A 126,740-nucleotide genomic window follows, 5' to 3' on the forward strand; every position below is an offset into this window, starting at 1 on the left:
CTGCCCAATCGAGTGATCGAACAGCCCCGGGGAATCACATGGCCCAGGAGCTGTCCAATGGCATTGTTCACAGAGCGCCGCCAACCAGCTTCCATCAACCCACTCGTCGGTTGCTGCTGGTCAGATGGTCTGTTATCGTCCAATCAACTTGTTCGTCGCCTCATGGCATCAGATGGTCTATCACCGTCCAATCAGGTTACCCGCAGGCAGCTGCGGATCAGCTGGTTTCCAGTGGTCCAATCCCTCGGCTCCCTGTTGGTCTGCCGTCACGTGTGTCTGCCGGTCCAATAGGCGCGAGCCTTGGCCATTCCGGGTGATCCGAGTAAGATGGCGGCCGCGCCGACTTTGCCTCCGTGCGCAACCGGGCCTGAAGTGATCCGTGGGCAGGTGTTCGATACCGGGCCTCGGTACACCAACCTCAGCTATATCGGCGAGGGAGCTTATGGCATGGTTTGGTGAGTGCAGCATCTGAAGTGTTGGGGGGGGGGGGGAGGGGTGTAATGGGAGAGGCCCGGAGGCCGCAGTGGGAACGGCAGGGGCTGGACGAGGAGGCCGAGATTTAGGGAGGGGAGGGCAGGGCAGGGCGGAGGGGCAGCAGAAAGAGGAAGGGGGGTAGAGGGGTAGAATCCGTGAGGAATTTTATTCAGTAAGGAGAGGAGGATGAGGCGTTTAGGAGGAGATCGGGGCGTTGTATGGGGTTAGATAGGCAGAAGTTAAGGGATGGATGATGGATGGTAGGGACTGTGGAAAATGAAGAGAGAGAGAGAGTGGTACAAGTGAGTAGTTCAGGTGTTTGGGGAGGAAAGAAAGATTTCCGGGAAATGTGACTGGGAAGAGAGAGACCTGGGTGTAGCAGGTAATAGATATGTGTTGTGTTATGGGAAGCTAGAATATGGAAAGTGGATTATGATCGGGGTGTGGTTATAATTTCGATATCGAAATTAGGAGTAGGTTCTAATGTCACTCAGAAATCTGCTCACTCTTTTGGAGCTATAGTGAAAACGTGCTTGATAAAGTCTGAAATTCCATGTTTTTACTTTTACTTGTCTATCTAAGTGATATGAAAATTGAGATACTTAAGTATGCAGCTGCTAACCAACCCTGATGCATTCTGGCATTTCGAGAGCTCTGTGTTTTACAGCCCTATTAGCAGTAGTAATGTGGACCGAATAAGTGGTGGTGTCTCAAGTGTAGAGAGACAGTTTAAGATAGTTTCTGCTAAAGCCTGTAGAAGATTTGCTTGCTGTGACAGGCAAGCAATCCATGAAGCTGCTTGCCTGTGCTTGTAAAATAGGTGCTGTGTTACATGCTATATAGTGTAAATTAGGTACTATTAACAATTGCAGTATGCTTAGTTGGTCTCAAAAGGACAGTGTTGTGGGTAACCCTTAAGAGTTTAATATTTGTATCAAATTTTTGTTGAAGGCTGCTATGGCTGGAGATTACTTTTTTTTGTGGATTTGTCAGCTCATGATTTTTGCTGAGATGATATTCACCATCGTTGATTGCCCTCCATTACTTTGTCTAAGTGGCCATTTTTCATGAGTCTGGACACTGAGTGGGTTTATGCCTATTTGTGGGTAGTGCAGGTCTGCCTGATCTGATTTTTGCTTGATGTCCTATCAGTTTCCAGCAGTGATTGTTAAGTGAATGTCAGAAGGGAGCACCCCAATACAGATCAGTTTGTTTCAGTTGAACTGACTACTTTCTAGCTTAACGTTTGCGAGCAAAACTTTTGCCCAATGATATTTAAATGTCACTTGTGGCTTTTTTTTAAAGTGCTGAATAAGTCTTACGTCCTATAATTTGTATTAACCTAAGTAAAAGGTACATGCAGCTCTCTTTTTGAAAATATTGATGAAAGTTATGGCTTTTGTCACAGGATAAAGCTTGTAGGATTATCATTTGTGCTTTATTTAAAGCAATAAATTTGAATAATGAATTGTTTTGTGTGAAAGTGGCTCGCTGTGGCACTTTGATGGTATAACTACTTATACAATTAGGTAATTGGTCTAATAACTTAACTACAGATTAATTTTCTGTTTAAATAAAACAACATTCTAAGCACTACCATATTTTGCCATTCTCCCTTGGAAAAATTAATTATACCGATAGAAAAAAAATTATAGTTTCTATTTTAAATTTAGGTACCTTGTGTTGGTTGAAGTATCTTAAGCTAGTACTGTGACTAATTGCTCCTCTAGTCATAAAATGTGAAATCTTACAAAAATGTTCCACAAATAGGGAAGCTATATAAGTGCCGTGTAATCCACCTATTATATGGCTCTTGTTGTCTAGCATGCCTTCACTAATGGGTTGTATAAATACTCTAATTGCTTTTATTAAAATGTTGCCTTTTGAGTTAATATTCCACTTTTGGACACTTCGGTTTCTGTGGAGTTGCAGACTATATTTGCAAAGAATCTGTGCCATCATTTATCCTGAGCATGAAAATTTAATGCATATTATCAGGCAGATTTGGGTGTTTTGTTTTAAACCTGTGCTGTTCTCCAAAGTACTCTTGCATTCATTGTTTTCTAACTTTGTACAGGTTGAAACAGTTTATGGTGAAATAGAGGAGCATGTACCTGCAAATTCTGTGTTTGAACATGTATATATCATATTGGTTTCTGGAAAGTGAATTAAAATTCTCTCTAAACTATAGTCCTTAGTTTTCAGTTGCAGTCCTTGGAGACATCTGTGCAGAGGATCTTGTGTAGAGTTCAGTGAATGAAATGCAGGTATTCATACATTGCATGTGCTTTAAGTAACTGTGGAACCAGGTTTTCACTGTCCTTGTTCTATAAGCCTTCCTACGTTAGAATTAAAGATTAGTATCAAGGAAGCTGGAAGTTCATTTCTTTGTAACTATGCTGACTCTTTGAAAGTAAGTTTTATTCTTTATAGTGCATCCCTGTATTATGTCTGTAGCCTTGTAAGTTCTCATCTTTGAGTATCTGCACAGTTTCCTTGAAAGCATTCCACCATCTTTTTAGGCGTCTTTCCACAAACAGAGGAAACATTCTTTTTATCTCCCCTTTTGATGCTTTGCCAACAATTATAAAGCTACAACCTCCTGATTATTGCCCTATTCACCAGAAGGATAGTACTTTCTCTATTGCCATTGCTTGCAAGGTTGGCAATGATTGCTCCTCAAGTGGTTAAGAATGGGGGATTGCTGACCCTGCCAATGATGTTCAGGTCTTGTAAGTTAACTTAAAAACACACATTCCCTCATAATTGCATCCTACTAAATTACCTCCACACAATTTCAAAAGCCTCTCTTCATTTGGCATGATCCTTGACCAGAATTGTCCTCTGTTCCCCAGCTGAGATCTAACCATTGATTTTATAAAGTTATAGCACAATCTCCTTTGTTCTGTTCTACCTTGTCACTTTTAGATATTTCTCTCTATGGACACCAAGATGACCCTTTTGGTCCTTGTGTTTTGAAATGGATTTTTGAAATTTATTGTGGGAAAAGAAAAAGTAGGAAATTATGGTTAATGTATGGTAAGGATTTGTTTCATCCATTTCAAACATTTTTCCAAATTGTATTGTTGAAATTTGAACATCTAAGTGCAAATGACCTTTCTGACAGCATCACACAGGTTTATGATGTTGCAGGATTTCTAATGTTTGAGTGTCCTAGAGTTTTTGTTCCCCTGAAGCCTATTTGGAATCTTTCCACTTTGGCGTTCTTAGAATAAATCTGTAGATTTAAAGCAAGGCATTTGTTTTAACTGAAAACTATATTTGTGTTATATCATTTCCTTGCTAGAACTCCGGCTGATGGAGATGTTCTCCATCTAAGTATACTGCAGAAATATGTCTATAGTCTCCTTCCTTTTCTGACGCAATTGTGATTTGGTGTTCGCTTGCTATAGAAACTGGTTTAGCACTCGGTACAGTGGAATTTTACTTTTTGTCTAATGAATGCTTCCATTTATGCTGGATAATGATTCCAGTCTTTGTTGTTAATTTCCTTTTAATGTTTTGCTGAAAACTACAGATGGTCAAGCAATAAAATTTTTGAACTTGCTTTGCTTGTCAATGAAGTAAAATGAAATTGTATGGTGCAAAGTGCTGGCATTTAGTCCACTGTGCCTTAGTTGTCTCTTTGAAAGAGTTGACTAATTAGTTCAACTTCTCTGTTCTTCATAGCCTGAACTCTCTCCTAACTATATTTTTAATTTCCTTTGGTACCATCAAATTGGTTTCTGGGATCCTTTCATTGGAATTCATATCATAATTCTCAGTGTTTAAAGAAATTGTCAACTCTCCTCATTCTGATGTTAGTTACCCTATATGTGGGTATTGTGATAACTGACCCTCCTGTCTATGGGAACAGAGTGAACAAGGCAAAATAAATTGTCATCTTTCCTATCGTGCTTTTGCCAATTATTGTAAATCTGTATACTCTGGACCTAGCCATCCTGCCAGTGATGATATTGTAAATGCAGAGAAACTACCAAGACCTTCCTTAATTTGAATGTAGATTCATTAACAAAAATACTGCAGGTAATGATAGCTGCATCACAGAAATGGAGATGGTAGACTTTAGATATCGCTTAACTGGTAGTTACAGCAGAATCATAAAGACATGTATAAAAAGAGAAAATTGAAGATTTGTGAACAACAGGTGATTTTGTCTTGCTTTATTAAAATGATCATAACAAAAGCAGAAAATGTCAGAAGTACTCAGTAGTCCAGGCAGAAGAGAAACTGTGCCAGTGTTTCAGGTTAGTGACTGTTTGCTTCACCCTTTTGCACCCCCCCCCCCCCCCCTTTTATTTGCAGTTGTGATCATGCCAGATCTGGCATTGAATGGCCAAACCTATTTCCTCAATTTCCATTTGTGCATCCCTTGTACCAAAGGAAGCAGAGTAAAGACCTTGGCAATGCTACTACAATTTACAGTAGTACTGATGTTTATTCTTATATTAGACTCTTCTAGCCCACACTTGTCAGGTGGTTTACTGTATTAATTTGGAGAAGGGCACATGAAATTGGACTTCTGTGTGGAAACTGCTTTCTGATCTCTACGCAACTGAAATTACCTTGTGCAGCCATCAAGAATTCCCATGCAGTTGGTGTACACATTGTGGTGTATCTTACAAGGCTTCAGATTCTTTACTAGTCTCTCAAAACTAAAACCAATCTATGCTTCCATTTTAATACTTTCAGAGATTGTGATACAAGTCTGTTTGGAGAAATAAATGAAATACTTTGCCTCAAAAGTTGCATATGTTTTAAATTTGGAAGTTTGTGTGGCTGGTATCTTTTCTATCTACGTATTCATATATTTTTTGTATTTATAGTGCTCTGAAGAAATTTCTTCTTGACGCACTTTAAAGTAGCATTAGGAAAATTGAAAAATTGAAGACTATACAGATGGCCAACAGATTTTGGTCACAGACCATTTGGCTACATCATGTGTGGTTTCGATGAATACTTGAGTGAGTACTTGGTATTTGTTTTGTCTGATTGCTCCTTCTGTCAGGCAGGTTTCAGACTGTCATCCCTGATGTATTATATCATTTGTAGTCTGTGACAGTATGGACTGCAGCAAGTGTGATTAATGAGACCACTGAAATGCTGTATTATGGCTGTTCCTTAATGTGATTTAATATCAACCTTCATTGTAACATTATCTTGCATTTATAGGAAGAGGATTTCAGGGGCTTTGTCGAAATGTAAGTCAGATAAAAGTTGACACTGTCAGAGAATAGGTGAGTGAGGTGAAGAATAAGTTTTAGGAATTTAGGATATGGGAAGAGGTTTTGATGAGCTGCTGCTTGTGCAAGGTTGATGTTAGGAGGTTGGCTAAAAGCCAATTTCAATACTGCAGCCTGGAATGACAGAAGCACAATGAGTGTTTCACCAGTGTATGTGCAAGGCTAGGGCAGGTCTGGGGGATATAGTCTTTGTGAAAGAGAGATGATATGGGGTTGTGGGATTGGAAGCTTGCCTTGGGGTCAAATTATATGTTAAGTCAAGAGAATTCTGTTTAATATAAAAGGGTGCAATCCGTAAGGAGAGAAGAGGTGGTGGGACCAAAGCAATACCTTTAGTGGTCTTAGTGTATCATTATTGGAATTGCAACCAGAGTTGGATGTGCAAGCTGACAAAGGCAGTAGGGAAGCCACAATGGGTAATGGAGAGCTAGGGCTGGGTGTCATCATCATAATGTCCAATTTTACTTTTTTTTCCCACTGTTTCATTTAATGCTTGGTACCTTTTCTAAGTGTTTGGAATATACATTGGAGCTCCTTGTTTTGAATGCAAGCTGTTTTTTTTATCTAGTGGTTTATTTTCAGCAATGCAGGGACACAATCTTCCGCAGCCTGTTATTGGCAGTCTTAAATTCAGTCATAAAGCACTAAGCTGTTAAAGAAATGTAACCTGCATTTATGTAACACCATATTGCAGCCGTCAAATCTTTTGAGCGCTTCACGACTGTTGTGAATTGCAGTGGCGTGAATCTGTCTTGAGACGTACAAAAAAACTGCTGGTTCATCTTTTCGTAGTAATTGACGTATTTGTGGTTTTTACTCTGGCTGCCTACTCTTCTGTGCTCTTTAATTGTCCTTCACTCAGTCTCTGGACTCTGAATCTCAGAAGCCTGTCACCTCTGAGCCAGCAGGCTGCATTGGCTTTCACTGCACGTGGAAATCCCATTCGCTCATGGTCTGGCACGAAGGTCTGGCAATCAACGCTGAAATGATTAATAATCTATTTATTATCAGGAAATTCCTTGCTTCTTGAATGGTCTTTCATTGAAGCTAACTTGCAAGCTTTGCACTGTGCCCTGCTGTTCAGATCCTTTTCCTTAACCACCAACCCGCTTCCCACCACCCCCCACCCACCCCCCCCCCCCCCCCACCCCCAGGACAAACACTCGATACTATCCTTCCACCGATGTGTGGGGCTTTATGGCCTTGTGATCCATAATATGGGTGATGAGTCTTTGAGAGGCAGCTAGGCCTCAGCTAGTGTACAACCGAGTCCTGCCCCATGAACTGACAGACTTTGCCAGAAGGCCATGTTGAGAGTGGAGCCTAGACTGCTGTCAATCTTTGCTTTGTAAGAATTTTTTAAATGTCTGGTTTCAGAGACTTCCAAAATCTTTCAGAAATGATTTTTTTTGAAAAAAGTTATTTTAAGATGCTAAATAATTAACAACAGGAAAGTAAAATTAAGGAAGGAAAAGTTCATTGTTTTCCTACATGTCAGGAATTTGCATTCAAATAGGAATTCTGATCTGGTTGATGTAAAATTGCAGAAGTGGTTTCCAAGGTACTGGCATCTGCCACGGAGTCCATCATAAAACCAGGTTATACTAAGTTTTGTGCAGCTGAATGCCACCCATTCCCTTTGGAACTGCTGACTATAGCCAGCTTGATACTGCATTGTGACTTCAGATAGATGGAAAAAGATGATTTGCTGGTGGGCAGTCTGTATGTACACTAATCTGCTAATTGCACTGACATATCACCATTAATCATGTCCTTGAGTTAGACTTGAACATGTACGACAGGCAGGTGAGTGACATAGTATGCCTAATGTAGTGGATAGCATAATGGTCCATGATAACAAAGCCCTCTGGTCTTGTTTGGTCTCTTGATATTTGGTTCCTCGTCTCCAGATTGTTCCCATATGACCAGTATCAATGATAGATCTCTAATCACCTGTAATTTACCCTAATTTTAAAATTGTTCTGGGGAATATGGCTATTTACAGGTAGAATCATTTTAAAAAAATTGTATGAAAGGATGCCAAAGTCCAACATGATGAATCCACCATTTCATTCTACTGGCACAGATGTTGGTTGACAAAGGAAAACATTATTTGAAGGCCAAGACCTCAGACACAAACTCAAGGCACAAAATTCATAGTCTACGAGGCAGTAGGGATCTCTGCCCTATAAGATTCTGAGGGCTATCTGCCTATGGGAGGCACCTCAAGCCATTAGAAAAATACTACCAATACTGTCTCCACAAAATCCTACAAATTCATTGGAAAGAAAAGTGAACCAATGTTTGCATCTTGTCCTAGGCCATCATCTACCAGCATAGAAACACTAGTTACATTGCTCACATGTCTGTCACTAGACTCCTGACATGTAGTCTATTCTGAGCTCCATCAAGATTACCAGGCAGACAGAAGTTGCTTCAGGGATGTGCTCAAAGCTGCTTTGAAGTGCACCAACCCTACTGACTGCTCGGAATCTTAGGCCCAGGACCACTCAAAGTAGAGGATGAGCATTCTGGTTGATATTGAAAACTTCAAGGCCTTGCATTAGAAGAATACAAAAGTCCTACGTAAGCAGTGGAGAACACTACCTTGCAAGATACCTGCTCTCCCTGTCAGCCACATCTGTCATAGCCATAGCTTCGAATTGGCCTCACCAGTCACCTTGCCCTACAAAATGATAGCAGAAGTGAGTCCTCTGTGATCTTGAGGAACTGCCTATGAGGAAGAAGATTAAATCTAATTACACTTCCCAGCTGTTAATCTGCAATCTTGTGTACTATGACTGTTGAAATATTTACTTGGGTAATGTGCCATTTTCATGTGTGACTGTTCACACACAATATTTCAGGCAATGTTATTGGGCTAAACTATAAAGATATTCTGATTACAAGTGCAAATCAAGTTTTCCTATGTAGAAGTGGGACCTTTTCAAAATGCAAGCAGTAAGGTAGTATTGATGCTTTCTGCTTCCATTGCAAGTGTGAAACTGTAATGATGGTGGAGTTCAAGTGGTGAGTTAAGTCATTCTTGAGCTGATGAGCATTCCCAACTGAAGCACTCTAATTATTTAGACTAGTGGACTTCAGTGTTCAGTACAACTTACGGGCACTCCACTCTAGCAATGCCAAATCAAGAACCTCTTGTTCTTTTGAAAAGCATCAGCTTTCAAAAGAAGGAATTTTTTTTTGTGTGGATAGTGCAGTGATAAAAATAAACACATTGATTTGAAGAATGGTGAAATTGTCTTGCATCAGTTTGAAAGCCTATGATCCAGTACCTTTTGAGAGAAACTTGAATGGTAGCAGGATGATACGGAGTTTGCTAAACTGCAAGCTCCAGTTCCTATTATTTTCATATATACTTGTGCAGTGTTAACAGCATTTGTGTTACATGGGTAATGATGATAAATCTTGTCTGTTTTGCTAACGTGTAGTCACAAGATATGTTGCCATTGGAATCCAGATTTTGGCTCTAGAGGATGCTAAGTGCTGTAGTGCAACATATCCATCTACACAAGATGACAACGCATTTAAAATAACAAGCATAATTATTTTTGTAATGTATTTTTCTATTTCTACCGTGCCTCTCAACACAGCCTTTAGTACACTGTTGACAACAGTGATGAATATTTAATTCTGATTCCACCTATCACCTGCCAGTCTCTTATCCCAACACTACCCCACTCCCCTTGTACTGCTGCATACTGGCAGTCTTTCCTCTTCCCTCAATCCTGATGCAGGGTCTTGACTCGATGTCGACTTGTACCTCCATAGATGGAGAAGTACAGCACAGGAACTTTGGCCACTGACCATCAACTATCCATTTACATAAATCCTACATGAATGCTGATTGACCCTCTGAGTTTTTCCAGTGTTCAGTTTTTTTTTTGTTGCACTCTTATTCTAATGGTGAAGCTAATCATTTAAGGCTTCTATTGTGAGTAAAAATTGTGTGAAGGCTCCTGACTTGGGAGTGCTATGTAGATAGTTTGAGTCAGCTTCTGGAGAGTCTCTTGGGTACCATTTTGCATTGTTGGAGTGCTCACTCATGTTAACTGCCCAAGTCATGTGACCACCCTTTATTCAAAGTCACTCCAATATTTAATTCTGGAACAAAATTTTGAAATAGCAGTCAACTTCACGAAGCTACTCTCTCCCCATCTCTTGTCTCTCTCATAAAGAGCTCTATATGATTTCAGCACTTGTAAGAATAGAAAGTGTAACAAGTGTACAACTCACCCCTTGCCCTGTTTTCTCTCCCCCGCACCACCAAGTCAAAGACCTCCATTAGCTGAGCAGATTCACACTGCTTGCAGTCATCTTGCACTGGGCTGGCTTTGTATCGTGAACTAATCTGCACTGGTTTACTGCTTCACTGCTATTATTTACAGTTCTAGGAATACCCACGTAACGAAGAGTTGATTCTCCATTGTTTCCTCTGAGCTGTATAAGAAGAACATTTCTGCTAATTTGAGCTCTTGGGCAGAACTTCAAAGTTGTAACCCAAATAGTGGGTTTATTTCCCAAATGATGGTTGGGTTATAACACACTTTTTTCAGTATGTGTGCAAGTTGCTTGTGTTTAAAATCTCAGAATCTTGACTAGTTGCAGGGATTCACTGTAGGAGTTAGAAGCATGAGTGCTGTCAAACTTTCTGTGCAAGTAGTAAGTAGACAGCGATACTTCAAAATCTGATTTGATGGGCTAAATATAACTTAGAATTCAAAAGCTGCAACCAGCACTTAGCCTCCTTAGTCAAACCATTAGGACTCTTTTTAGAAATAATAATCATGTTTAACAGCTTCTTTTGTTTTCTGTATATTTAAAATGTGATGGGCCATTGGGGAAGTAGGTGGGAGGAGTTAAGAGTCTGACAGTTGAAATGACAAGACCGCGGAAGTACTCTGGGTTAATAACTGTTTACTAATAATTCTGCTCTTGCACTGTTTGATTTTGTAATGCCTCCAAAGCAGCTCTGTTACTGGCATTGGCATTTGCTGGTTAATAAAAATTGTCACACCCTTTTTTACATTTGCAAGGACTGCTTATTTGGTGATGAATTTTAAGGTTTATTAGAGACACAGGATTTTTTATTAGTTGCTTTTATTCCAAAACTTGGAGGGTTAGTGGTTGATGCAGGTTCCTGTTCCATTTTATTTATGGGCTAAGGGCAGTAGCAGAATTTTGCTCCAGTGTAAAGCTGATATTTCATTATGTGGTAGCCACAATATTACAACAGTGCTTACTCTTCAGAGTATTTACAATTACTTGCTGTAAAGCTCTGGGATGTTCTGAGGTTGAGAAAGGTACTTTAATGGAAATAAAGAAGATGTCATATTGGCGGACATACTGAATATTTATTTGACATGAGTGCAACTGTTCAGTTTCTGCTGCCTATTTAATTGTTACATGAATGACCCTGGTAAAACTGAACAGCTATATCAAAAGAAAGCATCTCTAGCAGTGCTGCACCAACATTAGCTTATCTATTCTTGTTCAGAATCCCCAGTCTTCTGGCTTGAGTGAGTGTGTTACCACTGAATCATAACTTCCACCTCTTTGATTTCAATGTAAGTAGGACAATGAAGCATGGGGATCATTCACAGATCGTGACTAAACAAACAGTGATACTGGTTTTACTTCATGAGGTACAGGAGGTGAAGTGAGAGAGATGTGTACCAAAAATTCAGCTCCATTACTAGATCATATGGCAGTGCCAAGAAAGCTTTTAATTAAACAGCTGGCATCTTAATGCAGAAATGAGAAAATTCCATTCCACTTTAATTTCAACATTTCTCTTGAAAGAGTTGTGTTGGCTTGGTTGTTATGGTGCATTATGCATACCATTATTCTACAAGGAAAAGATCCTGAATACGTAAAACTGAGAAGCATGGTTTTCACCGAAATGATTTCACACTTTTTGATGTTGCTACTGTAACTACTACACTGCTGATTTTAGTTCTTCAGAATTTAGTTAAAGACATTAGGGTTGAAGCCAATGGTATTGAGGATCCTGCTCAGCTTTAACCCTCCGTGGAGTGAAATAACTCCAGAAGTGGTTTAATGCAAAAGTAGCTTGCCAATAATTCTGTTTGATTATTTCCACAGGTGGTCTTGAAATGAAAGAAATGGCCTATATATGATATCGGGAGAAGAAAGCAATCACTTATGTTTGGTCTGAAAAGAGCTTGATTAAATCCATGGGAATAACGTGGATGGTATATGGAATGCTTCTGAGTATTATATATTCAAGATTGGTAGAGCAAGAAGTGACTAAAATGATTTGATACAATGGAATTTTATTACCTCCCTGGGTAATAGCAGAGGGTAACTTTATGTTGGTTATAATTTTGTGCAGTTTGATTGCTTAGATGATAAAGTTTGCATGTCTCTGCATGCCTCTTATTGGATAGTTTAGGTATTTGAAATGTGTCATTTAAAAATGTGGGTGTGTATAACATCCTTTGAGGCTAAATGTCAGTTTCTTTTTGACTAAATTTTCCAGTCTTTAGACTACTCTTTTTAGCTGTGGAGAGGGGGAAGTGAGCAGGGGAGTTGCCACTCTTTGTCTTGAGTCTTCCAAAGAAATATCTGAATTAGAGTTGAGCATTCCTGCCTATGATGCTTCATAATTGGCTCAACTAGCTAGCCAGATTCCTGTTCATTTAGATCATGAAATGGAAGAACAGTAACATGACATAGTTACTTTAAGGATGAATCTTGGACCTTTTTGCCACTGAGTATTACTTTGACTATTTGGGTGCTTTTTTTTTTGCTGTGAATCACTTGCATCCACCAAAACGTTTCTCAATGTCCAGTCAACCTGTTGATACCAACTAATGATGTGCAAACTGTGAATTCCTATAGGGCTGGATGGAGGTGGGAATGGGTGCAAAAGCAGCATCATAAGCCAGGACTTCCAGTCCCTCGGATGCTGAGGGGATAGTGGGGAATTGGGATGGCAGTGTTACCACTGTGTCCCCAACCACTCATAAACTTTGAGATGTGGAAATGGATTGAGTGGTTATTATCTAGGACATGCAAATTCTGTTTTCATGTTGTTGTATTTTGACTTATTGGCATGTCCTTTTTGTACTAAAGTGTTGCAAGCATCACAGAATTGTTTCCCCATTTTAAAAACCTATGGCTTTCCTCTCATGGGAGAGTCCAGAACGAGATGGCATGGTCTCAGGAAAAAATAGGTGCTGCTGTTTGGGGGTACTTTGAAAATTAATGGCTAGTTTCATTATTGGCAGAAGTTGCTTAGGTGGACATAACTATTTGCTGGAATTTCCAAGGAGTATGTCAGTATTAGCACTAATACCCCTCAGAAGGAAAAATACAAAAATCATTGCTTTGCTGTTTGTGCCTTTCTCCTAATGGAGCATACCAATGGTAGTGTATTATTAATAATGGCTTCATAAGTTTGTATTGTAGATGAGTGTGCTGCACTGCTAAGTCCATGATAAAGTAGCTGCACATCCTGGAGTTGATTTTAAACCTTGGATTTTGAAATGAAACACCTGGCAATGTAAATAAGGCTGAAACAATACAGATTTTGGATTACTTTTTTTCTGATTGCAATTCTGTAACGGGTAACTAAACCCAAGCTGCTGTTCTATCAAAATTAAAACTTCTCCAATAATATAGAAGGCTTTCCTCACTGATTACAATGAGAAACATGAATCCTTGGCATATTGGTGCTTTCTGCTAATTCCTTATTTTCAGGAGCTTTCTCAGAGCATGAATTCTTCATGAAAGCACAGTTTTAATTTATCAAATTGGAAGAATATATACAAAACCATATTATTTCATTCAAACCTTCATCTAACATTACTCTTTGTAAGTTTTGATGGCAAGATGGGATTGTTTACCATGTTCCACTGAGTGTCTATGCATGCATCACAAAGTGATTTAATGTCACAAAAGTACAATGACTGTTATGCTTGTCTCCATTTCTATTGTGTAAGAGTTTAAATTAACTTTCATGGCAACATTTTTTTTAATGGACCAATTTGGTAAAGTACCAAATTGCACGTTAGAATTTCCCAATTTCATCTCTAGTCTGAGCTGCATTACATTATCCAATTCAGTAGTTGGCTAAGAATCCCGCTTTAGTCAACTGAGAATAATGTTAGGCTTGAGACCACAATATTTCATTTGTCCCCATCTAGACTATAAGGTGGAAGGTTGATCTATTTAAGGGGAAGTTAGATAAATGAGAGGGAAGGGAATAGAAGACACACAGGATGAAATATAGAGAAAGGAGGCTTTTTTTTTTGTTAGGCCAATCTGGATGCTGTGATATTTGATCATTAATGATCACAACTAAAGTGTAGGTAATTAGATAACTCTTTATCTTTAGTCCCTTTTTGCTTTATGCTCCATTATCTGCAGTAGTTGTTTTTTGCTGACATGTTCTGTTCCTACGTGGGGATATTTGCAAGCAACCTTCCTTGTAACCTGTCAGCAATAAAACCCTTGAGTACCAGTGTATGTAGATCAAAATCACAACAAGATTTAGTACTGAGGAAAGAGTTCACCTTTGATAATCTGAATATTTGACGTTGTGCATACAGTGAGTGCTAAGGGTTGCAAGGGTGAACTCAAATATTTCTGATAGTTGGGGAATGAATAACTAGCTTTATTTTGCTGCTGATATCAATATTTGTATTGCAATCCACCTCACAACTGTAGGTTACTAGAGGGTTACTTATAACACTTCCCGCATCTTAAATTATGGGTGTTCATTTTTAAAATGTCTTTTGTGTGAATGTTGTGCTTGTGCTGATAAATGAAGTGCTGCTGCTGCTTGGTATTCCAGAAGAGCATTTCTAGTTTGATCTGTACTAGCCACTAGCATGAGGTTGGAAGATGTGTTAACTAGTGCAGCATTTGTACAGGGCTTTGGTGAGACCAAGTCTGCAATTTGATTTTCGTATGCAAAAGAAGTGTAGCAAAGATTCAGTAGATTGAGAAACTCTGGTACAAAATGAGATTATTTAGTCTTTATCAACTGAATCACAGAAGAATAAGAAGAAAGCAGATTGAAATGTATGATTCTGATAAGGGTTGACGTGGTTAGATGATGAGGGGCTGGTCCCTTGGACTGGTGAGTCTGGAACCTGAGGATACAGTCCTATAATTTATGACTGAAATTTCTTTCCCCAGGGGTCTGTGGATGTTCTGTTGTTGAGTGTATTCAAAGCTGTAATGTTTTTTGTTTAATACAGGGTGATCTAGGATTATGGGGATCAGACAAGAAGAGGGCTTGAAATGCAGGATCTGCCATGATTCTGTTGAATGGCAGAGCAGGGTTAAAGGGTCCATGGCTTTCTTTTGGGGGGTGGGAAAAAAACAAGATGCTGGAGGAACTCAGCAGGCCAGGCAGAATCTGTGGAGAAAAACAGGACTCTTCTTCAAGACTGAAGATGGAAAAAGGGGAAGCCCAATATATGGTGGGAAAAACAGCAGTGATAGGTGGACAAAATGGGATGCAGGGTGGGCAGAAGCTTGTGATAGGTAGATGCAGGTAAGAGATAGTGATAGGCAGATGCAGGGGAGGAAGGGAGAGCAGATCCACTGGGGGATGGGTCAGGGGTAAGGAGGTAGGCACCCCATGGGGGGAGGGCAGGAAATAATATTGGCGAGGAGAAAAGAAGAAGCCAGGAAAGGGAAGAAAAGAAGAGGTGGTTGAGAGAGCTTGCTCCTGTATCTCTGCCATTTCCTGCACCTCTGCTCTCACCCCCACCCCTCCCAGACCCAACAGGGATAGGGTTCCCCCTTGTCCTCGCTTTTCATCCTACCAGCCTACATATCCAACGCATCATTCTCTACCACTCCTGCCATCTCCGGTCTCTCCGTGACTCCTTAGTTCACTCTTCCCTCCCCACCCATTCTGCTCCCACCCAGAGGCTTTCCACTACCCCCACCGTAGGTGTGACACCTGCCCCTTTGTCTTTGTCTTTGCTTTGACCTGCCCCCAACTCTTGGGTGAGACAGATTTACCTGCACCTCCCCTAATATCATCTACTGCATTCAGTGCTCTTCTACATTGGCAAGACCAAATGCAGACTAGGTGACCATTTTGTAGAACATCTGCACTCCTTCCATAACTGCGATCTGCATCTCCCTGTTGCCAGTCACTTCAACTCCCCCTCCCACTCCATCACTGATACGTTAGTCCTCGGCCTCCACTGCCAGGAGAAGTCCAAATACAAACTAGAGGAGCAGCACCTCATTTTCCATTTTGGGACCTTTATAGCCTGAGTTCCTCCAGCATCTTGTTTTTTTCATCCAGATTCCGGCATCTGCAGTCCTTTGTTTCTCATGGCTTTCTGTTTCTATTTTAATGTTTTATTCTCATGAGTAAAGATTGTTCAGGATCCTGTAACTTTCAAAAAGACCAGGTCTTAAAACTAAAGTTTCCTGTAGCTTCAAAATATTTTAAGATGCTGTTCAAATTCCTCTGTTTGTGTCCTTTCCATTTTGGCCTCTCTTCCTTTCCAAACCTCAATGCCCCCCTCAGTTCAGTTCTGGTCACATCATTATAGAAAGGATGTGGAAGCTTTAGAGTGGGTGCAGAGGAGATTTACCAGGACGTTGCCTGGATTGGAGAGCATATCTTATGAGGATAGGTTGAGCAAGCTAGGGCTTTTCTCTTTGGAGAGGTTGGGTTTGCCTTGCAGCCAATATATTTGTTTACTATTTCAGAAAGGTGGGAAGAGATAGGACCAGCTCAAAAGCTGTGACCTTCAGCCAGAAGGAGGAGGATGAAAGGTGACTTGATAGTGGTGTACAAGATGATAAGAGGCATAGATCGAGTGGACAGTCAGACTTTTTCCCCAATGCGACAATGGCTAACACGAGGGGACATAATTTTAAGGTGATTGGAGGAAAGTATAAGGGGGATGTCGGGGTAAGTTTTTTTTTACACGGTGGTGGGTGCATGGAACACACTCCTGGCAGAAGTTGTGGGGGCAGATACATTAGGGACATTTAAGAGACTCTTGGATCGCCCCCTATTTTTCTAAATTCATGTGTCTATGTGGAAGGGAAGGGTTAGATAGACCTTAGGGCAGGATAAAATGTCGGCACAACATTGTGGGCTGAAGAGCCTGTACTGTGCTATAAGTGTTCTATGTTCATAAAAGCAGTGAGAACAAAAGTGCCAACTTTTTTCTTCGCTGGGGATAACATGAATTCCAATTGACAAGTAATTCTGATCTCTAAACGTAAGCAATTTTCAAACAAAAAATTCATTGTGCAAAAATAAACTAGAGGAAAGGCTGATGATATTGATATCAAGTAAACCATTGATGCAGCATGGCATTTACTTTATCCTGAACTCCCCTGTTGTCTTTGAATCCACTGATTTGCTTGTTTAGTTCCTTCCAGATATTCGTCACCCTTTGAGCACAAAGGAAATATTTCCTTTTTATAACAGAGGTGAGCTTTGAAGCATCCTTCTGGATTTGTTGCTTTTACTTTTACGTTGGCAGGAAACGTTCATGACTTTAAAAGATTTGTTGTACTTGCAGTGTGAATATTTGGTATAGAACAGGCCAGAAACTGATGCATGTACTGATTTGTAGTGTAAATTTGCTGACACTGGCAGAAGGGAACATGATAGTATATTGGTAGTTTATTAGTTCACTGAGGAAATATGGGAACATTAGATAGTAATTGTCACAATGTAGAGTGACTATAAAACTCTGAAAGCGTCATGTCTGGACTGTGATTGAGTACCTATTTTTAGGTACTCATCGAGGCTGTGGGAGAACCAGGTTTGGAAAATAGGGAAACAAATTTGGTTGTGTTATGAGCTTATGGTCCACTTTTGATTGGAGAGAATTTTACTGTGACCCTGACTCTTGTACTGAAAAGCTTACACTTTTGAGTGGGGAAAGGTGGAATGATGAATAGTTCAGCATGTTTTATCCAGATGCAGAGTACTGAAATCTCAATTTAAATACATTTGGTGTCTCATCTATCCTGCGACCTTCTATGGCATTATCAGTAGGAGAATTAGCCCAATGTGTTGGTATAGCAGAAAACTATTTAGTGAGTGCAAGTTTGGGATCGAAAGCAAAATTCCGTATCCAGAAGGAGCTATTAAATTCCATCTCCAGGGTGAGACTAGAATGTGCTCAGAATCTCAAATACACCAGACAGTTGCTGTATGGGCTGTATAATATTTTATATTATCAATGCCATGAACATTGAGGCAATACTAAAAGTTGAGTGTAGGGCACTGGTTTGGTATAATCCCCATTGTCATGCAAAAGAATGGATTACTTGGGATACTTTCACTTAGTGGCTAAATACAAAGAAGCATTGGTGAGGTCTTGAAATGAGCCACATAGATCAGGGAAAGAAACATCAAGTGATTCTTTCTAATAACAGGAGATGAGATTCTCATGCTTTTTGATATTTAGAATATGAAGTGGAGAGTTTTACTGCAGTGTGTGATGTGATGCCTTTGACACTAGTTCAGTCTTAATCTCCCAATGTGAGGTTTTTGCAGTGTAGAATCATTACTTTGTTCTGATTAGGGAGGTGGGTGAAAGTTGGAAGCTATTTCCAGTGCCAAGTGGAAGAATGCTGCACAAGACTATTGGTAATTAAGATTTTTGGCTTAAGAGGAAATGCTTGGGAGAAAATTTTATATGTTACTTTACTATTTTAAGCAGATAAGTGTTCTGAGTACAGTTGACTGATTTTTCAAACTGATGTCATGGGTGTTGCTTCAAATGCTCCAGAAATGTAACTGGCATTCAATTGACTGCATTGAGAAAAGGTTCTGATGCACGATACATTTGTATCATGCTGTAAAAGATCTTGGGAGTTACAGAATTTTTCAAATGTCACTGCATCATTTCTAATGCTGTAGATAATCCCTAGTTGTAGGGAATTTCTAATCCTAATGGGTGTGCTTTTGATTAAACTGATTCTTTGTTGGAATGGATTGCCCTGCCTACAGATAACCAACATTACTTTTCCTACTGTTGTATTTAAAAAAAATAAGTGGTTTATTATTTGAAAATCTTATTTTATCTGTTGGACAATTTATGGAGTTGCCAGACATGCAGTGCAAATGTGTTCTGTTAGATAATACATTTGTCACTTGATTTCTTTGAGTACACCAGTTTGTCAATATTGTAAATTATTATAATGTTATCAAGTATTTAATATTCCAACCTCTTCCAACCTGCTATTCATTTTGTGGCATGATAACAAAAACATGAGAATATGAATGGGAGCAGGAGAAGGCATTTGCCTCCTTGAGCCAGCTCTCTTTCAACAAGATTGTAGCTGATCTTCTATCTCTGCCCTATCTCTCATTCCTTGATTCATTTAATATCCAGAAATCTAGCAATCCGTTCAGAATGCAATCAGTGATGGAATCCACACCATTCCTGGGTAGAGATTTCAAAGATTTGTCACCCTGAATTTCTCATTTCGGTCCTAAAGGTTGACGCTCTAAGACAATAATTGCGAAGTCTCAAGCTGGTTTTCAGTCATCGACACAATCTTAATTAAAATGGACAAATTTTTAATTTGTGTAGTTGTTCTTGGAGCAGAGAACGTTGAGAGGGCATTTGATCAGCTGTAGAAATCCTAACTGATTTGGGTCAGGAGAATAGAAAAGCTGATCAAAGGCCAGAGAACATGCTTGAAGTGAGAGGCAAAAGGTCCAGGGAGGAAAAGCTCAGTGAATTGTTGTGCTCTGGAATACACTGCCTGAAAGTGTGGTGGAGGCAGATTTAACCAGTACTTTCAAAAGAGAATTTAGGAAATATTTAAATGTGAAACATTTGCAGGGCTGTAGGGAAAGAGTGGGGAAATGGGACCAGCTGGATTTCTCTTCAAAGCTTCTACTGGCTTGGTGAGGTGAATGATCTTTGGTGCTGTTACGCTTTTAACTTCTGTTTGTATTGTCTGTTATAACTTTGAAGCACCTTTTGGGACACGTTTTATTAAAAGTGTAAGTTATTGAGATAAACTATTTATGGACTTAAGTACATGACTGTATTTGGCACCCCACCCTGTAGTTATCTATTAGAAATATGCAACAGTACCTGGAGAATATTTAAACATTCTGGCTGAATGGTGATATTTCTGTTTGTTCAATATGTTCAAGGGTCTTGGGGGACAGGTTCTCAAGTAAAAATTCATTGAAGTTCCATTTGATGTGCTTGTCAAATAACCTTTGCTAGTAACTGACAGTCTTGCAATACTTTTCATCATGACAATCTGATGAACCACTGCTTTATTTTAAAAGCGGTATGGAACATAATGTTCTTGCCAGTAAGCATTTAATGCAGAGCATCTTACTTTATCCATGGAGGTATTACTATTTAGGACTCCAGCACAGGGAGTTAGAGTTCAGAGGAACTTGGTATCTGTTGAATATATGCTGTATTGTCAGTTTTTGAATGGATTATATTCACATCGAAGTGATGCGCATTGTAAAATCTTATTCTTGAATGTCCTTGATAGGTTTCAGAGGGTAAATGAACAATTGACTTGTTTTCCATTTAAAAAAATAATCACACTTAAACTAGTTTATTGTATGCAGAGTGCTTGGGGATATTTTGAGAGCTGTGATAAGACAATTTTTTTCCCACAAAATAGGCTTTAGTTATCAAAAGAGATGATGGCACTATTTATAGAGAACAGTTTTATTCTAAATGTATCACTAGAATGAAATGAAATTAGCTGAATTTGGTTAATAGTTCTCTAATCCTGGAAGTTTTATGAAAACAATTCCTTTTATCAGCTTGGTAATCACTGAACACTTTGGTAGGGCTTGTTCACTTTGAGCACAGTTTCCTTTGGAAGCTGGGTAAATTATTGCTGCTTTTGGATTCTGGTTGAGTAAGTGCTGAAGAGAATTTTCGGTGGAGAGGGGGTGAGGGCAAAGGAAGAGTAGGTCTTCATGTTAAATATTTGTTTGCATGCAAGTATTGTAAGTTGTGCAGAGGGTTCTTCATCCTTAGTGATATGCATAAGCAGTGAATGCTGACAATCTTTATACTTAAACGTGTAACTAATGTTTGAGAGAAGATGGTATTTAAATCGTGCTTAAAATAACTTCAAATGAAAGATTTGCAGTTTACTTTTGTGCTGTTATTACGGAGGAGGATTAATATGGAGATGGTTCATACTCTGCTTTACAGACATGAGCATTTTCTTTTGAGTTTCCCACTGTTTTTTCTATGATATGGATTTTTAATATAGTAAAATATCCCAGGGCATATTTTAGAAAGATTATCTAACATCAAGACACAAGAATAGTTGGGCAAAAACTTGGATAAAAAGGTTTTAAGGAAAAGGGAGTGATAAAAAGGAAATTGGGAATACACTAATGGTCTCAAAGACATGGACTGAAGGAGGCTGCAGAAATGACAGGGAATTTGAAAAGTGTTTTAAAATGTGAGGTGTTCCAGCACCTAGAGCAGTGTATGTAATTCTGTAATTTTTGTTGCATTTTGAATTTGAAAGTATCTTCCTTTTGTAAAATTTGATCAAGATGTTGAGCAGAAGCAAGGGATAAGAGAAGAAATATCTGAATCTTTCCAACTTGCTGATTCAGGCATCCATTTAGATTGTGAGGTTCTGGGAGCATATGTTTAAAAAGGTTACAAGCGTGGAGACCATAATGCACCTGTTAAAACAACACACAAAGCACTGGAGCAACTCTGGTCAGGGTTTTGGGTTGAGATGCTTCATCTGGACTAGTTGAAGGGTCTTGACCAGAAATGTTAACTGTCCATTTCCCTCCATAGATGCTGCCTGACCTGCTAAGCTCCTCTGGCACTTTGTGTGTTCCTCCAGATTTCCAGCGTCTGCAGTCTCTTGTCTCTGTCATGCACCTGTTGAAGGTGCTTAGTGTAGGAGGTGGTGTCTATTGTGCAGCTATATTAGTTATGGGGAATAAGCAGTCCTCCTTTTGGGCAAATGTTTGATCTCCTTTCTGCTGAACATTTCTAGTATTTTCCATTTTTATTTCAGATTTTTAACATCTGCAGTTTTTTGATTTTACACCTCCTTTTGGCCACCACCCTCCAGTTTTCATGGAACCAAAGACTCGGGGAAACTACTTAAAATATCTTGCTAAAGAAACTTAGCATTTATAATAGCTTGAAACTTATAAGTGCAGGTGAATGTAAAACTAGGATCTGTTTTCCATTTCAGAATATGATTTAAAGATGTGCTCTTTGCTGTCAATATTTAACTATTCAGTTTTGTCACAAGAATTTCAATACAATACTGGTGACTGTGGGGAAATTTGGTACAAGTGTGGAGGCATAAAGGTGTCCCAGTGCTATAGTTAGATTTTATTATTGTTTTATTAGATTTTATTATTCTAACAAGTTGTCTGTGATGTGTAATTGACTATTAGAAGGTGTATGGCATACTTGAATTGTTATGCTTTAAAAACCTCCTTTCTCTACTGCGTTTTTGGCAATGAAGCAAGCTTGGAGAGCTTTTACTGTGGTAGTGCCACATGCAGTATAAATAACCTAAATATGGCACAGCTGACTTTGTTTTCCAATCTGCAGTCGTGATATCTTCCACCTCCTGTGGTCTAGTTTAAGCATCAAGCCATATTGATGTGTTTGTGTCAGGATGTAAGGACGTCAAAATGTACAAACTACAGATTTGTTTCTATACCAAATTCTGAACTGGTAGTATTGCAGGAAAATGTGCAGTGTGGCTGAATATGGTGAGATTAATCTCTTAATTTATAGCAGTGTAGAGACTTGTGTGAATCTCATGCTAATAATACAAGGAGGATTAAAGATGCTTGTCAAGCAAGAACCTAAAATTTTCCCATGTAATGGATTTGGGGCAACCTTGGTGTTTGTCCTGAATTTAACCCATTTTTTTTGCACTGGGGGATGGAGGTGTTGTGTTTTGTGGCGGAAGTAAATGTGTATTGTAAGGCTTTGCACTTTTCTGCAGAGACTTAAGATTTCTGTGTGGATTTAGAAGTGATTTCAAGTGACAGTGTGATTGCCCCAGTTAGTGCTGCTGCCTCACGGCTCCAGGGAATTGGGTTCAGTCCTGACCTTGGGTGCTGTTTGTGCAGGGTTTGCACATTCACTCCCCGACTGCATGGGTTTCCTCCTAGGTGTTCCAGTCTACTCCCAAATCCCACTGAAGTACTAAGTACTAGTATGTTAATTGGTTACTGTAAATTATCCCTTTTGTGTAGATTAATGGCAAAAAGAATCAAATGAGAATTCCTGGGCATGTGGGGAAGAATAACTTGCATGGAAGCTGGCCTGGACCTGATGTGACAAATGGCCACCTCCTGTGTCATTATAAGATAAATGACATCGTGCAGACACTCCAAGTCTGAGTAATAGATAATTGGAAACTTTTCCTCTCCCTTCCCTATCCTTAATTGCCTGGCACTGTTCCTTCTCCAGTACATAACTTGAGACTGTTCTTTGTAAATCATTGAATTTCTGTAATTTGGCCATTTCTAAAAACTGGCCTACATTCAGGCTCCATTCAAATGTATTTTTCAGTAAAAGAGGCTGGATAGTGATTAGTATTGCTAACTCTTTACAACTTTAATCCAAAAGATATAGAAACCAATATTTTCCAAACCTTAACTCAGCATTGTTGAATAATTGAATTGTGCCATGTGCTCCATTCAAAATTTTGCACATTTTTAAAAAAAACCTCCCTGGGGGCAAGGTTTTCCTAGTTCCCCCCCTCTCCAGATAACATCTTCCAATTTTCATTAAGGCAATGCAAGTGCCTGTTTCCTTCAGTAGTAGTGACTAACTAATCGAGTGAGTGTTTAGAGGGTAGTTCAATGTTGAAAATGTCCAGCAATGTCAGATGGCATCTACAGAGCCATCTTTTACTGGAATTGGAATGATTTTGGAGTAAAACAAGTTTAAAAATGCAGAGAATGGGAGAGAGAAGGAATGATGCAATTACAATAATATATGCTGAGTCAGCTAATCAAAGTCAAAAATGGTGGGGGGGAGGGGGGGGTGGGGAGAAAGAGAAGAGCTGGGGCCAATCTCAAAATTGTCTTGGGTGCATCTTGCTGAAGCTATTTACTCCAGATCAAAAGGCTGACCAGTAAGGTGGTTTGGTCTGGATTTCAGAAAGCATGTTGGCATATGGGAGAGATTCCAGAGCTTGCTGTCAAACTTTCCCACCCATATCTCCATTTCACCATTGACTCATTCTCTCATGCCCTCCCCCTTCCTCCTTCCTCCAATCTCTTATTTTCTTCCCCTCTTTTTTTTCTCCCCCCCCCCCCCCACAAAAATCTTCTTTCAAAGGTGCTTCTGCTGCCCCTCGGATTGAGTGGCAACAAGAGTTGGAGCCCTCACCCGATATCCTGGAGCTCAGCAAGGCAGGTCAGGTAAGCGAAAGCCACTTAATTCATTGAAGCAGCAAGAAGGAAGAGGAAAAATCTGAGGCCCAGTCGGTCTTTGGGGCATGATGGAGTTCAAGGACCATGTCTGCTATCATTTGCACTGTGACTAGGTCCATATTTTCAGTCACCAAGTCCTGCCTAAACCAATTCTAAATCTAACTTGCCTTTACTTTTCTGATCAAAGCATAGGTCAGCCATGATATTGAATGGGGGTGCAGACTTAAGGGACCTGGAGGCCTATTTGTGCTCCTATTTAGTGTTCTTGCAAGTTGGACTGACTTTTAGTTGTGCCCACCAGTTCAAAATTTTCTGTAATGGTGTTTGCCTTCATTCTTTGAAGGAACGTTCTACACAAATATTGGCTGACTGGGAACAGTACTGTGAAAGAAATCTGGTTTGGGAGTTGTCTACAGAAATGCAGGGTGTGGTTTGTGTAATTTGATAGTTAGACATTTGAACAGCAATTGCAGATCAAACAAGCTAACAGGAGAGGAAGGTCAATGGCAAGCCAAGGGCAATTTCTGAATGCCACACACCACAGCAATAAAGTACTGAGGCTTGATTCAAAAATTAGTGCCCGGACTGAGTTTTGTAGAGGTAATTTTGTATAATGTATGTAAAAATGCAACCAAAAAGTTTTGCCTGCTTGGGTTTTCTTCTATATGCCAAATAATCAGAGAATTATAGTGTAACGCTTCTTTGCATTTTGATTTGAATTTTGAGAACTTCATTGGAAATGGTGTCTGGCCGGTAAGTTAATGACCTAACTGAATTGTGATTGAGATTTTGTTTTTAATTCTGCTCAGTCTTGATCAAAGGGACTAGAGCAACACTGGAAAATGGAAAAAAAATGGAGGTGCTAGTATAAAAACAGAAAATTCTGAAAACACTCAGCAGGCCGAGCAGCATCTGTGGAATGAGAACCATGGATGTCTTGGGTCTGGGAACTTCAGAACTGGAAAAGAGAAACAAGTTAATTTAGGTTCACCACCTTGGCTAATTTGTTTCTTATTCCCCAGTTCTGTTGAAGGGTCCTGGGTAGGAGACATTGACCATTTCTCAGTCCACAGATACTGTCTGATTTGCTGACTGTTTTCAGTATTTTCTGTTTTAAGAGCAGCATTTCAATCAGCATGAGAAATAAAAAGCTTGCAAGGTGGCAACATGCCACTTTAATTTCACATTGCATACTTGGCTTTATTCTTGTTGCTTGGTAAGAAAGTTGCTGTCTCTGGACATTGGAGATGTGATTGGATTTTGAAGCTATCTAATTCTATAAAATATATAATTGTGTTCTGAACTGGATCTGGCATGAGAAATCCATTGTTACATTAGTTTTCCTGTTTGAGCTAGTTATCTGGAAACATGGAAACAAGATTTTTGCCAAATCTGCTTCATTTTGTTGATCATTTAAATGGGTTTGCATGTAGCTGGTAGAAATGAGAACATGCTAATTCTGATGTGGATTTGACAGCCACACTTGAGCTAATTCTCTGGGAATAAGTCGTGTGAAGTAGACAAAGGAGAGCAAACTGTTTTAAATATACAACGTCTGTATCTGTCTAGAAAATTCAAGACTTTATATCTAATCCCCTCCCCCTACCATCCCAAGTCGGTAGCAGTAGAGATCTGGAAGTAAGTGTGGGTGAATATTTTGTTTGATTTCTTTGTTCATTGATGTAATCTGTTTGTTGTATTTCATTTTGATATTAAAAATGCCTGCTGAAATCCTCAAAGAGCTCTCTCCATGATACTTTGAAAGCTCTGTTTGTACCTGCTTTAGCTGATGACTGTAGAGTTCAGCTGGTGTTTGATGTTGAAAGAGAGCAGTTGCTGAAGCATTACAGCAGAGATACCTTCTGGAGGTGTCCACTTCAAAATGCAGAAAGTATATCGAGTAATTTTGGAAATCTGTTGTGTAATCAATCATGTCTGCTGCAAGTAGCTGATGCAATTTCAAAATTACCTTATTTCCTCCCAAACAGTATCTTCCAAAATGTTTTCTTCATGGCTGTAGTGTAGGCCCTGTGTCCATGGAACCCTCTGTAATTACCATTTATTGCAGCATGAGCTAAACTTCAATTTAAATAATAGATATGGGGAAAGTCAGATAATTGTACCGAATTGGATGAGTTTCAGATCAAAATTGGCCTCTCAAGACAGCTGTTTACAATTCTGCTTTAATATTTCAACCCCTTCTTGCTGTACACATCAGCCACAGAAAGCACCTTAATCATGAAGAAAGCTGCACCTCTGGCAATTTATTTGTATCTAATTCTAGTATGTGAAAAAGTCTGACGTTATCAAGAATATTAGAAGGAGACTGCTATTGGGTGATATGAGGTGATTCAGCTCTAACTTTGAACTGTAGGAAAAGTTAATAGTTTTGTAATATGAGTTCGTTTGAAATGTGTTACGTTTAGAAGTATGGGGTGCAAAAAAAGCAATTTATAAATCTGATGTTCTTGCTTTGGAAATCTGTACATGATGGATATATTTCACTGTTCCATTTGTAAAGGCTTTCATTTTTTTCTGTCCCAAATCTCCCCAGATGGTCAGTGTTTGGGCTTGGTGTTTAGGTATTCCCAGGCACTTCATGTTTACATGCACAAATTAATCCAGGGAGTTGCGGTTAATTGCATGCTGGTAAAGAAAACAAAACTGTTTGGAGAAAATGTGGTTAATGCAGGGCATGTGTGAAAGTATGCCCTATTTATACTAGTAAATCTATTTGATTAATTGCCTTTTGAGAGACACTGTTCAGTTATTACTTAAATTCTTTTCCCTTTAGGATATGAAATTGCACTGTCCAATTTAGACTGTAGTTTCAGCCTCAGTTGACTGAGTTGCTATTAATTGGAGACAAAGGGTGGATAGGTCAGCTCTGATTCCTGATCACAGTTCAGCGCTCTTTGAAAAGTTATGAATGTGGACATCGGGTTCAAGTGCCAAACTCCATTTACCATATGTTGATACTTGCTACCTGGAAATCTAGCTGGGGTATTGAAGTGGGCACCTTGTGGAGTTTTATGTTGTGGGGTAATTTGGGGTGGGGAAGGCTGGTGGGGATAGTGATGGCCTGGATTTTATAGCTAGTGGAAAAGGAGTAGTGTTTGCTATGCTACATTGACAGCAGGTGTTTGAGTTTTTGTGGACTTCTGAGCAATAATTTTTCAATGGATATCTGATGCTATGCTGCAGCCTTTGGCACAATGATGCATAGATGAAAAATGGTATGGCTTTTCAACAATTATATTGGAGAATCCTCAGATTTGTGGTCTCTGAAGTTTAACATTTTACATTGTGTACAGGAAGCAAAATGGAGCATAAAAGAAAGCTGGGATTGAAGGGGATGGAAAGTTTTAAAAACACTTAAATTATCCAGCAATAGTGAGAATCCACGGGTGGAAAATTAAACTTTTAATGTTGGTGGAGAGAGAGCTATGATGGTGGCTTGACTATTTATATTATTTTTAAAATTAAAATAATTCCTGACTGCGTCAGACCTAATTTTCTACCCTGGGTAACTAATGAATGAATACCACAAATTTGTGCTCTTGCATGGACTTCGAGTCATTTGAAAGCTACAGCTATGATTATAGCCTTGGGTATAACAGAGTAACTGACAGCAGATTTCAGTTTTGCATTTAACTGTGCATGTATATGCTCTGAAAGCTGCTGTAAAACTTTGGCAAAGATGAGTGCCATTAACTCCTGGGTTACGTTTAAAATCCAACAGTTACCTCAATTGGCACTTGGTATTCCTTAATGGTATCTGCACTGTATTTCCTCTGTTTCCATTTCTGTTCATGCTATTTCATGCTCTGTTTTAACAGTTTAAAAAAAATATACCCATTGAAACAAGTGGTAAATTGAATGTGATTAAGCTTTTCAATTGCTGCCACCATTTTGACGATTGCTTTGTTTTATCTTGATTTCAATTCTTTTGGGCTTGGCATTCCAAATTTGATCTAGCAGTATTGTGAAAAGCAAAACAAAGTATTTGAATTTGTCCATAGTATTTTCCTTTTGTGTTCTGAACTTGTGTGTGTCTGAGCAATTTCAGTTCTGGAGGAGGATAGACAGTGAAGAGAATATTACAACTGTTGAATCTGGAAGTGGCAGTTGTGGGGGGAGAGAAAGCTTTGGTGCAAGTTTTTTTAAAAACAGTTATGGTAAAATTATATGGAACATCTCTAATAGCATCATTTCAGCTCCTGTCAGAAGATTTATGAAATTGGATACTGCTTGAAACTGTGCCTTGTAAACCCCTCCTCACTTTGCAGATATTTGAAAGTTGTAAGGAGGATTGTATTACTGCTTGTGTCATTGTGGATTTGCAACAACAGGGATTATGATTATACTGTAAAGATCTGCCTAATTGTACACGTGCAGAAATCACAGTTTGGGTTTGATTGCTGTGTTAGCTGATCTCAGGGTATCATTACTTCAGTGGTATTTTGCTTAAAAAGAGAACTCCATATTTACTATAGTGCTATCTGGTGACTTGTGGAAAATATACATTTGCCTTTGGAAATACCACTAAGTCCATCTTTATAAATTCTTCTGGTTAAGTGTGATTTGTAACATAAAAATTTTAGCTACAGGTTTTGAGTATTATGGGTGTCTCATTGGAGTGCTAGCAAACAAAATGTGACACTAGGCGCAACCTAGTCCACCACTGCATTCACCCCTTGCCTTCATGGCTTTTGGACAGCTCATTGTTTTCAGCTGTCTAATAGGTAGATTAATTGGCTACTATAAATTACCCCCACTTTGTGGCAGAATAATCAGGAGGAATTAATGGGCATGTGTAAGAGGTTAGAGAAGTCAGTGGGGAAAAGATTGCTCTGAGTTGTGGTATAGGCTGAGTGGTCTGAATGGCTCCCAAGTTGAAATATTAAAAAAAACAGTTCAGGTAGTTTGTTTTCATACTCCCCCAGAGCTAGTGTAAAGCTGAGGGCCTGGATCTAAAGTGCTGGACTCAGTAGTGGAGTGGAATGTCTGATCTTGTGGTGCTAGATTTCCAGCTTGCTTTTTGGCATCCACACTTCTATGTCCAGGCATGAATATCAGAGATGAGCCGATCCTGAAGATGATTCTAACTGTCAGTTATTTAGAGAATCTGATCAGAGGTGTGTACATTTCAGCCCATTAGGACAGACTATCAAAAACGTAGTCAAAGATTTTCAGGAATGCCTTACAGAAGGAGAGGGGTTTTCCAGAACCTAGGGGACAGCATGTAGGCAGGAGGGGGCCAAGGAGAGATCTTCCCCTTCAGAACAGAACAGCTTTTATCAATAGTGTGTGCAACATAAGGTTCTTTAGTGTTTCTGAGTGATTATGTGGAAAGTATTGACCTTGAAATTGTGAATTTAAAAACCTTTTGGAAAATTTTAAAGTAAAATTTCCTGCCACAAGGTTTGAGGTAAGGGAAGTAGGAGACTGAGGGTGACAGTATTCTGGAACAAATATGGGTCTCGCAAAGGGTAATGATGCTATCAAATTTGTAAAGACTGGGATGAAAACTTTAAAATATGTATATAATAGACTTTTTGGATAAATTGGAGTTTTAGAAAGGTGGAAGAAGGGGGAAAAACACTAAGGGCAACATTGGGGAAGTTCAATCTTAAAGTAACTGAAGTATGAATCAAGGTTATTGAGGTGGAGGAGGACATGGTAGAATAGATGGAAGGCATGGCGATTTAGAGAATAGGGGATCATCTGCAGATCAACATAACAGTTTGTGAATAGCCTGCTTTGGCAGTGTTGGTTGATTTGGTTTTGGGATTTGTATGATGCTTCTCAAAGGCGTTGATATATGGCCTGTGTAACATTGTTCTCAATTGGGTGTGGTGATCTGTATAAATATTACTCAGCTAAATCTGAGCCAAGAACTCGCTTGCTGGTTAGTGTCTTGTAGATTTGAAAGGTCAGCCATGTTTCTGCATATGGGTTTATAAAGTCAAATATTGGACCCTTGTGCTAATATAGTGGTTGATTAGTGACTTAGATTTGGCAAAGTGTTTATTTTTGTGTACTTTTTTCATGGTGGCCTTTAGTTTCAGAACTTGGAATTTGTGCACCTCTTCCCAGCCATTGTATTCAGTTGCATATAGCACAATGTTTTGCCAGTGACCTCAGACTTTTGATTCGTGGTATTAACTAATGTCTAGCCATTGTTAATCTTCAAATGCTGTGTTGATGAGTGAGTGTCAAAACATCACATGAGAATCCAGCTGAGATCAGAAGCTCTAAGTGGAATAATAATTTGGGTGCGCACAATATTTTATCACTAGGCCAATTTAAATTTTAATGAGCAGTTGATGTGCCCATATAATTTAACAATCGACATAAATCAACACTGCACATTCCATAGAGGCGTAAATCCCTGACTGGCAGTACAGTATTGAAAATTTGAAACAGAAATATCACTTATTTTCTGTGAGGCAGGTTGCAGTTGCTTTGACGACAATAAAAACAATGCTGGAAATACTCGGGTCAGGCAACACTTGCGGAGAAAGAAACAGAATTAACATGTCGGCTGTATGATCTTTCATCGGAGCTAGGAAAATTATGCATCTGTTTAAAGTTGCAGAGAAGGGTGAAGAGAACAAAATGGATGTTTGCAATAGGATGGTGACAAGGTGTCACCAAAATGGTAGATACACTAGTGGAGAGAAGGGTGAAGGCTTTTAACTGTAATGAGTATGTCTGAAGGAAATATGGAAATGAAAGATGAGTGAGAATAGAAAGGGAAATAGAATCAGTACTGGAATTGAGAGATACAGAATACCACCAGAAATCTGAAATAAAGAACACTAGAAATGCTCAGTGGATTAGGCAGCATTGGTCGAGAGGGAAACTGACAATGCTGCAAGTTGTTGACCTTGCAATAGACTCGGTGAGGTCTGATGCATACTGGAAAGGCTGGTTATCTGAAATTCCTGAATTCAGGACTGTACTGTGCCTAGTTGGAAGATGATGAGGCTCCTTGAGCTTTCAAGATTAGTTGGAACAGTGTAAGAGGCCAAAGATAGGATGGATAATTAAAGTTATGGATAAATAGATGCGAAGATCTCATTTGAGAACTGAACAGAGGCACTATGTGGAGCATTCATCCAGACTGTTTAGTTTCTGCATTGAGCACTGAATGCAGTCCGCTAAATTTGCTGCTTTTGGAGTTTTGACCTGTATTTTCTGTCACTACTTAATGTCATCTGTTTGGGTTTTTAAATAATGGAAAAATGAAGATATTTTGCAATTATGAATTATGGCACTTTGACCGTTTGTGTTTTTTATATATCCTCTTGTCTGTTCTGCAGCTCCGTTACATCATGCTTCTGTTTGAGGTATTTTCTTCAATATTATTGATGAATGAGTTGGGCTTACTCTGATTTACAGGTTATGTCCTCCTATTCTAGCTTATGACACTTTTCTCCTATTGTCATTTATGCCAGCAGTGGTCTAATAGCTGCCTGTCTTCAGTTTGACATGAAGGAATAAATAAGTTAGTTTCCCAAGTTAAATATTTGCATGTTTGTAAAATTGACTAAGTTATGTTTGGTGGGTATGTGTGGTCTCCTCTGTAATTGTCTTGATCAAATATGGCTGATATGCTTAGCTTTGCTGCATATTGAATAGTGAGCCATGTGGAAAACTTTTCACCTCCCATATGTGCACTCTTCAGATAAAATATTCTTTGCTTTCTAAAACAGAAATTACTTGAAATGTCAGCATTAACAGCTGTATATAAACTCTGTGTAGATGTGTACTTTTAATTAATCAAAACTTTGACAGTGAGGAGTTTCCATGACAAATCGCCATCTTTTGTTGTAATATGAGATGCTAATACATTGATGTAGACTATATACTTGTCAAAAAAAAATCTTTTCTCAAGTTGGCCATTTTTAAAGATTCTTTTGCAACCGCAGTGTCAAAAGGCCAGAACTTATTGCCCATCTTTGAGAAAGTGGTGGTGAGTGGCTTTCTTGAAGCTGCTACCATAGGACTGTTAGGTAGGGAGTTCCAGGATTTAGACCCCGTGATAATGAAGGACCAGTGAAATATTTCTGAATCAGGTTGGTGTACAACTTGCAGGGGGATCTGCAGGTGCTCCCATGTGCCTACTGCCAATGATTTATCTTTGAACATGGTGACGACACAACAGAGAATGGATGGGTCCAGAGTCTCACATAGTCCACTTCAGATAAGGAGGTAAATTTTCTGCCCTGAAGGGCATTAGTTAAACAGATGGGTTTTAAACAACACTACTGCAGCTTTCTGTGGTCATTGTTAGCAAGATTATTTGTGCCAGGGAATAATTCTGTTGGAACAATTTTAAGGCTGATACTGGCTTTGTATTTTATGGTTTGTTTTGGATTCCTGGTTGAATGCTATGTAAATCATGCAAAAGGTGAGAGTTTGACACAGAAATTGAAACATTTAAGGGTGGTGATTACAAAAAAGTGTAGGTAGTCGATGATGCAGGGTCACAACCTGAAATATTTGACTTTTTGTCAAAAACCTCTTGCCGTCCCAGATGCTGCTTGAACTGCTGAGCTCTTCCAGATTCCAGCATCTGCAGTCTTCGTCATCTTGCTGCATTTAAGCCTTGTCTTGAATAAATGTGAACTGGTAATCCTTGCTTTTCCCTCTGCTATTGTTGCTCATCTAACAATTCCAAGAACATTGAACAATTTTTTGATAGCTTATCAATGTGGTATTAATGAGTGTTCAGACACAGTGATAAATATCACTAATCATGATCTTCCTTGTCTAACATCAATGGACTTTGTGGGAACTCTATACTTTTTAACACTTTTTCCACCTGCTTCTCTTCCCTTCACCCCCTCACCACCCCCCACCACCACCACCTCCCCAGTCTAACTTCCCAAGATTGCTGCTGTGGTTTAGAGCTGTTAGCTTAGCACAAACAGTAAACTGAATCTGGATTGCATAGCTGAATAGTGCCTTTATTGACTAATTCTTTAGGAAGCCTGTCAGTTTTGGAATATTTCAATCGAATATGTCCACTGCAGACATCACTTTGCTATTTCTATAGTACTTTAAAGTACTTTTCTGGTATTGGTTGTACAGAAATATAGAACCATAAAACTCTACAGCACAGAAAACAGGCCATTCGGCACTTCTAGTCTGTGCTGAAACTTTATTCCGCTAGTCCCATTGACCTGCACTCAGCCCATAACCCTCTGGACCTCTCCCCTCCATGTATCTATCCAATTTATTCTTAACACTTAAGAGTGAGCCTGCATTTACCACATCAGATGGCAGCCCATTCCACACTCCCACCACTCTAAGTGAAGAAGTTCGCCCAAACCTTTCCCTTTTCACCCTAAAGCCATGTCTCTTATCTCTCCTAATCTAGGTGGAAAGAGCCTACTCGCATTTACTCTGTCTATACCCCTCATAATTTTGTAAACCTCTATCTAATCTCTCCTCATTCTTCTACACTCCAAGGAATAAAGTCCCAACCTGTTCAATCTTTCCCTGTAACTCAACTCTTGAAGATCCGGCAACATTCTAGTAAATATTCTCTGCACTCTTTCAATCTTACTGACATCCTTCCTATAGTTAGGTGACTAGAACTACACACAATACTCCAAATTTGGCCTCGCCAATGTCTTGTACAACCTCACCATAACATCCCAACTCCTATACTCAATACTTTGATTTATGAATGCCAGGATGCCAAAAGCCGCCTTTACAACCCTGTCTACCTGTGATGCCACTTTCAGAGAATTATGTATCTGAACTCCCAGATCCCTTTGTTCCTACGCACTCCTCACTGCCCTACCATTTACTGTGTATAATTGGCAAGAGATACACAATTTGGGAATAAAATGATTTGTTGTTTACATTTTGGAGTGATAAGTTATGGATGCAGCTGCTGATACCGATTTGAGTTCTACCACTTTCAGATGGAGTCCATCTACTGTGTTGAATAAACTTTGCAGTTGTATGCGTTGCTGAGGAGATATTAGAATGAGCTTCGTGTCTTGTATGGTTCTTGGAGTAGATTGTTAAAAAGCTTGTTCTGACAGACACCCTGTGACATTTCTTTATGGATTATACCATACAGTTCTATTCACTAGTTTGCTAGGCTGTTCATAAAAGCAATATATCCTGTTAATCAATTTCTAACACTGGGAAATGTTGCTGCATGTGTTTATAACAAACCACTTTATTTGCAAGTTTTGTATATCCTTTAAATAGACAGCCACTGGACAGATGTCAACAAGGTGCTTTTAAAGATGAGAATAGGGACTAGGAGATGATCAAAAGGTGGTTGTCGACTACATCGTATACAGGTTTGGTTAATAACTGAGGTTAATCTCGCAGAGCGGCAGGGATGGTGGTGATTTTATGTCAACCATGGCAGGCTGTGCTCTTGACGTTTCAAATTTGATACTTTGTCATAGTCTTTCTTTGTTTTCATTCATACCTCTGAATTCAGCAATCTGATCCTTTAGTAGGAAATGTGAAAATTTTCCTTGAATCTAACAGTAAACTGCTTGCTCCAGCAAAAAAGGATCAGAGCAACAGCTATAAAAAGAGTACTGATTGTGGGATAATGTATTGTCCTATGGGACTGGCATATTATAGCTGTGTAATGGTATTCCGTCTGGAAGTGCTCTCAAGGTCACCAAGATCACCTTTTAAGGTACCTCAAATTTGGCTAATGCACTCACTAAAATGTCTAATGGATTGAGCAACACTGTTACAGATGGCAACAATTTTATTTTCATCTTAGTTTCACGTCATGTAGGCTGGATACTAGAGATCCAAATAGGGGTGAGGATCAGTTCTGAGATGTAGCACTAAATGTTAGGACTTCATGAGTATGTGTGATGGATGTACAGTTGCATGTAATCCATCAAATTTCCAGTCTGAAGCATAGTTAAATTAAGTGAAGTTAAATAATGATGCATTTTTTTGGTGGGAAATTTACACGGTGGGTGCGTGAAACATGCTGCCAGAGGTGCTGGTAGCAGCAGATACATTAAGGACATTTAAGAGATTCTTAGGCACGTGGATGATGGAAAAATGGAGGGATATGTGGGAGGGAATGGCTAGATTGATCATAGAGTAGGTTAGAAGGTCGGCACAGCATCATGGGACAAAGGGCTTGTACTGTGCTGTAATCTTCTATGTAATTTTACTTCAGAAATTCACTAGTTTAATTATTTAACAAAAGGGATGAAAATACAGCAAGGAAAAAATGAACAGCCCCAGTTTTTAAGATGAACATGTACTTGCTGGTTAAGTATGTTAGAAATTGCCTGCTCTGTTCTCCTCATTATACGTTGTGATATTGCTGCTTCAACTTTCACCAAGGGAGACTGAGCTTGTGCAGATAATGAAGCAGCAGTGCAACCAGTACAAAAGAAATCCATTAAAGACCTTGATGCACATTTGGCAAGTTTTTAGCCTGTGGATAATCAGCTTTTGAAATTCTGTACACAGTTGGAAGAAGCCATGAGAATAACAAGGGAACAAAATGTATTCTGTGTGGGAACTCCATGCTGATTGAATTGTTTAAAATGTGCATATATACTAGTATGTTCATCTATTAGAAGTCAAAGTCGGCAACTTTGTGACAGTAAAAATGCTGCCAAAGCACTTGTGTGCAAAATGCCCTGCTTTTAACAGTAATTGTGTACAATGTGGAGACAGGTTCCACATCTGATAGGCTATGTACTAATCAGGTAAGTGAGAACCACCAAAGACTTGCACAAAACTATTTAATTGGAAATGTGCGTCAGATGGTCTGTTAGTGATGTAAGTGGATATCCTGTTTAAAACAAAAACAAATTTAATAGAAATACAAATACAGAGAGGTTGTTCAGAAAGAAAAATAGTAATATTTTAGTGGGCTTCTTCAGAATCAGATATATTATCACAGACTTAGACTACGTGAAATTTGTTTTGAAGCAGCAGTACAGTGCAAGCATAAAATTACTAAATTACAAAAATAAATAGTGCCATAAAAAGGAATAATGAGGTAGTGTTCATGGACTGTTCAGAAATCTGATGGCAAAGGGGAAGGTGTTTCTTAAACTTTGTGGGTGAAGAGTGCTGCTTCAGAATTGATCGGTTTACTCTCTAATGACCTGTCTTCAGATGCTGATTGACCTGTTAAATATTTCCCATGTATCCTTGTCCAGGACTCGGTAGTCCAGGTTGTGACAAGCATAATGGTGAGTCTTATCAGTATTCATCATTATGGTGAAAATTGGACTGTAGCTTCCAGCTTCAGCAGTTAAATGCAAAATCCAGAAATTGCTGTGTAATTTTCATTGCTCATTCACAAGTTGTGCAACATCAGAACTTCACCAATAAATTCAACATTGGAATCCATTTAAGGGCACTAAGTTGCAGTAATTCCCCACTAGAAATAAATTAAACCTGCAAAATGGATTGGGGTTCGTGTATTCAGATTTTGATGGATTTTTAGTATTGCAATAAGTCCTAACTAAAGCACAAATAGTAACCTGGCATTGAGAATGTAATTTTACAAGTTTATTCTCATTCCTTCAGAGTTTAATTAATGGAGATTGTTTACATGGTATAAAAATTTGAAAGCTTTTACTCTTGACATCTAACTTTCTCTTTGCATGATTTCAGAACCCAAGACCAGCATACAATTTGTGTCCAACTGTAAACAGTATTCACATTAACAGCTGCAGTATTGGCAGTAATTGACTAATTTGCTACATGTTTTACCTTGCCAACAATTTATACTTTGTCCACAAATGAGAGGAAAGCACAGAGCCATGTGGTGTATTTTCAGTATACTTTAAGCCCATATATATTTTCTAATGTTGATGACTTTGTTGTGATCAATTTATTGGAAAATCTAATCTTCCCGTCACCCATCTATTCTGGCTAGACTTTCCCCTTTTTCTGATTAATCAATTGTCAGTCAATAAAAATGTGTTTGCTTTTCAGTGAACTAGTATTCCACCTGTGAAAAAATTTGTGTTTTTACAGCTCAGCCCATGACAACGTGAATAAAGTTCGTGTGGCCATCAAAAAGATCAGCCCTTTTGAACACCAGACGTACTGCCAGCGGACCTTGCGTGAGATTAAAATCCTGCTGCGCTTCAAACATGAGAATATCATCGGCATCAATGACATCATCCGAGCCCCCACCATTGACCAAATGAAAGATGTGTATCCTGGTTATAAAATGTATATGCATGTATGATATATAAAGGTTAATATAATTCAGGAGATCAGCATTAACATGGTTAAATTGTATACTGAGCTAGTAATCCAGAAGTCTGGAGTAACAACCTGGATGCACAGATTCAGATCCCTTAAGGTACCTGAGGACTTTAAACTGAACTAGCAAAATCTAGAGTTTGTTTAAAAACTTAAATTTTGTGATGGTAACATGAAATCACCTGAGTATCATATAAATGAACGTTGAATCACTGAAGTTCTTCACGGAAGAAAGTCTTGTCGCCTAACCTGGCCATCAGAGTTGGTCAATCTTCACTGTTCTTTGAAGTGGCCCATTGGTCTGTTAGTTCGTAACTAACTCACTGTTAAGTTGTAATAAAAACTAACTAGCATCAATCAAGATACTTGAATGAGAGATGCCATAGTTGCTGTTTGTCCAGTGGACCTTTAGATGTGCTACACACAGTTGTAGTAGGATTAATTTCCAGACTGGGAATGCTGTTCCCCAGACCAGTCAACTAGATATAGCCATATTCTCAGAATTGTACCTTGCAGCCAACATTCCATCATAATCCTGGGGCGTGACTTGTTCTATTGGTGGGATAGAAGTGCAGTCAGGAACTCTCCCCCCGGGACCCCGTGAAGTCTCATGGCACTAGGTTAAATGTGGCCAAGAAAAGCAGTTACTTATCACCTACTGTCTTCAGCTGAATGTTCAGTATTCCATGTTGCACAATTGCAGGAAGCCATGAGAATAACAAGGGAACAAAATGTGTTTGGGATGGGGACTTCACTGTCTATCCCCAAGCATGCTTTGGCACCATCATTGACTGAGACCTGAAGGACATAGCTGCTAATGTGTAATATATCATGTGTAAACCAGTGCAAGGGATCAATCAAATGGACGTTATCCTTGCCAATCTCTACCTTTTGCAGAGGCAGTTGTACCTGAAATTGTAGGGATTATTCTGTTCCCACACTGTAGATCCTCTCAGTTTTGTTGTATGATACTGCTGAAATTGATTCAGAATAGGCCTGGCATTACTGAACTGAGTACCCTCAAAGCACTGAGCATCCTTGGCAACAAAATTGTATTTCAACACAATGTATCTACATGGCTTGGCATATCTCCCTCTATAGTTAGCAGTAAGACAGAGGGTCAGTCCAGATTCAGTGTTGATTGCAGAGGGGCATTTAAGAGCAGCACCATATCTACCTAAAGATGCCAAACCACCAAAGCTACCACACAGCACACTAAACAGCAATGCATTCGAGCTAAGCTAGTTTTCATCAATGGGTCAAATCGAAGTTCTGCAATGAATGGTGGTGGACAATTAAAAAGAAAATGAGAGAAGGAGGTTCCAAGAATATCCCCATCCTCAACAATAGCAGAACCCGTCAATTGAAAGCCAGAATGTTGCTGAAGCATTTCTATCCTTCGACCACGTGCCAAATGGATAATCCAAATGTCTTAAGTTCTCGCTATCACATTGACTCCCTTTCACCTGATGTCAAGAAATGGCTAGGAGCAATGGATACAGCAGTGCCCATGGGGTCAGATGACATCTCAGCAGTCGTGCTCAAGAGCGCCTCCAGAACTAGCCATGTTTGGCTAGTATAGTTCCTGAACAATGTGGAAAATTGCCTGGCTCTGACATGTTCACAAAACACAAGAAATCCAACCTGGTTAAGTACCACCTGATTAGTTCACTCTTTGTCTTCAGCATCCTGATGCAAGAGTGTATTCAATGCTCTTGACAAGTGGCATTAGTCATCTCACCAGAGCTCAGTTTGGGTTTAACCAAGGCCCATGGACTTCAGTCATCCTTACAGCCATGGGCAAGACTAAATTGGCGCGAGGTCAGTGATTGTCCTTGAGATCAAGGTGCCATTTGACAGTGTGGCATCAAGGAGTCATGGTGAAATGAAGGCAGTTGCATTTGAGAGAGAACTTTCCATTGGCTAAGTCACCCCTTGTGCACGGATATTTGCAGTTATTGAAGGTCAGTCATATCCAAGACGTAACTGCTGGAATGCTGAAAGTCCTCAGGGCAGTGGCTAGAAGAACACTTAAAAGTGGGGAAGTTAATTACCGAATGTTCCACTTGCAGCTTCCTAGACAGTGAAGCTCTACATACAACAAGAGGCAGAGGTGACCAAGCAATGGCCATCGTGAAAAGACTCCAACTATTTATGACATCCATCGCATTACCAGTTTAAATCCTGCCAGCAACATTGGTGGGGGGGGGGGGGGTGCGCGGAATGGATTAGTCACCACAGACCAAAGCGTCATTGGGCCAGCCATGTAAATGCTTAGGCTGCCCTAGGCTTTTCTGCTTGGGTGATTCACCTCCAGACTCATCCAGCACCCTGAAGATTGACTTCCTCCACCATTGGCACATGATGGCAGTAAGGTGTATTATCTACAAAACACATTTCATAATCATCAAGTACTACCACAGATCCTTCAGTCAAATCTACTTCCAACTTGGACAAGGAATGCTGTCATCTGCAGATTTTCCTGCATGCCGTACACCATGCTGACTCGGAGTACTTGATTATTCCTTTGCTAGATCTGTATCCTGGAACTCTCTTCACAATGCCTTTACGAAAGGACTGCAGTGGTTCAAAGAACAACCTTAAGGGCAGTTAAAGGTGGGCAGTATGAGTTGGCCTTGCTGGTGATACCCACTTCCACTGAGTAAGCGAGGAGTCTGATGCACAGTTAGTATGTTGCTCTTTTATCATCTCAGCTGCACATTTGAACCCCAGTAGCATTTTCAGTTCCTGGAGGGTGTTGGCCTAAAGCATGAATAATTTCTTCAATCCTCCTTGGTCAACAAAGATTGTGGTTGGCGTTTTGTAATTCAATTCATAACTGTTTTACAAAGTTGTATCCCCAGAAATAGAGAATGTTACAGAACCTAAAAGGTTCAAGTGAATTGTGAATCCATTGGTTTCTGTTTTCAAGTTGGAAGTGTTTTACAAAGGGGTATTCCACCATGAGAATGTTGGTGTGGTTTCCTTGACTCTGCTTCCAGGTACATTGTACAGGATCTGATGGAAACAGACCTGTATAAACTTCTGAAGACTCAGCACCTTAGCAATGATCACATCTGTTACTTCCTGTATCAGATTCTCCGAGGGTTAAAGTACATCCACTCTGCCAATGTCCTTCATCGGGATCTCAAACCATCCAACCTTTTGCTCAATACTACTTGTGACCTGAAGGTTAGTATCATTTCATCCCACATTCTATAATCGCAAATTACATTGAGTTGATAAAAACTAATGAAGTGAAATATTGGTGTGTCAGTAACGCTGAGCAGTGCACTACCATTTGTCTGTCCCCTCAAACAATGGAGGGAGCATAATTAGCACGTGTTTGAGAAATAGTGTAGGAGGAAGTAGTTCGGGCACCTGGGCATTGAGGCCCGTTCTGAGATGGGAGGGAACTGTTTTGATATATACATTCATAGGATGTGGGTATTGCTGGCAAAACTGCTATTTATTGCCCATCTCCAATTGATTTTACAAAGATGGTTGTGGGCCACTTGGAATCACTGACAGTAGTGTAGTGAAGGTGCTTCTATAGAGCTACTTAATGGGGAATTCTAGAATTTTGACCTGGCGACAGGTGGGTGGGGTGGGAGGAAGAGGAGAGAGAAGTGATATGCTTCGAGTTGGAACAAGGTGTGTTTTGCAAGTGAATCAGTGTAGTGGTGGATGAAGTGTGCGACTGCCAGTTTAACAGAATAACAACTGTATCTTTTTTGTGTTGTTTAACTAGGGCTTTGGAGGGGGATATAGTTGGTGGGTAACTACCCAGGTGAAATAGCAAAGCAAAAGGGATAAAGGGATTAGTACTGGGAGAAGTGAAGCATTAGAACTGAGTAGCTCAGAAGTAGGATAGTGGGGGTGTGGATAAGTTAACAGGGAGCAGTTGTGTATGGATTCACAGAGCATGGTAAATAAGTTTGAGCTATAGGCACAAGTAGCTCTGGTAAAACTGAGAATCTGGCACCCTTAGAATTCTGGTGCCAGACTTACAATTTTCTGGACTATTGATTATTACTCCTGTTAATACCTCAGTGCATTTTTAATTGACTTTAAGATGACACTGCATTCCAGGCAGTAGCTGTATGGTGACAAAATTACCAAAGGAACAAATTGGAACATAGTGGTGAATGGTTGCTTTTTAGACGAGAGGGGCATTTGCATTGGTGGGGTTGGTCTTGGGATCAAAATTCTTAACGTTTTAATGACATGGAATTAGGTGTGCAGAGTGTAACTTCAGATATTTGCATGTGAAACGAAAATATTGTAAGCAATGATAATGGTAGTAACAGACTTCAGGAGGATAGTGGAGGCCCTGAACTGGACTAAAGTAATTAATTCTGGCAGTACATCTTGAAGGATAAGAAAGCATCCAAAGGATGCAGAGGGGATTAACTAGAAAGGGACTCAGGATAAATGAGTTTGGTGATGTGAAGAGACTAGGGAAACTGGGTATGGTTTGCTTGGAGCAGAGGAGGATTAAGGGAGATTTGAGGTCTTCAAAATTGTGACTGATTTTTGGAAGCAAATGAGGAGAAACTAATTCTAGTGGCAGCAAAGTAGGTAAACAGGGCAACAATTTAAGATAATTGGCAAAGGAACCAGAAGCAGTGTTGGATGTTATGACCTGGAATACAGTGTCATAAAGTGTGGTGAAAGAAAATTCAGTAATAATATTAAAAATAGAATTAGCAACATGTTTCAGGGCTAAGGGGAGAAGTCCGGTGAAGTGGGAAATAATTGAGGTAACACTTTGAAAGGGCTCCACTAGCATAATTTGGCCAAATAATCACCACCTCAACTATGTCATTTCAGGTTCTATGGGACCTGTGAGGGTACTTCTACAGAACTATTTAATGGGGAATCCCAGAATTTTGACCTGGCAAAAATGGTGTGGGGAGGTGGGGTGTAAATGAGACATAACATTGTATTTTCATATAAAATCCCATTTTGAACTAGTAACTGAGTTTAATGCATAGTAACTGAAAGATTGCCTTCTGTTCCCTCCCTCTCACTTTGTGTTTTGACAAATTTTGATATTATGATGCATTTTAATCTCTTTATCAATTCAAGAATATCAATGGTTTTAAATGCAATGGCTGAGCTTATCTGTGCAATTATTGAATCATGCAGCACAGAAGTGGGTCCTTTGGCCCACTGTGTCCATGCTGTCAGGTTGCCAATTATGCTAATTTCATCTATCAGCACTTGGTCCATAGCCTTCTATATCTTGGTGATTCAAATGCTTGTCCAAGTACTTGCATGTTGTGAGTACCTGCCTCCACCATTCAGGCTGTGCCTTCCAGATTCCAACTATCCTCTGGGTGAAAAAAATTCCCTTCTCATCCCTTCCAAACCTCTTACCCTTTACCTTAAACCAATTGCCTCTAGTTTTAGATTCCTCCACTATGGGGGAAAAAATTCCTCCCATCTCCCCTTTCTCTGCCCCAATAATTTTGTATACCTCTATCGGCGTCCTCTACTCCAAAGTAAACAAACGCGGTATATTCGGTCCCTTCTCATAACTGAAATGCTTCATCCCAGCCAATGTCCTGATGAAGATCCTCTGTACCCTCTCCAATGCAATCCTGTCCTTCCTATTAGTGTGCTGACCAGAACTGCACCGAACCCTAACTGTGGCCTAACTAATATTTTATAAATTTTGTAACACAGTCTTCTCTTATTCTGTGCCCTGGCTAATGAATCCCTTCACCATACCTACCTGTGCTGCCATTTCATTTTACATCGGCTTGAGATTAATTTGTGCATTAATTTGAGCAAATTATTCTTGGTATTAGAGATTAAACTCTGTAATTAAGTCCTCTGGGACCTTTGGAAATTGTTATTTAAAATAATCACAATTGGTGGCATTTTTAAATTGATAAAATTTGAAGTGGGGAATTAACCAGTTTACTCAGATTAAGCAGATTTATATCTTGAGATGGTTTCATACTTAAACTTTCATATTAAAAGCATGCATTCATGTTTTACAGATTGTCAAATGATAACCATTCCAGATCTACAATTTCAGACTGTAGAACTGGGCGGCATAAATGATCACAAGAAATAAGGCTGTCAATTGTGATAGGTGCAGTTAAAACAAAGCAAAATTAAAGTTTTTAAAGGATTAAAGCCATTAATTTCTTTTAAATTGCACTCGAGGCATCTATCAGGCAGCTGCATGGTATGAGCTGTAAGCTTGTCAGTCGCCAGCCAGGGTCCAAAAAACATTGGTTAAAGTGGTCATTTTAACTGAGCCTTGCATGTTTTCCAATGTTCACTGACTTTAAATGTCTAATGAAAATTGGACCATTCAAAGATCACGTTTTATTATTCTTTGTTCTTTCCCCTTCTTTCCAACTTAAAACGTGTTTGAGCAGAATCAGATTTACCATGACTGACATATGACATGAAATTTGTTGTTTTGCGGCAGCAGTACAGTGCTAACTCAGTTCTGATGAATGATCACCCACCTGAAACGTTAACTGTTACTCTCCACAGAAGCCACCTGACCTGAGTATTTCCAGCATTTTATTTTTATTGCTGATTTCCAGCATCTTTTGTTTCATGCCTTTTACATCATTATTTTGTTGTTTAACAATTCGATTAAAACTGTAATTAATTTGTGACTATTTTGTTTAAATTTTATGGCAGCACTCGTAATAATTCTGCCTGAACTAATACATTTTTGATTGAAATTTCAATGTTTTTCCAGCAGTGAAATGTACTTTCAGGTCCAGGAGTCCTCTCTGAATTTACAGAATTCTAAGAACATGGTTAATGAAATTTCAAAGTTGTCTTTGGCTAGTATCATTCAGTGATGTGGATCCAGTCCCTAATAGTTTTGACTGTATTGCCAACAAATGTTTAATGAAAAATTTTCATTTCTGGTACCTGCTGATAAGGTTAGATTTTTAACTTTATTAATGATACTTCCCCCCCCCCCCCCGATCTGCTAGTAGTCTCTGCAGTGCTTTCCTGTCCGTTTCAGCAGAGGTATAAAAACCAACAAAACTCGGTCACGCAGCCAGGATTCAACAAAACTCTTCCCACGCTCAGGCAATTAAAAAGTGCAGTAAAACAGCTTTATAGTCAGAACTTTATCACAGGATTTGGTCTCTTTGAGTCATAAAAATGTATCGATCTCAGTCTGATGCAGCACTGAGCATCAAATGGATAATTCCAATGAATTATAACATAAGAAATTTCTCTTAATCTTAGTCAAGGATGTGCAGGCAATGGTGATTTAAGTTACTTGGCTAGCATCTGGGGGCTTAGGTCATTGATATAGATGCATGAGCTTGAAATCTACCACAGCAGCCAGGGAATTTAAATTCAAGTATTAAATAAATCCAGAATGACAATTTAGCATCAGTAGTAAAACAATCACAAAATTACCAGATTGTTTAATTAAAAAAAACATTTTGGTCAGTGACAGCCTTCAGGTGAAATGATCTTCCATCCTTGTGTCTGGCATGTATGTGGTTCCAGATCCATCAACATAGTTGACTCTTAAGCATTGCCCTCATCTCGTGAACAGAACTCCTAAATGCCAAACGCTAATCATGAAGCCATGTCCCTTAGTTCTAAGCTCTTCATCTAGTGATGATGATCTTTTCATATCCATTACATGTCAAAAGGCTGTTATTTTTTTCAGTCCATCACTGAATCTGATTGGTCTCAAAGACATTCAAAGTTTGAGTGGAGTCCTTAAGTTATTTTCTTGCCATAATAATTATGTTAACTGGCTACAAATTGTTAATTCTTGAAAGTGGGGCCAAGCATGCATCTAATGTGATGGGCATCCTATAAACGAATTCAGAATTAGTAAATTGAGGAAATACAATTTTAATATCCTTGGGACTGGGTTATCTTCAATGGAATGACATATTCGGTTTGGTTGAATTACAGTTAGAATTGGTGAAATTGCAGTGTTAAGATTTTGGTAAAAGTAACTAGCTCTATGCTAGCATCTTACCACTTAATATTTCAAGGATCATTTCTAGGTTAAGTCTGAGCATCGAAGAAGCAGTTGTTATTATGATAGCATTAAAGCCCTTGCTGTTCATGCCAAAAACCATTCACTATCTCATTAGGTTATAACTGAAGCACCAGATTCAGTGTATGTTCTTCATCACCTGAAGTTGGGTTGGCTCCATGGTGCACACAATGTAATGTGGGTTGAAAATATGGGAAAGAATTTTCTTGTTTGATCCATGGTTGGTTGTACTTCGATTTTGGGGTAGGACTAGTTTCTAGTTAATGGTGGGGGGGGGGGGGGGGGGGGGGGGGGGGTGGAGGTGGAGGAGAGGTGTGTATGACATTCAAAAATGGTCATGGTGAATTATTCAAATGAGTGATCTAGCCTATAAACCCAGAAATAATACTTTCATTGCTAAGAAGTTTCTTCAGTTACAAATTGTAATTGGATTAAATTGAGGTTTGTAGGTAACTCATTAGAATGGGATGCTTGGACAGCTTTTCATTTTTTAATCAGTTGACCTTCATTAAAAGCATAACTTTGTCATAGTCATATGGCATGGAAACATGCCCTTCAGCACAACTTGTCCATGCTGATTGTGTTGCCCGGTGAGCTAGTCCCATTTGGCCCATAGCCCTCTAAACCTCTCCTATCCATGTACTTATCTAGATGGCTCTTAAATGTTGGTAATGTGCCCACCTCAACTATTATTTCTAGCAGCTCATCCCAAATACATACCACCCTTTGCGTGAAGCTGCCACTGATGTCCCTTTTTAAATCTGTTGCCTCTTAAACCTATGCCCTCTTTCTAGCACCCCCTCCCTGAGAAAAAGACTGCTTTTCACCCTGTCTATGCCTCTCATGATCTTGTCACCCCTCAATCTACGTTCCAGGGAATAAAGGCCTCATCTAATCAACCTCTCCTTGTAACTCGAGGCCCCAAGTCCAGGCAACATCCTGGTAAAACTTTTTTGCACCCTTTCTAGTTCAGTAACAAGTTGATCAAACTGTACCCAATACCCAGGTGTGGCTTCGCCAACATCTTGTATAACTGCAACATAACTTCCCAACTCCTATACTCAATGCCCTGACTGAAGGCCAGCGTGCCAAATGTCACCTTCACCACCTTATCTACCATTGACGCAACTTTCAGCGACCAATGCATTTGTACTCGTCCCTGTGTTCCATAACACTCCCTAGGGCCCTACCACTCAGCGTATAAGTCCTACCCTGGTTTGATCTCCCAAAATGCAATACCTCACATTTATCTGGTTTGAAAGCATTTGCCAGTCCTCAGCCCAGATACCCAACTAATCAAGAGCCCCCTGTAATTTTTCATTACCTTCTACACTATCCACAATACCTATTTTAGTATCATCTGCAAACTTACTAACCATGCCTTGTATTCTGGCTCTTGCCCTCTTCCTTTCCAGTCCCGATGAAGGGTCTCGACCCAAAACGTCGACTGTTTATTTCTCGTCATATATGCTGCCTGAGCTGCTGAGTTCCTCCCAGCATTTTGTGTGTTGCTCCAGATTCCAGTATCTGCAGGATCTCTTGTCTACATTCACATATCATTTGTATAAGTTACAAAGGACAAAGGTCCCAGCACTGACCCCTGTGACACAGCCTCCAGTCCGAGTAACAACCTTCAACCATCACCTTCTGCTTCCTACCACTGAACCAATTATGAATCCAATCCGCTATCTCCCCTGGATCCCATGCAATCTCACCTTCCAGACTAGCCTGCCATGAGGGAGCTTGTCAAAGGCCTTGCTAAAGTCTAAATAAACAACATCCACTGCCCTACCCTCATCTACCCTCTTGGTTACCTCCTCGAAGAACTTGTCATGAGGTATTTGTTTTAAAAAAAACACATTTTGCACACATGCAAACAATTTTTGGAGTACTATCAAACGTGGTAACCATTTCTCATTGATCAAAACCACCGGTTCTCTTGTATCGACTTAACCCTTAAATCTGCTGCTCATGAATGTTGATTTTTACGGTGCTTTATTTCGCAGCTTCCTGCTCTAGAAATCTTTGGCAAATTGTTAAAAGGAAATTGAAATAGTTTCCAAATGCAGTAGTATTGTATGTCATCAGTAAACAAAAATACTTTTAGAATTGAGGACTCATCTGTGCCTGGAGGGGGATAAAGTGTCTAATACCTTGGGAATAGACCCCTTCTATGCTTAAGATGCTCAACAACATCTAAATTGCATTTCCATTTTTAATGTGTAACCTAGGAACTTTAAATGTATCCCTGAATTGGTCCAGTTGGTAAAAGCCATAATTAACATTAGGTTCATAGTTAGTGGCTAATGATATTCTATGCTATTTAGTGACCCTTACTGAAGATGGGTTGTTAGGTGAGATGAAGCTTGCCTGACCTGCATGCTATTATATTTCTATGTAGTGTGCTGTTATATTAATGCAATATTTTAAAAAGGACTGTTTTCATTTGCTAATCATCCCCACAACCGTGACACCAGCTGTGCCTCCCAGAAGACATTGAGTTCCATAGAGATGCATTTTGTTGGCATGTGTTATCCTCCAATGCAATAAGCAAGTGACCTCTTTTCTACTTCCTTGGTGGTAAGATATTCTGTTGATCCTGCTTGTATTCAGTTTAAAAAGGCACACTCCTAAGGAGTTTCAGGATGTAGTTTGTCAGGTAGTGTTTCCTCAGTCTTTTGGTTAACTCAATAATTTTAGTGTATATTGAACTTTTTTCTAGAAATCAGAAGATGATTCAAAATTGAGCATTTAATATTGATCAGAGTTCTAATAATTGCTGAAATGGCAAATGTAAAGCCTATATATCTAAAGTTCTCAAATTTGTATGGCTCCTTTAAATAAGTAAAATGTCCTGACTTATTTCATAGGCATGTAATTAAACCAAAGATGACATTGGGACAGGTTACTCACAACTTAATCAAGGAAGTTGAGTTTTAGTTTTAAAGGGGGTTGGAGAATTAGAGATTGGGAATGAATCCCGGGGGTGGGGGGGGATTAATGGTTGGGTAAGTGAAGACCTGGGAGTTTCTGATGGTACAAAATATGTATATGAAGCACAAATTCTCAAGGTTGTAGGTAGGAGGAAGTTTCAGTGATAAAGGAGAGCAAGGCCATAGAGGAAATCGCACTAATGAATGAAGGTTGAAAGATGGGCATCCAGCCAGGAGAGCCTTGGAATGTATGCTGAAGGTAACAAAGTGCATGAATGAAAATTCCACTTATAGGTGAGCTGAAGGAAGCCTGAGGATAGCTGATATAATAGGGATGGAGGAGGGAGGGAGGGGTGGATGGAATTTTAAGAGAAAACTTTGGCAAAACACATGAAGGACCTATTCAGCTTTTAATTTTTTTTTACTCTAAATATGCTTGATGAGTAGCCTATTTCTTTGAATATTGAAATCCAAACCCTAATCCTAATGTGGATTTTTAAGAGGTGAGGTTTTCATATTTTCCCTTCTGTGTTGTGAGACTGCTAAATGTGCCTATGATTTATTCTGTGAATAGTTCAGTTTGTTGCATTTTGTATTTGTCCTGCAGGAAAGGTGAATTAGCAAACAAAGTCTCGCTGTTGCAGCATCAGTTCAATAAGTTCACATTGGTCATGATGCAAACCCTGTACTGAATCTACAACAAAATTTAGCTGCTAAGCAATCACACCCTACATGATTGCTCATTCTTTCTAACATTTTGGAATGCTTAAAGCCAGATTCACATGAGTTCGCCCAATAGTTATATTATTGCTGATAGTGTGTTTGAACTGGTGTGCATCCATGATAGGAGCAGGAACCAGCCTGGTTCGTTCAACATGTGTCATTGAATAGATTATGTATGTTAAAGTGACAAAAACTGTTTTGTGAAAGGTTATGATTTTGGCATTAAAATAGAAATACAATGTAACTTAGTTGCTAGCAAAGAGTAGAATTGAAAATCCACATTATGTGAAAATAAAAATGATTTTATAATGTTAACTGATTCTCCAACCTGGTATGACAAGACAAATCTCATTGCATCTCAAACATTGCACTGAATTTATTCCTTAATATGTAACTCAATGAGTAGCTATAGCCTGTTGAAACAATAGATTGAGTTGGTTTTTTACATGGCACTGGGCCAGAATTCTGCTGGATGTTTCCGCTTCAGTTAGTGCTGAACCCGGTCTCTCTTGCTGCAGTCGGTAGTAAAATTGCCAGATTGTTATAAATGAGTCTTCCTGAAAGATTGTTGTGGCTTGGTTTAGGACATCGGATTTTGCTTTGTCTGTGTGTCAGTATTGCCAGGTGTAGCCTCCCAGGCTGACTATTCAGCATAATTTTCGCTGTATTTTGGGCATCTTCACCTCCACTTACTGTCAGTCTAAGAATAATTTCTCAATCAGTGAACAAACTGTGATATCAGCTAACAGACTGTAAAGCTGTGTGCCTTCTGGGTTTCTTGGCTCCATCTTAGCACATCATATCAGACATAATTAGTGTTGAAAACTTGAGTAGCTGTAATGCCCTGAATCTTACTCATCGCTATCCATCCAATCAAGTATCTGTTTTAATAGGAGGGTGGGGGCAGGGCAGCTGAATGTGTGCTCTGTGTAAATCTCCAGAAATTGTGACAGGCAGTGTTTGGGCACTTTAGAATGACCTTAAAACCTTAAATTGTGACTTTGGCATTAAGTTCAATCCCAGCTTATATGCAAGGTTTGTAGCTCAGGTATAAATGTGCGTTTGACTTCAAATGTGAGAACCACTTCAGTACATGAATCAGGAAGTACTGTGGCTTCCTGGTGTAAAAATAACACTTGTGTTTTTCCTCCCTTATAGATCTGCGACTTTGGACTGGCACGTGTGGCTGATCCAGACCACGATCATACCGGGTTCCTGACAGAATATGTTGCTACCCGTTGGTACCGGGCACCTGAGATTATGCTCAACTCCAAGGTGAGCTTTTGGGCTGTTTCTATTTTCAATCTCAACTTGGAGTTGACTTTGTGCAAGGGTGAGAGCCTCTGTAAACAGAGCGAATGATTTTTGTTTTAAAGCACATCACGTTTTGTTTTTTCACATTCTCAATCGTGCATAATCCAAAAAAAACCAAGGACCTGTGAGCCATTCAGCTGAGTTGTACTTCTACAACAACACAAGTTTCAAGCATTTTTCTTATGAAGCTCGGATACATTAAGTAACGTTGTGAACTGTACATCTTTTGTCAATCAATGAAGTTTGTGTACTTCATTTCTCTCAGTGGAGAGAATCAGTTGGCTTAATGAGTTTTTTCTTTCCAAGTCTTGACAAAAATGATTAAATGATCCTGGTGGCAAAGTAGTTTTGCCAAGGTAAATTTCACCAAGGATGAAGTGAGGAGTTGGTGTTCATGATATGACCACACTTTTGTTTCAAACTCTGAAGCTAGACCTGGTTCATAGAAATTGGGGAAAGAAAGAACGAGTCTATCGCTGTACTGAATAGTTTTGTTAAAAGTAATTGGATTTCATAGATATTTCATTTTTTTTAAAAAAGCTGCTGATAACAGTGGCTCAACAGATATGAATCTACCGAAATTCATGAAGATGTTCTTGCAATCTTGTACCTGTGGTTAAAAACAGAAAATGATGGGAACACTGGGTCAGACAGCATCTGTGGAAATAGAAACAAATTAACATTTCTGGTCGAAGACCCTTCAAAGCAGTACTAGTGAAGGGTCATCAACCTGAAACATTAAGTCTGTTTCCCTTTTGATAGATGTTGCCTGACTTGCTGAGTGTTTCCAGTATTTTTTGTTTTTGCTGCAGACTTCCAGCATTTGCAGGTTTTTTTTTATTGAATTTCATTTTCTTGTACCTGAAGTTGGTTGTCATTTAGGGTATTTGAGAAATAATAACTTGCCAATAATAACCAAGTAACTTTAGATGGAACAATCTGCCCAACTTTAAACTAAGGTTATCTTGATCATAAAATGAGGAGTGTGTTTTTTTTCTTAAACAAAGCAGTGATCATAGCAGAGCTTAGCTGTTCATGACTTGAGTTTTGACTCCCAACAGTGAAATTGTGTTATGAACTGTTGGAGTCGGCTATTTTGTCCTCTGAATCATGTCAGGGGAGAACTGTTGTCAGGGCAGTGGGTTGGTAATTCGGCCAATCCTAAAATGAGAGTCTTCATTTAGCACAAGAATTAGGAGCAGGGGTTGGGCCAACTGGCCCTGCAAGTCTGCTCCATCATTCATCAAGACCTTCTGCCTTAGCACAATTCTCCTTCACTGTCCCCATTTCTTTTGAATCCCTTGACATTCAGAAATCTTCTGATCTGTTTTAACTTGATGACTGAGCTGCCGCAGCCCTCTAAGGAACTGCAAAGATTCACCACCTGAGTGAAGAAATTTCTGCCCATTTCACTCCTGAATGACCTTCTGTTTGTTCTGAGACAGAACCCTGGGGAAACACCCTCCCTGCAACCACCCCATCGAGCTCTTTAAGAATAATAAGAGGAACTCCCATTGAAAATTTCAAACTTGAATATAATCCAGTCTACTGTCTCCTCTTACAGCAAATACTACCCCCCACCCCCCACCCCAACCCCAAATCCCAGAAACCAGGTTGGTGAATCTTCACTAACTCCCTCCATGGCAAGTGTATGAAAGGGTTATTTTAATCAAACAAGCTATAAATATTAAATATTATTCTGGATTTGCTCTTTGCCTAGAGTTGGCTGGATTCATGCCTTTATACGCAAGGTTAAAACAATGCGGAGAGTCATTTTGCTTTGTAAAATATTTTCCTTTTTTTTTGTTTAGGTGATTTGATGGGTATCTCACCATAAAAGAGAACTTCCTTCTCCCACGCACCTTTCTCCTCCAAATGAATGCCACCACATTGGCCTAGTTCTTATTAATCCAGTAATAACCAGGGAATCACTTGCAATGGCTTCTCTTCCTGCTTTTGTAGCATTACCTCCGGTGTCTTCAAGAATCTATCATTACTCCCTCTGATTTCTCGTCTACGTGCTGATCCAGGATGATGTCACACATTAGCGCTACCTCACTGTTACTTCGATTCTTTTACACTCATTTATCACGTTGTCTGACACCTAGTACTTACTGAGAAAATATGGGTTCTGAGTAAATATTGGGGAAAACTATGTGCCAAAGGCTTTGTTAACCTTGCTGTCAACTTTGTCCCATTCTCTGGCAATTGTTTGAAACAAAGCCAAACCATTTCCAACCTTGATGTCATACTGACCCTAAGATAAACTTAGTCATACTTAGTCCACTTCATAATATAACTGAAGTGAGATCCTCGTCTGATCTCATTGTCTGGTTACATCCTCACCTAAACCTTTATTACCTCACTTCAAATTCTCTGTCTGGGCTGCAAAATGTCACCCTCTGTAAATTTGAGCTCATTAAAATTTCTGTTCGCTTATTACTCGTACTTGCTAACTTCACTTGGTCCTGGTCCAGGAGCATCTGGGTTTTAATTTTTTTCATCCTTATTGTCAAATCCTTTGATAGCCTCCGCTGAAATTCTGGCTTTTGCACCTCCTGTGTTGGCTGCATTACCTGTTGAGGAGGATCATGGGGGGCTGGGGGGTGGATGGGGAAGAGCATGTGTAAAGATCCTGGCTTCAGTTGCCAAGAATTCTCCTTCCTAAACCTCTCTGCCTCTTCCACTTCCTATAAAGCACTCTGAAACTCTCCTTTTTCATCTCTTTCAATCTTGTTTTGATTGATGGCAGACCCGTGGTATTCCAATATGACTTTGTCACATTTAAAAAGCCCTATGCAAGTCTGACACAGCACGGAAACAGGCCCAGTGAGCCCTCGCTGACCATTGAGCACCCCCTTATAGTAAATCCTACACATCGTATTTTGTCTCCACGTTCTCATCAATCCCTCTAGACTCTACACTCATACACACACCAGGGACAATATACATTGACCAACTTATCTACCAACCTGCACATTTGTGACGTGGAAGGAAACAAGAGCTCTCGGAGGAGACCCACGTGGTCACGGAGAATGTGCAAACTATGCAGCATCAGGGATCAGGATCAAACCCAGGTCACTGAAGCTGTAAATTTTCGTCAGAAATAGTTTTGCAACACAATTGGCCCATGATATCAAAATATTTTTTTTAAAAAGTCGGGGTAGGCTATTTGACTCAAGTTCTGCTCCACTGTTCATGTGATTGAATATTTCATAGAAGCCACAATATTGTAGTAACTAGTTGGCACAAATGAATTCTTTGCTTGCACTAGACTGATAGTGGAATTTCTTTTAATTCTGCATGAACAAATGTTGAATTGATCTTTCTTTAGATTTCTACTTAATTGTAAATCCCTCCTATCACAAAGGTAATGTCATGATTGATGAATAGCTTGATTGATGCCGAATTTGCTCCTGAGGAGTGCTCCTTAGAGTCCATATAGTACTGTGTAGCTGCATGGGAAAGATGTAAGGTGCTGGAAGTGACACTGTCTGCAACAGGGAAGAGGCTTTTGTAGCGACTATTGGGCGTGAGTCAAAGACATTGAAATTAGGCTGAATTACTTCTCAGTAACAGCCGTCCAACTGTGTGACTTCCCCATGGGTGAAATAATTCTGTTGTATTTTACAAACTTGTGCAGTGCCATTGTTCAGTCTGCAAGTCTTGACTAATGTATGGTTGTGGAGAAGACAAAGTCTCCACAGTTTTAAAATGTTGCTTTTGTATGTTTGGCTCATCAACTGTCAGTGAAACCCAACCTAATTATTTATGTGCCTTGGTGGTTGTTGAGAATTACTATAATTAATTCTGAACACTGAGGGCATCTTTTTGTTTCAAGTGAACCTGCTGTTTCCTTGTAAAAAAAAAAATTTCTACAGCTTCTATGATACTCAATGTTCCTGTTGCAAGACAGCATTCCTCTGGGTTATCACTGAACCCCAAAAGTACAAGCCATAGAGATAATTGTAGTCGGCAAATGTGGTTAATGGGAAAAGGGGGTAAATGCTCGTCTTATAAAGTGCAAGCACTAGAGATTAAAATTTAAGTGCTTAAAATATACTGTCAGTCAGCAGCTGAAAGAGATGAGATGAATGGACTGTTTTGGCTGCCATATTTGTGAGGGACCTCACCAAAAAGTTTCCAGTATTTGTTTCTTCTAATTTTAAGGAATTTAACTATGTTAAGTTCATGGTGCTTCTCTGAGGACTGAAGTACCCCTCAATGGGCCAGATGGCCTACTGCTCCTATTTATTATGTTATGAAATATGAGGAAAGGTAATTAGTTTATATTTTTATTAATAGTTAACTGCTTACCTACACACCAGAGAACACTTACAGTGGCCAACTAACCTGCCACCCTGATGTGAGAGGAAACCGGAGTACCTTGAGGAAACCCATGTAGTCATGGATAATGTGCAGACTACACAGACAACATTAGGGGTCAGGATCAAACCCAGGTTGCTTGAGCAGTAAACCTTTGTCAGAAGTTCATCTCAATGCATTGATTATGTAATCATTTTAGGGTTATTCCAATTTTCTGATTACTTGTTTCCTTTTGAATTACCAGTTAGCAATCTGCTGTCTTGGCAGAGTCATGATTTTGCTAATGAGCCATTATTGATTTAGAAGTTTGAATCCAGAATTGAGAGCTGAGGAAGAAGGCCATGTCATAGACAGCACAACCTCATGACATTTCAATCCTTTAAGTCATTTTCTGGGAACTTCTAGTTTGATCATTTGGGTAGACACACAGTACTTGTGCTCGTCAGTTTTTAAATATTTTTACAGATTTGCATCCTGGTTACACCCACATGTGATTGTAATGGTGTATGGGAGGTGTGTTGAGAAATATATAAACACACAGAGCAGACTTCTCAAATCTTAAAATAGACCCAAAAATAGCACAGTTTGGCAATTCTATCCATTTTTAAACAAGAACAGATCCTTTTCATAACCCAGGAAATCAATGGAAATGGATTGAATACTAGTGGTGGGTTTGCAGTTGATTTCTTCTGCTCTCTTCCCACCCTCCTCACCCCCCCCCCCCCCCCCCCCCCCCCAAATGTCTCCCAGGCTGAGGTCAACTTAATGCTCACCTCTAAATCACTGGATATTTCAGGCTGTTTATCTGTGGGGCTACAAATAATGACATTGTTCTTTATGCACTCTCACTTTCTGGGAAAGAAAGTAACACTGACTTTAAAAATAATCGTTCCATTTCCTTTGTAACCCAAAGGCACTTTGTTAGCTTTAGAGACTTGTATCTGTGCAGTCTGAAAGCCAGAAATGCAACAGCTGAAAGATTGGGCCCACGAAAATGTTCTTCTTTTCGTAGATAACATATTAAGATGGTTTTACCCAGAGTAGATCACACTAGGAAACATTTCCAGGGGAAATTGGCCAAGGCACTGCTCTGTACAATGATTTAACATCTGTCTCGAGTCGGTCAGCACCTAAGTTTCCTTCATTGCTGGCAAAATTTGGAGCATTTGGGAGCAAAGTATGAGCTTTGCTGTTCACTCACAGAAAAATTAGGAACATGTTGCACAGACTATAAATGACCCACACTGTGACTGTCTTGCATGCAACATTTGCCAGTCTCTGTATTGAATGGTCAGAAATTGATTTAGTGGTGCTCTATTCATTGCTCTCAAACTTCATTAAACTGAATTCTGAGCTGCAATCTGCAGTCAGTGGCTCCTTGATCAGTTCGCATCTTGCGGTGTCGTGGGGCCACCTGTAGCACAGGCGTCAATCAGATCAACATGTGGGAGAGTCGTGAAGTTCCAACAGGAGAGCGTGAAGTTTTCCCTTCCTCGTGATCCCTCAACTCTATGCTGGCCTTTCTGCCTCACTTCCCATGCCAGTGCTGTGGCTGGCATGGGAAGTGTTCTTTAAGTTCTAACTTGTTTTCCGGCATTCACTGCAGCAGTGACATGGAAGCTGCAGCTTCTCCAAACGGCTGCTCGTGAAACTATTGCATGAGTCCAGTTTTAGAACACATCTGTGTGCAGACCCATTGTACTGCTTACAACTTTTTTACTCATTTTACAAGTTTCTTAATATCAGAATGGATAGTAGCCCTGCATGCAGCACACATTTAGTGGACCAAGGTGAAATCCAATTCATTAGACAATCTTGACCAGATGGCTTGTTCAAGAACAGCATAGATAAAGACAGGAACTATTTTCTCACTTCTGCAGTTATGCCAGACTTGAAAGGTTTATACATTTATAGGTGCATTAAAGCTTTGTGTAACCAATTAACTGTTATAAATTGTCTCATGGATGCATATCATTTCACCACTGCAATTTAATATTTTGTGGCTGCTGTTGCCAGTTTGCTCTATAAATGAAATAGCAAGGAATTAAGTGGCTGCCTATAGAACATTTTTAATAGCAAACAGAAAAGATTAGTTTATTTTTAAAGTATCGGATTTATTCCAAAACTAATAGAACTCCGTGTCCTGGCAAGTCTGCATTTATAATTCAATTCCAATGCATACATCTGTTTCCCTTGCAGGGTTATACCAAGTCGATTGATATCTGGTCAGTAGGCTGTATCCTGGCTGAGATGCTGTCCAGTAGACCCACTTTCCCAGGCAAACACTATTTGGACCAGCTCAATCATATTCTTGGTAAGAAATAAAGTACCTCCTGGACTTCATGCCTTTTCATTTTACATTTAAGAGGAGATGGCTTTTAAGTCTAACAGGCCCTACAGCATTTAACTTATGACCTTGGCACCTGAATGTGGTGGTGAGGGCGTTGAAGGAGAAGGAAGAGCTCTATTTGGTACATGTTTTTTCCTTTTCATTTGAAATCACCAAGTATATTTGACCCAAGTGACCTACCTTGTGTGAATCTTGCTGTGAATTTGGCAAACTGTTGGTTTGACTGTGGGAAGAACCAGGAAATTGGGCTAATTAATCGCAAACACCAAGGTTTCCTGGATTGGAGGCTGCACCATTCCATAATAAGAAACTGCTCTACAGGTGCCTGAAGGCAGATGTTCAGTAGAAAACCCACTGATGTGTATGATGTGAGTGGGATCTTTTAGCACTGTAAAAACCTTCTACAGCTCAAGTGCGGATGCACGCACACACAGAGCCAAGGACAGGAACGAACTCATCAGAGACGGGCGATCACTCAGTGGAAGGAGAATGAAGATCTCAACTGTAATCTGTTCAGGCCAGTCTTGCCACTTCCCCTGACCAAGAAGTATAAGAATCTTCCAACTAAAGAATAACAAGGGCTCGGGACCTTTGAAATCCTAAATCTTAGTGGTGAAAAACTTTTGTCCTAAATCCACAAACTCGTATACATTAGGCAAGAGGAGTATATACCAGGAGACCTTAGATACGGTAATCACGAGCATCTTCAAGAAAGGAGGCATTCTGACTGTAGTAACTACAGAGTAGTCTCCCTGGTGTCAGGATCCCCCAAGACCACCTCCCAGTGCCTGAAGAGCTGCTTCCTGAATTGCAGTGTGAATTTCATCTATCTTGGAAGTGCAGTGGATGTGATTGTTGCTGTGCTACAACTCCCAAGAATAATGCCAGGAGCAGCATCAGTCACTACACATGCCTTTTTCAATCTCACTAAAGTTTTCAACTCCCCTCAAATGGGAGGGACTGCAATGCCCTTGAATTTGGCTGCACACAGAAATTAGTCTCCATCTTGTGTTTGCTCCATGACAACATGCAAACCATGAGACTAATCAATAGGTCTACTGTGTTGCCAATCTCGGTGAAGACTGGTGTCAAAGTGGTGTCTGTCCCAACTCTTCACAATCTTACTGCAGTGTTGCACTTCATCTCCATAAAAATTCCTGCAGAGTGAACCTAATCTTCAGAGCTAATGGAAACTCTTCAATTGCCTGTGACTGCACTCCAGGACCAAAGTTGCCTGAATTTCTGTAGTCAAGCTACAGTATGCAGCTTCAAGCCACTGTTGACTCATTAACTGAAGTACATAGGAGGATGGCAGTGTAGATGCATCCCGTAGTTCAGGCCAATTCTGTTTTCTCCCAAGTTCTATACGTTTCCTCTGCAATTGGAGCCCTGGCTGGATAATTTCATTGAGCTGTTTTTTTGGGAAAATTCCTTTCTCAAATTAAGTTTTTCCATAAGAACATGAAATAGGAGCAAATAGCAGGTCATCTGGCCCTTTGAGCCTGCTCTGCCATTCATCAGGATCATGGCTGAACTTCCACTTCAATGCTATCTTCTGCACCATCCCCACACCCATGATTTGCTTTATCCAGAAATCTATTCATCTGTCTGCTTTGAATAAATTTGTTATGCGCTGTTAAATTAAAGTGTACACACGAGAAGGTACAACCTGGACACACAAATTAGATTGCTGGGAAAGCTGAAAATAAATTTGATTTAAAATTAAATTATAGCTGAAAATGGGGAAACTGATCGTGACCTTGGGTAAGCAGTCCCCATGTCTGGACTGTGCTGTCACCTGAATGTTTAAAGAATTGGGGATTATTATCGATGGGAGCAACAGTATGAAAAATCAATGCTGTTTGTTTATAGGCAGATAATGTACAGGTGAGATTGGCAAGCACAGCACAGACAAGTGATTAAACGTGGGATTTTGTCTGCACAGTTCATCAAGCATTAAATTTGCTGGCTGAACAAGGTTCCATCTTGAATCACAATCTCTTTTTAGGTATTCTTGGCTCACCTTCTCCAGAGGACCTGAACTGCATAATCAACGTCAAAGCCAGAAATTACCTGCAATCTCTGCCACACAAGAACAAAGTTCCTTGGAACAGACTGTTCCCCAAAGCTGATGGGAAAGGTAAGATTTAGCAGAAGTGATTTCATTTTTATACAAATGTGCTTGTGTTGCTCATCTGAAGTGAGACTTGAAAGTAATTTAACAGTTGAGGCACAGTACAGAAAGATGCATCCAGATTTGAAAAGCCCTTTCTAGAGAATTGTAAATGAACTGTATTTGTGATTTTCCCTTTGGCCCAAAGTGAAAGCTTGTGTAATGTGGAAAGGTCAGGTGGAGATTGGTAGCCAAAATTTCTTGGATTTGCTATGTTGATAAGTTGGGTTGGACTCCTGTATTATTGCATGTAGGGTTCAAGGATTTGTAGCATGACAAGTGTACCATTGGCTTAACCATTTGGAGAATAGACCTCAAAATCCACAGAAACATAAAATAAAAAATGCTGGAGATAGTCTGCAAATTGGGTAGCATCTGTAGGTGGAGAAATACATGGTTTCAGGTTGGTAACCTTTCATCAGAACATGAGGATTGAATACTTCCATCTGAGCAGTATTATTGGTTCACTTCCATTCCTGCTATGCTGAACTCCCTGTTCCAGGGCCATCCATCATCTTTCTATCATGGGTGTGAGCTCTCATGACGCAGCTGAAATGGAATCGGACTCGCTGCAGATTAAAGTCTGGGACTTTCCTGTTAATGATTCCATTTAGTACTTTGTTAACTCCTGAATCAGGATCTCTTCCCTTACTGAATTAGTTAAGGACTGTCTTTATTAACGAATGTATTGTCGTTTACAGCTGTTGATCTTTTGTGTAATTTAAGAGTTAGCAATGCGCATGTGGAAAATGTCAACAGAAGCTCACTGAACCCAGATGTCTTATGACAGTGTTCAACTCTAACTTGCCTCTTCCAATTATTCTTGGGAGAAGCAAGTAAAACCTTTACACAATCTGGTATATTATTGGAAAATCCAAATTTTAATGCTTGGGCAGCTCCAGGTTGGTGCATTATTGTGCTGGCTGAAATCCTAGCTGCACTCCCATGTGCATAACATGCTGGCGGACAGACCAGTTGGGTGTGCCTGGAGACGGCGTATGGTGTATAATGCTCATTTAATGTCATATGCAAAATTGTGCTCTGTATATGAGAACCTGAAGTACTGCTTTAGAGAAGGTCGAGTGTTGCTTTACCTTTCGTTAAAGAACTCTCCCCGAAACATGATCTCTACTTCCTGCATTGACAGGAGATTGCAGAGGAAAGGCCTGTTCTACTGAGCACATTGCCTTGGGAGTTTTTCAGCTAAGATGTCAGGCTGTTAATTCAGGTTGCCCTAAATTGCCTTAAATTAATGAAATGTATAAGCTTTGCTGTAGTGAAACTTTAAATTTGTTCTTTATTATCTGAAGAAAGTACTGAGTTCTTGAATCTGGAAGTATTTTGTCATTTCAGCTGAGCTGAACTGTTCTGACGCGCAGGTACGTTGTGAAACGGTACAATCTGAACAGGTGCAATCTAATTTGGCTGTGTCACCTCTGGGCGAAATACCAATCTGAGATTTGAGAGATGCTGAGGCTTTCTTATACAGTATTGACAAAGACATTGAGAGAAGCATGGACAATTCAGAGTGCATCTTAGAAATCCAGTGACTTGATGCTGATCTCATTTAGATATAGGATGAGGAAAAGGTGGCAGCATAATGTTACAAATAGTTGTCTAAATGGGAAATGTGCAGATGCTGGTTTTGATGTATGTTTCCTTTCTATTGCAGCTCTGGACTTATTGGATAAAATGTTGACCTTCAACCCACACAAGAGGATTGAAGTGGAGGCAGCTCTTGCTCACCCTTACCTGGAACAGTACTACGATCCCAGTGATGAGGTAGGACATTGTTCGACTTCCATATTGGGAATGTGAAAATGCAGTGCGGAAACTGCTATAGATGGGAGAGTGAATGTGAGTTGGTCTTGCTAACTGTATCTCATTTTTGGAGATGTACATCAGGGCTTGTAACTTAGGGAGTTCTTCGAAAGGATGTATTTCATAAAATTAATGGTGTGGCTGTTGTATACAAATAATGTCGGTAACATCTAAAGAGTGAAACAAGCTGATGGTCTTTTAGAATCGGAAGAAGTTCAAGTCATTTTTTTAAGCGAAGGAGGGAGTGGAGTGAAGTGTGGTGCAAAATAAAGTGTGAATCAAGATGTTACAGAGAAAACCAAAGGGAGGAGGGAATGTGAGAGGTGATGCTGCCACGGCTAAGGAATGTGGCAGCCGAACCATGAAAAGGGAGAAACAAAAATGAAGAAATTTCTTTAGCCAGAGGGTCGTGGATTTATGGAATTCGTTGCCCCATACAGCTGTGGAGGCCTGATCATTGGGGGTGTTTAAGGAGGAGATTGATAGGTATCAAGGGGTATGGGGAAAAGGCCGGAAATTGGGGCTAGATGAGAATAGTTCAGCTCATAGTGAGGTGGCGGAGCCGACTCGATGGGCCGAATGGCCCACTGCTGCTCCTGTCTTGTGATCAAATTATATTATGAAAATTTGAAGTAACACGAGGACAGGTTAGGGGAATAGCTCTGTTGGCACAAGTTTGGGCTGCTAAATGGCTTCCCCTAAGGCTGTGGTAGTTGTTTAGCATTAAACTTGATCTACTATGTTTAGGAGTTGTGGTGTATAAGAAAAGACCTTGGCAATTGCTGGTATTTTATTCTCCAGAAACTGTGTTAATTTGTGGTGTAATTTCAGCCTATTGCAGAAGCCCCCTTTAAGTTTGATATGGAGTTGGATGACCTACCCAAGGAGAAGCTCAAGGAGCTGATTTTTGAGGAGACGGCCAGGTTTCAACCACATTATCAGCATTCCTAAACTACAAGCACCCTTGCATACAGGTAAACATCAACGTGCTGGGAGGCAGAAAGGTGATTAAACAGCTGAGGGCCATATAAGTATTCAGTCCAAAAGTAAATCTTTCTTGCTCAACTTTTTAAACTTCTGATATGAAACTTCACTAAGGGGTTCCAGTTGCTGGTTAATATCTTAATGTGTAACCCTTTAAGTTTTTGGTATTCATCAAGGAGGAATACCAGTGATAGGGAACAGAATAGGTTCTGCATCAAGCACCTCAGCCATCTTAGAATAAATGTTAGTTTTGATCTGATCTAACCCAAGTCACCTCAAACTTGGTGAACGTCTCAGTTTGTTTTCATTCCCCCAACACCCATCCTTGGAGATTAGAAATCAGAATGTTGGTTAATGAGCTTGTGGTGAAAGAATTAGCCTTCTAGCTAAAGTCCATCTTTGGTGCTATGAGTTTCCAGAAATTACTACAGTTATTTGGACCACGTTACTTTACTTTCAATGCCTGGATGTATCATTCACATGCCAAAGCTTGCCTTGGATTCTCCAACAAGGGTCAAGTCGTGAAGGGAAACTCCTTTGTGTCATGCAATGTTGTAAAATAAATCCTCATAGCCAGCATAAGATCTAGGATCTGAAGGTCATTATTCACAAATGCAAAATCCCTTTGAACTCCAGTTTCTTTCAGTTAAAGGTAGTTAAACTGTGATAACTCACATTTCTGGATGTTGGTGACTTCATGTTCTATTGAATTGCTACATTTTACATTTCACCATGCAGGTTTTCTCTAAAATACTAGTTTTGACTTGAGCCTGACATCCAAAGATGGACGAGGTTACAGTCAGTTGGTTTAAATTATCAAGTGGGTTTGGGGAAAGAAGTGGTGACCCAACAAAGGGCTACTAGTTGATTCAATTCTTCTAGTAGAAAAATTCCAAATAGTTTGCTGCTACTGGTGTCTAACATGTTCCATACAACAGCTCTCAGGCTAACCAGTCTTTAGTTCTGTTTTTTCTCTTTCCTTGTAGTGGGGTTACACTAGCTAACCTCCAATCCAGAGGAACTGAGCCAGCGTCAAAATGTTGGAAAATGACCATCAATGCATCCACTGTTTCTAGGGCCACTTCATAGAGAATTAGACTTGTACAGCATGGAAACTGGCCCTTCAGCCCAACTTGTCCATGCTGACCAAGATGTCTTCCAGAGCTAGTCCCATTTCCTTTGGCCCATATCCCTCCTATTTAACCTTTCCTATCAATGTACCTGTCCAAGTGTCTTAAATGCTGCAATTGTATCCATCTCTACCAGCACCTCTGGCAGCTTGTTCCATGCACCCACCACCCTCTTTTGAGGTGGGGGAGAGCCTGCCCCTCAGGTTTCCTTTAAATCTTTTCCCCTCACCTTAAACCTATGCCCTCTAGTTTTAGATTCCCCTGCCCTGAGTAAAAGGCAGTGACCATCCGCCTTATCTACGCGCCTCATGATCTTTTAAACCACTAAGCTCACCCCTCAGCCTCCTTCCCTCCAGGGAACACAGCCCCAGCCTATCCAGTCTCACCTTGCGATGCAAGCCTTCCAGTCCCAATAACATCCTTGTGAATCTTTTTTATTTACAGCGTGGTAACAGGCCCTTCCGGCCCAACAAGTCTGTGCCACCCATTTTAAACCCAAATTAACCTACCCGTACGTCTTTGCAATGTGGGAGGAAACCGGAGCACCCGGAGGAAACCCACGCAGACACGGGAGAATGTACAAACTCCTTACAGACAGTGGCGGGATTCTGCACCCTCTCTAGCTTAATCCTTCCTATAGTACAGCGACCAGGACTACACACAATATTCCAGGTGCAGTCTCACCAATGTCTTGTACAGCTGTAACAATGACGTCCCAACTGTTGTACTCAGTGCCCTGTCCAATGAAGGCAAGCGTGCCATACGGCTTCACTCTGTCTACCTGTATCACTACTTTTAGGAACTCTGTACTTGTACCCTAAGGTATTTTTCTACAACACACCCGACGGCTGTGTCATTTACTGTGCAAGTCCTGCCCTGGTTTAACTTACCAAAATGCATCACTTTGCACTTCTAGTTAAATTCCATCTGCCATTCCTCGGCCCACTTTCCCAGTTTATCTATAATCCTGTTGTAGCCTTGGACTGTCCACCACACCACTAATTTTGATGTCATCCATCCATAAACGTGCCAACCATGTTAACAACATTACCATCCAAATCGTTTATGGCAAACGGGGCCCAGCACCGATCCCTGTGGCACACCACTGGTCACATGCCTTCAGTCTGGAAAAACTGTCCACTACCACCTGCTGTATCCTTCCACCAAACCGGCAAGCTGATCCTGGATCCCGTGTGATCTCGCCTTCTGGACCAGCCTACCATGCAGGATCCTATTACTATTTCCCCCAACACCATTTTCTTCACTAATACTGACTTCCTTTGGTTGTTCTCTCACTAGACTGGAGGTCCCTAACATTTGGAGGATGTTTTTATCCTCCTTTGTGAAGATGGCCCTGAAGTATTTGTTCACTTGGTTTGTTGTTTCTTTGTTTCCCATTATAAAGTCTCCTGTTTCTGACTGAGGGGCCTACATTTGTATTCATCAATATAGAAGGTTTTACAGTCAGTTTGTATGTTCCCTGCACACTGTCCTATACAAACTGAACACTATAGTGGAGTTTTAAAATAGAGCTGGAATCCTGCAATTATACAGAAGTTGGAATCAAGCAGAAGTGTAAAATGATGGCAGATCATGCATCAATGTTACTCAGATGCTAACAGTAGGGCTCTGCATTACCAACACTTTCTGTTTTTCAGGGTATTTTCCTTGGAGCAAGTACATGCATCCAAGATTATGCTAATTTTCAGTGTGTTGCCTTTCTAGGGCCAGGACTGCAGGACTGGACATGCTCAGAATTCGTTTGTTTCTAACTCCTCCTGAATCCTGTCTCGCGCATCTCAGCTTATTCATTGTACTCTTAAAAACTGTGCCGTGGCACCTGTAACCATGGAGATTGTCCATACTGGAAGCCTTGGCATTTTCTGCTTGCTGTGGACTCTACTCAGATGAGAATTCACACTTGGTTGTATTGGTATTTGCGAAAGATCTGAAAGTTGTACAGCCAGTGTGCACACATTTATTGATCTATATCCTATGTAACTTAGCAATGGTGTTTGAAAGAAAGCAGGACTGACTTAGTGAATAAATATACAGAAAATACAACAGACACATTTTGAGCACTTCAGTTTAGTTTTTTGATGCACTTTGAGATATATCGAAGCATAACTGATCATTCAGTATTATGGTTGCTGTGTCTGGTCACATCAAATGTTTCGAATCTTTGACTGCATTGTGTGGGATTTCTAAACCTTGCATGTTCCCGTGAGATCCCCTTGAGGAAGATATTTAGATATTCAATGAGAGGAGGAGATGTGACTAACCTGCATTCTTTTAAACCAGTGTTGCTCTGTTGAATGGTTGTATAGATTGTGTACTCGTACACTTAAAAGCCTGTCAAGGTGGCTCTCTCACTAATGTCTTTTATTGATTTAAAAGTAAATTACTGGCATATATCCCTGAAATATTATGTAGTGCTGATGTCAACAACACTATTGTGTTTTACTCTAGTTTTCTTTTAAACGACATTCCATTCAATTTATTTAAAAAACAAACTTGATTCCATTTCAGAAACTTATATTGGGTAACACAGATCCAAGATAAAGTACCTGGTCTGTGGAAAAAGGTCTGCCTTGCATCCTCTGAAGATTTTCTGAACTGGCTAAATCAGAGGAAGTGCAAATGTATGCTTTGGTTTGGGAAAATTGAGCAGTTTTGAAGGAAGCCGAGGTGAGTGGGTCTCCTTGAGAGCAGCTTAGAATTCTAAGACCCTGTGTGCTTATGGCATTGAGAATGAAGGGTGCCGTAAAAGATTCCTGTCCCTTTTCTGTGTTCGCAGAGTGTTTGTGGATGAAGCCTGTACAATGTGGAGCTTTCTTAGCTATATTTGAATTCAAAGTGCAGTGCCTGATCCTTAGTCTCGAAACCTATTGTGGTGACAATTGCCTTGTACAATTTACTGTGTCCAAGCATGACTGTTAAGCTTTGTATACAAAGACTGTCCAAGTGCCACACACACACAGACACACATACACACACATACATTGACCACGGACACATATAGACCCATAGTAGGAGTAAATCTTACTGCTTCAAGCTTCGTCCTAATCCCCTCTTCGGTTTCCTCTCTGGTTTTGCTTTCTGTATAAATCATGCTTTATTCCTTTATTAAAAAAAAAGCCGCCTTTTGCAGACTCTGTGATGTAACTGTATAGAGCACTCTATCATGTAACTTGTTCAGTTGGCTTTTTGTTCTAGTTGGTCTGTTGCCTTTATAAATTGTGTACCCTCTGGAGAAATCTAAACATGTATAATAAATGGAAAAGCGGTTATGGTTAAATTTTAATGGAAAAAACCCCTGCAACAATAGGTGTCAAAATGTGATGTAACCGCATAGACATACCTGATTGTATTGTGACTGGTATTGGATTTAAGCATATTATATATATGGACAAACTTGTAGGTACAAAGATTTATTTTGCCTTAAGTTTTTTTTCAATGTTATATATGTAAACAAATTTTAATCCGTTAATGAATGTTCTTTTTGTTCCCGGCACATACAGCTCTTGTAAAATTCTTTAAATCGGTGTCTCCCTGCATCTTTTAAATACAGTATGTTCTATACACAACTTCTAACAGCGTGCATGACTAATCTCTTCATTTCTGTACCTTTTATGTCCTATAAATTCATCAGATTTTTAAGCGCTCATTTCTGGTTTCACTTCACTGGAAGTGAACAAGAAGTGCAGTGAAGGACAGTTGCCACATTGGCTCTTATTGATTTAATGGAGTCAGGGTTACAAGAGCATGAGCAAACTGAGGCCAATGCTAACCCACCCAGAAAGTTGCTAGAAGTTCCACTTCATCACTGCAGACCAGAACCTTTGAAATCCGCACCATAGGCTTCACCATTGATGGAACAGAGTCAAATATGACCCAAACGATTGAAGAGGAAAAGATAGGCTTTAAAAGGTAGGTGAGGGAGAGGGTTCAACACATTTTATAATTGTTCTATCAACTGGAAGGCTCACCTATGTAAAGCCATGCTTTCCTTCCGTTTGGAATGTTGGACAAAATCGGATCCACGGATGTGTAAGCAATTTTTTTTATATAAAACTTGTTACATTGCTGGGTCACAAGTATTCTGTAAGAAGGCTTCCATGCTGTGCAATGTGAAAATGAGCATGGCTCCCCCTACAATTGAATGTTAGTGGGAGAAGTGGGAAATTGAGTTGGAATGGGAGCATGAGCAGCGTGCCCTTCCTGTGAAAGCCAAGCAATCTTTTGAACAGAATGGAGAATGAGAAGACATTGTTACCTCTACCAGAACCAGGATCCACAGGTAAAATTCTTTACTAAATGAATGAAATGCAGGATGATATGCAATCATTCATTGTGTAAAGTATTGTTTTACACTGCCAGTTATTTTTTTATTGGAGTTTTTCATTAAAATGTACTTTCACCAGTCCACACCATAGTTTCATTTACAGGGAGGAGAAATGTGACTTTTGGAGAATTCTGACTGTGTGCAATTCTTAAATTCAAGTTTTACAAATGGCTTATCCAACTTCCAGGTTTGCCACTAAAGCAAACTCAGTGTCCTTCCTGACTGAGCAACCATTCTTCTAGCTGGAGCCCTTGCTAAGAAAGCAAGCAAAACCCATGTTACTGCTGTGAGTTTATTTACTAAAGGCAAAACCAAACACCAAACCTGTCAATTAAATGAATATTTGGAATACTGTGCCAGAGGAAGATTTATGGATAAGTTTTTACGGTCATGCTTTGGTGCTGGTGTGATGCAGTTTTCCAGATCCTTGTGCCAGCAGCTTTACTGTCTTGCATAATCTCTCATCACACTCATTTTGTGGACCTCCCTGTGTCTGACCACGCGCACTCCTGACTTGTTCCTACCTTGCATTCTTCAAGTGAGCCTTGTCAGTGTCAATAGGTTAAACAAGAAGTAAAATGCAAAGCAACTGGAACTGGTAGAAATCTGTACAACAAAGAACATGCTGGAAATGTTCGGGTCAGGCAGCATCTACGGGAAAGGTGGAGGGAGCGAGTTAACATTGCACATCAATCTGCTGGAGGAATTTTGTGGTCAGGTAGCATCTGAGGGGAAGGGAGGAGGAGAGGGAAAGGAATTGTTGATGTTTTGGGTTGAAACCCTCCATCTTGTCTCCCCTAACATTGCATGTGATTGACTTGCATCAGAACTAGCAGTTCTAATACCAACTGGAAAAGCTGGTTATCAGAATTCCTGTTCCTGGGATTCAGTGGCCGAGGACCAGGAGGTCAGAGCGGGGGCGGAGGTGGGTTAAAATCATGGGTAGTTAGAAGCTCAGGGTCATCCTTGTGGATTGAATGGAGGTATTCTGCAAGGTGGATGCCCAATCTGTGTTTGGATTTTGTTTCAATGTTGGGGGGCCCCACATCATGAGCACCAAATGCAACACACTAAATTGGAAGAAGTGCAAGTAAACTGCAGTTTCATTTGGAAGGAGTCTTTGGATGGTGGGAAGGGTAAAAGGGAAGGTCTTGAAACTCCGGTGGTTGCATGGGAAGGTACTGTGAGAAGGGGAGTGGGTGTTGGTGGTGATGGCAGAGTGAATGGGCTCTTTAATTGCTGGGAGGGGATATTGTGGAAGAACAGACAAGTGTCAATAAGCAAAGTTATGGTGAAAGGTGTTGCCCTTTTGCAGTCTTGTTGAGTACAGCTGATCATGTGGCTGGAGATATTTAACATGATTCCTGATGTAATAAGGGGCTGGGGATGTGGCAGCTTTCCATTTCTGCTGTGATGGATCTGTGACCATTGCTTTGGTAACTGTTCCTCATTGGATTTTAGCATAAATTGGTCCATGTGGATATCAGGTAAGGAACACACTCCTGTGTACTGCATAACATAAAGCAATTGCAATATTTAACATTACAGAGTGCATTAAATTGGTGTGGCTAAAACTCTCAAGCAGAAATCTTTAATTATAAATATATCACTTCTTTCACTAAGAAAAGAAATAGCAGGAGTCGGTCATCTGGCCCTGCAGACCTGCTCTGCCAATCATGAAGATCATGGTTATCATCTTCCATCTTGTATCCTTTGATGTCCTATTGAGCTGTTTTGAATGAATGCAATGAGCCTCCAGCATAGAGAATCCCAAAGGTTCACCACTGAGTGAAGAGATTTCTCCTCTGTCCTAAACGGCCTGCACCTTAATCTGAAACCATCTCCCCTGGTCCTTGACATCTCGGCTAAGGGAAACATCCTCCCTGCATCTAACCTGTCAAGCCCTTTAAGAAATGTATTTGTTTCAATGAGATCACCCCTCATTCTAAGCTGTAGAGAGAAGACCCTGTCTACTTGCACACACCTCATTCCCACCATCCCTGGAACCAGTCTCCCCTTATAGCAATTACATCCCTTGGGCAAGGAGATCAGGACAGTAAACAATATGCCAGGTATTCTTTATATCGTTGCAATCAGACTCTTGTAATAACGGCTAAAAATTTTCCCTCTAACTGCATGCTGTTCTAGCATGTTGTCCTTCAATGACCTGTGTACAAACACATTTGGATCCTATTGAACACCAGTCATTCTTCACCAATCAACAAGTACTCTGCTTTTGTTGTATACACCAAAGTGGATAACTTCACACTTTTCACATAGAAGTAGATCTGCCATGTTTATATCCTCTTGAAGCTGCCTTACATCCTCCTCTACTTGCAATCCCACCTAGTTTAGGATGATCAGCAAATTTAGAAATTTGGCACTTAGCCAAATCATTGATAAAGATTGTGAATAGCTGGGGTCTGAGCTCCAATCCCTGCAGTAAATCACTGGTCAGAGCCCACAACGTGAGAACAATCCATTTACTCCTTTGTGTCCAATAACCAATTCTCAGTCCATGTCAGTATACTATCTACAACTTTGAGGATCTTGGGGTCTGAGTTCATAGCTCCCTGAAGGTGGCTGCACAGGTTGATACAGTGTTAAAGAAGGTGTATGGCATGCTTGCCTTTTATTAGTCAAGGCATTGAGTTCAAGAGCCGGGAAGTTATGTTGCAGCTTTATAAAACTCTGGTTAGGTCACATCTGAATTATTGCATTCAATTCTGGTCACCTCATTATAGGAAGGATGTGAAGGCTTTGGAGAGGATGCAGAAGAGGTTCACCAGGACGCTCCCTGGATTAGAGGGCATGTGCTATAAGGAGAGGCTGGACAAACGGGTTGTTTTCTCTGGAGTGGCAGAGACTGAGGAGAGACCTATTAGGTCTTATAAACCTCTATTAGATAAGATTGAGAGGCATAGACAGGGTAGACAGTGGGTATATTTTCCTCAGGGTCAAGATGTCCAATACTAGAGGGCGTGCATTTAAGGTAAGGGGGGTAAGTTCAAAGGTGATGTACTTGGGAGGGGCAAGGTCTTTTTTTTAAGAGTTATGGGTGCCTGGAATGCACTGCCAGGGGTGGTAGTGGAGGCAGATACGATGGAGGTGTTTAAAAGACTGTTAGATAAGCACATGAATGTGCAGAGAATGGAGGGATATGGACATTGTGTAGGCAGAATGGAGTAGTTTAGTTAGGCATTTAATTACTAGTTTAGTTTGGAACAACATTGTGGGCCAAAGGGCCTGTTCCTGTGCTGTACTGTTCCATGTTCTAATTTTGTGTGCTGTAATCTTTGATCCACTTTAACGGGGCCTTATTGAAACCATCCAAAAATCCAAACATACCCCATCCAGTGTTCCCTCTATGGGTAGTCCTCTCCATCAGATAAAACTATAAGAATTTTGCATGTTTCACTAAGACTGCCTGTTGTTTATCCTCAAAGTAGAATTTCCCCTCCCCTACCAGAATTCAATCAGACAAATCTTCATTGCACATAGTTGTCAGAATGTCTGTCCATAAATAAGGACACCAGACCTGCACATAATCCTGGTGCTCTTCTGCCTATAGATTTACAGTGAGACATTGTTAGTCCTTAATTCAAATGCTCTTGAAATAAAGATCAACTTACCATTTTACTTGTGGTGAGTCTATATTCCATATTTGTGTACAACTTGGTTGGCCATTTGACCCATTGAGTCTAAGTGGGATATGACAGCAATCCCATTTCTCCCCCCCCCCCCCCCCCCCCCCACCCTTGTCACCTATCCTCCCTACATTCCCATCAGATTCTTCTATTCACCTATCCACCAGGGGCAATTTAGTGTGGGCAATTAACATCAACTTGCCTTCCTAGCTGCATGTTGTCTTTGTGATTTCATGTTTCAGGACTTCCAGGTCCTCCTGAACATTGATACCTTTCTCCTAATGTAGAAGGTGGCCGTTTGCTCAATGAGGTCCACCACAACTTTCGAAAAACCAATCTCGGTAGTCCCATTCCTTTCTGTATCCCTGCAACTTTGCTCTCTTGCACATGTCCAGTAGCTCCCCTTTTGATTCTTTTGACTATAAACTACATTGGCAGGGTCCTGGAGAATTTAAAGTAAATGACAGTGTTGTAGAACAGAGAGACCTAGGGGGACAAGTGCATAGTTCCTTGAGCAACACATGCAAAATGCTGGAGGAACTCAGCAGGTGAGGCAGTATCTATGGAGGGAAATAAACAGTTGACATTTCAGGCCAAGACCCCTCATCAGGACTGGAAAGGAAGAGGGCAGAGGCCAAAATAAGGAGGTAAGGAGAGAGGGGGCTGTAGACCATGGGGAAAAAGAAGGGGGTGGGGAATAGATGGGCAAGTCATGAAGGTGGTGGAGGGGAAAGAGAAGTGGGGGAGAGGGAAGGGGTTACTGGAAGTTAGAGAAATCAATGTTGAGGCTGTCAGGTTGGAGACTACCAAGGTGGAATATAAGGAGGTATTCCTCCAACCTGTGTCTGGCCTCAACGTGGCAGCAGAGCAGGCCATCGATAGATGTCCAAATGGGAGTGGGTTGTGGAATTGAAGTGAATGGCCACCAGGAGTTCCTTTTGTGGCAGATGGGAGCGAAGGTGCTCGATGAAGAGGTCACTCAATCAGTGTCGGGCCTCACTGATGCAGGAGACCGCACCAGGAACAATAAATGACACCCTTGGATTCACAGGTGAAGCACTGTCTCACCTGGAAAGACTGTCTAGGGCCCTGAATGGTGGTGAGGAAGGAGGGGAGGAGGTGCAGGGATAAGTGCTGGGAGGGATGAGAGGACAAGGAAGTCACAGAGCGATTCTGCGGAAAGTGGGAGGGAGGGGAGGGAACAGTTGTGCCTGGTGGTGAGATCCCGTTGGAGATGGCGGAAGTTGCGGTGAAGTGTTGGATGTGGGGGCTCATGGGGTGGTAGGTGAGGACAAGGGGAACCCTGTCCCTGTTATGTCAGGGGGAGGGGAGGAGATAGGGTCAGGGCAAGTGCGGGAAATGGAGGAGTTGCGGGTGAGGGCTGCATTGATGGTGGTGGAAGGGAAACCCCGTTTACTGAAAAAAAATCTCAGATGTCCTGGAATGGAAAGCCTCACCATGGGGACAGATGTGGAGGTGGAGGAGCTAGGAGAAGGGGATGGCATCCTTGCAAGTGACAGGGTGGGAAGAGGTGTAGTCAAGGTAACTGGGAGTCTGGGTTTGTAGTAGATGTCTTCGTTAATCTGTCTCTGGAGATGGAGACAGATCGAGGATGGGGGGGGGGGGGGGAAAAGGTGTCGAGATGGACCAAGTAAATTTGAGGGCAGGGTGGAAGTTGGAGACAAAGCTGATGAAATTGAGCTCAGCACGGGCACAGGAAGTGGCTCTAATGCAGTTGTCAATGTAGCGGAGAATGAGTTGGGGGGCGTTACTGGTGTAGGCTTGGAACATGGACTGTCCAACGTAGCTGACGAAAAGGCGGGCAAGCTGGGGCCCATGCGAGTGCTCATGGCTCCACCTTTTGGTCTGGAGAAAGTGGGAGGAGCCGAAAGAAGTGTTGAGGGTGAATACCAGTTCTGCCAGAAGGAGGAGGGTGGCGGTGGAGGGGAACTGGTTGGGTCTGTTGAGAAAAGTGGAGAGTCTGAAGGCCTTCCTGATGAGGGATGAAAGTGTACAGAAACTCTACGGCCATGGTGAAAATGAGGCAGCCAGGGAACAAAGTTGTTGAAGTGATGGAGGGCATGTGAAGTGTCACGTATGTAGGTGGGAAGGGATTGGATCATGGGGGGGACAAAATGAGTCAAGATATGAAGACGTGAGTTCGGTGGGGCAGGAGCAAACAAATCATGGGCTTACTGGGGCAGTTGAGTTTGTGGATCCTGGGTAGGAGGTAGAAATGGGCAGTGCAGGATCAGGGAACTGTTAGAGGCTGTCGAGGGGCGAACTCCAGAGGTGATGAGGTCAGTGATAGTGTGGGAGATGATGGCCTGATGCTGCTTGGTGGGGTCCATATTGAGGGATATGTAAGAGGAGGTGTCTGAGAGTTGACGTCTGGCCTTGGCAAGGTAAAGGTCAGTCCGCCAGACTACAACAGCACCACCCTTGTCTGTGGGTTTGATAGATTAGGATTAGTATGGAGAGAGTGGAAGGCAGTGCCTTAAGTTGTTCCCTGAAAGTGATTGCACGGGTGGACAGGGTGGTGAAGGTGGTGTATGGCATCTTTGCTTTCATCTGACAGGGCAATGAGTACAAGGACTGGGATGTTTTATTACAGCTGTACAAATCATCGGTGAGACCACATTCAGAGTATTGTGTGCAGTTCTGGTCGCTATAGGAAGGACACCATTAAGTCGAAAAGGGTGCAGAAAACATTCACGAGGATATTACCATGACTGGAAGGTTTGAGTTATAAGGAGAGGCTGGAACATTTTTCCCCTTTGGAGTGTAGGTGGTTGAGGGGTGACCTTGCAGTATATAAAATCTTAAGTAGATAAGGTGGGTGGTTAGTCTTTTTTCCAGGGTAGGGGAAGTTGGGGGGCATAGATTTAAGGTGAGAGGGGGAGGATTGCAGAGACCTCAGGGGCAATTTTTACACAAAGGGTGATGTTCCTGGGAGTGAACATCAATAACCTGTCCTGGACAAACCACGTGGATGCCATGGCCAAGAAAGCTCACCAGTGCCTCCACTTCCTCAGGAGGCTAAAGAAATTTGGTTTGTCCCCTTTGACTCTCACCAACTTTTACTGATGTACCATAGAAAGCATCCTATCAGGATGTATCATGGCTTGGTACGGCAACTGCTCTGCCCAAGACCGCAAGAAGCTGCAGAGAGTTGTGGACACAGCCCAGCGCATTATGGACACCAGTCTCCCCTCCTTGGACTCTGTCTTTACCTCTCGTTGTCTTGGTGTAGCAGCCAGCATAATCAAAGACCCCACCCACCTGGGACATTCTCTCTTCTCTCTTCTCTCTTCCATTGGGTAGAAGATACAGGAGCCTGAGGGCACGTACCACCAGACTTAAGGACAGCTTCTACCCCACAGTGATGACTATTGAACAGTTCCCTTATACAATGAGATGGACTATGACCTCCCGATCTACCTTGTGACCTAGCACCTTATTGCGCTGCACTTTCTCTGTAGCTGTGACACTTTACTGTAATTGTTTTTACCTGTACTACATCAATGCACTCTGTACTAACTTAATGTAACTGCACTTGTGTATTGAATTGACCTGTAAGATCGGTTTGTAAGACAAGTTTTGCACTGTACCTCGGTACAAGTGACAATAATAAACCAATACCAATATGGAATGAGCTACCAAAGGAAGCGGTAGAGTCAGGTACAATTACAATGTTTAAAAGACATTTGGGCAGGTACATGGATAGGAAAGGTTTAGAGGGATATGAGCCAAGTGCAGGCAAATGGGACTAGCAAATAGCTTGGTTGGTGTGGATGAGTTGGGCCGAAGGGCCTGTTTCCATGCTGTATAACTGACATTACACTTGGGTCCTCCATCTAAATCAATGATGGAGATTGTGAACCACTGGGGCTCTGCAATGATCCAGACATTGTACATGACCTGAATTCCAATGAGTGATCACCCTTCACATCAAAGCACTGTCTGACAAAGTCTGATAAAACTGAAATTGTTGGGAATGTGGGGAAAGTTTCCATGTAAAGATGGTTAATATTGAAGGCCACTTCTCAGCCTCAGTATTGCTGCAGCTGTCTCTGGCAGTGTCCTTCGCCCAACCATCGTCTGTTGTTTCATTAAAGGTCTTTTTTTCCCCCTCTGTGATAAGGTCAGCAGTTTACTGAGGGTATAGTTCAATTCCATTTGTACCTCTTCCAAAAAGTGAAGTAGTTCATGACTGAATGCAACAAGAAGCAGACAGTGTTCAGGCATGCATGCAGATGCAAGGTAATGCCCAGCTCCACTGAGAATTTAATCACCTAATCTAAACATGGGCATTACCATAGTTGCACCCTCTTTCTTGGAGGAGGGGTTGTCACTGTTGACCAGAACCTTAACTGGACCAGGCACTTAAGTACAAATACAGGTCAAAGGCTGGGTATCCTGTGGTGAGTGATTCATCTGATTCCCTTAAGCTGTACCAGCATCTATAAGGCAGAAATTGATTTAAAGAAAACGCAGATACCGGAAATCTGAAGTAATAGGGGTAAGTTGCAATTCAGCTGGGTTGTGACCATCAGGTTGCCCATTCATTATCAGAGAGCAAGCCTTTTGAATAATATCGACCTTCAGATTCTAAAGGGATTCTCTTTTTTATGCCTTGGTACGCCTGATTCTAGAATTGTTTAATCAATTTACATTCCGGGCAAGTAGCCCACAATTTTTCTATTTTGTCAGAATTCTGCATTCACAAATGGTAACTGGCTTCCAATTGTTTAGATTATCATCTGATTTCAATTTCTTGGGCATATTCCATTCTCTTTCACAAGCACTGTCTTGACTCTGGAACCAATTGAATTTTAGTAATGATTTAAGAATGTGTAAGGAGGAAATGTGTATTGGCAAACAAATCCCTGAGGCAAGTTGAGATAATAATCTAAAACAACACTGAATCACCTTGCATGTTACTCATTGTAATGCAAAGACATTTTGGAAGTCCACAGTTTAAGAAAGGGTGAGAGGAAACAAAAAGCCTGTTAAATTGACGCTGACAGTACGAAATTGCTGGAAACTATTATTAACAGGGCACTTTGAGAGTAATAGTAGGATTGAGCAGGATCCGCATGGATTCATGAACGGGAATTCACATTTGACCAATCTGAGTAACCGGTTTGCCCTCATTTATTCGGCTAGTTTGTGCATTTGGATTTTCAGGAGGCCTTCAGTATGGTTCTATAAAAGAGATTATTGAACAAAACTAATGCTGTGCAATGACTATTGGTTAATGAACAAAAAGCAGAGCAGGAAATGCCACCGGGATTGGTGCTGGGATTCCAGCTGTTCGCATCTATATCATTCATGTGAATGAGGAGATCAAGTGCAATATATGCAGGTTTGCTTCAGATACAAAGCTGGGAGGTAGCAGGGGCCATGAAGGGAATGCAGACAGGATTCTGGGGTTAAAGACAGATTAAGTGAATGAGCAAAGATGTGGAAGATGGAAATATAATGTGCAGAAACATGAGATCATCCACTTTTGGTAGAAAAACACATGTAGAGAGATTACAAGGTGTTCAGAGGAAGCTGTCCTTGCACACAAACCACCTGAGAGTTAACATTGCAGATAGAGCAAGCAATTATGAAGGTAAATAGGATGTTGGCTTTTATTGCTGGAGGATTTCAGTCCAGGTGTAGAAACGTCTTGCTCCAATGATATAAGACCCTGATGAGACAACATCTGGACCAATGGGTACAGATCAGTCTGTTTTTCTAAAGAAAGATATACTAGTGACACAGGGAGTACAAAGGTTCATGAGATTGATTATTGAGATATTGTAGTTACCAAATGAGGGGAAATGAATTGGACAAGGCCTATACGTTCTTGCTTTTGGAAAGATGAGAGGTGATTTCATTGCAATGCACAAAATTCTTACAGAATTGGAAAGCATAGATGTAGAGATGATGTTTCCACTGGGCTGTAGTGTCTAGAACTGGGGTCATAGTCTTGAAATCGGGCTTGGCTATCGAGGCTGGGAATGAGAAGAAATTATTTCAGCCAAATGGTATGAATATTTGTAATTCTGCACCAAAGAGGACTGTGGAGGCTCAGTACATTCAAGATGGGACCAAGTGATTTTTTTTTATATACTGAGAGAATTGGGGGATGTGAGGTTAGTGTAAGAAGGGGGCAGTGAGATAAAAGGGGGAGCAGGCAAGAGGGAATTATTCCTGGCTGCTGTTTAGTCTTATGAAGTCTGTGAGAGGTGCTGATACTGAAATTATAGGCAGTGTTTTTTCATTGTCTCAAATTCTGAGAGCCAATTGAGCCACACCTACTGTAATTATTATAGGGTAGTTTTAATATTGAATGCACTGATGTGACTAATTTGATCAGATGTCCTGCTTTATAGTAAGAGGAGCACAGTACAGTTTTGAGTAAATATCTCTTTAAGGCGAAAAGGTTTAATTGGGAAATGAACAGTGGGGTCAGTAACAGGTCAGGCTAAAAATCAACCTTGGTTTTATTGATAGATGGTTCAATTAGCTAAGTGGGAGGTAGGGTGAAATGGATATGTTGTTAGGGAGGCTGGGAAGTGAAATGTCACGCATTTTATGAGAATTGAGGGCAGAAGTTAGAAATCAAGAAACAGTAATTGCAGGAACAATTGTTTAAAAAGTTTTCCATTTCTAGTGTTTGCCGGCTGGAAATTGTAATTTTTTTCTTCTGTTATCTGCCACTTGTATAAAGAAAGCAAGCTGAGAGTAAATCACATGGGAAGAATAAGCCAACCAGCAACAGTACCATAAATAAATTGTGACAGAAGTGTAATGAAGATGCTCTGTTGGCATATAATAGATGCAAGTCTTAATATATGGGTAGATGTTCTCACATGGTCTTGTTCATAGTTAGTAAGGAAGTGGTACTGTATGTTCTTGAGTTCTATTTGTTGTGACAGATTGACAGACATTACACTTCTATCTCTGGCACAAGCAAGAATAACAGGCTTTTTGGAAATTTTGTTTCTTAAGTAGCTTGAGCCTGCTATGGAGCAAGTAAGAATAACATTCATGGGGTGGAAGGGGGCAATAATATTCACTGTTAGTTGGGGCTCTTACAAAAATATCACTGATACAATAGCAGGCAGCAAAATGCCCAATTACAGTAAAAGTTGTATTTATAAAGCCTCTTTATTCTAGCAAAATAACTCAAAGGTATTTTGCAAACAAAATTTGGCACTGACTCAATAAGACATTAGGAAAGATGCCCAAAGGCTTGATCAAAGTTTAAAAGCAAAGGAAGACATCTAGAACATAGGGTTGGGGAAGGAATTTGAGATCTTGGTGGTGTTTTGCAGTTGAAGGCATAGCCACCATTAATGGGCCAATAAATTCAAGATGCTGAATTTATTGGAACCTGGAGGTACAGTTAATTTGTAGGATTTTGAAGCTGGAGGATATTGCAGAGACAGGGAGGGCAAGGTTGAGGAATGAGTTAAAATAAGGATGAGGTTATGTTTAACTGGGATCCTACATACTTCAGTGAAAAGAGCATTAAAAGTTTTTAAGTTCATTTTTTAAAATGTTATCTTATTCTTATCATTTTTTATTGTGACCAGACTATGTATGCCTTGAGCATATCAGAGTCTGCACTTCTACCTCTGAATTGTTAGATTGTGGGTTCAAGCCTCAATCAAGGGACTTGAGCATAACATAAGCCAGGACAGCAGTGATAAAGTGTGCTATTAGATCTTGTCTTTCACATGAGACATTAGACTAAAGTCTTCACAGGTGGATCTGAAACATCCCATGACGCGAATGGAAGAGGAACAGGGTCATTTTCCCTTGGTATCCTTCCATTGTTTATCCCTTAGTTAAACACCAGCTAGAATAGGATTTCTGTTTATTACTGCATTATGATTTGTGGATAATTCTGCGTGTAAATTGACTGCTGCAATACCTACAATGCAACAATGTCAACATTTCAGGTAATTCGTTGTCTGTAAAGCACTCTGGGACATTCAGAAACTGCGAAAGGGACTAAATAAATCATTGTATTTATTTGGCAGTCATCAGCTTTACAGAACAGAAGTGTTGGCAGGAGAGCAGAAGGCTCTTCATTTGTGCTTTATCAAACAGTCACAAATCACAGAGTTGTTTTCTTTCATAGCCCCACTCGCAATGCTACTTCTGACCAAACTTGCATTTGTGCATTAGTGGTTGGGGTATTGCCAGAATTGGACAATACCGAGCTGCCATCTAGGTGATGAAGATCGAAAAGAAACTGCAGAAATCATCATCAGAAATGGAAAAGGCAGAAAACAAATTAGTTAAGTTGCAGAGAAGCTGAGGGAGGGATGGAGACAAAGGGAATATCTCCGATGGGTGGGATTGATGCTTTATCAGAAAAGGGAAAGAGGTTGAAGACCTCACCTTAACAGGGATATTTCTTTTCCATAAACACTAAGCATTTCCGGCACTTCTGTTGCTATTCCAGTGAGGAGATGCTTCTCAAATGTATTTAGCAGGCACTGGCTTATTCTATAAATGTACTCTAGAGACATTAATCCTTCACAGTGGATTTGAGAGGTTCTACAAACTCCGATTTTAGCATGATGAATTGGATGGAAAGGAACATTAGATTACCCGTTTCCTTCATCTGTGGCTGATTTCTATACATGTGTCTGGAGGTACAGTGATGGGAATAGCTAGCAATTGTCTAACTTCCATAATTTTAATGCATATTATAGGTTACTTTAAGAATTGAATCTATTTTGGGGACAGTGCTTTCTCCTACTGGGAAGGCTGCATACAAACTAGGGCTACAGGGTCAGGTCAGAAGCTGGGTATCCCAAGGTGAGTGACTCACTGACTCCACCATCCACAAGATTCAAGTCAAGACTGTGATGGACTATTCTGCACTTGCCTGTTATTCCAGGGTACAGTAACTGAAAGCTTTACTTCCTCCACCACTGGTTCACCATCTCTGGAATGATCACAATCAATGAAATCCACGGCAAAGACGATCAACAAATTGCAGATGCTGGAAATGCTCAGCAGGTCAGACAGCATGTGTGAACAGAGTTAAGGTTCCAGGTTGAAGACCTCCTTCATCAGAACTGTGAAATTCCCTGCAATAATGCACCAAGGCTCCTTCAACAACACCTCCCAAGGTTGTGACCTTTACCACCTAGAAGGATAAAGACAGCTGATACATGGGAACAGCAGCATCTCTAAAGTTCCCAAGTTTCTCTCAATCCTAACTTGGAAATGCATTGCTTTTGCTTCATCAGAGCAGTGTTTAAATAGCAAAACTTAAGCATAAAGTTGTACGAGTATCTTCAATGGATATATTGTTATGCAAGAAGGTGCTTTGTTATCATCTTGTCAGGAATTGAGAAAGGGCAGTAATTGTTGTCCTTGTCAACAAAACTGGCATTCTGTTTATAAAGCTGGGAAAATGAAGAAGGGAATAATATAATAGCTGTAGTCCTGATAGTGCCTTACTTTCAATTAGCCAGATTTTGTAGGGTATTATTCCTAGCTTCAACAGTTGTTTTGGACTTGATTTGTTGTTTGTAATTTAAAATGTGGCCCAGTATCTCATCAAGGTAAATATAGTTGAAACAATGATCATGGGATTCCAATGCCTTTCAATATGTTTGACCCTTTTTCTTCATGTGCATCACCCTATAAAGAGTGCATCAACCTATAATTTTAGCCAGGTTGGTATCTGGTAATTAAAGGAATAGTTATGTTTCTATGTGACCCTATTAAAGTCTGTGAGAAATAACAAATCTACACCTAGAACCATAGATACCCAACTCGCCCATGCCAACCATGGTGTCCATCAAGCTAGTGCCATTTGCCAGCATTTGGCCCATATCCCTCTAAACTCCTATCCATGTACTTATCCAAATATCTTTTAAATCTTGTTAATGTTCCTGCCTCAAACACTTTCTGTGGCAGCTCATTCTATATACACACCACCCTCTGTGTGAAGAGGTTGCCCCTCAGGTCCCTTTTAAAGCTTTTACCTCTCACCTTAAACCTATCGACTCTCGTTTTTAGTTCCCCTTCCCTGGGAAAAAGATTATGCATTCATCCTATCTACACCCCTCATAATTTTATACACCTCTATAAGGTCACTCTTCAATCTCCTACATTCCAAGGAATGATGTCTTAGCCTGCTCAACCTCTCACCATAACTCAGGCCCTCGAATCCTGGCAGGATCCTCAAATCTTCTTTACACTCCTTCCGGTTTAATAATGTGTTTCCTACAACACTGTGACCAAAACCATACACAACCTTCCAAGTGCGGTCTCACCGATGTCTTGTACAACTGCAAAAATGTCCCAGTCCAATATACAATATCCTAACTGATGAAGGCCAGCGTGCCAGATGCTGCCTTTACCACCCTGTCTACCTATGATGATGCTGCTTTCAGTGAACTATGTACTTGTACTCTTAGGTCCCTCTATTCTACAACACTCCCCATTCACTGTACAAATCCTACCCTGGTTTGACTTCTCAAAATGCAACACTTTTGCCAATCCTCAGCCCACTTACCTAGCTAATCAAGATCTCCCTGTGCTACCAGAATGGATGGGTTAACCATTGGTGTATGAATTCAACAACACTGATACCAACATTATTGCCTTGTAGAGCTCATTCTGCTACCTACACCTTCAGTTTCTTTCATCTGTTCATAGTTCCCCAAACGTTGGTTATCTGCCAATAAGGATGCATGTTATCTTGAGCTCAATGTTAGAATAAGAAATGGGATCTTTCATTCAATACTGCACTGCTATACATCAGAAACATAGCCTATTGTCCTCTGTTCCACAGATTGATTTGCCCCAGATTCCAAAAATCTATTCATCTCCATGACTTAGCATCCACCACCCTTTGTAACAGAGCATTCCAAAGACTGACAATCCTCTGAATGATAAAGGATCCCCCTGGCCCCAATCCTAAATCTCTGACCCCTTATTTCCAAGACAATGCCCCGGTTCCAGACTCTGCAGTTGGGAGAAATAATGTTTGTGTCAACCCTGTCAAGCCCCTTCAGAATCTTGTATGTTATAATGAAATCACCTTTTCTTCTATACTCCATAGATTTTATTCAATGGTTATTCATGGGTCACACCTCACTTCCCAGTTAAACCTTTGCTGAACTGCTTGCAGGGCAAGTAAATCTGTCCTGAGACCAAGCTGTACACAGTTCTCCAGGTGTGGTCTCACTTAAAACTGCAGCAAGCATTCATTATGCTTGTGCCCAAACCCCTGCAGTAAGGCCAATGTGCTATGAGATTCTGCAGATGCTGGAATCTGGAGCAACACGCACACAATGCTGGAAATCCTTCACAAGACGGCAGCAGAGAAGTGCCGAGGAAGGACATATTGCTGTGGAAGTGTTCTCCTGGTGGCCATCCACTTCAATTCCACATCCCAGTCCCATCCATGGCCTCCTCTACTGTCACATTGAGGCCAGACATAGGTTGGAGGAACACCACCTCACATTCTGCCTCGAGTATTCTCCAACCTGACAGCCTCAACTTCGATTTCTCTAACTTCCGGTAATCCCTTCTCTTCTCTCTCAACCACCCCCCCCCCCCAACTTTTTGTCTTCCCTCATTTCTGTGTCCCCCACCCTCATGACCTGCCCATCTATTCCCCACCTCCTTCCCTTTATTCCATGGTCCACTGCCCACTCCTACCAGATTCCTCCTCCTTAAACCCTTTGCTTCTTCACCTATCTGCTGAGTTACTCCAGCATTTTGTGTGAGGGCCAATGTGTCATTTTCTTTGGGTGTCAACCTTAATCACCCTCATTGCTTTTGGTATCTGCAGCCTAAATTTGTGGCTTGTACAGAAGGAGTGCCAACTTGCTCTGAACCCAATACTTGTTCCCCAATTTAAAAACAAATCAGTTTTTCCATTCTTCCTGCAATAATGAATAAAGTCACATGTCCACATTGTATTCCCATTTATTTCCTGCTTACTTAACCCATGTATATCCCCTTTGTAACCTCTGCATCCTCCTCGCAGTTTATTTTCCTATCTAACTTTACAACTAGGATAGGATAGGCTGTGTGGGATAAGCATCTTTTGTCATATTGAAAATATTCTGCACCAGTACACAATGATTAACATACCCACTGACCAAAAAGTTCGGGTTACACCAGGCATTATTAAAATTTCTGTCATTATATGATTGTGGCAACAGGAAATATGCTTCACAAGTAGATAACAGTCTAGCTGGATAATTCCCCTGTTGATCAAACTGTAGATCACACAATTGTAAGTGACTCCATTTAATTTTATGCACATAATATGTAAGTATCATTCTGTCATTATTTTTCTAGCGAAATGACATAAGACATAGCAGGCCATCTGGTCCCTTGAGCCTGCAAGATTATGGCCAATCTTTTACCTAAGCACCACTTTCTTTCACTAATTCAATATATCTTAATTTGCTTATTAACCAGAGATCTATCAATCTCTATGTTGAATACAATCAACAACTGAGCCTCCTTAGCCCTCTTGGGTAGAGAATTCCAAAGATTTGCCACCCTCTGGCTGAAGAAATTTCTACTCTGTCCTCGATGGATAATCCTTATTTTACGATGATGACCCCACATCTGGAACCCGAGCCAGGGGAAACATTGCCCTCACATCGAACCTGTCAAATCTCATAAGAATTTTGCCTGATTCAATCAGTTCACCTCTCATTCTTCCAAATGCAAAAGAATACAGACCCAGCCTACTCAATCTCTCCTCATGCAACAAAGTTACGGTACAAGAAATCAAACTGGTAAACCTTTGCTGTACTCTCTATTGCAAGTATATCCTTCAGTTGAAGAGACCACACCTGCACGTGGTATTCCAGATACACACTTACGAGGGGCCGATATAATTGCAGCAAGGTGTCTCTTGTACTCAAAATTCCTTGCAGTAAAGGGCAACTTACTGTTTGCTTAATTGCTTACTGTACCTGCATATTATCTGCAATTAGTGTGCATGGACTTGCTCCATCTGAACACCAAAACTATTCATCTCTCTCCATTTAGAAAATACTCTGCTCTTCTATCTTTCCTAACAAAATAGATGACTTCAATATTTTTCACATTATATTCCATCTGCCATGTCTTCCCTCCTTCACTGTCTATATCCCCTTGAAATCTGTCTAGATTTGTCTCACAATTCACACTGCCATCCAGCTTTGTATCATCAGCAAACCTAGGTAAATTACACTCGATCCCCTCATTTAAATCTTTGACACAGATTGTGAACGACAGAGGTCCAAGAACCAATCTCAGCAACGCCCACTGTCAGGATCTTAATCTCGATACTGTGCCTTTTAATTGTGTGTGCCTTTTAATTGTGTGCGCCTTATAAAAAGCATTCTGAAAGTCCAAATTCATTGCATCCACTGATTCCCTGCTTGTTATAAAATTCAGAAAACATAGATTCATTCAACATAATATTCCTTTCATAAGTCCACATCAACTTTGCCCAAATCTATTATTATTTTCTACATTCCCTACTACGAATGTTAGGCTATGCGCTATAGTTCCCTGCTTTCTCTATGCCTTCTTTCTTAAATAGTGTGGTTACATAAGCAACCTTCTAAAATATGCGAGCTGTTTTAGAATCTATGGAACTTTGGAAGATGTCAACCAGTGCATCACTATTCCCACGGCCATCACTTTTATAATCCCAGGGTGCATATCAGAAGCTCTTGGGGATTTATTGCCTTTCAGTCTGATTAATTTCTTCAATAATTTTTATTTTTACAAATGCCAATTTTTTTCAGTTCCTCATTCACCCAAGATCCATTGTTTTCCACTATTTCTAGAAGGTTTTCTGAGTCTTCCACGAAGATGGACTCAAAGCATTTGTTTCATCACGGGCACAACCCTCCCCACCATCAAGGACATCTTTCAGAAGCGGTGCCTCAAGAAGGCGGCATCCATCATTAAGGACCCTCACCATCTGGGACATGCCCTCTTTGCGTTATTACCAATGGGGAGGAGGTACAGGAGCCTGAAGACCCACACTCAATGTTTTAGGAACAGCTTCCTGCCCTCTGCCGTCAGATTTCTGAACGGTCCACGAACACTACCTCATTACTTCACTTTTGCACTATTTATTTATTTTTGTAACTTATAGTAATTTTTAAGTCTTGCACTGTACTGCTGCCTCAAAACAAATTTCATGACATATGTCAATGATGATAAACCTGATTCTGATTCATTTCCCTGCCATTTTGTGGTTCCCCAATCTGACTTTTCCTGCCTCAGTCTGTAAGGGACCATATTAACTTGAGCTAATCTTTTCCTTTTTACAAAGCTATAGAAGCTTTTATAGTGCATTTTTATGTCTCTTGCTAACCTACTCTTGAATTTTACTTCCCCTATCTTTTTCAATGCCATGATTTTCCTTGGCTGAATTCTAAAATATTCCGAATCTTCAGGGTTGCTGCTTTTTGGCAACTGGATAACACTTTCCCTTTGTCCTAATGCTATCTTTAACTTCTCTTGAAAGTCACGGCTGGACCATTTTTCCTGGGTTTATGCCACACGTATATTTATTATAGAATCATATGACACAGAAGGTGGTCATTCGACCCATCAAGTCTGCACCAGTCTATTAGAGCAACGTACTAGTTCTACCCACCAGCCCTTTTCTCCATAGCTTTGCAAATGTTTCATCTAGTTCCATCATGAAGGTCACGGAGCAACCTGCCTTCATCACATTCTGCAGGTACTGCATTCCAAGATTTGAACTATACACTGCATAATTTTTTTTCCCTCAATTCTATTCCCATTTATTTTAACCCATAACCCTCTAGTCCTTGACCCCTCCACCAGTGGGAAGAGACTCCCATTGTCCACTAGATCCAGACCCATCATCATTTTACATACTTCTTTCAAATCTTCCTTCAGCCATCTTTTCCCCAAAGAAAACAATCTCAGCCTCTTTATTCTGTCCATTTGACTCAGAGACCATTCATAAGTCTTTCCTGGACCCCCTCTAATGTCTTCACATTGTTCCTATAATGTGACAACCAGAGTTGAACCCATGTTTTATTGAGGTTCAGTATAACTTCATTAATAAAAGTATGGAGTATAAAATCAGGGTAGTCCAAAATGACATATGCCCTATTAACTGCTTTCTCAACCTGCCCTGCTACATTTAATGATTTATGCACATGCCCCTTTTAGAACAGTATCCTCTATCCTATATTGTCTCTTCCCATTCTTCCAAAATGCATCACTTTACATTTCTCAGCATAAGACTTATCTGTCCATTCCACCAGCCTGTTTATATCCTGTTGCAATCTATCGGTATCCTTCAGTTCACAAGACAGTCAAGTTTTGTGTCATTCACCAATTTTGAAATTGTTACTAGCATGTGCTAAGTCTAGGATATTAAAATGCATCAAATAAAACTATACCTGGAGAACAACACTATTCATCTTCCTCCAGACAGAAAAGTAATCATTCAATGTGACCTTCTGTTGTCTGTTACTTATCCAACCTTGTATCAATATTCAACCTTGCGTCAATGTCCTTTTCATATCATGTGCTTCAACTTTGCTGATGCCCATCATGTTGTATCCCATCAAAAGTCTTCCGAAAGTCCATGTACACTCCATCTACTGCATTACCCTCCTCTTTCTAGTATCTCATTAAAAATTCTTTCAAATTTGTTAAACATGATTTTCTCTTAACAAATCAGGCTGTCTTACCTTAATTAATTCATTTCTTCCAGGTGATTATTAATCCAAACCTGGATTAATATTTCTCAAAGCTTTCCCACCACCAAGGTTAAACTGATTAGTTTTTGTTGCTGGTCTTATCCTTATTCCCTGTTTGAAACAATTTGTTATTCTCCAGTCCTCTTGCATCACCTCCATATCCAAACAGAACTGGAAGATTTTGGTCAATGCCCTGCAATTTCCTCCTGTATTTTCCTCAGAGTCCTAGTAAGCATCCCATTCTGGTCACGATGACTCAGCCAGCTCTCTGATACCTTGATGTTACTGATTTTAACATGTATAGTGTCTCACCTAATTCCTCCTTCGCTAATACAAGTTCAATAACACTTGTAAACAATAAATTAATTCTTAAAAGTTCACCATTGCTTCTTTACTGTCAGACCTTTTAAAGTAATTTCCCAATTCACCGTTGGGATACAGGAGAAGGGTGACCTGGGGATATTTACGCCTCATACCTTTGTAGTTTGCTATATTCAGATTTGAGAGCCTGGTTTCAGATTGAGCTAACCAACTTTCAACTCTTATATATAAAAAATATTAATTTGTCATAACTTTTCTTTCCATGCTCCTTAACTACTGGATCGTCCATGAAGCCTTTCTCATTACACATTGCTACATCTAAAGTTGCCTGTTCCCTCATTGATTCCTTGACATAATGATCTAGGAAACTATCTCTTATACGCTATGGAATTGTCCTTGTTACAGTCAATGTAGACTGGACAAACCAAGTCAGCAGTAATAGTAAAGAGGACAACTATTAATTATCTCCCATGACTATTAACCTTGCATCTCTAAGTTCCTGATTCATATTCATCCCTGCATTAATCATTAGTGGCCCTACATACAACTCCCATCATGTTCAAGTTCAATGTTTTCTGCCCTAATACTACTTTCAGGTGAAGCAGCGACTCTTGTAATCTATTGCACTGCATTTGGTGCTCACAATGTGGTATCCTCTACACTGGAGGCACCACAGGTGACCACCTTGCGGAGCAGCTCCGTTTAGTCTGGAGGGATAACCCTGAGCTCCCGATGGCCTGCCACTTTAATTCTCCATCCTGCTCCCCCTCTGACCTATTGGTCTCTGGCCTATTGCACTGTTTCCACCAAACCCAACGCAAGCTTAAAGAACAGTTCCCTGTCTTACCTCTGGACATGTTGAAATCTTTGAGACTCGCATTCAGATTCAATAATTTCAGATAACTTGCTTTATCTATTGTGATCAGATCTGACCAGTTCTGCTGCAGGTTAACTATCTCTAATGTCAGTCCTGTTTTTCTCTCTCCACGGACACCACCTGATCTAACTGGACATTTCCAGCATTCTCCTTTTTGTTTCAGGTCTCAGCAACAGCTCTGACATCACTTCACAGCTTCAGCATGTTCTATACTGTGAAGTCTCTCTTTCTTTTTAACTTCCTTTATTAATCTATCTATCAAAAAACAATAGGGTCAATTCCACAACTCTGGCCTCACTCTATCAGAGATATTCCCTTTGTCCTATGCAGCCTTTCCCCACCCACCTTAAAACTAACCTGTTTCCTCTCTTTCCAAGTTCTGATGAAGGATCTGAAATCAGATTTGTTTCTTCTTCCACAGGTGCTGCCTAACCTGCTGAGTGTTTCCAGCACTTTCTATTTTTATTTCAGATTTCCCACATCTGCGGTTTTTGATTTTTTTTTTGCCCCTTGCTGGTTCTTACCTCTACTTAAACTGATTCTACTTGCTAATTTTTCTGAGCTAAGATACTCCCGACTGCTCTTATTTACCCAAAAATCTACCAAAATTCCTCATGTTTTGGAGATGTCCCAGAGGATTGTAAATGTAACACTAAGGAGGGAGACTGAAAGCAGGGAACTGCAGGCCAGTCACCCTAACATCTGTTATTGGGAACATACTGGAATCTTTTATTAAGGAGGTAATAGTAGGACATTTAGAAAATCAAACGATGATCAGGGTCAATATGATTTTATGAAAGAGAAATCACGCTTGACAAATCTTTTAGGATGTGACAAGCAGAGTAGATAAAGGGGAACCAGTAGATGTACCATATTCAGATTTCCAGAAGGCATTGAAAAAAGGTGCTGAATAAAAGTTATTGCAAAAGATAAGAATGCATGGAGTTAGGGATAATGCAATGGATAGGGGGTTGACTAACTATCAGAAACCAGTTGGGATGAATGGGTCACTCTTGGATTGACAATCAGTAACTAGTGAGGTACCTGTGTTGGGACCTCAACCATTTACAATGTTAATGACTTGGACCAAGGGATTGAGTGTCCTACAGCCAAAGACAGTTGTGTTAGCAAGCTGTGAGGAAGATGCAAAGAGCTACAAAGGGATGTAAGTGAGTTAAATGAATGGCCAAGAAGTTGGCAGATGGAGTATAATGTGGGAAAATGTGAGGTTATCTACTTTAGAAGGCAGAATGAAAAATCAAATTATTATTTAAATGGAAAGAGACTACAAAATGGTGTGGTACAAAGGGATCTGAGGGTCCTACTGTGTGAAACATGCAGGAACGGTAAGTGGGTAGGAAGGCTTAATGCCAGGGTATGGAGAGTAAAAGTTTTAATGCAACTTTACAGGGTACTGATGAGACTGTATCTGGAGTACTATGTGGGGTTTTGGTCCCCATATTTATGGAATGATGTATTTGCATAGAAGGCAGTGCAGAGAAGGTTCAATGGATTGATTCCTGGGATGAAGGGGTTGACATATGAAGAAAAGTTGGACAGGTCGGGTCTGTACTCTGGAGTTTAGGAAACTTCAGAGGTGGTATCACTGAAACATGGATTCCAAGAGGGATTGACAGGGCCGATGCTGGGATAAGGTTTTTCTTTTTGGGAGTACCTAGAAGTAGGAGCATAGTTTCAGAATAAAGGCTTCAACATTTAAAATGGATAAGAGGAACTTCTCTGAGAGGTCATGACTCTTTGGAATTCTCCAGGCCAGGGTGTGATGGTGGCGCAGTCACTGAATATATTCAGGGCAAAGACGGACAGATATTTGAACTACAAGAGAATAAAGTATATGTGGGAAAGAGGTGCAGAGAAGGATGGCAGAGCAGGCTCGAGGGGCTGATTGGCATATTCCTGTTCCTGTCTCTCATGTTCTTATGTTAATCCCAATCTTTAGCACCAAGGGCAAGCCACCACCTTTTCCGTTTTGCTCATCTCTTCCAAAAGTTAAGTATCCTGGAATATTTAATTTCAAACCTTGATCATTTTGCAAATATGACCAATTAGATTGTGCCCATTTTTTGTTATTTGTGGCATTAGTTAATCAATCTGGTTTTAAATGAGATATCTTTTTTAGTCACATGTACATTGAAACACACAGTGAAATGCATCTTTTGCGTAGAGTGTTCTGGGGACAGCCCGCAAGTGTCGCCACGCTTCTGGCGCCAACATAACATGCCCACAACTTCCTAACCCGTATGTCTTTGGAAAGTGGGAGGAAACCAGAGCACCCAGAGGAAACCTACACAGTCACGGGGAAAACATACAAACTCCTTACAGACAGAACCCGAGTCGCTGGCACTGTAATAGCATTACACTAACTACTACACTACCGTGCCTGTGTGCATTTAAAAATAAGAGCCTTCAGTTTTCTTTTTCCCAATTTTCTCTTCTCTCACTCTGAGGGTATTCTCTTAAATGTATTGTCCCTTCCTGACAAACTCTGGTTAACATTGCCCATTTTACTACCTTGCACAATTGCTTTGTTCTTTACCTATATCTCCTGTCACCAGAATATGGCCACTCACTATTTAGTCAGCCCACTTTTATTGGAAAAAGTTGCTGTAGTTTCTATTTTTCCTGGTTTATAAGCAGTTAATTGAGTAAACTGCTGCCTTCTCATTGCACAATAGGCCATTTGTTGTGAGTTACACAACTGCTTCCACCTCCAACTAACTGTTGTCAGTGTTGTGTGGTGTTGTCAATAAATACTGTCACAGGAAGGGAACCTGAAACAGGTGTTAGGCATCTTATTTGCATGTGCAAAACCAGTTGACTAAAAACTGCACTGAATGATGGTGATCATGAATCTACAGTACAGGATGAAACAATATGTTCCAACATGATGCATGGACACAAGCTCCTTAAAAATTCCCAGTCAGGTGTGTTGCTTCTAAGAGTCTATGCGAGTTTGTCAGGTAAAGATTTGTTATAAAGAATTCGAGTGTGGGTCAGGAAAGAAGGGTGAGGAAGATTTTAGTCAGTCTCGATAAAGAGGGAAAACACGAACAGCAGGGCAGGGTTAAATGTTGAATTTCAAGATTGCCACCAGCTAGCTGGGTCAGGGCTGTGGTGACAAAAACACAGGACAGCTACCAGTACTGGGAATCTTTGGCAAGGCTGAGAGCCAGGAAGCCCACTTGAAGAGCTCTGAAGAAAAAAAGAGGGTTAAAAATCAAGAAATAGAGAGAGGGGTCACACTGAGAACAGGGCCAGCAGAGCAGGCAGCGCCAATGCAGTAACTTCCAATAAATTTAAACTAGTAAAAGATATTTAGGAAGCTGCAAGGAGGCCATAATTATATAAAAACAAAAGTTGATTGGCTTGGACTTTCCCCTCTGGAGGAAGGAACTGAGCAGAACATTTCACTGCTACTTATTAAAACTCACAGAAACTGATTTTATCTCTTGCTTTACCAATGATACAGTTCCATTACATGCATCAAGCTGGAAGCTTTAAGAATTTTAATGTATTACTAGATTTCCCCTGGCAATGACCATGATCAGCTGTTGAATGTATAATTGCTGCAGTTGGGACAAAACCTTGGGAAGGTCACTTTGCAGGACCACCTCTGTTACAGTTGACGTAGAAGGGGAAATAGTAATACAGCAATTTACAAAAATGAATGTTGGCAGAAATGCGACAGCAGGAAGTGAAGCTTGTCCAAAGGAAATCCATGCCCTTTGCAAAATTTGTAATCACATCAATTGACAATTTGTAAATTCACATTCATTTTGAATCTGTCAATTTTAATTCTTTTTCCCCCAGTTGGTTTACCGATGCATTCTCAGGCTTTCAAATGCTTTTTTTTGTAAAGAAAGAAATACTTCTAAACTCAGGAGCAGTGGAATTTGTTGCCCATGTTGGTCCTGGATTAACTCGATACATTTCATGCCAGCTGAGTGAGCATGTTCTAGCGGAGGACGGGGGCGGAGTGTCAGAGCCCGGAGCCATCTGTCTGCCTGCAGTGCCATTGTCTTTGCATCGGCTTTCATCTCTCTTTTCATGTGCTCTGAAGTGTTCTATTTTTCTGCTTTGTGCTGACGGCCAGCTAGCTCAGCAACGCGAGGACAGGCGCAAAAGGAGGGGCACAGCTGTCCATGTGGCGCTGAATAAATGCCGCCAATCCCAACCCATTGACAGACTAATTCATTTTTTCATCTGCTTGAACCATGGGCGTCAGCATGTCCCGTTGGTGTTTGTGACCAGCGAAGGGAGCGGGATCCAAAACTGATGTGTGGAAATTCCATTCCACATTTCTGGCCCTTTGAATACACTGGTTTGTTGAGATAATAGGCGGAATCCACTTCAGGTCAATTTTACCGGTGTTTTCAGGACCACAATCCACGATCCATCTTCCTTCAAAGAGAAAAGCAATGGTCCTTTCCCTCTCTTGGTCATTTATAAGACATTATGCCTGTACATAATTCCAATTTGTCAGATCTCTGCCCCCTTAATGACAAATAAATATATTCACTTTTACTGGAGCCAATCAGCTCCTCGCCAAATTTCCAACAAACTTAAATGATTTTTTAAATAAGAAAACAAGCAACTATTTTCTTGCTTTCATGGAGCTAGAATTTTACAACCACCTTCCAAACTGCAAACCTCTCTCAAACAACAATTAGGTTTTGTAGCCTTAAAGGTGCAGGCTACTTTTAGCAGAGTTTCACTTTACAGGCCAGGTAATATTTTTTGCAAAGCATGCATAGCAATAAAAAAGCTGCCATCCTACAAGGTTAATGGTAGGACTCTTAGCAGTGTGGAGGAACCGAGTGATCTTGGGGTCCATGTCCATAGATCCCTCAAGGTTGCCATGCAGATTGATAGGGTTGTCAAGAAGGCGTATGGCGTGTTGGCCTTCATTAGTCGGAGTATTGAGTTCAAGAGCCGCGAGGTAATGTTGCAGCTCTATAAAACTCTGGTTAGACCACACTTGGAGTATTGTGTTCAGTTCTGGTTGCCTCTTGATTAGGAAGGATGTGGAAGCTTTAGAGAGGGTGCAGAGGAGATTTACCAGGATGCTGCCTGGATTGGAGAGCATATCTTATGAGGATAGGTTGAGCGAGCTAAGGCTTTTCTCTTTGGAGCGAAGGAGGATGAGAGGGGACTTGACAGAGGTGTACAAGATGATAAGAGGCATAGATCGAGTGGACAGTCAGAGACATTTTCCCAGGGCAAAAACGGCTAATGCAAGGGGGCATAATTTTAAGGTAACTGGAGGAAGGTATAAGGGGGATGTCAGAGGTAAGTTTTTTTTTACAGAGTGGTGGATGTGTGGAATGCACTGCCGGCAGAGGTGGTGGAGGCAGATACATTAGGGACATTTAAGAGACTCTTAAGATAGGCACACGAATGATTGAAAAATGGAGGGCTGTGTGGGAAGGAAGGGTTAGATAGATCTTAAAGCAGGATAAAATTTTGGCACAACATTGTGGGCCAAAGGGCTACTGTGCTGTAATGTTCTATGTTCTATTGTACTGTCTGATGTTCCATGAGTAATAGCACAGGACACTTGCTGATACAGGGAAACAATGGGGAAAAAACAGGACCTGTGGCTGTTTTATCTACTAAACCAATTTCTTATGGGAGGCACCCATCTCTTTTGCTTGCAAGCACTTTCTCTTAGCTCATAACATCACAAATTCCTGAATTCACATTTTCTGTGAAAACTATTCATGTAAACCTTTCACACTACTGCCCTGTTTCTGGTGATGAGTGGTGTGAGGCCTCAATTATAATGGAGAAAATGGAGAGGCTGGATAAGCATTGTGCAGTTAACATATACTCAGATGTGTTGGATGAAGTTATACATTATAAAAGCAAGTTAGATAAACTGAAGATCATGACAAAGGCTTCAGCAACATAGATACAAACTTGGCTATAGGACGGTAGTATTGCAGGCACTGCAGCTCTCACAGCTCTGGGATTGATGCTAACCTCAGTTGTTGTCTACGTGGAGTTTGCACATTCTCGCTGGGACTGTGTGGTTTTTCTCATGGTGCTCCATTTTCCTTCTACATCCCAAAGATGTGCTGGTTGGTAGGTTAATTCACTATTGTACCTGGTGCAGATGGGCGGGAAGAGAATTGATGGGTGCTAATGGGCATCTGTGAGAAAATAGGCTACAGGGAAAAAGGTGGATTGATGGGATTGGCCTGAGAGCTAGCATTATACCCAATGGGCTTAATGGCCTTCTATATTGTAAGGACAGGGGTGGGGGGGGGGGAGGTGTGGGGTGGAAGGAAGGTAACAGTGGTTTTACCCAAGGCTCAGTACAAGAAGCACTGCTGTTTTTGACATGTGAACTATTTGGATTTGGGGGTAGAGAACATCATGGTAAGAATAAAAAAAATTTAGAGGGGATGTAAGGGAAAATTTCTTTTTTACCCAGAGGGCCACTGGAATCACTGCCTGATGGGGTGGTGAAGGCGGGTACTGTCTCAACATTTGAGGAATATCCAGATGAGTACCTGAATGGCCAAGACATGGAAGGCTACGGTCCGAGTGCTGGTAAATGGGATGAGAATACAGGGTATGTGATGGTCAGTACCCATCTGGAGTGGAGTGAAGGAGGCTGACGGGTGACCTGATGCAAGTATATAATTGAAGGGCACAGATAGGGCAGATGGTCAAAATCTTTTTCCTATGGTAGGGGTATCAAAAACAAGAGGGCATAGGTTTAAAGTGAGAGGAAGTAGTTTTTAAAGGGGATCTAAGCAGTAATTTTGTTTACACACAGAAAGTGGTTCATATCTGGAATGTACTGCCAGAGGAGCTGTCATAGAGTTATACAGCGCAGAAACAGTCCCTTCCACCCAACTCCTCCTTGCCAACCAAGATGCCTGTGTTTGGCACATATCACTCTAAACTTATCCCATCCATCTACATGTCCAAATTTCTACTAAACAAACATTGCAATCAAATCCACCTCTACCAGTTTCTCTGGCAGCTTCTTCCATATACCCGCCACCCTCTGTGTGAAAAACTTTCCCCTCAGATCCCCTTTAAATATTAAACCTTTGCCCTCTAGTTTTAGACTCCCCTACCCTGGGAAAAAGACTTTTGTGACTATCTACACTATCCATGCCTCTCATGATTTATGAATCTCTATTAGGTCACCCCTCAGCCTCCTTTGTTCCAGGGAAAACAGCCCAGCCTATCCAATCGCTCCTTATAACTCAAGCCCTCCAGTCCTGGCAACACCCTTGCAAATCTTTTCTGCATCATCTCTAGCTTAATCACAACTTTCCTATAGCGTGGCGACCAGAACTGCTCACAATACTCCAAATGTAGTCTAACCAATGTTCCGTGCAACTATAACATGATGTTCCAACGTGCTCAATGTTACGATGAAGCCAACCATGCTGTATGCCTTCTTCATCACCCTGTCCACCTGTGTCGCCACTTTCAGGGAACTATATTCTTGTGTCCCTAAGTCTCTCTGTTCAACAACACTCCCCAGGGCCATTCAATTCATTGTGTATGTCCTGCCCCAGTTTAACTTCCCAAAATGCATCAGATATCAGATAAAATTACTATATTTATGAGGCATATAGACAGGCACTTAGGCAAGGCATAGAAGGATATAGTTCTAATGTGGGCACAGGGAATTAGTGTGGAAGGCTGCGTCCTCAGCCCTTTACTCTACTCCCTATACACTCACGACTGTGTGGCCAGATTCTGCTCTAACTCCATCTACAAGTTTGCAGGTGATGCCACCGTTGTAGACCGTATCTTAAACAGCGATGAGTCAGAGTACAGGAAGGAGATAGAGGGCTTAGTGGAATGGTGTCATGACAATAATCTTTCCCTCAATGTCAACAAAACTAAAGAGCTGCTCATTGAATTCAGGAAGGGGGTGGTTTACATGCACCTGTCTACATCAATGGTGCTGAGGTCGAGAGGGTTGAGAGCTTCAAGTTCTTGGGAGTGAACATCACCAACAGCCTGTCCTGGTCAAATCACTTAGATGCCATGGCCAAGAAAGCTCACCAGCGCCTCTACTTCCTCAGGAGGCTGAAGAAATTTGGTTTGTCCCCTTTGACTCTCACCAACTTTTACCAATGCACCATAGAAAGCATCCTATCTGGATGTATCATGGCTTGGTACGGCAACTGCTCTGTCCAAGACCGCAAGAAGTTGCAGCGAGTTGTGGATACAGCCCAGCACGTCACGGACACCAGCCTCCTCTCCTTGGACTCTGTCTTTACCTCTCGTTTTGGTGTAGCAGCCAGCATAATCAAAGACCCCCACCCACCGGGGACAGTCGCTCTTCTCTCCTCTTCCATCCGGTAGAAGATACAGGAGCCTGAGGGCATGTACCACCAGACTTAAGGACAGCTTCTACCCCACTGTGATAAGACTATTGAACGGTTCCCTTATACAATGAGATGGACTCTGACCTCACGATCTACTTTGTTGTGATCTTGCACCTTATTGCACTGCACTTTCTCTGTAGCTGTGACACTTTACTCTGTACTGTTATTGTTTTTACCCGTACTACATCAATGCACTCTGTGCTAACTCAATGTAACTGCACTGTGTAATGAACTGACCTGTACGATCGGTTTGTAAGACAAGCTTTTCACTGTACCTCGGTACAAGTGACAATAATAAACCAATACCAAAAAGACAAGGTGGGCTGAAGGGCCTGTTTCTGTGCTGTATGACTATGATTCTACGTAGTAAATAGATGGAGAAGACAGATATAAACAACATAGAACATTACAGCACGGAACAGGTCCTTCGGCCCACAATGTTGTGCCGACTTAGCTAATCCCTCCTACATACAGAATGCCCATATCCCTCCCTTTTCCTCTTATTCATGTGCCCATCCAAACCCCTCTTAAAAGCCCCCAATGAATTTGCCTCCAACACCCTATCAGGCAACGCATTCGAGGCATCCACCAATCTCTCGGTGAAAAACGTACCCTCATGTCTGTTCCGAACATTTCCAACAGATCACCCCTCAGCCTCCACCGCTCCAGAGAAAAGAGCCCACGTTTGTCCAGCCTCTCCTGATAACACAAGCCCTCTAATCCAGGCAGCGTCCTAGTAAACCTCCTCTGCACCATCTCTAAAGTCTCGATATCCTTCCTATAGTGAGGTGACCAGACTTGCATGCAATACTCTAAATTCGGCCTAACTAGATATGTGTCAGATGTGCCAATGGTGCAGCTGGTACAGCTGCTGCCTCACAGCTCCAGTGACCCAGATTCAATTCTGATGATTTTTGGCACTGCCTATGTGGAGTTTGCAATGTTCTTCCTGTGACCATACAGGTTTCCCCTGGTATCTTCTCAGCCCCCAAAGACATGCATGTTGTTAGATTAATTGGGCACTCTAAATTGCTCCCAGTGTGTATGTGAGTGAGAGAATTTTTAGTATTTTGAGCGAGGCGGTGGTTGGGGATATGGGGCAAATAGAATGGGATTATATGAGTAGTGTACATGGGTAGTTGATAATTGGTGGGGCTCACTGGGCCAAGGGCCTGTTCCCGTGATGTGTAACTCTGAAATGTATTGGAGAAATTTTTGCAGGAAGAATCAGCAGATATTATACTTATAAAGGGGGTGTAGGAAGAGGTGTATTTGTGCCCAGGTATTTTTGGGGATATATATGCACAGATCTTTAAATCTGCATGATATATTAGAACAGCAGTTGCAACAGATAGGGATCCTGGGCTTTATTCAAAGCAACATTTGCTAAGAGTTCAAATGCCAGGATGTCTTGCTGAACCTGTATAAAACACCAGCTGGAGAACAGCACTTAATCAAAGACATGATGGTGTTGGAGGAGGTCAAATTCACTAGAGTGGTTGCAAAACAATGAGGTTTGAGTTACCTGGGAGGACTGGAGAATTTGGTGTTGCCCTCCCTGGATTAGTGAAGCCTGCAAGGAGATTTGGCTGAGATGAGTAGATATGAGTCTTCTATTGCTGCAGTGTTTGTCAATGAGAGGGCAAAGAATTAAGATAATTAATTAAGGTACCAGAGACGACAAAGGTAAAAACATTCTCATGCATCACATTGTTGGAATTTGGAATGGAGTTCCCATTCTACTATTAAGTATCGGAGAATTATAGAGTGGTTATTGCACAGGAGGAGGCCATTTGGCCAATCTTTACTGCCCAGTTCTCTCCCACAGTAACTCACTAGTTCCACCTCTGATCCCTTCTTGGTAGCCTTGCAAATTTTCCCTCAACATATCCATTTCCCACTATGAAAGCCACTCTAGTGCTTGACCTCCCTCCACCGATGATAACAGTCTCCCAATATCTACTTTGTAATCAGTCTGGTGTATGCATCCATCATGTGTTGAGCCACATTTAATAGTAGCCAACTGAATAAAAAATTGCAGGGATATGAAGAAAGAATGGGGGGGGTGGGGGATGAGATTAACTGTATTGGCTCTTTGAGCAAGCTGGTGCTGACTCAATGGGCCAACTGGCTTCCTTATGTGCAGACCAGGTCAATGATTCTATGAAATAGTTTAAAAAAGTACAATTCTGACGCTATAGGTGGAGTGTACTGAAGTGGACTAATTGGATATCCCCTTCAAAGGGCTAGCACAGGTATGATGAGCTGAATGGTCTTCAGTGCAGTACATTTCTTTCCATGTGAAGGTGGAAGGAATAGAGGGATATGCTACAGTAAATGATATTCAATGACCTTGGCTGGGGTGGGGGGGGGGGGGGTTATTGTCCTGCGGAATATGGGTTAAGTCATTTTTCACAAGGGATAGAAGTGTTTCTTTCCCCATAGATAACAAAAAAAACACGTGGATACCTGTAAGGCCTCCGGCAATGAAACTAAGACTGCAATGATATTAGTGCTCACCTCTCCATGGATAATAATAACTTCAGTGTAAGTTCTAGCAAGCAAAAGAATCAGAGGGCAAATGAAAACTACATTAAGAGAGGCAAAGAAAGTGTATAAGAAAATTTATTGAGAATATAAATGGAAATCCAAAAGTGTAACAAGGTAGTACATGAAGGTGTGGGGTCTGTTAAGGCCAAAATGGGAACCTGCACAAGAATGTTTAAACTGTCTTCACCAGGGTAATAGGGGTTTCCAGAGTAATACAGGTTGAAACTCTCTGGTCCAGCATTTTGTGGTCTGACAACTACCGCGGTCCAGCATGTTTTAAATCTGTAGTACAGATCTATATTAATTAACTAATTCTAATTAAGACCTAAAATGAATGAAAACCTGCACTAATCTGTAGCTAATTATCCTACCAGTGCAACCATTGCGATCCCAGCTGACAGTGTTTCCGACTTACAGAAACTTTGGGTTACAGACAGTTCTCTGATCCCTTATGTGACCTGGGGTGTATCTATAATTAAAAAGAACAGGTCTCAGAGGAAGATGATTGAGGGCAGTTTCTGTGGTCAGGATTTTCTGTGGTCCAGCACCAGTCAAGTTCCTAGGATGCCAGACTAAAAAAGTTTAAACCTAGAGTTGAAAACCTACCCATGTTCCAGACTCCCAGTGTTTTCAATCCCAACCCCAGCCGTATACCCATCCCTCACTCTCAGTAATTCACAGCTGACCTCATGAGTACACGGATGTAAGTCAGCAGATAACGAGGACTTAGTGTATAAGCACCAGTTGTGCAATCTGGCCTCTTTCCCTGCCAGTTTGTGACAAAACATATAATTGATATAATTCATTACATGCATATCATGTAAAGGAGACCTTTATCATAATGAAATTGGGGTTCATTACCCATTCCTCAAATAAGGGTATAGGACCAAAGAAGAGAGAACGTAGAGGAGCAAGATCTATACCTCACCATATAACTAATAGAGCTCGAAAGAGCCACTGTCTAAATGTTTTAACCCTAGGATATTACAAAATTGTGAAATTCAGTCATTATTTTTGCATCAGTAATCCTTTTCTTTATAATTTTTTTTAATCAGAGTCATACAGTATGGAAAAAAGCTCTTTGGCTCACGAAGTCTGTGCCAGCTAGCAACCACTTGTACTCCTCCTATGCTTTTCTCCCCATGTTCCTATCAACTCCCCCCAGATTCTACCACTCACCTACATGCTAGGGTCAATTTACAGTGGCCAATTAATCTACCAACCCACACATCTTTGGGCTGTGGGAGGAAATTGGAGCACTCCGAGGAAACCCACATCATCACAGGGAGAACATGCAGACTCCACACAGACAGCACCAGAGGTCAGGCTTGAACCTGGGTTACTGGAACAGTGAGGCAGCAGCTCTACTAGCTGCACCACTGTGCTGCCCCAGATTAGGCTTAATTAAAATTGGGAGTAAAATGTATAAACTGTGGCAAGTGGAATGGTGACAATCATCCCACAAGAAATGGGGTGGCAACAAGGGATGGCACAGCTGTGACCATGTAGGTTTTCCCTCAGAGCTCGGTTTCTTTCCACAACCCAAAATGTGATGGTAAGTTTACTGGCTGCAGTAAAGTTGCCCCTAAGGCATGAGAACCTGGGCTGGGCGGGGGGAAGAGGGGGAGGATAGTAGGTAATGTGCAGGTGAGAGAAAATAAGTTACAGGGAATTAAGTGGCGAAATGAGGCTGATAGCAGTACTCAGAGCTGTTGTGGACTCAATAGGCTGTTGTGAACAATGGATTTCACATTTGTCTTAATATGAAGAAAAAGTGTGAGAACCAATTCTCCCACGTGGACCTTTTAAATAACTGGATCAATGGAAGTAGAGTCACCAATTCTTAGGATAAAGATTTAAGGGGTATGATTTAAAAAGAAGGCAATAAGGGAATTAAAAAGGTTTCAAATAACTGGTTGAGGTGACAGTTTCAAATGAGTCAAATCCAGTCGAGATCACACATTTAAATTTATTTTCCATTTACTGCAGTCAATTTTCCTTTAGCGCAAGACAGCAAACCATCAAGCAGCAATATTAAAAACACTGAAACCAACCCACATTGACTAGTTTTAACAACATTTCACTGTTTTTAGCACCAATATGGATTTGCTCTGAAATAGTGACAGACATTGCCCTCAAGTGGCTGAAAGCTTTTAAAACACCAGACCATGAAGATATTCTGGGTTCTTGTTTGCATTGAGAAACGTCACAGGTAAGTAGTGAGCCTCATTAGTGTTCACTGGCTCATATAACCAGTGGCAGTATTATCTTTTTGGGTTGGGTAAGGAAGTGTTTATGTAATATCTATTATGACACCAGGACATCTCAAAGCAAATGAGGTACTTTTGAAGTGTAGTCATTTTGTAACATGGGAAAGTTGTCAGCCAATTTCTGCACAGGAAGCTCCCACAAATAGCACTAATGATAACAACCAGATAGCTGAGTGGTAAACATTGACCAGGGCAACTGGGATAATCACCCTGCTGCTCTTCAGGTTACTCCCACAATATCTTGTACCTCCATCTAAGAAAGCAATCTGAGACCTTGGTTGAACATTTCATGTGAAAGTTCATATCTCCAACAATACAGGAGGTACTCCATCGGTATGGCACTGCAGTAGTCAGATTAGAATTTTGTGCTCAAGTATCTGGAGTAGTTTAAACCCACAACCTCAGATCCAGAGGTGAGTGTGAGCTGTGACTGGCACCTATCAATCACTGGCTAATGGTTTTAGTTTGGACTGATTCTCTAAGTTTCTCCTCTTCCCAGGGAGGGTCTTTGTGGATAATCATCCAAGCTCACTATCTGTAGTGTTGGAAGAGCAATATACTGGCTCAGGTGCTTCTCATGTGAAGAGTAGCTATGGACAAGCAAATAAATATATTTTTAGATTGTGCATAATAGTTCATTAGTTTTACTATACATTTCTTTCTCTTTTGCTTTTGTTCACTTTGGGAAATAGTACAGATTTACTGGTAAAAGGGAATAGAAAGCTTTCCTGTCCAACTACACTGCTCAAACTACACTTGTTTCCAGCAAGTAATTTCAGTATCATAGACTGTCAGTTTATTTGAACTGAAAGAGCAGTTGGAGACTGCAATTTCGTGAGATACCCCGGGTAGCAAAAGTGGGAGAAAATATCAACTGAGCTTCCTGATTCTGATTGCTGTGCAGTGCTGTGCTGATCCCTGCTGCAAAACCTGCAGTGTGTTTATGTTAAAAAGAGGCAAAAGAAAGAACTTGCATTTTATTCAGGGCCTCTCACAATCTTCAAGATTTCCCACTGGGCTTTTCAAATATTCAAGTCCTCTTGGGTTGCTGTTGCAATTTCTGTGAAATTTCTGCAAAGCAAACTCCCATGAACAAGTATTTAATAATGACCAATTGATCTGTTTGTGATATTGGATCAAGAACAAATATTAGCCACTCTTCTTCAAAATAATGGCATGGGACCTTTTACCTCCACCTTTGATGGTATCCATGATTAAATCTGAATCCAAAAGATGATGTCTTTGACAGTGCAGCACTGCCTCGATATTGAAAACATTGGCTGAGAACAGGATTGGACCGAGCTCTGATGCCTTGCACAGTGGAAGATCCTATCAATACTTACTGCACAGACACACCAAAGAAGAACAACAACATGGGCAAGGCTCCTGTTCCCGGCATTCCAGTAAAGGTCATGACGTGAAGGATGTCATTGTCTCGCATCATATTCAGGCCTGTACCCTTGGCTGACGACAGAATAAACAGCACAGAAAACAGGCTATTGTAGCGGTTGCTACCGCGGAATAAAACAAGACTCTACTCAGAGGATTGCCAAACAGAACTGGTTTATTTTCCCGCCTTGCGCGGGCCCTTTAAGGGAGAATGTTCCCGCCCAAAACAACCGGTAATGACGTAAGTCCTACGTCATCAGGACTTTCCCGCGCGCGGGTTCTCCCCGTCGCTCGGAAAGACGAGGCCCGCCGCCATCTTGGGCCTCGTCGCTCCGACACCGCGCGACCCAACTGCCGAGCCGGTTCGCCCGACTAGACAGTGAGTCGCCACACAACCCCCCCCCAGAACCGGCGATACAGTCCCCAAGGTCCGTGGGCTGTGCCAGCTGCCGCTTGGGGGGGCGGCCTCTGCGTCGCGGCGTGGCAACCTCGACAGGCTGTTGCAGATCCAAATGGGCCGGTTTGAGGCGGTCCGCCGTGAAAACCTGTTCCCTGTCACCAATGTCCAAAATAAAAGTGGATCCGTTATTCCGTATGACTCGGAACGGTCCCTCATATGGTCGTTGCAATGGCGCCCGAGGTGTGCCCCTGCGAACGAAAACAGACTTACAGTCCCGTAGTTCCTTGGGCTGGCAGGATGGGGCTTGACCGTGCCGTGAGGTGGGAATCGGGGCCAAGTCGCCAAGCTTCTCGCGCAGTCTTTGTAGGACTGCTGGGGGTTGTTCCCCTTGGTCCCGAAGGGCAGGTATGAAATCCCCGGGGACAACTAGTGGCGCCCCGTATACAAGCTCAGCTGATGAAGTGCGGAGGTCTTCTTTGGGGGCAGTGCGTATGCCGAGCAGGACCCAAGGCAGCTCGTCAACCCAGTTAGGACCCTTCAGGCGGGCCATCAAGGCTGATTTCAGATGGCGGTGAAAACGTTCCACCAACCCGTTTGATTGAGGATGGTAGGCCGTGGTGGTGTGCAGCTGCGTCCCTAGCAGGTTCGCTAATGCAGCCCAGAGACTGGAAGTGAATTGGGTGCCTCTGTCTGAAGTGATGTGGGCCGGAACGCCAAAACGTGAGACCCAAGTTGTGAGCAGCGCCCGGGCGCAGGAATCAGTGGTGATGTCAGTCAGGGGGGTTGCCTCAGGTCACCTTGTGAACCGGTCCACGATGGTAAGGAGGTACCGGGCTCCTCTTGAAACCGGCAGAGGGCCCACGAGGTCAACGTGTATGTGGTCGAACCTCCTACGGGTAGGCTTGAACTGCTGTGGTGGGAGCTTGGTGTGTCGCTGGATTTTTGATGTCTGGCAGTGCGGACAAGTCCTGGCCCACTCACTGACCTGTTTGCGCAGGCCATGCCAGACAAACTTGCTGGCGACCAGTCGGACAGTAGATCTGATGGACGGGTGCGCCAACCCATGTACCGAGTCAAAAACGCGTCTCCGCCAGGCTGCAGGGACTATAGGGCGGGGCTGACCAGTCACAACGTCGCAAAGTAGGGTCCGCTGACCTGGACCAACCAAGAAATCTCGGAGCTGCAGACCCGAGACTGCGGTTCTGTAGCTGGGCAGTTCGTCGTCGGCTTGCTGTGCGTCAGCTAGGGCCGTGTAGTCGACACCCAAGGATAGGTTGTGGATGGTTGGTCTGGAAAGTGCATCAGCAACGACATTATCCTTTCCGGAGACATGTTGGATGTCAGTTGTGAACTCGGAAATGTAGGATAAATGTCTCTGCTGACGAGCTGACCAGGGATTGGAGACTTTGGAGAAGGCAAAGGACAGAGGCTTAAGATCGGTGAAAGCGGTGAAAGGCCTGCCTTCTAGAAAGTATCGGAAATGCCGGACCGCCAGATACAGCGCTAGAAGTTCCCGATCAAAAGCGCTGTACTTCAGTTTGGGCGGTCTAAGGTGCTTGCTGAAAAATGCCAAGGGTTGCCAGCGGCCTTCGAGTAGCTGTTCCAGTACCCCACCCACCGCGGTGTTGGACGCGTCTACCGTGAGGGCAGTCGGGACGTCAGTCCTGGGGTGTACCAGCATTGCGGCGTCTGCCAGGGCATCTTTGGCCTTAACGAAAGCAGCCGCAGCCTCGTCAGTCCAGGTGATGTCCTTGCCCTTACCAGCCAGCAGCGAGAACAGAGGGCGCATGATACAGGCTGCTGCAGGGATGAAATGATGGTAAAAGTTGACCATCCCAAGGAATTCCTGTAGGCCTTTGACCGTGTCAGGGCGGGCAAAATGGCGGATAGCATCCACCTTGGCGGGTAGGGGTGTTGACCCATCGCTGGTGATTTTGTGGCCGAGGAAATCGATAGAGTCAAGTCCGAATTGGCACTTGGACGGGTTGATCGTGAGGCCGAAATCGCGGAGGCGGGAATACAGCTGGCGGAGGTGGGAAAGGTGTTCCTGGCGGTTACGGCTGGCGATCAGTATGTCGTCTAAGTAAATGAACATGAAGTCCAGGTCTCGGCCTACCGCGTCCATCAGCTGCTGGAAGGTCTGCGCGGCGTTCTTAAGGTTGAACGGCATCCGAAGGAATTAGAACAGGCCGAATGGGGTGATAATCGCAGTTTTGGGGACGTCATCTGGATGGACCGGGATTTGGTGGTATCCCCTAACAAGGTCCACTTTGGAAAAGATGCGGGCCCCGTGTAAGTTCGCTGCGAAGTCCTGGATGTGAGGGATGGGATAGCGGTCCGGGGTGGTGGCGTCATTCAGCCTGCGGTAGTCGCCGCAGGGCCTCCACCCTCCGGTGGCTTTGGGGACCATGTGCAGGGGGGAGGCCCAGGGGCTGTCTGACCTGCGAACAATCCCCAGCTCCTCCATGTGACGGAACTCTTCCTTTGCCAGGCGGAGCTTGTCTGGAGGTAATCGTCGTGCTCGGGCATGAAGGGGTGGCCCTGTGGTAATGATGTGGTGTCGTACCCCGTGTGTGGGCCTAGAGTTTGTAAACGAAGGTGCCAAAATCGATGGGAATTCGGCTAGGAGCTTGGCGAAATCATCGCCAGAAAGGGAAATGGAGTCCAGGCGCGGGGCTGGTGGGCTGATTTCTCCCAGGGGATAGGTCCGGAGAGTGCTAGAGTGGACTAACCGCTTCCTTCGCAGGTCGACTAACAGGTTGTGGGCCCGAAGGAAATCGGCTCCTAGGAGTGGTCAGGCGACGGTGGCAAGGGTAAAGGTCCAGGTAAAACGGCTGCCGCCAAAGTGTAATTGAAGCGTACGGGTGCCGAAAGACCGTATCGTTGTACCGTTGGCGGCATTGAGTAGAGGACCTGGTGGCCTGTCACGAGTGTCGCGGCCTGTCGGGGGCAAAATACTGACCTCCGCTCCAGTATCAACGAGGAAACGCCGTCCAGATTTCTTGTCCTGAACGAATAGGAGGCTCTGTTGGCGGCCAGCCGCCGTAGCCATCAGCAGTGGCTGGCCCTGGCGTTTCCTTGAAACTTGCAGGGTGGGCGGCATCAACGGGCCTCCGCACCCCACCTCTGATGGTAGAAGCACAGCTGGTCACCCGTGTCGTCGTCTGCGTTCCTGGGGCGTGGTTGCTCGGTTGCTGGGACCGGGCGCGGCGGGCGTTGGGCTCGCGGCCTGGTGATTTGACTGACGGACGAACCGCTCTCGCGCTTGGCCCTCCACAGAACATCTGCCCGGGCGGCCACCTCACGGGGGTTGCTGAAGTCAGCGTCAGCTAACAACAAGTGGATGTCATCGGGGAGCTGTTCGAGGAAGGCCTGTTCGAACATCAGGCATGGCTTGTGACCCTCGGCCAATGCCAGCATCTCATTCATTAGGGCGGATGGGGATCTGACCCCCAGGCCATCCAGATGAAGCAGGCGGGCGGCGCGCTCACGATGGGAGAGGCCGAAGGTCCGGATCAAAAGGTCTTTGAAAGCCGGGTACTTATCTTCCTCCGGAGGCGACTGGATGAAGTCTCCAACCTGGGCGGCTGTCTCCTGGTCCAGAGAGCTAACCACATGGTAGTACTTCATGGAGTCGGAGGTGATCTGCCGAAGGTGGAATTGCGCTTCGGCCTGGTCAAACCAGATGCTGGGCCGAAGTGTCCAAAAGGTGGGCAGCTTGAGGGCCACTGCATTGGCTGCTGCGCTGTCGTTCATTTCGCGGGTCCAAAAGCCGTTTGGACCGTCGGGGTCACCAATGTAGCGGTTGCTACCGCGGAATAAAACAAGACTCTACTTGGAGGATTACCAAACAGAACTGGTTTATTTTCCCGCCTTGCGCGGGACCTTTAAGGGAGAATGTTCCCACCCAAAACAACCGGTAATGATGTAAGTCCTACGTCATCAGGACTTTCCCGCGCGCGGGTTCTCCCCATCGCTCGGAAAGACGAGGCCCGCCGCCATCTTGGGCCTTGTCGCTCCGACGCCGCGCGACCCGACTGCTGAGCCGGTTCACCCAACTAGACAGTGAGTCGCCACACTATTATCTTTCTGTTGCAAGGAAGCCTCCTATCATTCTATTGACTTCTATTTATCCAGTTTCTCCTTAACTTTACCTGTACTATCTATGTCAACCCCTCCCTGTGGTAACGAGCTTCATGCTCTAACCACACTCAGGGTAAAGTTTCTTCTGAATTGCATGTTGTGTTATTGTTGATTATCCCATAATTATGGCCCTTATTTTGGACCCTTCTCCACCCCTCCCAGTGGGAACATTTCTACATTAATCCATCAGATTACCACTCTCGCCCCCCATCTTACTTGATACCTGAATCCCAGAAATTCGGGCGCATTTGTTTATTATAACAATCTTGTTTACTTAAATGTTTCAGGCCAGACTATTCTAACAATGTTGCCATCATGGTAGCTGATCCCAAAATCGGTACACCAAGTTTGTTTAACATTTGCAGCTTAACATTTATGCAGGTTGATGTGAGGACAGATTTAAGCATTAAATATAGCCTCCAGGCTCTACGGTTTGCAACTGAAAAGAATAACATCTGACATTCCCCTGGGATAAGCTACATCTCGTCAGATAGAAAAGACCTTTCTTTCCCTAAAGCTGGAACAAAACATTCAACCCTGGCTTTTGGAGGAATTCCCAGTATTGTCATGGGTTTTCCAAGTCTGTGATAGGAAGGGGGAACCTTGTCTGATTTTTTTTTGTCTCTCCAGCCTGTAGCTACTCCCGAGTTCAGACCAACAAATGCAGCACTGATTGACAGTGAACAGTGAACCGCTGGAGAGCCTGCAAACACCAGTTGCACAGAATCATAGAAGGGTCACTGCACAGAAGGAGGTTGTTTAGCTCATCAAGTCCATGACAGCTTTACATAGGAAAATTATAGCTAATCCCACCTCCCCCTGTCCTGCAAATTCTATTAAATATTTATCCAGCTCCCTTTTGAATGCTACAATTGAATCTGCCTCCACTACCACCCCTGCCAGTGCATTCCAGACTCTTGCTATGTAAAGATGTTTTTCCTTGTATCACTTTTGGTTTTTACCAATCATTTTCATTCTACATCCCCTCGTGCTTGACCCCTAACCCACTGGGACAGTTTCTCTCTGTACTCCTTATGATTCTTAAATATTTCTGTCAGATCTCGTCACAACCTCCTCTGTTCCAAGGATGGTAACACCCGGCTTCGCTAGTCTATCCACATATCCCAGGAAAAATTTTTGTAAACATTTCTCCAGCACCCTCTCTAAACCCTTAATGTCTTTTGTAAAGTGTGGTGTCCCGAACAGCTCACAATACACCATTTGGCCTTTATTGCAAAGGCATTTGGGTTGAGAAATAGAATGTTTTGTGTGCAGCGTACTGTTTTGGTTCCCTTACCAAAGAAAGGATATGGTAGCATTGGAGGTGCTCCAAAAGAGATTCAGCAGGCTAATTGTCCTATCGAGAGAAACTGTATTCCTTGGAGTTCAGAAAAATGAAGGGTAATCTTATTGAAACATATAAGATCCTAACGGTAGATTCAAATTGTTTTCATGGCGAGAGAATCTCGAATGAGGGGACATAGCTTCAAAATAAGGGGATGGTTATTTAAAACTGAGATACATAGAAATTTCTTCTTGTAGTGAGTGGCGAATCCCTGGAATTCTCTGACCCAGAGTTGTGGAACCTAACTCATTACGGGTATTTAAAGTGGAGGTAGATAGATTTTTGAAAGATCAGGATACTGAGGGCTATTAGGATTTGGCACAGAGGAGGATCTGGCACCAAGGAGGAGTTGAGGCCTGGGGTATATCAGCCATGATCATTTTTAATGGCAGGGCAGACCTGAGGAGGCAAATGGCCTACTCATGCTCTTACTTTTTTGTTTTCATGTATACTTTAAGTGCAGCTGGCCTTCTTAATTCCTTCACATTATCAATCACATTACCATCTAGAATCTCAACCACATCTTTATTTGCTGAGACCATCAGGGAGGAGGTACAGGAGCCGGAAGAACCACACTCAACATCTCAGGAACAGCTTCTTTCCCTCCGCCATCAGATTTCTGAATGGTCTATGAACACTACCTCATTATTCGTCTTTTGCACTATTTATTTATATTTGTAATTAATTTTTATGTATTTATGTCTTGCACTGTACTGTTGCCTCAAAACAACAAATTTCACGACATATATCAGTGATAATAAACCTGATTCTAATTCCCCCTTATCTCACTGTACCTCAATTCTTATCAGTTTCATCTCCAAAAATCCAATTCCATGTTTTTGCAATCTATATCCCAACCCTCTCTTTCTAGCCCAGTGTTCAGTAGCAATATTTGCCACTTCCTATCCCTCGGTTCTTCCCTTTGCCTTTTGCTTTTATATTATCATCCAAACACCCTCTTTGACCTTCCCATGTTCACATCATTGATCATTTCCAATCTCTTTCATCTGTGAAGTTATTGTTACCCATCTTTGCAGACCTCTCCTACCATTCCAATCTCTTCATTAAAATATTAATTAATTTTTGGCATGTGAATATTGCTGACAAGGCTAGAGTTTAGTTACTTGTAGCCTGGAACCTGATCAGAACATCATTAGGATGACATGATGGTGCAGCACTTAGTGCTGCTGCACACACTCCAGGGTGCCATATTCAATTCTGACCTCTAGAGCTGTCATTGTGGAGTTAGCATATTCCCTCCGTGTCTACACTGATTTCAGCCAGGTGCTCCACTTACCTCCCACACCCAAAGAAGTGCTCATAAGTTAACTGGCTAAGTAGCAAAAGAATCAAATGAAACTTGAAGGGGCTACAAGAAAGGAATGGTTGGAAGGCTACATGTAATGGCTTCACAGGCATTTTCTGTTAAGTCAATTTTTTTTTAGTTCCAGATTTTTTTATACAATCATTTCAAGTTCTCAGGTTACTATGTCAGGATTTGAACTTGATTCTCTGGTTTTTCAGTCTGGGGCTCCAAATTATTTGTTCAGTAACATAACTGCAGTATTTGGTGCACCTGATGGGTCCAAAATTACCAACCACATCTTGTGTGGCTGTGACCACAGCATGTCAACTTTCCTTCTGCTCATATGTCTGTGGCCACATTTCATCCTCTTCCAATGCATCTTCTTCATGGCACAACCTATTCATACATTTATCTGTACTTGTTCTTATGAAATAAGGAAATCTCTTGCAACTGCTTCTTCCTCTCCCCTATATCCCCTGTTTCTCCTGCTCCCCCTTATTATTCATGTACCTTGCTGCTTCTTAGCTACTATGGATATAAGGGATCTTTAAAATCTTTGTTTTATATCTCTTTTAAATGGAATAAAAGACCAGAGAGAGAAAAAATGTTAATATTTCCATCCATGACCTTTTGTTAAGTATAAAAAGATACAACAGGTTTTAATCAAGTGCAAAGGCAAGGAAAGAAAGTAACCAAAGATTTGTGTGGAAGGCAAGAGAGATTCAATGCCAAAAGGCATGATGGTGCGAAGCATCATAGGATAGGAAAAGAAACAAAAGGAGGACGAGGAGAAGCTCAGAAGCATGTTAATTCTTCAATTCCCTACTCCATCGCTCTGTGCTTGTTCAATGGTAAGTATATTCAAAACTAAGCTCAGTGAGTTTTTAGATTCCAAGAGAATCAAGGAAAATGAGGATTCACACCATAGAAGTGACTTAGACGTTGAACTTCAGCCATGACCTTACTGCATCATGTAGCATGTTCAGTTAGCCATACAGGCTACTCTCCTGCTCTTTTAGATGGCCCTGACACAGAGTCAGGTAATAAGACCAGTTTATATTGCAGGGAGGCCACCAGCATCTGAACAGAAAAGGAGGAAGGTGGACATGTCTTTCACAATATTAGATGTCCAAGCTACTTTTATTACCTTTGGATTTTGGAGTTGTAGTCTCTGTTGTAACATGGGAAAATATGACAGCCAAGGTGTGCACAAGATGATCCCACAAACAGCAATGACTAAAATAATTAGATAAATTATTTTTGAAATAATGTTTGAGGCCGATGGGCAGATCCATAAAAATATAACAAATAGACAAGAAAACACAAGAAAGTAGGAGCAGAGGTTGGCCATCAGGCCCTTCAAGCCTGTACCGCCGTTCAATATGATCATGACTGATCTATGCAGGCCTCAACTCCTCTTCTGTGCTATTTCTCCATACCCCTCTATTCCTCAATATATCAAAGATTTATCCACCTCCACCTTAAATACTTCTAATGATCCCGCTTCCACCACCCACTGGGGCAGAAAATTCCAGAGATTCATCATCCTCATCAAGAAGAAATTTCTATGTAGCTCGGTTTTAAATGTTTGGCCCCTTATCTTGTAGTTATGTCCCCTTGTTCAAGACTGTCCCACCAATGAAAATATCCCAACATCTGCCCTGTCAAGCCCACTTAAGATCTTATATTTTTGAATAAGGTCACCCCTTATTCTTCTAAACTCCAAGGGATACAGACCCAAACTATTTAATCTCTTTAGGTAGGGACAACACTCTTACCCCACAAATTTGCTTGGTGAATCTCCTTTGCACTGCCTCAATTTTCGATCAAGTTTGGTCTTCCAAAGTGTATCACTTCACACTTTTCTGGATTGAACTCCATCTGCCACTTCTCCGCCCAACTCTGCATCCTGTCTATATCCTGTTTAACCTACGACAACTTTCTACAATCCATAACACCTCCAACCTTTGTGTCATCTGCAAACTTACTAACCCACCCCTCCACTTCCTCATCCAAGTCACTTATAAAAATCACGAAGAGCAGGGGTCCCAGAACAGATAGCTGCAGAACACCAACAGTCACTGACCTCCAGGCAGAACACGCTCCATCTACTACCACCCTCTGCCTTCTGTGGGCAAGCCAATTCCAAATCCACGCAGCTAAGTTTCCATGGATCCCATGCCTCATGACTTTCTGGACGAGCTTACTATGGGAAACCTTGTCAAATGCCTCAACATACTGATCTTGAAAACTATCTCATGTACACTTCATGATTTCATTTTCCACAATAATGCTGCTAACTTGGTTTGCCGAGTCAACTTACAAACTGAAAGTCGCCCTTGATTATTGTACTATGATTATACAGGCCATCCTTGGGTAACGAATGGGTTCTGTTTTTACAGATGTCTATTAATCAATTTTGTCCATAAGTCAGAAAATATACAAAAATCACTTGATATAGTAATCATACTTCTACAGTATTGTAATGAATAGTATCAAAACACATACAAGACCAATGTGAAACAACAACTACTGAAAGTGGAGAGAGGCAACTAGGTTTGTCATTTGTAGGAACAAATATATGTATGTACATTGGACTTTTGAATTTAGCATTATGGGAGGTCCTTTGTATGTCGGGGGTGTCCATAAGTTGCTCATTCATAACCCAGGGATGTATGTATTTCAAATTGCCTGATCTATACTATGATGTTATGATCTCTTTTGGGGGTGGGGAGGAGGAGTACAGAAAACTCTTGCTACTTCTTAACGTCACTGAGACTGGTCCTACTTCTTGATCATTTGAGCTTAGATCTTTTTTTAAAAACTGCCTTTATCCCATCTTTTATTATCAGGGCTTCTTCTCCCCCTCTTCCATTTTGACTACCTTGTCTAAAAGTCATACCCTGGGGTACTTAGTTCCCAACCTTGGTGACTTTGTCACTCTAAAGGCTATTCATTGTACACATTTATTTCTATTTTTTTCATTAATTAACTTGCCTTCTTATAAGTGCTGCATGGATTCAGATAAAAAGCTTTCTTTTTTTTAACTGTTTTTTCTATTCTGTCTCTATTGAAGTTACTATATATTTTTATATTGTGTGCTCTGTCCCTTACTGATCTATTCTAATTATCATAACCCATTTTGCTACCCTGCACTATCACCTTGTCCTTTCTTTCTCCTTAACTTTCTAAATTTCTCTCACCAGCCACCATCAACATCACCTACCCCACCATTTAGCTTAAAAATCTTCCCTCGATCCACGAGGTTTCAGTTTGATTCAAGTGAAGCCCATCCCAATGGAACAGTTCCACCTTTCCCTAAGATTGGTGCCAATGCTTGTGAACTGAAATCTGTTTCTTCCACACTATTCTTTGTGCCACATATGCAATGCTGATGTTATTGATCTAGTTTGTGTGTGGCTCCAGTAGTAATCCACAGATTATTATTACCTTTGTGGTTATGCTATTTAGTTTGGGTCCTAGATGCTTCAGCAGAACTCCTTTGGCAGAACCTCTTTCGTAGTTCTATCTATATTATTGGTTCCCACATGGAGCTTCCCCACTACCAACTTTGGTCCTCTTGAACCCCAAGGAGAACTCCTTGATCTTGGCACAGGGCAAGCAACACAGGTTTTGATGCTCATGCACTTGGCTGCTAAAAACAGTGTCTATCCCTTCAACTCTACTGTTCCCTATCACTATATTCCTTTTCACTCTCTGAACTTAAATGGCTCTCTATACCAAGATAGCACGTTCAATTTACTCATCCTCCCAGTAGTCTGCTCTCATCCACACAGACTGTAAGAACTTTGCACGTGTTGAACAGGGCTGAGGTTCCTTCAAAGTCATTTTCTGGATCCTCATAGTAGCCACATGCTCCTGATCCACCATTTCTGTAGTATTTAATCGAAGGAGCCTGCCTTTTAGACCGAAGTGTCTACATACCTTTTCTCTTTGATGCACTGCAGTATCTGAATCTTGGACAACAACTCATCGACTCCGAGCTGAAGTTCCTTGAGCTGCAGATACTTACCTAGATGTGCTAGCCATGGATCTCAATGGTTTTGTGCCCTACAGTTGCAATGCATCGTCTCCATATCAGTCTTCATTTAATTATTTCTTTAGACATACACTTGCACCTTTTGCCCTTACCTCACTAATGGACAATTGCAATAAGGGTAGTATCACAAGAGTATGGATTAGAAAGATATGCTGATGCAATGAAATAAAGTGGAGAGAGAGGAACCTTCTGTGGAGCAGTAACACCATCTGTTGGTTTGGCTGACCTGTTTTTGTTCTGTAAACACAATATAATTCACTATGTTTCTTGCTGCACTCCAAAGTAAGCTTTATTCCCCCATACATTGACCAAGTTTTGGATAGCATGGGAATAATTTCAATATTTGCAGATGACACAAAATCAACTGATACAATTTTTAAAAGGGTGTGAGGGAGGGAGGGAGGGAGGGGGGGGAAGAGAGAGAGAGAGAGAGAGAGAGAATGAATCTTTTCAATGTGACAAGACATATTGTGAAGGTTCTTAATAAAATATAAGGGATTCCTGGGCTTTCTGACAAGAGATAAGGAAGTTATACTAAACATTTCTAAATCATTGGCTCGGCTCCAGCTTGAGTACTATGGGAATTGTGAATACTACAATTTAGGAAAAATGTTGAGGTCTTGGAGAGATTACAAAGGAGCTCTACTGGAATGATCCCAGGATCAAGAAACTTCATTGATGTGGTGAGACTGGAGAAACTGGGCCTTATCTCCCAATAGCAGAAAGGGTTAGGGAAACTTTGATGGGTATTTAAAGTTATGAAGAGTTTTCAAAGATATGTTTCCATGGCAGGGGGTTCAACAGGCAGAGAACACAGATTTAAAACAATTAGTAGTAAAACTAGAGGGGAGATGAGGGGGATAAAAGTATGGAATCTAATCTCGTTAAGTAACACCCCATCAGCTTATTCTCAGACATCAGCAAAGTGATGGAAATTCTTGCCAACGGCACCACCAAGCAACATCTATGCAGCTACAAAAGACTGGGTATCTTGCAGCAAATGACTGACTTTGTGATTTCTCAAATCCCTTCAACTATATACAGGGCAATTTCTGGATGAGTACATTCTAATATCAGTCAAGAAGCCCAATGCCATCCAAGACAAAGCAGCCCTCTTGACTGCCACCCCATTAACTATTAATCAGTGTTGCACCTTGGCTGTAGAGTGTACCATCTACAAAATTTTAGCACTATGACAGCACCTTTCAAATTTACAATCTCTACCACCAACGAGAACAAAGACATGGGATCACCAGAACCTACAAATTCCCCTCCAAGTCACGCTTAATCCTGGCATGGAAATATCTTGCCATTTCTTCATTATCACTGGATCTAAATCCTGGAACTCCTTCCCCCAAGGCATTGTGAAGGTACCTTCACATGAAGGATCACATTGCTTCAAGAAAGCAGATCATCATCAGTTTTTCAAGAGCAGTCAGAATGGACAATAAATGGCCACATCCCATTAATTAATATGTAAAAAATATATTTGTAAGCAGCGAGTTGTTGTGATCTTCATGGTCTGGAATACATAGTTTGATAGGGCAGATTCGATCATAAGTAGAACTGGATAAGAAGAGAAAACATTGCAGGGTTCTGGGGAAAGAAGGGGAGAGACTAATGGGAGAGTTCCTACAAAGAGCTAGTCTAGGTATGATGTCAAATGGCCTCCTTTTATGCTGTTTAATTCTATGAAAGCATTACTTTAATTTCTGCATTGCTAAAGGCTCACTAAAAGCATTGGTTTGGAATGGTGTGTGGGAATTTAGTGCTCTGTATTACTGCACACACTTATCAATTGGACTATGGTGAAATTATTTTTCTTCTTTGTTTAATAAATAGTGTGATGCAAACCCTGTCGCTCATATCCTGGTTCTTATAATCCCCATTCACCCATCAGTCCTCTGCTTGCTGACCTGCAATGTCCTGATCTTAAATTATAATTCCCATGTTCAAATCCCTCAAAGGCCTCACTTTTTCTTATCTCTGTAATTTCTTTTGATCTAACAACCCCAGTTTCTTGAATCCTAGTTTGCCCCTTGCTTTGTCCTGCCATTTAAGCTAATGACTTCTGTTCTCCAAGTGCTAAACTTTGAAACTCACTCCTCAAATTTCTTTTCTTCATATCTCCTCCTTTTGGCTTGATGTCAAATTATATTTGTTAACTCCCCCATAAAGCACCTTGGTATTTTTTTTAAATGTTGAAGATGCCACATTAGTACTAGGTGTTAAAACTTAGGCAGCTATTGCTGAAATAGAAATGATTCACATACTATTTTGGAATAGCTTACATATTTGTGTTGGAAAACATGATGAGATCCCAGGAAAGGAAAAATTGGAAGCATAGAGTTATGAGTCTAGGTCAATGGATATCTGCAGGCTTGGTGCTACCGCAGAAATTCCTGTTAAGTGGTTCAGTTCCATTCAGCAGAAACAACAAGTTCTATCTCCACAGTAATGTAAGGTACTTCAAAATGGGAACACTCATGTACACTCTATGCACATCTTTGGTTTTGCTATAAGTTCCAACACATCAAGCTAACAAGAGAACATCCTTATTGAAGGCAGCCATTCTCAAAGGCTACCTTCAATAGCTGTGTTTGGTGCAATAATGTATCAAGATCAAAGCACAAGGCACAGGCACGCATAATACTGTACTGCTCCCCCCTTAAGAAAGCATTAAACCCATGCTAGGCATTAATTATTATCTACTTTCACATATATGAAATTATACAATTAACTAAATATTTACAAATACACAGTTATAAATGTACTCGTTTTCTTTGTCTTGTCTACAAAACACTTTACTACAATCTGCACTTAATATCTTTGAAGTGTCTACTTCAGGCACTGGTGATTCCAATGATGCAACTTTTAGAACCATTTGGTCTGCCATCCTTCTCTATAATTGTAATATTAGCATAATTATCTCCATTACTATTTACACAATGTATACTGTACAAACGTTTACACAGTAACACAAACATCTAGTATCTAATAAATAACTACAACAAATACAATTACACAATGATTTTGGCTCACCATTAAATACTATGAACTCGATGGTAAAAGTCTTTGCTTTGGATGCCTCTCAGAACTTGTCTTTGTTTTCATGATGTTCTGCATCCTGACTTTACCCCTTCTCTTTCAATTTCTAAAACATGCTTCCCTTCTTTATCTTTTAAGCCTTTGCTATGAATCCATTCCCAGCTTCTCTGCTCGTTTTCCAAATTTTCAGCTTTCCATTTGAGCCTCCCTGGATCAGTGTATTCCCCATAGTGTCTCACGAGCACCAGTGCCTTATTTAATGATGCTGGTGGGTTGTATCTGTGTCATATCTCCCTTCAAATCTTGCTTTCTTTGGGCGTCATTCAAGTTGAATATACTGTCCACATCACAGATAACCACCGACTTATCCTCCATTTCTAAACCCAGGCTTGTCTGAATTTCAACCTAAAAACTTGTCTCCAAATGTCTGCTAATTGAAGACTCCTTGGTTCTGATATGACCAGTGATCTGCTTGGGCAGGACCAGTATAAGTGCTGTCTGGAGTCTCTCACTACTGAAGGCCATGACCCCTTCAAAAAGAGCCTTTCAATCTAAATTACTCAATCCAGTCTGTTCTCATGAATGCTGGTGCACACTCTAAACTCCTATCTGTCCCTGCTGGACACCCAGCCGTCCGCCTCACCCATGACTCAGAGGGTGTTCATACATAGTTGCACAACACTATTTTAGTCTGCTTTAGTGGAAGGTGGTGGAAATATTCCCAATATACATTCTGTCCCATCACAAAACAACACCCCTAATATCCACATGCATATTTATTGTTGTTTCCACAATCAAAACGACATTCTTTGTAGAGTTTTGGGTACAGCATTAATATATTGAAGTTTAGTTGGCAGGAGTATATCGAGAAAGACTCAGGTATTCACTGCAAGAAAACATTATCTATATCATGTAATATTAATGTGGAAGGTATTACAATCAGGAAGAACAGAAGGATGTTGTGATGACATTCTTTAACAAGCGCTTCAACAAAGAGGGGTTTCTTCAGCAGAGCTCTAAGAGCAAGTTAGTGCCCTTAGTGCCACATTATCTTAGCAGAAATAAAATAAAGACACTTTGCTGTCTACAGTACAAGTAAGGGAAAGGGAAATCCCTGTGGCAGATAAGACAGTCAATTGTTGGTGCCATCAGAGTGGGGTTGGCAGAAAGAAATGTCTAAACAGGACATACAGAGTTCGGGAAATGAGGCCAGAAACGTGGAAGGGTCAGACCTACATCACCTAATAAAGGAGCAGTCAGTTGGGGTAGCTATACATTTGTGATTGGTTCATTAATGGGCTCAGGTGAAGTGGATGGTGGTGGACAGGGAGCTTTTGCCATTCCCTTGAAATAGGGGCTATAGGTTTGTACGTGAAGGATAAACAGCAGGCAGCTAACCATGAATTCTTCAAGATGGAGCCTAGATCAACTTAAGATGAAGACCAAGAGAAATGCTGAGACTCCTTGCTGTTTACCACCTAACTGATCAATCTATCAGAAGGGTATCATCACATCAATTACAGGTCATATGTCTCTTTTGTATTACTATATTGTTAAAAATACTGTATCATTTCTTTGTGAACTAATAAAACGATTCTATTACTTGACATTTTGGGTAAACTGTGGAAAAGAGAATTCTACCCGTCTCATCTTTATTGCTATCTTCAGATGTGCAATGAACATCACTGAATACTTGCACCTCTTAACCTCTGACTGCACTAAATGTACAGTACCCAAGTGGGTCTGTTGCAAAGATTTGCCTCCATGTTCCCAGGGCATATGGGGATTAATTTATTTAATAGCTACTAGCTTCTTGAAGGTCTTGCACCTTTGTGGAGTGCACCCTATGCTATAGAAACTGCTACACTGGATAACCTTGATGAGCTTTTTGAGGCTGGGTAGGTTCCATGGCATCCCTGGCAAGGCGTCCCATTTTTCCATCCGTATGACTTGTAGCATCCTTGCCTATAGCACTCAGGTGTCCGAATGATTTTCCACCAAACCCATTTGCAGCGTCCATGTGACTTGATCTCAAAGAAGACTATATTGTCATTAATGACTCTGTAATCTTGTTTCACACCTGCATCTCAGAATTAGTCCCCAAGTGAAGATGCCTCACACTTGCATGTGCCATCTCTGGCTGGTGGCAATCCTGCATACTCCCTCAACACTCAACCCAACCTATTAACCCACTTCCCTTGAATTCTCTCAAGAATTTCTAATGGCACTGGATTGAAATCTCAACATTTTTGCCATGTTCTTGTGAGAGACCCCAACATGCCTCCAGCATTCTTGGCAAAAGCATTATCGTCTCTTTCTCACAATGTATCACTGCTCTCCTCTGTTCTGTGTCCTTCAATGGGACCATGTTGATATTATTCAGCTTAAAGAACAACTCCAATGGTTCATACAGACGGTGAATGGTTGAGTTACCTCGTACTATTCAAACGTCCCAATGTATTTTACACATTCACTTCTGGTTGACCTCACCAAATGTGCTCCTGAACTCAGTTGTGTAGTTTCACAATGCTGGATCCCTGTTTCCTGTTGCTCAAGAGCAGCAACATCCCATGCTTGTCACCAATGTAGTGTGTTTAGGTTTCCTGCTACACGTATTATCACTCAGCCTAGACAGAACCAATGACGAGAACATCCCTAATTGCATGCAACCATTCTCAAACTAAATAGCAAAGTATCAATATCACACCATATAGTGGACTTGTTCCTAAAGATACATTCATTCATATATACTACACCTCTGGTAAGGAGCTGTTTCTATAAAAAGATTTAATTGTTACTGTTGTCTACTGTTATAGAGTCATAGAGTTGTACCATCACATCCATTCTGACCTTTTTACCCATTGACACCAATCCCATTTGCCCACATTAGGACGGTATTGAATGGGTAAAGGTGTTGGTTTTCGGCCAGATCGGGAAACCACTCGCCCCAACAAAAGGCTGGATTCCTGCTAACCAGTGATAGACTTCTCTCTTCAAATCAGAAAATGAAGATTGTTATTATTTAAATATCAGGTTAGCTTGGGAGAGAGCTTTGCCTTCAGTCAAAACTGTCTAGGATTTAAATACTTTTGTAATTCCTCTGACAGAGCTGTTTAAGTACCAAAATTAAATAAATTATTTTAATAAATATACAATCAAACAAAAAATGAAACCATGAAAAACTTTATAATCATTTTTGAAATTAATGGGGTTTCTAATCCTACTCTGGTCTGGCCTGGTGTAAGGTTGAAGGGCAATTCCTCAGTGTAAAGCTAGGAAATCTTAGTGAAACTGGGCCCTGCCTCTGGACTCCATATGCAGTTCAGTGATGGACATAGTGACAGATGCAGTATCATCAGCTGTGCAGTAAATCTCTGACATCTGCATTTGGCAGTGCACGTGTGGTAGTCCAATACACACAAGGCTGAAAGACAGCAGTTCTGATCAGAACCAGTGACTCCAGCCAGAGATTCACCCCAATAATTCTAACTCCACTAATAAAATAAGTTCTCAGCCAATGTAGCCAGTGGTTTACAGTACTTACCCTTAGAGGGCAGTAAAGTATTAAACATGTGCACAACTGCCAAAGACTATATCTGAGCACACTAAGTGCACTGGATTAGTACAGTTGTAGTAATGTAATTTTTAACAACTCCAGAAATTTACTGGCTCCCTTGTCGTTATCTGATTTTTATCAGGTCTATTATGCAATCACATTACTTCCTTATCTAAGATGCATGTGGAGATTAACCAGACATTGTTTATTATGCAGAATCTTACTGTTGAGTCACCAAAGCTCTATTGCTATTGTTGTGCCAGATGGTGATAGAGATAGCCTTTCAACAACGTATTGGGTTAGGGGTGTGCATAGGGTGGGATGGGGTGGGGGGGAGGGTGCAGTAAGAGTGTTAGCCCCCGAGGGAAGTATGAGTCTTTTGGTTTGCCTTGTTCAGATGGATTATAAATAATGTAATAGACACTCTAGATGAGTTATAGTCCGAAATCTATTTGTGGCTTATGTTAAGTAAAAAGATCCATATGTATCACCTTTCATGATCTCAGGACATCCCAGAGAGCTTCAGAAAATATATCCATGCCATCACTGAAACCTCTCAACTCTATTCTTGTCGAACTCATCTGCTGCTGAAACCCTTATCCATGCTTTCTTTATTTCTAGATTGAGCTTTTCCAATGCATTCTTAGAAACCTCTCATTCTACCCTCTATAAATTGGAGATCATCTGAAGCTCTTCCTTTGTGTCCAAACTCCCATTCATCCACCTGCTAACATACAGGACCCGTGCAGGAACTTAAATGTGCCCGATTTTGGAGGGCTGAACTTGTGAAGGCGCATCTATGGTCACAGGTGTTTTAGGTGTTTAATGGCTGTGCTGTTCCTTTGCTTGCCCCTTCTTGTGCATACTCTTGTTAATCCACATTGACTTTCCATTAAACAACACCTTGATTTTAAAATTCTTCGTATTGTTTTAAGATCTCTTCATGGCCTGTCTCTCCATGTCTCCATAATATTCTCCAGCCTTACAGTCCACCTAGAAATTTGTGCTTTTCCAGTTCCCAAATGTAATGATCCTCAATTAGTAGCCGAGTCTTCAGCTGTCAAGGCCATAAGCTCTGGAATTTTGTCTATACACCTCTTTAACTCTCTTCACTACTCTTACTTCATTTAAGATGCTCTTTGTTCATTCTATTTGAGCAAGCTTTTGACAACCTGCCCTAACATTTTCTTAGAGCAAAACAACTGCAAATGTTTGAAATTGAAAGCAAAAACAGAAATCTGTGGAAGCACTCAGCGGATCAACAGCAGCAGAGAGAGAAACAGAGTCCACAGTTCAGGTCAAGAAGCCTTATTTGAACAGGAAAAGTGAGCAAATGTTGTGGAGAGAGGGAGGGGTGGAGAGAACACAGGGAATTTTAGTGATAGGGTGGAGACCAAAGTTGTCAAGTAAGAAGGTAGACCAACTTCAGATATAGCCCTTGATTTTTCCTGTCTTTCCACGAATGTGGTTGTATTTTTCAGTTTCAATTTATTTCAGTTTTTTCTTTTGTCTCCCATTGTCAGTTTTTAAAGTAATTATCACCTTGACAGTTTTGATCTGCATCATATCACAGATAATCTGTTTTGCCTACCCCTCCCCCTCATGAAAGTTAAAACACTTGTCTTCTCACTTTTCCAGTTCTGTTTAGGGATCTTCAACCCAAAACATTGACTCTTTTTCTCTCCCCATTGATGCTGCGTGAATGGCTGTGCCCTTCCAGCATTTTTTGTTTTTGTCTAGTATTTTGTTATGTGGCTCAGTACCAAATTTTGGTTGTTAATTCTCCTGTGAAATGCTTTGGGACTTTTTGCTACATTAAAATTCTACATAAATGAAAGTTGTTTTTTGTTTTCAGCTAATGAAGTACTTTTGAAGTATAGTCATGGTTGTAATATTCTAAAAGCTGCGGCTAATTTTCACATAGTAAGCTTCCAGAAAAAGTAATACAAAAACACATTTTTTAAATGTTAACTGAGTGCTAAATACTCTCAACACAGGGGAGATCTCCCCTGCTCTTTTTCAAATAAGTGACATGGAATAATTCATGTTCAAATTGAAAAATTAGATGGGCTTTGGCTTAACAGCTCATTTGAATGACATCACCTCTGACAATATAGCACTACCTCAACTAGATCATCCACCTGGTTTTTGTGCTCACGTCTCTGGAGTGGAACTTGAACAATGAGATCCACAATTCACAACATTCTGACTGTTGGTAAGAGTGCTTTCAACTGAACTGCAGCTAACATAAATAATGAATACCTGGGAGTAAGTTACAAACAGGATTCTAAATGAGGGATCTGTACAAATTATTTATAGAATAATGGAAGCCTGGCAGAGTTACAAACTGGGAAAGATGGAATATAGAATGATTCAAACCTAGGAATACATTGACAACTAGGATCTAAGCTGTATATTGTTCAGTTTCGAGAACTGTGCTAAAAATTATTTTACTGCAGATTAGCAGACATCCCCCCACAATTGTATGTGTGGTTTATTTTAAGCTGGAATTTGTGGTTTTTGAAAGACTTTGCTGCCAAGATTCTTTTCAATGTTTAGAACAGCTTCTAAGAAAGTACAAATGATACGAGTTAGCAATGCTCATCATATTTTTCCACCAATGCTGGTCTTACTTCTGCTATATATCACCGGGTGTCTGACCTTCAAACCCTGGAAATTCATTTATTTTTCTCTTGAACATTTCAAAATCTTGTGACAGGATCTGTTCTTGCTAAACTTCTACTGTAGTTAACAGTTCTCTCTATGTGACATCCTCTACCCTGCTGCCTGCTTAAGATTTCCAAGCAATCAGCTTTTTCTCCTCCATTTGTCATCCAATCCTTTGTACTTTTTGGATGATCATTCCATGTGTTCAATGGCTTTGTTTAGTTTGTAATCGACCTCTATTCCTCACTTGAACAGTGACTGAATTGCTACATCTATTAATTTAATTTCCTCCATTCTTAACGAAGTAGAATTCCCACTTCTACAACAATGGATTTGAACTCCCACTATGTCTACCACTTCAGGACAGTGCAGAGGTATTGACACACAATCAACTTTTTGGAGGGAGGCCTTTCAGAAGGGTGTTACATCTAGGTCTCATCTTTATATTCAAGTAGTGAAAGTTCAGCATGATCTTCCATGTATGGTAACAACACCCTCTCTCATATTACCAACTCTCTTAATTCCTCCACTACCTCTAAATTGTCACATTACCTGTCCAACTTCCAGAACAAGGGGAGCAGAGATTTCTTCGAACTAACTACTGCAAAGGCGGATGTCACTGCCTTTGATCCCTGCCACAAATGTCGCTCCATAACAAATAGCACCATTCCTCTCCCTGAGGTTGAACCAGACTATATGCAACATACTTGTCATATTTTCACTTCTGTAACATCAGTTAACCATCCCTCCTTTGAAGTGCTCTGAAAATGTATATCTTTGTTCAAGCTTTTGGGCATCTACCCTAAAATCTTCTTATGTGGTCGCTTGACAGTATGAAACACTTTGGGATGCTGTATGAATGCTAATGGTCGTAGCTGTAAAATATCCCACTACATTATTTGAAAGAGAGCAAGAAACTTTCCTTGGCCAATATTTATCTCAAATAGTAGTAAAATAAAGTAATTAGTCATTATCCCTTTATTCCTTCCTCTACCTTGCTGTGCAGAAATTAGCCATTGTGCTTTTCAGTGTGACAATAATTCTAATGTAAATTATTGGCTTTAAAGCACTTACAAACATTCTGAGGATGTGCAAAGTGGTATATAAATGCAAGTTATTTCTTTCTTGAGGTCTTTCAAAAAGATTTGTTTGTTTTCTTTCATGCAACCAGGTATAAAGAACCGGAGATGGGCGGTGAGGAAATGGTTTCACTATCTAGAGCAAAAGAGAACTTAACCATTGTCAATAGAAACCTGGGAAATGGACAGAATTCCCTATCTCAGCCACATGTTTTTTCCCCTCAACTATTCTTGCCTCTTTATAAATTTCATGTATGTCCCATATTTACAGAAGCTCTTCCATCACCTCTCTCACAATCACCACAGAGTACATTAAAGGTCACATCAGAATGATCATAGAATGGTTACAGTACCAAAGGAAGCCATTCAACCCATTGTGTTTGCATTGGCTATCTAGCAGATCAACTCACTAATTCCACCTACTAACCCTTTCTTCGTAACCTTGCAAATTTTTCTTCAACATGCAGTTATCCAATTCTTTCCTGAAGTCCACAATAAAACCTGCCACCAGCACTACTGCAGGCGGTAAGTTCTACATTCCAACCACACACTGTGTAAACAAAGTTTTTACTCATGTCAGTCTTAATTCTCTTCCTCTTTATTTTGTACCTGTGGTTCTAGTCCTTGACACCTCCATCAAAGGAAACAGCCTCCCACTATGCACTTTGTCCTGATCTCTCATCATTTTACAGTATATATTTTTATCAAATCTCTCCTCAGTCTTCTCTTCAGTAAAGAAAACATTCAGAGTCTTTCATATTTATCCTTGTACCTGTAGTCCTTCATTCCTGGATCCATCTTTGCAAATATTTTCTCGACCCTTCCTAACACTCCCAATAGTCCATTTGGATCCAGACTAATGTTCAGCATTACTCCCTCTATTCATAATGCCTGGGATTGTGTACACCTTATTAACTTCTTTCTCAATTTGCCCTGCCACTCTTAATGTACATATACTCCCAGGTCCCTCTACTTCTGCACCTTATTTAGAATAGGGTCCTTTATGCTATATTGTCTTCCATCATTCTTCCTTCCAAAATGCATCACCTCACAGTTCTCCACATTAAACTTCATCTGCCATGCAACTGCCCATTCCACCAGTCTATCTACATCCTGCTGCCATCTATCTCAATCCTCACAGTTCACAATACTGCCAAGTTTCATGTCATTGGTAAATTTAGAAATTCTGGCATGTGCCCCCAAGTCCAGGTCATTAGCATAGATGTTAAAAAATCAACAGACTCCAACACTGATCCTTGGGGTATACCACTATTCACCTTCCTACAGTATGAAACAACCATTCACAACAACATTCTGTTGTCTGTTACTAGCCAACTTCATATCCAGCAGTCAATGACCCTTTTATACTATGTGCTTTAACTTTACCATAAGCCTGCAGTGTGATTCTATCAAAGGCCTTCTGGAAGTTCATGTTAATCTAACTTCCTCCTCTTCCATTCCTTACAGTAATTTCCTGATCTTAGCATGTTCCTCCAAACTTCTAATTGTGGTACTCCAACACGTTTTACCCTTCCCTTCAACTTTTATTGAAATCAAGGCTGATCAAGCTCCAAGCAGTATGCAGATGCAGCTGTGCAACACTGAGGGAGTACCACATTACTAGAGCTACCATCTACTCTTCCAGTAGATACAAAAGATATCATTGTATTACTTTGAAGAAGAGCAGGGTAGTTCTTCTCAGTGACCTGTTATGATTTTAGAGAGTGGTAGGTGCTGAAAAGGCTGGCAGGGGTAGTGGTGGAAGCAAATACAATAGTGGCATTTAAGAGGCTTTTAAGTAGACATATGAATATGGTGGGAATGGAGGGATATGGACCACATGAAGGCAAAAGAGATTTAGTTTAATTTGGTACCATGTTCAGCTCAGACATCATGGGCTGAAGGTCCTGTTCCTGTACTGTTCTATGTTTTATGAATATTATCTCTCAACAAACATAACATTTAAAAAAAAGATTCTTTAGTCATTATCAGATTGAAGTTTGTAGGAGGTTGCTATACATAAAAGGCTGTTCAGGTTCTGATATTACACCAGTAACACTTCAAAAATACTGACTGTAAAACACTTTGGGGAATCTGGACATTTATACTGCACCTTTTCTATGACAGTGGTTCATTGACAAAAGTGTTTCAAGACCTTGTGAAGCTGCATCAGTTTTCTTATTTATTCATTTTTTAGGATCTGGGCATCAATGTAAAGCCCAGCATTTATCGTCCATCTCTTGCCCTTGAACTGCCATGGTCCTTTTGGTGGAGTCTCAAATTCCAGGAGTTAGACCTAACAACAACAAAGATGATACATTTCCAAGTCATGAAGACATGAAATTTGGAGTGGAACGTACACCTGGCAGAGTTTCCATGTGCCCGAATTCCTTGTCCTACATGTTGGTTAAGATCATCAGTTT

General features: G+C 41.2%; 1 protein-coding gene across 1 annotated transcript; it reads left to right on the plus strand.

Moving 5' to 3' along the window:
- Window positions 1–270: 270 nt before the first annotated feature.
- Window positions 271–66,777, plus strand: mapk1 (mitogen-activated protein kinase 1). Its single transcript, XM_052031949.1, has 9 exons — window positions 271–455; window positions 37,186–37,368; window positions 40,422–40,611; window positions 50,251–50,367; window positions 56,932–57,046; window positions 59,091–59,222; window positions 60,928–61,037; window positions 61,908–62,050; window positions 64,916–66,777. Exons 1-8 carry the CDS (start codon window positions 328–330, stop codon window positions 62,025–62,027), a joined length of 1,095 nt encoding a protein of 364 aa, XP_051887909.1. The 5' UTR covers window positions 271–327; the 3' UTR covers window positions 62,028–62,050; window positions 64,916–66,777.
- Window positions 66,778–126,740: the final 59,963 nt, after the last annotated feature.

The sequence above is a fragment of the Pristis pectinata genome, chromosome 17, assembly GCF_009764475.1.
Source record: "Pristis pectinata isolate sPriPec2 chromosome 17, sPriPec2.1.pri, whole genome shotgun sequence".
NCBI classification, from domain to species: Eukaryota; Metazoa; Chordata; class Chondrichthyes; order Rhinopristiformes; family Pristidae; genus Pristis; species Pristis pectinata.

Coding starts and splice junctions, on each gene's coding strand:
- mapk1 (XM_052031949.1), top strand. CDS start 328: ATGGCGGCCGCGCCGACTTTGCCTCCGTGCGCAACCGGGCCTGAAGTG. Junction 456..37,185: donor GGAGCTTATGGCATGGTTTG/GTGAGTGCAGCA, acceptor GTGTTTTTACAG/CTCAGCCCATGACAACGTGA. Junction 59,223..60,927: donor CCCCAAAGCTGATGGGAAAG/GTAAGATTTAGC, acceptor TTTCTATTGCAG/CTCTGGACTTATTGGATAAA.